The following is a 144,179-nucleotide window of genomic DNA, read 5'->3' on the forward strand; positions in this document are numbered from 1 at the left end:
ACCCTTATCTCAGCTCACTGGTCACCATAGCAGCACCCACCCGTAGCACGCGCTCCAGGAGGTATATCTCAGTTGTCACCCCCAAAGCCAATTCCTCCTTTGGCCGCCTTTCCTTCCAGTTCTCTGCTGCCAATGACTGTAACGAACTGCAAAAATTACTGAAGCTGGAGACTCATATCTCCCTCACTAGCTTTAAGCACCAGCTGTCAGAGCAGCTCACAGATCACTGCACCTGTACATAGCCCATCTGTAAATTTCCCATCCAACTACCTCATCCCAATACTGTATTGCTTGCTCCTTTGCACCCCAGTAGTTGGCACATCCATCACTCCATTGTTTAATTAGTATATTGTAATTACTTCACCACCAAGGCATATGTTTTGCTTTACCTCCCTTATCTTACCTCATTTGCACACATTGTATATAGACTTTTTCTACTGTATGTTTGTTTATTCCATGTGTAACTCTTTGTGTTGTATGTGTTGAACTGCTTTGCTTTATCTTGGCCAGGCCGCAGTTGTAAATGAGAACATGTTCTCAACTAGCCTACCTGGTTAAATAAAGATGAAATATATATATATATATATTTTTTTTTAAATGCTGCCCCTCTTCTGTCAGCTTTTATGAGCTGTGAACCTTCATAAATACCTGGACTAACATCTATGCCTTCTTCATAACTCTTACAGCAACAATCTCCCAACTTTTCAGAACAGGGAGACCCCAATCTCATCTGTGTCATGTATTGTCATGTTGTGTCCTGTTCCTGTTCTTTCTCTTCACCCTGTCTCCCTCTGCTGGTCGTATTAGGTTACCTTTTCTTCCCCTCTTTCCCCCAGCTGTTCCTTGTCTTCTCTAACTACCTCGTTCACCCCTTTTCCCACCTGTTCCCTTTTTCCCTCTGATTAGGTCTCTATATCTCTCTCTGTTTCTGCTTCTGTCTTTGTCGGATTCTTGTTTGTGTTTTTCATGCCTGAACCAGACTATCGTCATGTTTGCTGCAACCTTGTCCTGTCCTGTCGGAATCTGCCGGTCCATCTGAGCCTACGTTTGTTTTGTTATTAAAGAAGCTCTGTTTACGTTAATTCGCTTTTGGGTCCTCATTCACGCACCGTAACAGAAGAATCCGACCAAGAATGGACCCAGCGACTTCGGATCCTCTCCACTCAGCCGTCGAGATCCAGGGAGCGATGCTAGGCAGACACGAGCAGGAATTGTCTGCTGCTCGACATGCCGTTGAGACCCTGGCCACCCAAGTCTCCAACCTCACAGAACAGGTTCACCATCTCCGCCTCGATCCACCGGCCACTTCCAGGGCTTTCGAATCTCCGGAGCCCAGAATCAATAACCCGCCGTGTTACTCTGGGGAGCCCACTGAATGCCGCTCGTTCCTCACCCAGTGTGATATTGTGTTTTCTCTCCAGCCCAACACTTACTCCAGGAGCACTGCTCGTGTCGCCTACGTCATATCTCTCCTTACTGGACGGGCTCGTGAGTGGGGCACGGCAATCTGGGAGGCAAGGGCTGAGTGTACTAACCAGTATCAGGACTTTAAGGAGGAGATGATACGGGTTTTTGATCGATCTGTTTTTGGGGAGGAGGCTTCCAGGGCCCTGTCTTCCCTATGTCAAGGTAATCGATCCATAACAGACTACTCTATTGAGTTTCGCACTCTTGCTGCCTCCAGTGGCTGGAACGAGCCGGCTTTGCTCGCTCGTTTTCTGGAGGGTCTCCGCGCAGAGGTAAAGGATGAGATTCTCTCCCGGGAGGTTCCTTCCAGCGTGGATTCCTTGATTGAACTCGCTATTCGCATTGAGCGACGGGTTGATCTTCGTCACCGAGCTCGTGGAAAGGAGCTCGCGTTCTCCGTTGCCCCCCTCTCCGCATCACTACCATCTTCCTCTGGCGGCTCGGGTGCTGAGCCTATGCAGCTGGGAGGTATCCGCATCTCGACTAAGGAGAGGGAACGGAGAATCACCAACCGCCTCTGTCTCTATTGCGGTTCTGCTGGTCATTTTGTCACTTCATGTCCAGTAAAAGCCAGAGCTCATCAGTAAGCGGAGGGCTACTGGTGAGCGCTACTACTCCTGTCTCTCCTTCAAGATCCTGCACTACCTTGTCGGTCCATCTACGCTGGACCGGTTCGTCAGCTTCCTGCAGTGCCTTAATAGACTCTGGGGCGGAGGGCTGTTTTATGGACGAGACCTGGGCTCGGGAACATGACATTCCTCTCAGACAGTTAAGGGAGTCCACGGCCTTGTTCGCCCTGGATGGTAGTCCTCTCCCCAGGATTCAGCGTGAGACGCTACCTTTAACCCTCACTGTTTCTGGTCTTGACGCCGGTACCATAGTCCCCTCCTCCTCTCCCGCCGGAGCGGGGTTTTTTTTTGTTAAGAAGAAGGACGGGTCCCTGCGCCCCTGCATAGATTATCGAGGGCTGAATGACATAACAGTGAAGAATCGTTATCCGCTTCCTCTTATGTCTTCAGCCTTCGAGATCCTGCAGGGAGCCAGGTTTTTCACTAAGTTGGACCTTCGTAACGCTTACCATCTCGTGCGCATCAGGGAGGGGGACGAGTGGAAGACGGCGTTTAACACTTCGTTAGGGCACTTTGAATACCAGGTTCTTCCTTTCGGCCTCGCTAACGCTCCAGCTGTCTTTCAGGCATTAGTCAATGATGTCCTGAGAGACATGCTGAACATCTTTGTTTTCGTTTACCTTGACGATATCCTGATTTTTTCACCGTCACTCCAGATTCATGTTCAGCACGTTCGACGTGTCCTCCAGCGCCTTTTAGAGAATTGTCTTTTTGTGAAGGCTGAGAAGTGCTCTTTTCATGCCTCCTCCGTCACATTTCTCGGTTCTGTTATTTCCGCTGAAGGCATTAAGATGGATCCCGCTAAGGTCCAAGCTGTCATTGATTGGCCCGTCCCTAAGTCACGCGTCGAGCTGCAGCGCTTTCTCGGCTTCGCGAACTTCTATCGTCGTTTCATCCGTAATTTCGGTCAGGTGGCAGCTCCTCTCACTGCCCTTACTTCTGTCAAGACGTGCTTTAAGTGGTCCGTTTCCGCCCAGGGAGCTTTTGATCTCCTCAAGAATCGTTTTACATCCGCACCTATCCTTGTTACACCTGACGTCACTAGACAGTTCGTTGTCGAGGTTGACGCGTCAGAGGTGGGCGTGGGAGCCATTCTTTCTCAGCGCTCCCTCTCTGACGACAAGGTCCACCCTTGCGCGTATTTTTCTCATCGCCTGTCGCCGTCGGAACGTAACTATGATGTGGGAAACCGCGAACTGCTCGCCATCCGCTTAGCCCTAGGCGAATGGCGACAGTGGTTGGAGGGGGCGACCGTTCCTTTTGTCGTTTGGACTGACCATAGGAACCTTGAGTACATCCGTTCTGCCAAACGACTTAATGCGCGTCAGGCGCGCTGGGCGCTGTTTTTCGCTCGTTTCGAGTTCGTGATTTCTTATCGTCCGGGCTCTAAGAACACCAAGCCTGATGCTTTATCTCGTCTCTTCAGTTCTTCAGTAGCCTCCACTGACCCCGAGGGGATTCTTCCTGAGGGGCGTGTTGTCGGGTTGACTGTCTGGGGAATTGAGAGGCAGGTAAAGCAAGCACTCACTCAAACTCCGTCGCCGCGCGCTTGTCCTAGGAACCTTCTTTTCGTTCCCGTTCCTACTCGTCTGGCCGTTCTTCAGTGGGCTCACTCTGCCAAGTTAGCCGGCCATCCTGGCGTTCGGGGTACGCTTGCTTCCATTCGCCAGCGTTTTTGGTGGCCCACCCGGGAGCATGACACGCGTTGCTTCGTGGCTGCTTGTTCGGTCTGCGCGCAGACTAAGTCCGGTAACTCCCCTCCTGCCGGCCGTCTCAGGCCGCTTCCCATTCCCTCTCGACCGTGGTCTCACATCGCCTTAGATTTTGTCACCGGACTGCCTTCGTCAGCGGGGAAGACTGTTATTCTTACGGTTGTCGACAGGTTCTCTAAGGCGGCTCATTTTATTCCCCTTGCTAAGCTTCCTTCTGCTAAAGAGACGGCACAAATCATCATCGAGAATGTTTTCAGAATTCATGGCCTTCCGTCAGACGTCGTTTCGGACAGAGGTCCGCAATTCACGTCTCAATTTTGGAGGGAGTTTTGCCGTTTGATTGGGGCTTCCGTCAGTCTCTCTTCCGGCTTTCACCCCCAGTCTAACGGTCAAGCAGAACGGGCCAATCAGACTATTGGTCGCATCTTACGCAGTCTTTCTTTTCGCAACCCTGCGTCTTGGTCAGAACAGCTCCCCTGGGCAGAATACGCCCACAACTCGCTTCCTTCGTCTGCGACCGGGCTATCTCCTTTTCAGAGTAGCCTCGGGTACCAGCCCCCGCTGTTCTCATCTCAGTTCGCCGAGTCCAGCGTCCCCTCCGCTCAGGCTTTTGTCCAACGTTGCGAGCGCACCTGGAAGAGGGTCAGGTCTGCACTTTGCCGTTATAGGGCGCAGACTGTGAGAGCTGCTAATAAGCGTAGAACTAAGAGTCCTAGATATTGTCGCGGTCAGAGAGTTTGGCTCTCCACTCAGAACCTTCCCCTTAAGACCGCTTCTCGCAAGTTGACCCCGGTTCATTGGTCCGTTCCGTATTTCTCGGATCATTAATCCTGTTGCAGTGCGACTTCTTCTTCCGCGATATCTTCGTCGCGTCCACCCGGTCTTCCATGTCTCCTGTGTCAAGCCCGTTCTTCGCGCCCCCGCTCGTCTTCCCCCCCCCCCCCATCCTTGTCGAGGGCGCACCCATCTACAGGGTCCGTAGGATTTTGGACATGCGTCCTCGGGGCCGTGGTCATCAGTACCTAGTAGATTGGGAGGGGTACGGTCCTGAGGAGAGGAGTTGGGTTCCCTCTCGGGACGTGCTGGACCGTGCGCTGATCGATGATTTCCTCCGTTGCCGCCAGGTTTCCTCCTCGAGTGCGCCAGGAGGCGCTCGGTGAGTGGGGGGGTACTGTCATGTATTGTCATGTTGTGTCCTGTTCCTGTTCTTTCTCTTCACCCTGTCTCCCTCTGCTGGTCGTATTAGGTTACCTTTTCTTCCCCTCTTTCCCCCAGCTGTTCCTTGTCTTCTCTAACTACCTCGTTCACCCCTTTTCCCACCTGTTCCCTTTTTCCCTCTGATTAGGTCTCTATATCTCTCTCTGTTTCTGCTTCTGTCTTTGTCGGATTCTTGTTTGTGTTTTTCATGCCTGAACCAGACTATCGTCATGTTTGCTGCAACCTTGTCCTGTCCTGTCGGAATCTGCCGGTCCATCTGAGCCTACGTTTGTTTTGTTATTAAAGAAGCTCTGTTTACGTTAATTCGCTTTTGGGTCCTCATTCACGCACCGTAACAATCTGACCCCACTCACCCTCTTAATCATCCCCATACCTCTCCCACAGAACCGGCATCAATACTCAATCTTAGCTGTCCTAATGATCCTCCTCACTACTGCTTGTGCTTGTATATACTGAATCATGTGCTGGTAATTATGGGACCTTTTCAGCATTCTGTAAGTCCTGATCCTACACTTCACTGCTTCTCTACACTCTACGGTCCACCAGAGAAATGCGTTACTCTTTCTCCCCCCTGTACCCATACAAATCACCTACCTTGTGCCCAATACTATTGCTCATCATTCCCTGTTTCTATATATTAATTGCAATCAACCTAAAACAGCTCCTGTTCATGCAACTCCTGAAACTGATGTATGTATGATGGAGCTGAAGAACATGGCTGACGTTTTACATTCTCTCTTTGTGCTATTTTGTTAGCTTTTTTGCACAACTTATTTGTTCCTTATTGTGTACATAATGTTGCTTCTACCATCTCTTATGACCGAAAATAACTTCTGGACATAAGAACAGCTATTACTAACTGCGGGCTGGAAGAAACTTTTTCCTTTAACGAGTCCGACGAGAAGGATATCCTGCTTTCACTGGAACAGATTCAGATCCCTGACTTTTGTGTGAAGAAAAGACGCAGGAAAAGGGGCCGCAGATCAGGCATCCTTCTGACAATCCGTAGGCGAGCGAGTAAACTCCCACTGCCATACTTTCTTCTTGCTAACGTGCATTCATTATAAAATCAAATTGATGATCTACGGTTAGATTATCCTACCAAAGAAACATTAAAAACTGTAACATCTTATGTTTCACCGAGAAGTGGCTGAAAGACGATACGGACAACATAGAGCTAGCGGGATTAACCATTACCTCTGGTAAGACGAGGGGTAGGGGTGTGTGTCTATTTGTCAATAACAGCTGGTGCGCAAGCAAAAACTGAAGCAGGATGTACCCGTGACTGGCGGATGCGGATGCTACAATACAGGACTGTTTTGCTAGCACAGACTGGAATATGTTCCCGGGATTCATCCAATGGCATTGAGAAGTGCACCACTTCAGTCATCGGCTTCATCAAAAAGTGCATTGACGATGTCGCCCCCACAATGACTGTATGTACATATCCCAACCAGAAGCCATGGATTACAGGCAACATCTGCATCGAGCTAAAGGCTAGAGCTGCCGCTTTCAAGGAGCGGGAGACTAATCCGGAAGCTTACAAGAAATCCTGCTATGGCCTCAGACAAACCATCAAACAAGCAAAGCGTCAATAAAGGATAAAGATTGAATCCTACTACACCGGCTCTGACGCTCGTCGGCTGTGGCAGGGCTTGAAAACTATTTCGGACAACAAAGGGAAAATCAGACGCGATCTGCCAAGTGACGCGAGCCTACCAGACAAGCTAATTGCCTTTAATGCTCGCTTCAAGTCAAGCAACACTGAAGCATGCACAAGGGCACCAGCTGTTCTGGATGACTGTGATATCGCTCTCGGTAGCTGATGTGAACAAAACCTTTAAACAGGTCAACATTCACAAAGACCAACTGTCAAGTGTCTTCACTGACATTTTCAACCTCTCCCTGACTAAGTCTGTAATATCTACATGTTTCAAGCAGACCACCATAGTCCCTGTGCCCAAGCAAGCGAAGGTAATCTGCCTAAATGATTATCGCCCCGTGGCACTCACGTCGGTAGCCATGAAGGGCTTTGAAAGGCTGGTCATGGCTCACATCAACAGCATCCTCCCAGACACCCTAGACCCACTCTAATTCGCATACTGCCCCAACACATCCACAGATGACACAATCTCAAATCGCACACCACACTGCCATTTCTCACCTGGACAAAAGGAACACCTATGTGAGAATGCTGTTCCTTGACTACCGGCAACGTTCAACACCATAGTGCCCACGAAGCTCATCACTAAGCTAAGGACTCTGGGACTAAACACCTCCCTCTGCAACTGGATCCTGGACTTCCTGACGGGCCGCACCCAGGTGGTAAGAGCAGGCAAGAACACATCTGCCACACTAGTCCTTAACACTGGGGCCCCTCAGGGGTGTGTACTTATTCCCCTCCTGTATTCCCTGTTTATCCACGACTGTGTGGTCAAACATGACTCCAACAGCATCATTGAGTTTGCTGATGACACATAAGTGGTAGGCCTGATCACTGACAAGGATGAGATGGCCTTAGGGAGGAGGTCAGAGAACAGGCAGTGTGGTGCCAGGACAAGAACCTCTCCTTCAATGTGAGCAAGACAAAGGAGCTGATTGTGAACTACAGGAAAAGGCATACCAAACAGGCCCACATTAACATTGACGGGGCTGTAGCGGAGAGGGTTGAGAGTTTCAAGTTCCTTGGTGTCCACATCACCAACGACTTATCATTGTCCAAACATACCAAGAGAGTTGTGAAAATGGCACGACAAAACCTATTCCCCCCCAGGAGACTGAAAAGATTTGGCATAGGTCCTCAGATTCTCAAAAGGATCTACAGCTGCACCATCGAGAGCATCCTGAATGGTTGCATCACTGCCTGGTATGGCAACTGCTCAGCCTTCAACCGCAAGGCACTACAGAGGGTAGTGCGCACGGCCCAGGACAGCACTGGGGCCAAGGTTCCTGCCATCCAGGAAGTCTGTACCAGGCGGTGTCAGAGGAAGTCCACATTGTGAAATACTTCAGCCACAATAGTCATAGACTGTTCTCTCGGCTTCAACGTGGCAAGCGGTACTGGAGTGCCACGAGGCTTCTAAGAGGCTTCTAAACAGCTTCTATCCCCAAGCCATAAGACTCCTGAACATCTAATCAAATGGCTACCCAGACAATTTGCATTGCCCCCCCCCCCCCCCCCCCTTGACACTGCTGCTACTTTAATAACTCTACCTCCATGTACATATTACCTCAATCACCTAGACTAACTGGTGTGCCCGCACATTGACTCTGTACCGGTACCCCCTGTATATACAGTGGGGAGAACAAGTATTTGATACACTGCAGATTTTGCAGGTTTTCCTACTTACAAAGCATGTAGAGGTCTGTAATTTTTTATCATAGGTACACTTCAACTGTGAGAGACGGAATCTAAAACAAAAATCCAGAAAATCACATTGTATGATTTTTAAGTAATTAAAAATCATACAACAAAGTACGATCTTTGTCCCCATGTGCAGTTGCAAACCGTAGTCTATGGCAGTTTTGGAGCAGTGGCTTCTTCCTTGCTGAGCGGCCTTTCAGGTCATGTCGATAAAGGACTCGTTTTACTGTGGATATAGATACTTTTGTACCGGTTTCCTCCAGCATCTTCACAAAGTCCTTTCCTGTTGTTCTGGTATTAATTCGCACTTTTCGCACCAAAGTACGTTCATCTCTAGGAGACAGAACGCGTCTACTACAAGTCTGGTTCATCCACCAGGAGGTCTACAATTTTGTTTCTGAGGTCTTGGCTGATTTCCCCAAGATGTCAAGCAAGGAGGCATGGAGTTTAAAGGTATGCCTTGAAATACATCCACAGGTACACCTCCAATTGACTCAAATTATGTCAATTAGTCTATTAGAAGCTTCTAAAGCCATAAGCCATACTTTTCTGGAATTTTCCAGGCTGTTTAAAGGCACAGTCAACTTAATGTATGTAAACTTCTTACCCACTTTAATTGTGATAAAGTGAATTATAAATTAAATAATCTGACTGTAAACAATCATTGGAAAAATTACTTTTGTCATGCACAAAGTAGATGTCCTAACCAACTTGCCAAAACTATAGTTTGTTAACAAGAAATTTGTGGAGTGTTTGAAAAACAAGTTTTAATGATTCCAACCTACGTGTATGTAAACTTCCGACCTCAACTGTAGATCAATTCTCTAGTAAGAGGTGCTGCCCAGCCTGTAGTTGTTTTCTGATAGTGGATATAACGTTGAAGATTTGACGTTGTTTCAAAAAGGTACAAATTCAACATATTTTATACAAGGTTTGTCTATGTTGAAAACTGGTTACAATGATGACATAATCCTGTGATTGAAAAAACAATTTACGTTGATAACTTTTTCCAATCCAATGTAGATTCCACATCACAATATGTTGACCAATTACGTTGATTCAACCAATTTGTGCCCAGTGGGAACCTGATACGAGGGAAGGATCAAAAGAAAAATCAAGAACACATCAAGTAACTGTTCCTGTTGACCTTCCATAGGAAGGATTACATAACCTTATTTGGAAAGGAATTATAATGTGGAACAAAACATTGCAAACACTTAGTTTCCATCAATTATACAGGTATTTTTTAATTACAGCTTTTACAATCATTATCATTGTTATATTACTTTCAATTATCATCACTACTCTTCATTAATTTAAATCATAAGTTGTTTTTAAAATGTACATACACAAGTATATCTTAAATGTCCATAATTTAAAATGCATTTACTTTTTAAACAAAAATTACAGTCAGTCTTAACTAAGTATGATATTAACATACAGTTCAGACACACACACCATAAAAAAATGATACAAATAAAACACACACAATTAACAAATTACCCGTACCCAAGGTTTCATGTCATTACATGATTGATATCATTAATCTCACTCTAAAATGGTTTTGTTTTGGCATGCATATTAACAAATTTGTTGTTAGAACAGGATTTTGTCATAATGCACTTCACTCATTGTCCTTCACTCATGCTCCTCATGGTGTATGTTATGGCTTAAGAACATGATTCCATTCCCTCACACACTCTCCCTTCATAACCCTTATAACTTATTTCGTAACCTCCCGCTCCCTCTGTCCTAACACAGTGTTCCTCAACCTCTGGTCCATGGACCGACCAGTTCCTTGGATGATGCTGACTGGTCCCTCAGATGGTTAGCTGTACCTGATTTAGTCAGTTCTCAAGTGCTCATTTTAACGTAAATGGTTCCCCAAGAGAGAAGGACCATAACTTGTGGGTCCTTAGTAAAGGAAAGACCTGCCTGTCCACATTACAAAAAGGTTGAGAAACACGATCTCAATACCCTGTTCTGAGATTTTAACAGATAGGGTATGCATGTTCTCTCGACAGTCCAAAACAATCTGGGTTATCATTCTGTTGATCAGAATGGGAATGCAGTTTTACGTCTCAAAGAAAAACAAGAAGAGTCATTATGTCGTCTTTTCACACTCACAACTGAAGATGAACTTAACAATGGGCGATGGAGTCACTTTCTACAGCATCAAACAACTTCATGCCACAACTGTGGACAGAGACAGAGAGACAAACAGAGAGACAGAGAGAGAGATGGACATTCACTCTATTTTAGCATCTTTTCATTCTCTCACATTGCCCTTGTTTCTTGAAGGATTCCAGTTGAATTCTTGTTGTTTGTGTTCTATTCTCCATTTTGTTGATGATCTTCATCTTATTGTTCTAAAAACTGGGTAGATTTTTTTTCGGACTCTAAAACAAACACAGGGTTGATATATAATGAAGCAACCAAAAAATAACTACAATTCAGTATGGGTCAGCTCTTTTCTGAAATGTGTTTGGATGACTGAGATGACTGAAATGACAAATGGGTTCTGATGACAGTACTGAATGTTTAGTGAGTCTGCCAGATCAGAGGCAGTAGGGATGACCGGGGATGTTCTCTTGATAAGTGTGTGAATTAGACAATTTTCCTGTCCTGCTAATAAGCATTCCAAATGTAGCGAGTACTTTCAGGTGTCAGGGAAAACGTACTGAGTAAAAAGTACATACTTTCGATAAGAATGTAGTGAAATGAAAGTTGTCAAAAATATAAATAGTAAAGTACAGATACCCCAAAAAACTACTTAAGTAGTACTTTCAAGTATTTTTACTTCAGTACTTTACACAACTATTTACAACTTTGTACACGTTTATGATAGTATTTGGCAATGAAGTATTTTTCTCACCTGGTGTGCTTATCTCTAGCAGGAATATGTTCTCACTGACCCTGACTCACCCCTGGGCCCGGAGTTCACTGAAACAGATAACATTACGATTTTAAAACACCAGTCAATGACACTAGATTTCCAGTCAATAATACTGAAATGATTGGTCAGCATGGAATCAATGACTCAAATAGCAGGTACCCAGGGGGAAGGAGATGAAAGAAACGACCACCTCACCTTCACTTTGGACTTTCCTCAGGGTGACGGAGGGCGTGGAGATGGCGGAGGCACGGAAGTTGGCGGGTAACGTTTCAGAGGAATCAGAGGTCACACCCCGGAGGTCCTTCTCTCTGAACATCTTTCTCCACGAGGGTGAGCGAGTGAACGTCTTAGTGCCATCCTTTCAAAGACAATATTGTATGATGATATTCATACAGTTTACCAAGTTTACCAAGTCAGAAGTTTACATACACTTTAGCCCCAAAAAATTTAACTCAGTTTTTCATAATTCCTGACATTTAATCCAAGTAAAAATTCCCTGTCTTGGGTCAGTTAGGATCAAAACTTTAGATGCTTGTGTAACCGAGTCAGGTTTGTAGGCCTCCTTGCTTGCATGCACTTTTTCAGTTCTGCCCACAAATGTTATATGGGAATTAGGTCAGGGCTTTGTGATGGTCACTCAAAGACGTTGTTGTCCTTAAGCATTTTGCAACAAATTTTGAAGTATGCTTGGGGTAATTGTCCATTTGGAAGACACATTTGCGACCAACCGATAACTTGACGATGTCTTGAGATGTTGCTTGAATATATCCTCATGATGCCATCTATTTTGTGAAGTGCACCAGGCCCTCCTGCAGCAAAGCACCCCAACATCATGATGCTGCCACCGCCGTGCTTCACGGTTGGGATGGTTTTCTTTGGCTTGCAAGGCTCCCCCTTTTTCGTCCAAACATAACAATGGTCATTATGGCCAAACTGTTCTATTTTTGTTTCATCAGACAAGAGGACATTTCTCCAAAAAGTATGATCTTTGTCCAATGTGCAGTTGCAAACCGTAGTCTGGCTTTTCATGGCAGTTTTGGAGCAGTGGTTTCTTCCTTGCTGATCGGCCTTTCAGGTTATGTCGATATAGGACTTGTATTACTGTGGATATAGATACTGTTGTACCAGTGTCCTCCAGCATCTTCACAAGGTCCTTTGCTGTTGTTCTGGGTACGTTCATCTCTAGGAGACAACGTTCAAAGTACGTTCATCTCTAGGAGACAGAACGCATCTCCTTCCTGAGCAGTATGATGGCTGCGTGGTCCCATGGTGTTTATACTTGCATACTATTGTTTGCACAGATGAACGTGGTACCTTCAGGTGTTTGGAAATTGCTCCCAAGGATGAACCAGACTTGTGGAGGTCTACAATTTTGTTTCTGAGGACTTGGCTGATTTCCTTTGATTTTCACCTGGTGTCAAGCAAAGGGGCACTGAGTTTGAAGGTAGGCCTTGAAATACATCCACAGGAACACCTCCAATTGACTTACATTATGTCAATTAGCCTATCAGAAACTTCTAAAGCCATGACAATTTTCTGGAATGTTCCATGCTTTTTAAAGGCACAGTCAACTTAGTGTATGTCAACTTCTGACCCACTGGAATTGTGATACAGGGAATTATAATTGAAATAATCTGTCTGTAAACAACTGTTGGAAAAATTCCTTGTGTCATGCACAAAGTAGATGTCCTAACCAACTTGCCAAAACTATAGATAGTTAACAAGAAATTTGTGGAGTGGTTGAATAATGAGTTTTAATGTCTCCAACCTAAGTGTATGTAAACTTCCGACTTCAACTGTAGAACAGCATGTGGGAAAAATACATGCACATGGTTCCCAGTTAATGTTCGTAGAAACAAACTGCCTTTCTTCATGATCAATAGCCTTCGGCAGGCAACTATCCACCTATCATAAAGATTGTAACGCTTGCTTGTACGAGTCATTAACATTGGGCATAACTTTATTGATGTTGTTTTCATTGGCATTCTTTTATTATTATTTTTACCTCATCTGGTCTTCTCTCAGTTCCCATGGTGATGAGAGCATTGTACTCCTTCTCCAGAATCTGCCTCGCCTGGGAAAGAAAGAGTGTAATAAGATTATCATTAAGATTTTCAAGGGTATTTATAGATTACATTGAATTACAAAACAGTTGTAAATTAAGTGGGTTGGTGATTGTGGTGAATGATGGTTGTTCTGATTAGACTATGATAGTAGAATGGGGAATGCCTGTCCTCTGATTGGATATTGGTCAGCCCGTCGGCATGGCTGGATTTTAGAGAACCTTTTAGAGGACCCCATCTTGGCGGTGTAGAGACTTTTTTTTGCATTTTTTTGCAATTCTACAAGTTTCTTAATGGAGTTGAAAGAAATTGTGTCAGTTTTAAAGGTGTGATATGCAGAAATCGCATCGCCATTTCCTGGTAATTTTTTTTTCAATTGCCTAATTTCAATTTTTGTGACAAAATAAGCAACAAAAACAAGTAGGGAATCATGGTACCATTTACTGTAAATCGTTGTGAAATATATTTTTATGAAAAATATAGTATTTTCAGCGTGTTTGAAGTTGGTGTACAAAAGTATCAAAGTACGAGAGTAAAAGATACGCGCACATCTACCGCTTCTTAGACTTGCTTTCAATGAGAATGACAGATCTATAACCCACATATGAATTTGGTCAGGTTTCCCATAAAGTTACATATTGCAGCTTTAAAGTAAATATCTTAGCTTTTATTTTTCAGACTGTTCAGATATTATTACAATATATAGGTCTGTTATTATCTTTATGTCTGGTTTTAGTAATTTAAGTTTACACCGAAAGCATTTTTCCATCATAAAATAAATATGAAAAAAAACTAGACGGCCCGTCCAAGGATTTCCATGGCAGAAAAATCCCTGGTGGTGAGCATGTTCTGATTGGACTACAGTACACACACAGAAATATGCTGGGTTGTTTGGATGATCCAACTGCTGGGTTGCAGGCATTGGGCCACTTAGTTGGGTTGTTAACTTTAAAAAGAGCAAGGTTGGGTTGTTGACGCTGATAGACCGTAGGCGTGGCTTAGTAGGGGCGTGGCTTTCAGGTAGTTTTTTTGGCCACCCATGAGTGCAAATGTCATTCCGATTAATCTGTTCTGTTGTTGTATTGTTATCACATGAAGGTTAAACGCTAATGATTTTATAGCTTTAATAAGGGTTACTCAAGTGTATGAGTCAAAAGCCACTTTGTTACAATATTAAAAAAAAATACTATTGTTACTCATTTCATATTAGAATATGGAAAGATTAAAAATATTAAAGGAAAATTTAAATTTGCAGTGTACAAACTTAACATGATGAACAGGAATGACATTTACTCTCACGGGTGGGCAAAAATAACTATCTGAAAGCCACGCCTGCAAATTACCTATGGATTAGAATAAAAAAGTGTTTGTGCTATCCTTGGGATGTCCCTACCCTAAACCCTACCCTAACCCCTACCTTAACTGTTTTAAATTTCAACTTCAACGGGGTGATGTCAGCGTTGGGACGTCCCAAGGATTCCTGATAACAAAGGTCAATAAAAATGTGAATAGCAGCAGTCTTAACCTGATCAATTCTGCCATTGTTTTTTTTTTACACTGTTCTTAACTTTTTTTGTACATAATGTCTCCACCATCATTTCCTATGACCAAAAACAGCTTAGTTAGTCACTGTGTATTTATTCCTCGAGTCTATTTTAAATTCTCTTTAACTCTGCATTGTAGGAAAATAACCGTAAGTAAGCATTTTATGGTTAGTCTACATCTGTTGTTTACAAAGCTTGTGACAAATACAATTTGATTTGAATGGATAAAGCCATCGATAACGTGACACCATTCATTCCTATGTGAAAACTCAATAGTGCATTGAAGCCAAATGAAGTCGGTTAAGATGGCGTCTCGGAGACATACCATGCACAGTTTGAGCTTCTCCAGGAAGTGATGTTGCAGACATACTGACAGGCCAGTTTATTAGGTACACCATCCACGGTCACGGAAATTATTATTTTTACAGACAGTGAGTGACGTGGCTGTGTCTGGCTATACAAAGCAGGCAGACAGGCATCGAGGCATTCAGTTACTTTTCAATTGAATGGGCAAAATGAGTGATCTAAGCGACTTTGAGCGTGGTATGATCGACGGTGCCAGGCGTGCCAGATCCAGTATCTCAGAAACAGCCACCCTCCTGGGCTTTTCAAGCACAACAGTGTCTAAGGTTTACAGAGAATGGTGTGACAAACAAATAAATAAACATCCAGTCAGCGGCAGTCCTGTGGGCGAAAACAGATCATTGATGAGTGAGGTCGAAAGAGAATGACAAGAATTGTGCAAGCTAACAGGTGGGCCACGAACAGGCAGGCAAATAAATGAGCAACACAACAGTGGTTGGCAGAACGACATGTCAGAACGCACAACTGGTCGATCCTTTCTATGGATCAGCTATTGCAGCAGACGACCACAACGGGTTTCACCACTACCAGCTAAAAACAAGAAGAAGTGGCTCCAGTGGCCACACCATCACCAACACTGGACAATTGGACGGTTTCTGTTGTGTCATGTTGATGACAGAGTCATGTCTTGGCGTAAGCAGCATGATTCCATTGTGTACCGGGGTGGGGAATGTTTTCCTGGAAGACATTAGGTCCCTTGATACCAATTGAGCAACGAATGTTTCCAACACATTGTAGAATCCATGCACCAAAGATTTCAGGCTATTCTGGGGGCAAAGGGTGATCTGACCCGGAAGCAGACGGGTGTACTTAATACACTGTCAGGTGACTGTACATCTGGTCTATTAGAAGCTGTTATTGGTATCATGATTGTGTTCACAAACATTTACCACGCAGATTGCAATTTTTCCATTCACTATAACGAGGGATCCTGTTTCCTGCTAACAATTCCTGCAGTACCGCGGTTGGCTTTCAACTTGCGTGGCTTCAATGCGAGGGGGCAGTCATTCACCCCTGGGTCAACGCAGCATGAAAGTGATGGTTAAATGATGGTTAAATTAGCCAATGTTTGTGTAAGCCAAACAACCAAACATATTGGGTTATTCACACAACACAACTGGCTGGGTCAAAATAACCCTGTGTGTGTTCTGTCCAATATTTACCCGAATATCCGAACAGACATTATTATTCGATTACCTGTGAGAGTATATCTTTTTTTTATTTAAAAAATGTATTATACTTTTTATTTTGTATTAAAAGGCTTTGACTAAAATTGTATTATCTATGTGCCATTGCTACATGCAAGGACCATGACATTAAAAATGTTTATAAAACAGTTGTATGACAGTTTTGATGACAGTTTTAATGAGAGTGCCTATAAAGAAAGACTTACCGGCAGCCTACACACTTTTCACGCGTGTAGCTTGTTTTCGTCAGTCAATCAACACAGCTTTATTGTCAGAGGCTCTATGTGTAGCAGTGACGTGGGAGAGTAGGCTACAATGATCATCCAATAGATAGGCTGTTGTTTAATATGAATGGAGTTGTTGGATGGGGAGCGCAGCAAAATAGCCTCGATTAGCCTTGCTAGCTAGTTAGCTGGCTAGTGTAGCTAGCTAGCTTCTTTACTTCAATTTGATGCAGTCAAGACAGACCAGATGAGATGATAAACTTGTTGCTGCAATAGGTTGTCTAACCGAGTTGGTCTGTCTACTTTCTCTCCCCCTCCATGTCAGACACTCCGTCCCTCCCACACCGTTCTGTGCTGAAACAGGCAGAATACACCTCTTGAGTCGCACGAGCAAGTCCCAATTGAAGTTTTAAATGTATTTAGACTATCCGGATACCATGATGTTATTCGAATAGTGAAATGATTTCAAAAGCCCATGCCTAGCGTTGGGTTAGCAAACTGGGTCGTTTTTAACCCAGCATTTTTTGGGAGTGTAGCAGGAAGGGAAGGTACCTGTGTGTTCTGATTGGGCATCTGGAGGAGCAGGGCTAGGTCGGTGTAATCAAACGTGTCGTCCAGGGCTAGGAGGGCCCCATGGACCCCACTCTCTGTGAGATTATCTGCAAACTCCTTTAGCCCAATGGCCTGGACCCAACACATCACTCGATCATTGGACCATACCATCACATCTAGGGAGCGGGCAGAAAGAGGCAGCTACTGTAGTACAATAACAATTGTGTGGGGTTACAAATACAGTGAATATTTGCATTTGAGAGACAAAGAATATGGCAACGTTATAGCTCAAGTTACCCGGTTTATTTGCAAGAGGAGCCCCCAAATACGTTATGGTTCAAGTTACCTGTGCGTATGCTCACCTTGGTTCTGATGTTGGTTCTCATCCCTCCTCCTTTCAAGCTCCTTCCTGTCATAGTTCAAACGCTTCAAGCACATGATGCCATAATGTAGACTGACCCTGAGAGAGAGAGAGAGAGAGAGAGAGAGAGAGAGAGAGAGAGAGAGAGAGAGAGAGAGAGAGAGACAGAGAGAGAGAGAGAGAGAGAGAGAGAGAGATACTGTTGATGTCCTCACAACCAAACACATTAAAAACCCTGACGCAGAGAAACTGGAGAAAAGAAAACTATTGAGTAGGGGAGACCAGGGTTGGTTGTCACAGTGCTAATTACTCCCAATCTAAATGGCACTCTGTAATATTTTTAAGGTTAAAATATGTGAATTCTTTGAAAGAACTCAGACACCTGGTCAACATGACATGCATCGGGGGGGGGGGGGGGGGGTGTAAACACTCACAAATGTCCTAAAAAGGTACTTTGTTATTGTCACGCCCTGACCATAGTTTACTTTGTATTTTCTATGTTTTGATTGGTCAGGGTGTGATCTGAGTGGGCATTCTATGTTACATGTCTAGTTTGTCTAGTTCTATGTTCGGCCTGATATGGTTCTCAATCAGAGGCAGGTGTTTGTCATTGTCTCTGATTGGGAACCATATTTAGGTAGCCTGGGTTTCACTGTGTGTTTGTGGGTGATTGTTCCTGTCTATGTGTTTTTCACCAGATAGGCTGTTTTAGGTTTTCGTTACGTTCATCACGTTCTTTATTTTGTAGTGTTTGCATTGATTCGTGTTTTACGTTTGTTCATTAAAACATGGATCGCAATCTACACGCTGCATTTTGGTCCGACTCTCCTTCACATACAGAAAACCGTCACAGAATCACCCAACACAAAAGGACCAAGCAGCGTGTCAACAGGCAGGAGCAGCGCGAGGAGAAGCGCAATAAGGATTTCTGGACATGGGAGGAAATCCTCGACGGGAGAGGACCCTGGGCTAAACCAGGGGAGTGTAGCCGCACTAAGGTGCAGCGGGAGAAGAAACAACAGGAACAGCCCAAGGAGGAGTACAGTATGGAGTATACTACTTGGGAGGAGATCGACAGGTGGGCGGCCGACCCAGGGAGAGTGCCGGAGCCCGCCTGGGATTCGCTGGAGCAGTGCGAGGAGGGTTACCGTAGAATGGAGGCGGTGAAAGCAGAGAGGCGCTGGTATGAGAAGGCAGCACGGCGACGCGGATGGAAGCCTGAGAGGCAACCCCAAAAATTTCTTGGGGGGGGGCTAACAGGGAGTATGGCTATGCCAGGTAGGAGACCTGGGCAGACTCCCTGTGCTTACCGGGGGGCTAGAGAGACCGGACAGGCACCGTGTTATGCAGTGGTGCGCACGGTGTCTCCAGTGCGGGTGCATGGCCCGGTGCGGTATATTCCAGCTCCGCGTGTCTGCCGGGCTAGATTGAGCGTCGAGCCTAATGCCATGAAGCCGGCTCTACGCAGCTGGTCCCCAGTGCGTCTCCTTGGGCCGGTTTACATGGCACCAGCCTTGCGCTCGGTGTCTCCGGTTCGCCTGCATAGTCCAGTGCGGGCTATTCCACCTCGCCGCACTGGCAGGGCGACCGTGAGCATTCAACCAGGTAAGGTTGGGCAGGCTCGGTGCTCAAGAGCTCCAGTGCGCCTGCACGGTCCGGTTTTTCCAGTACCACCTCCACACCCCAGCCCTCCGGTAGCAGCTCCCCGCACCAGGCTTCCTGTGCGTGTTCTCGGCCCAGTACCACCAGTGCCAGCACCACGCATCAGGCCTATAGTGCGCCTCGCCTGTCCAGCGCTGTCGGAGCCCTCCTCCTCTCCAGCGTCTCCCGCCTGTTTAGCGCTGTTAGAGCCTTCCTTCTCTACAGCGCTGCCGGAGTCTCCCGCCTGTTCAGAACTGCCAGTTAGCATAGAGCTGCCAGTTAGCATAGAGCTGCCAGTTAGCATAGAGCTGCCAGTTAGCATAGAGCTGCCAGTTAGCATAGAGCTGCCAGTTAGCATAGAGCTGCCAGTTAGCATAGAGCTGCCAGTCTGCAAGGAGCTGCCAGTCTGCAAGGAGCTGCCAGTCTGCAAGGAGCTGCCAGTCTGCAAGGAGCCGCCAGAGCTGCCTGTCTGCAGGATGCCGCCAAAGCTGCCAGTCTGCAAGGAGCCGCCAGAGCTGCCAGTCTGCAAGGAGCCGCCAGAGCTGCCAGTCTGCAAGGAGCCGCCAGAGCCGCCAGTCAGCATGGAGCAGCCAGGGCCGCCAGTCAGCATGGAGCAGCCAGGGCCGCCAGTCAGCATGGAGCAGCCAGGGCCGCCAGTCAGCATGGAGCAGCCAGGGCCGCCAGTCAGCATGGAGCAGCCAGGGCCGCCAGTCAGCATGGAGCAGCCAGTCAGCATGGAGCAGCCAGTCAGCATGGAGCAGCCAGTCAGCATGGAGCAGCCAGTCAGCATGGAGCAGCCAGAGCAGCCAGTCAGCATGGAGCAGCCAGAGCTGCCAGTCAGCATGGAGCAGCCAGTCAGCATGGAGCAGCCAGAGCTGCCAGTCAGCATGGAGCAGCCAGAGCTGCCAGTCAGCATGGAGCAGCCAGAGCAGCCAGTCTGTGTCGACCAGACTCTTCCAGATCTGCCAGTCGTCCAGACTCTCCCAGATCTGCCAGTCGTCCAGACTCTCCCAGATCTGCCAGTCGTCCAGATTCTCCCAGATCCGCCAGTCGTCCAGATTCTCCCAGATCCGCCAGTCGTCCAGATTCTCCCAGATCCGCCAGTCGTCCAGATTCTCCCAGATCCGCCAGTCGTCCAGATTCTCCCAGATCCGCCAGTCGTCCAGATTCTCCCAGATCCGCCAGTCGTCCAGATTCTCCCAGATCCGCCAGTCGTCCAGATTCTCCCAGATCCGCCAGTCGACCAGATTCTCCCAGATCCGCCAGTCGACCAGATTCTCCCAGATCCGCCAGTCGACCAGATTCTCCCAGATCCGCCAGTCGACCAGATTCTCCCAGATCCGCCAGTCGACCAGATTCTTCCAGATCTGCTAGTCGACCAGAATCTGCTGAAACCGCCAGCCAGCCAGGTTCTGGTAGTTTCTACTACCTGCCTGGGCTTCCTCTCAGTGCTGAGCTTCTTCTCAGTGCTGAGCTTCCTCTCAGTGCTGAGCTACCCATCTGTCCCGAGTTACCTCTGTCCCGAGCTGTCCCTCTGTCCCATGTTATCATTGTGGTGGGTAACCTATTTAGGGACGTTTAGGAGGGGGATTAAAACTGTCATGGAGTGGGGTCCACGTCCAGCGCCAGAGCCGCCACCGCGGACAGATGCCCACCCAGACCCTCCCCTATAGGTTCAGGTTTTGCGGCCGGAGTCCGCACCTTGGGGGGGGGGGGTACTGTCACGCCCTGACCATAGTTTACTTTGTATTTTCTATGTTTTGATTGGTCAGGGTGTGATCTGAGTGGGCATTCTATGTTACATGTCTAGTTTGTCTAGTTCTATGTTCGGCCTGATATGGTTCTCAATCAGAGGCAGGTGTTTGTCATTGTCTCTGATTGGGAACCATATTTAGGTAGCCTGGGTTTCACTGTGTGTTTGTGGGTGATTGTTCCTGTCTATGTGTTTTTCACCAGATAGGCTGTTTTAGGTTTTCGTTACGTTCATCACGTTCTTTATTTTGTAGTGTTTGCATTGATTCGTGTTTTACGTTTGTTCATTAAAACATGGATCGCAATCTACACGCTGCATTTTGGTCCGACTCTCCTTCACATACAGAAAACCGTCACAGTTATTCTCTAAAATGCTGTTAGGAATATCATTCAAACAAAGAAAGGCTATTTTTTTGTATGCTATATTGCTTTATTTCCTGTAGCAAAAGGTATACGCTTCTAGCAAAAACCAATCCCACAATGGGGCTGGTTGTCACAAGTGGACAGAGTGTTTGATGGCTTATGGAATAAGATATGAGGATAAAAATGGTCCCCATTTCATAACCAAAAGTATGTGGACATCTGCTTGCCGATAGATCTCATTCCAAAATATCATTCCACTAGATGTTGGAACATTGCTGCGGGGACTTGTTTCAATTCAGCCACAAGAGCATTAGTGAAGTCGGGCACTGATGTTGGGCAATTAGGACTGGCTCACAGTTGCCGTTCCAATTCGAACCTAAGGTGTTCGATGGGGTTGAGGGCAGGGCTCTGTGCAGGCCAGTCAAGTTCTTCTACACCGATCTCAACAAATAATTTCTGTATGGACCTCGCTTAGTGCACGGGGGCATTGTCATGCTGAAAGAGGACTGGGCCTTCCCCAAACTGTTGGCACAAAGATGGAAGCACAGAATCATCTAGAATGTCATTATATGCTGTAGCGTTAAGATTTCCCTTCACTGGAACTAAGGTGCCTTGCCCGAAACATGAAAAATAGCTGCTCCAGAGTCCAATGGCGACAAGCTTTACACAACTCCAGCCAACGCTTGGCATTGTGCATGGTGAGGCTTTTTCATGAAAACCCATTTCATGATGCTTCCGACGAACAGTTATTGTGCTGACGTTCCAAACTGCCTCTGGAAATAACTCGGTAGTGAGTGGTGCAACCGAGGACAGACCATTTAAACACGTTACGCACTTCAGCACTCGGGCATTCCCGTTCTGTAAGCTTGTCTGGCCTATCACTTCTCGGCAAAGCCATTGTTGCTCCTAGACGTTTCCACTTCACAATACCAGCACTTACAGTTGACCGGGGCAGCTCTAGCAGAGCAGAAATTTGACGAACTGACTTGTTAGAAAGGTGGCATCCTATGACGGTGCCACGTGGAAAGTCAATGAGCTCTTCAGTAAGGTCATTCTACTGCCAATGTTTGTCTATGGAGATTGCATGGCCGTGAGCTCAATTTTATACACCTGTCAGCAAAAGGTTTGGCTGAAGTAGCCGAATCCACTAATTTGAAGGGGTGTCCACATACGTTTGTATATATAGTGGTGCTAAGAAATACACACAAGAGTAAAACGTGTGACAACCAACCCCTTCTCCTCTAGAGAAGAGGAACGAAAGAGATGATGATAAGAAATACATGTAAAAACCATTGAAATATGTAACTAAGCAGAGGACACTAGATAAGATGCCCTTTGGTATTGTACATTTAATATTCACATCCTCTTTGTTGTTGATGATCAGTATTTTATTTGTTTTCATGCAGCACATAAATTAAGGAAACAGATTTGTGCCAAATCAATACCAAGATTTTGGCATGAATCTGCTTCCATACATGGAATGCCCTTCGATGACAGCAAAGATTGATTGAAACTATTTGAATCCAACCTGTGGAAGCTGTCCACCATTTTAAGCTGTCCCCTAAGCTCCTTCTTGGTGAGGTGGTCCAGCATGCGAGCATCCACCAGAGATTCCATGAAGTAGGAACGGTACTGGGGCAGACCCAGGCTGGGCAACCACTCATTCCCTACCCACTCATGATTCATGTCCCCGTAGGCCAGGATCTAGATGGGGGGGAAAGAGGGAGGGAGAGAGGAGGGGTGTTGGGATACAAAACATAGGTGGGAAAGAGGGAGGTGGGATATAAAAACGAGAGAAAAAGTGGGTGAGAGAGCACTAGACAGTGAGAATCGATTATTAGGATGCCGGTGGGCGGAGTTGGGAGGGTCGTCAGCTTCATGGGAAACACCTGGGCCAGGTGTCTCCCAGGATAAATAGACCTCTTCCACATTCATGGAGGAGATTCTCTCCATGCAGACACCTTTGTAGATTGTGTTGTGGTTCTTGGTGGCCTTTTGTTTGTTTGTTTGTTTTGGCACCTTTCAACACCCTGCATTATCACATTCATGCACGCAAAACTCACTTACACTACTGATTACACACATTGTATATTTTCCTTAGTTGCTTTAGTTAATAAATATATATTTTGTTACTCCTTATCTCCACGTTGTCTCCCTTTGTTACGGGCTTTGAGCCAGTTCGTGACAAAGTGGTGATTCTAACTGACCTAAAACAGGGCATTTTTAATTGGAATAAATGTCAGGAATTGTGAAAAAAAACTGAGTTTAAATGTTTTTGGCTCAGGTGTATATAAACTTCAGACTTCAACTGTATGGTCTGTTTGCAATGTGATATAATCACTTGTCACGCCCTGACCTGAGATAGCTCTGTTTTCTTTATATTTTGGTTAGGTCAGTGTGTGACTAGGGTGGGTACGCTTGTTTTGTTTTGTCTAGGGAGTTTGTATGTCTAGGGTTTCGTAGGTCTAGGGATTTTTGTAATTCTATGTTGCCCTGATATGGTTCCCAATCAGACAGCTGTTTATCGTTGTCTCTGATTGGGGATCATATTTAGGTATCCATTTCCCTTTGGTGTCTGTGGGATCTTGTTCTATATTTAGTTGCCTGTCTGCACTCTTCATTATAGTTGCACGTTTCGTTTGTGCTTGTTTGTTTTTGTTTTGCTGAGTTTAGATTTTATTATAAACATGTGGAACTCTACTCACGCTGCGCCTTGGTCTGATCTTTATAACGAAAATGACATCAATATAGTTTCCCCGATCATGACAATAATATTAATGACAAAACAACTCACCTGGTCCCAGCTGAACTCCTTCACTTCCTTCAGCAGAGGAAAGGGAAAGAGGAAAAAAAGGATAGATATGGAAGGAGAAGGAACGTTTGCCAGAACGGTAAATGGCAGGAGGCATTATGGAGAGGGGAAGATATAAGGAAGGAGGAACAGTTTGTTGGTGAAGGAAAATTAGTTGGAGAAACACTACATTCAAAGAGAAATTGGGGGAGTATTGGGGGAAAGGTTCAGCCTAATCAGAGACAAAGACAAAGAAAACAAATGATAAATGGCATTTCATTCAGCATAGTCTCAAGTTGCTGACGATTTTAAGCCAGTTAAATGTGTATCATACAATCTTATACAGTTTCGAATTAATACACTATCGTTAGACAATTGAGTTGAACGAAATATCTTTTAATTTGTTGAAAAAAGATTTAATCACTTTTGAAATAAGATACTTTCTAGGAGAACTTAAAGCAAATAGAAACAGCTTACTGGTTTTATGGCAGCGGTCAGTGACTCCATTTCTGCATGAGTCATCCAGATATTACTGGTCGACTGTGATGTCATTGAGGACAATTTGAGATTGGAAAAGAATAAATGATTACAGTTGGAATACATTTTCACTCAGACACATTCAAACTTCTGGATGTGTGGCAAGTATGTTACTGAACATATGTTTGTGTGCAGGTTATTACGTATTGTTTCACTTACAGAGTGTGTGCTGGCCGGTGCCGAGGGGCTGGTGAGGGACACCATCTCCTGAATGGCCAGGCGTAGTTTAAGGCGATGCAGGGGGTTACTGATGCCAATCTCCCGCTGGATCTCTGTGTCCGACAGGTTGGCCATAATGGCACCGCTCTTCACATTGGCACGACACGCAGCCACATACCAGGCAGGCATGCCCACCCACAACTAAGACGAGGGAGACCGAATATGGAATATGGGAATATTTACACACATTACCTGCCAATAAGGCTGAATTGAATTAAAGAATATGTTCATCATGAACAATAACAGTAAAAAAGTTGACACCTACTCATTCAATGTTTTTTCTTTATTTTTACTATTTTCTACACTGCAGAATTATAGTGAAGACATCAAAACTATGAAATAACACATATGGAATCATGTAGTAACCTAAAGGGCATTAAACATATCAAAATATATTTGAGATTTGAGATTCTTCAAAGTAGCCACCCTTTGCCTTGATGACAGCTTTGCACACTCTTGGCATTCTCTCAACCAGCTTCATGAGGTAGTCACCTGGAATGCATTTCAATTAACAGGTGGGCTTTGTTAAATGTTAATTGGTGGAATTTCTTTCCTTTTTAATGCATTTGAGCCAATCAGTTGTGTTGTGACAAGGTAGGGGTGGTATACAGAAGATAACCCTATTTGGTAAGATAACCCTATAAGACCAAGTCCATATTATGGCAAGAACTGCTCAAATAAGCAAAGAGAAACGACAGTCCATCATTACTTTAGGACATGTTATTCAGTGTTGTTTTTTGTATTGGCGACGGGTCCTCGTACCCACTTTGTTTATTGTTTACATTTAGTGTTTGGAGTATGTTTCGTTTATCGTTATTAAATAACTCCATTACACTCAGTTTGATTCTCCTGCGCCTGACTTCCCTGCCACCTATACACACGACTCTGACAGAATCTCTGACCTAAAAAGTCAGCAGGAGAAGGTACCCCGGCCATGGAAGTGGAAGAGCGCGTCATGGAACTCACGGAGATGATTGACAATCTGAGCGCCGCCATGGATCGCGTTGTCCAGAATATGGACCGCTGGGAGAGACAGGGAGTTTTTCCAGCGCCACCACAAGCACAACCGGGGTCTCCCATGAGCTCCCTTTCCCCACCTGAACCCAGCAGGATCCAGTTATCCCTGCCTAAGGGGTACGATGGAGATACTGCCGGCTGCCAGGGTTTTCTCCTCAAACTAAGCTTGTATTTGGCCACGGTCCACCCAGCTCCATCGGACCGTGAGAAGAGTTACGCCCTCGTCTCGTGCCTCACCGGGAAAGCCCTGGAGTGAGCCAGCACTGTGTGTAGAGAAGAGGAATGCTGTGTTGGACCATTTTGAGGAGTTCACCCGCCGAAGGCAGAGCGGCGGGTGAGCGCCTCTACCATCTGAGGCAGGAGACTAGGAGCGCACAGGAATTTGCTCTGGAGTTTAGGACCCTGGCTGCCGGTTCTGGATGGAGCGCCAGGGCCCTGATCGACCATTACCGCTGTAGTCTACACGAGGACGTCCGTCGGGAGCTGGCCTGTAGAGACACCACCCTCACCTTCGACCAGCTGGTGGACATGTCCATCAGGCTGGACAACATGCTGGCTACTCGTGGATGTCTAGATTGGGGTCTGGTTGTTCCATCCTTCCGCAACCTCTCTCCTGTACCCATGGAGTTGGGAGGGATGGTGAGCAGGGAGACCGGAGTGGGTTCCCACTCGAGCACCATATGTGGTCGCAGAGGTCACACTGCTGGTCGGTGCCGGGTTGGTTCCTCTGGGAATCAAGGCAGCAGGCAGGGCACTCTGGCGTAACCCCACGTGAGTAGGCACCATTCTCATCCAGAGCCCTCCGTTTCACATATGTTTGTCTCTGTCACTTCTCCTGAATTTTCCCCGTGTTCCCAGTATAAGGTGCTGGTAGATTCAGGCACGGCTGGGAATTTCGTTTTTATAGTCACAGCTGTGTATGCCCCCCCCCCCCCCCCCAAAGTAGATACCTCGTCGGCCCTGAAAGAACTTCACTGGACTCTATGTAAACTTGAAACCATACATCTTGAGGGTGCATTTATTGTAGCCAGGGATTTTAACAAAGCTAACCTGAGAACGAGACTTCCTAAATTCTATCAGCATATCGAATGCGAGACACGGCTGCTAGCGCCCTCGTCTCCTGTTTGACTGGGCGAGCCCTCGAGTGGGCCAATGCAGTGTGGAATGGTCCGGACTCGGCAAGGGATAATTACCCAGAGTTCACCCACCGATTCCGAGCTGTGTTTGACCATCCACCAGAGGGTCGGGCGGCAGGGTGAACGGCTGTTCCACCTGCGTCAGGAGACGAGGAGCGTACAGGACTTTGCCCTGGAGTTCAGGACCTTGGCCGCAGGAGCAGGGTGGAACGACAGGGCCTTGATAGTTAATTTCCGATGCAGTCTCAGGGAGGACGTCCGCAGGGAGCTAGCATGTCGGGACACCACCGTCACACTGGATGAACTCATTGACTAGGCTATCCGTCTCGACAACCTGCTGGCTGCCCGCGGGCGTTCGGATCAGGTCCTGTCGTTTCCACTTCCCGGCCCTCCTGCCCCTATCCCTATGGAGTTAGGAGGGGCGGCTTCGAGGGGGACCGGAGGAGGAGTGTCCTCCTGCACCAGTTGTGGTCGGCGAGGGCACACGGCCGACCGATGCTGGAGGAACACATCTGGGAGTCGGGAGGGCAGGCGGCGCACTACTCAATCACCCCAGGTGAGCTTCCTGTCGGTCATATGTGTTAACTTCTTTCCCTGGGTTTTTTCCCTCTCTACAGCATAAGGCGCTAGTCGATTCAGGCGCAGCTGGGAATTTCATGGATCGTGGGCTCGCATTAAGGCTAGGGATTACCCTGGTGTCGTTAGACCTACCTTTCCCCGTGCACTCCTTAGATAGCTGACCATTAGGGTCAGGAATGGTTAGGGAGGCTACGGTGCCGCTGGACATGGTAACGCAGGGGGATCATAAGGAGCAGATTAGTCTGTTCCTTATAGATTCACCTGCGTTTCCAGTGGTGTTGGGAATTCCCTGGCTAGCTCAACACAACCCGGTGATTTCCTGTCGACAGGGAGCTCTTAAGGGGTGGTCAGAGGAGTGTTCAGGCAGGTGTAAAGGAGTTGCCGTTGGTGCGACTACGGTGGAGAGTCCAGACCAGGTTTCCACCGTGCGCATTCCCTCTGAATATGCCGTTTTGGCTATTGCCTTCAGTTAAAAGAGGGCGACCCAATTACCACCCCATCGTCGAGAGGACTGCGAGATAAACCTTCTGGAGAACGCTGCACTTCCTAGGAGTCACGTGTATCCATTGTCCCAGGAGGAGACAGTAGCGATGGAAACATATGTTGCTGAATTGCTGGGACAGGGGTACATTCGGCCCTCCGCATCACCCGTCTCCTCAAGCTTCTTTTTTTGTGAAGAAGAAGGATGGAGGTCTGCGTCCGTGCATTGATTATAGAGGTCTAAATTCCATCACAGTGGGGTTTAGTTACCCACTACCTCTAATCGCTACGGCGGTGGAATCATTTCACGGGGCGCGCTTCTTCACAAAACTGGACCTGAGGAGTGCGTATAATCTGGTACGTATCCGGGGAGGAGATGAGTGGAAAACAGCATTTAGTACTACATCTGGTCATTATGAGTACCGCGTCATGCCATATGGGTTGAAGAATGCTCCAGCCGTCTTCCAATCCTTCGTAGATGAGATTCTCCGAGACCTGCTTGGGCAGGGAGTGGTAGTGTACATCGATGACATCTTGATCTATTCTGCCACACGCGCGGCGCATGTGTCTCTGGTGCGTAAGGTACTTGGGCGACTGCTGATGCATGACCTGTATTGCAAGGCGGAGAAATGTGAGTTTTTCAAACAGTCCGTTTCCTTCCTGGGGTATCGTATTTCCACCTCCGGGGTGGTGATGAAGGATGACCGCGTTACAGCCGTGCGTAATTGGTCGACTCCGACCACGGTGAAAGAAGTGCAGCAGTTTTTAGGGTTTGCCAATTACTACCGGAGTTTATCCGGGGTTTTGGTCAGGTGGCTGCTCCCATCACCTCACTGCTGAAGGGAGGACCGGTGCGCTTGTGTTGGTCAGCAGAGGCGGGCAGAGCTTTCAGTCGTTTGAAAGAGCTGTTCACCAATGCACCCGTGTTGGCGCATCCGGACCCCTCTTTAGCGTTCATTGTGGAGGTGGATGCGTCCGAGGCGGGGGTCGGGGCCGTGCTGTCCCAGCGCTCGGGTGTGCCACCCAAGCTCTGCCCGTGTGCTTTCTTTTCGAGCAAGCTCGGTCCAGCGGAGCGAAACTATGACGTGGGGGACCGGGAGTTGTTAGCTGTAGTCAAGACTCTGAAGGTGTGGAGACATTGGCTTGAGGGGGCGAAACACCCTTTTCTCATCTGGACTGACCATCGTAATCTCGAGTATATCCGGGCAGCGAGGAGACTAAATCCACGTCAGGCTAGATGGGCCATGTTTTTCACCAGGTTTCGGTTTACCATCTCATACCGGCCAGGCTCCCAAAACACCAAAGCCGACGCGCTGTCCCGCCTCTATGATACCGAGGAGCGGTCCATTGAGCCAACTCCCATCATTCCACCGTCATGTCTCGTGGCACCGGTGGTATGGGAGGTGGACGCGGAGATAGAGAGGGCCTCACGGTTAGAGCCGGCCCCCCTTAACTGTCCAGTGGGGACTCAGTACGTGCCGAGGGTGGTCCGGGATAAGCTGATCCGATACTCTCCCCTCCTCGGGTCATCCTGGCATCGAGAGGACAGTGCAGAGTCTTAGAGGTGGCCCACGCTGGCTAAAGACGTGAGATTTTATGTCTCCTCCTGCTCAGTGTGTGCTCAGAGCAAGGCTTCTCGGCACCTGCCTAGAGGGAAGTTACAACCCCTCCCCGTTCCACAACGGCCGTGGACACACTTATCGTAGACTTTCTTACCGACCTTCCCCCGTCCCAGGGAAGTACTACGATCCTGGTCGTTGTGGATCGGTTTTCTAAGTCCTGTCGTTTCATCCCGTTGCCCGGTCTCCCTATGGCCCTGCAGACTGTGGAGGCCTTGTTTACCCATGTCTTCCGGCACTATGGGGTGCCTGAGGACATCGTTTCTGATCGGGGTCCCCAATTCACGTCCAGAGTGTGGAGGGCGTTTATGGAGAGTCTGGGGGTCTCGGTCAGCTTAACCTCAGGTTTTCACCCCGAGAGTAATGGGCAGGTGGAGCGCGTAAACCAGGATGTGGGCAGGTTTCTGAGGTCCTATTGCCGGGACCGGCCTGGTGAGTGGGCACGGTATGTTCCTTGGGCTGAACTCGCTCAGAACTCCCTACGCCACTCCTCAACTAACTTGTCCCCTTTTGAATGTGTGTTAGGTTACCAGCCGGTCCTGGCCCCATGGCATCAGAGCCAGACCGAGGCTCCTGCGGGGGAGGAATGGGTACAGCGCTCCAAGGACACCTGGAAAGCCATCCAGGATTCGCTAAGGTTAGCGGGAGAACGGCAAAAGAGGAGCGCTGACCAGCACCGCAGTGAGGCCCCCGTGTTTGCACCGGGGGACAGGGTCTGGCTCTCGACCCGAAACCTGTCCCTCCGCCTGCCCTGTCGGAAGCTGGGGCCGCAGTGTGTGGGGCCGTTCAAAGTCCTGAGGAGAATAAACGAGGTGTGTTACAGGTTACAACTTCCTAGGTATTACAGTGTTAACCCCTCGTTTCATGTGTCTCTCCTCAGGCCGGTGGTGGCTGGTACCCTGCAAGAAGGTGAGGTGCCTGAGGTCCCTCCGCCCCCTCTGGACATCGAGGGGTCCCCGGCGTACACGGTTTGGGGCATTCTGGATTCGAGACGCCGGGTGAGGGGCCTACAGTACCTCGTGGACTGGGAGGGGTACGGTCCGGAGGAGAGATGCTGGGTTCCGGAGGGGGACATTTTGGACCCTTCTCTCCTGAGAGATTTCCACCGCCTCCACCCGGTTCGCCCGGCGCCTCGTCCTCCGGGTCGTCCTCGAGTCCGGTGGTCGGCACGCTGCGGGAGCCGCGCGTCGGGGGGGGTACTGTCACGACTTCCGCCGAAGTTGGCTCCGTTGAATGGTGGTTTTCATATGTGTATTCTCCGGACTATTTGGTCCTGTGTTTGGGCTGTATGCGCCCTGTATGTTGGCATGACCGTTTTGTTCGCCGGAGAATACATTTACGATATACTGAACCCTGCTCTCTGCGCCTGATTCCAACCCACCACTCCTAGTGACACTAATAGCCTGACCCTACCACAAACCCACCCAACCCCCTCCCCAACTGAGGGAGTTAAAGAACTCATATCCTTAGACACTAGTCTTTAAGCTAGATGTACCTGCTATGCATAGCATCGCTCGAATTAGGTTAATTCTAAATTATATGTATATGGAATTAGAAGTACACTGCTCAAAAAAATAAAGGGAACACTAAAATAACACATCCTAGACCTGAATGAGTGAAATATTCTTATTAAATACTTTTTTCTTTACATAGTTGAATGTGCTGACAACAAAATCACACAAAAATTATCAATGGAAATCAAATTTATCAACCCATGGAGGTCTGGATTTGGAGTCACACTCAAAATTAAAGTGGAAAACCACACTACAGGCTGATCCAACTTTGATGTAATGTCCTTAAAACAAGTCAAAATGAGGCTCAGTAGAGTGTGTGGCCTCCGCGTGCCTGTATGACTTCCCTACAACGCCTGGGCATGCTCCTGCTGAGGTGGCAGATGGTCTCCTGAGGGATCTCCTCCCAGACCTAGACTAAAGCATCCGCCAACTCCTGGACAGTCTGTGGTGCAACGTGGCTTTGGTGGATGGAGCGAGACATGATGTCCCAGATCAATTGGATTCAGGTTTGGGGAACGGGCGGACCAGTCCATAGCATCAATGCCTTCCTCTTGCAGGAACTGCTGACACACTCCAGCCACATGAGGTCTAGCATTGTCTTGCATTAGGAGGAATCCAGGGCCAACCGCACCAGCGCAAGGGGTCTGAGGATCTCATCTCGGTACCTAATGGCAGTCAGGCTACCTCTGGCAAGCACATGGAGGGCTGTGCGGCCCCCCAAAGAAATGCCACCCCACACCATGACTGACCCACTGCCAAACTGGTCATGCTGGAGGATGTTGCAGGCAGCAGAACGTTCTCCACGGCGTCTCCAGACTCAGTGGCAAATTTGCCAATCTTGGTGTTCTCTGGCAAATGCCAAACGTCCTGCACGGTGTTGGGCTGTAAGCACAACCCCCACCTGTGGACGTCGGGCCCTCATACCACCCTCATGGAGTCTGTTTCTGACCGTTTGAGCAGACACATGCACATTTGTGGCCTGCTGGAGGTCATTTGCAGGGCTCTGGCAGTGCTCCTCCTGCTCCTCCTTGCACAAAGGCGGAGGTAGCGGTCCTGCTGCTGGGTTGTTGCCCTCCTACGGCCTCCTCCAAGTCTCCTGATGTACTGGCCTGTCTCCTGGTAGCGCCTCCATGCTCTGGACACTACGCTGACAGACACAGCAAACCTTCTTGCCACAGCTCGCATTGATGTGCCATCCTGGATGAGCTGCACTACCTGAGCCACGTGTGTGGGTTGTAGACTCTGTCTCATGCTACCACTAGAGTGAAAGCACCGCCAGCATTCAAAAGTGACCAAAACATCAGCCAGGAAGCATAGGAACTGAGAAGTGGTCTGTGGTCACCACCTGCAGAACCACTCCTTTATTGGGGGTGTCTTGCTAATTGCCTATAATTTCCACCTGTTGTCTATTCCATTTGCACAACAGCATGTGAAATTTTTGTCAATCAGTGTTGCTTCCTAAGTGGGCAGTGTGATTTCACAGAAGTGTGATTGACTTGGAGTTACATTGTGTTGTTTAAGTGTTCCCTTTATTTTTTTGAGCAGTGTACATTGACTGTTCCTTGTAGCATGAAAACATTGTTAGTCAAGTAAGAAAATACAATTTGATTACAACAATAATGACCGTAATATTTAACCCCACTGGAGCATGTCTCAACAGCAACAAAAAACTTGGGTGCATCCATAGTCACCAACAGAGCCTACCCTTATCCCTGCCTCAGTATCACTAGCATACATCTCTAACAGTAAACAACAGTAAACAAGCAAACGTAATAGTAGCTAAAATTCCCCAAAGTAATAACATAGTTTGGCTTGAAACCCAGTCAAAAGCCACATAACTATTTAACCAAATCCGACCTCTCTGCGTAAAATAAAAGTGTACAGCAAAAATGTAACTACCTGGCATAGTGTGGATGTTTAGTAGCTATAGTTACACCCTTGTAAACCTAGCGAGCTGGCTAAATAGCACAGCCAGCATTAGCTATGATCCAACTTTACCTCTTCAGTCAATATCACGCTAGCCATCTAGCCAGCCGTTTCCTGTAGGGGGTAGATCCAGAATTTTGGGAATCCATTCCTGTAGAAAGGAGATTGCTTCTCTAACCCTCCACGGCCTCCGGGAAACCTTGAAGTCTCGTAAAAATAAAATGTGTCCTCGAGTTTAGAGATGGCGTCTTCCAACCTCTTGTATTTTTGTTCCATTTCCTCGCGGACGTCCAGGATGGCAGCCTGGTGGTCAGCATGGTCTTTTTCAAACTTTGTCACTCGTCCCTTTGTGACTTTCTGGTCTTCGTGGAGTTTATCGACCAGTACATCAATTTCGCTGTTTTATCTTTGTCCATCTCCATTCTGAACCTGGTGCTTCTTCCAAGCTAGCATCCTCCGAGGCCAAAGAAGGGCTGTCAGAGAGAGGCATTTTTCAATGCTTCATCTGAGGCTTTGACATATTGGGCATCTTTTGCTTTGGCGATACAGTAGATGTTTTAACTTCCAACTCACTATTATCGAACAGGTAAACCGTGTCAAAATACCTTCATTTTTTGAAAGTTCGAGGACGCTACGCAGACACGTCTTGTTAGAGCTTCGCCATTTCGTCGGAAGTCCCATGAAGACACAGTCTTGAAAATCGGTGTCATCGCGTGTCATGGTGAAATTGTGCACCTGCTAAAATTGGTTTCCTATTGAACATACTTCTTTCTGAAAGATTTATTATAGTTTGATTTCATTTTAGGGTTTCTGAGGAGTAAATACAAATGTCTTTTGACTTGTTGAAACTAAGTTCAGGGGTAGATTTTTGGATTTCTTTCTCTGCAAGTTGAACGAGTTGATTACTCAAATTGATGACGCCAACTATACAGACTTTTTGGGATATAAAAAAATATTTTATCTAACAAAACAACACTACATGTTATGTGTTTTTAATGTGGGGCGCCATCCTCAAACAATCGCATGGCATGTTTTCACTGTAATAGCTACTGTATATTGAACAGTGCAGTTAGATTAACAAGAATTTAAGCTTATGTACCTAAATGTTTAACCGCTATAATAACTATTAGAATTTATTTGAGCCAGTGGTACACTGATCCCCAATTGTTTTTTACATCTGCTAACCATGTGTATGTGACCAATAACATTTTATTTGATTTGGCATTAACTGTTCAGAGGAGACGTAAATCAGGCCATAATGGTCAAATTTCTGCAACAACAAAAAAAACTACTAAAGGACACCAATAATAAGAAGATTACTTCTTAATCTGTCTTTGGTCTGATGAGTCCAAATTTGAGATTGTTGGTTCCAACCGCCATGTCTTAGTGAGATGCAGAGTAGGTGAACGGATGATCTCTGCATGTGTGGTTCCCACCGTGAAGCATGGAGGAGGTGGTGTGATGGTGTGGGGGTGTTTTGTTGGTGACACTGTCTGTGATTTATTTAGAATTCATGGCACACTTAACCAGCATGGCTACCACAGCATTCTGCAGCGATACGCCATCCCACCTGGTTTGCGCTTAGTAGGACTATCATTTGTAGGACTATCATTTGTTTTTCAACAGGACAATGAACTAATTCACCTCCAGGCTGTGTAAGGGCTATTTGACCAAGAAGGAGAGTGATGGAGTGCTGCATCAGATGACTTTGCCTTCACAATCACCTGACTTCAACCCAATTGAGATGGTTTGGGATGAGTTGGACCTCAGAGTGAAGGAAAAGCAGCCAACAAGTGCTCAGCATATGTGGGAACTGCTTCAAGACTGTTGGAAAAGCATTCCTCATGAAGCTGGTTGGGAGAATGCCAAGTGTTCAAAGCTGTCATCAAGGCAAAGGGTGGCTACTTTGAAGAATCTCAAGTATAAAATATATTTTGATTTGTTTAACTGTTTTGGTTACCACATGATCCCATATGTGTTATTTCATAGTGTTGATGTCTTCACTATTAATCTACAATGAAGAAAATAGTAAAACAAATAAAGACGAACCCTTGACTGAAAAGGTGTCCAAACTTTTGACTGGTACTGTACTAATAATTAAATGGAGCACCTTCAGGTAAAACACTGCACATCATTAATGATTTCCTCCCAGATAGTTAACCAATGAGACAACGTACCTCAAGCCATGTGACCACGGTTGGGCCATCCCATGAGGCAAAAGGCAGACCCTGACGACAGGCCTGTTCTAGCAGGTCTTGTTTCTTCCTGCTGCGGCGATCTTTCTCCACGGTGCCAGTTCCCATCTTGGCAAGGCCCAGGGGGTCGGCTGATCCCAGGTCATCAGAGGGCGTGGAGGCTGAGGTCAAAGGTCACTGCTTAAACCACAGGTGTCAACTCATTCCACGGAGGCCCTCCAACTCAGACACTAGGCCCTCCATTGAATGAATGAGTTTGACACTGGCTTAAACCACAGCTGTCTAGGACAGGGTTCACCATCCCTGTTCCTGGAGAGCTACCCTCCTGTAGGTTTTCGCTCCAACCCCAGTTGTAACTCACCTGATTCAGCTTATCAACCAGCTAATTATTAGAATCAGGTGTGCTATATTATGGTGGAGTGAAAACCTACAGGACTGTAGCTCTCCAGGAACAGGGTTGGAGCCCATGTCTAGGAATACTCCACATGATTACTGGAAAATCGGTTTTGCCATCGTTTTTTCTTCTCAAAACTGAAAGTAGCTGACCTTGTTGTATATGTCTTTAGGGTAAATGATATTACTGTTATATTGTGAATAATAGTGTATTCTGTATAAGTGTGCAGGCAACCTTACATTGTTTCCAACCCTCATAACACACACATGGTTAACACTCTATATTGACTTACTCAGAGAGGCAGACTGACTCCCAGGTCCTCCAATCCTCCCTTTCTCCTTCTTTCCAAACAGGCGTCCAATGGAGGACTTGATGCTCTTCTTCTTGCTGGCTTTGTGGAGAGAGTCCTGACTACTGGTGGTTGCACCATCAACAGACAGACGGACAAATTAATCTCAGAACATCACTGGTGACACATCACTGATCTAGTTGGTAATCTATTCTATATGTATTCTACTGGCTAGCTATTTTATATATATATTTTCTTTTCTTTATTTCAACGGGAAGTGAATTATGTTACCCAGCTTCCTAACAAACACCACACTAAAGTAATTTCTGTACCTGCAGAATTCGCGGTGATCATCCAGCCCCGCACCTGGGTGTGTGTGAGTCATTCTGTCTAATCGCAGAGCGCGAGGAACTGGAGGGGTAGAGTCAATCAGGGCTAGCGCCCGGCAGTCATCGCTCTCTTTGCTGTTCTGTATTGACAGAGAATCAGTTCAATTGAGTCACTGTAGACAACTCTAATACATTTTAATTGCTGTAGGAATGTGTTCATTCAAGTAACTGTGTTTAAATCATTTGGAACCCAGTCAGTTCAACCCATTTAAATCACATTAGAAAACTATTTTTATTTGTTGTACTGTAAACAATTCAGCTCATTTAAGTCACAGCACACTTGAGACTTGCAGCAACAATAATACCAGATTGGCATAATTGTTTTTCTCGTGCAGCCACATGAGAATATATTTAGAAGACCAAACACACAAACAAACACAGTGTAGAAAGAAAGTAGAGGCGGGTAAAACTATTGAAATGATGTTACAACTAGGCTATAACCAGTTCTGATTGTAAACTGACATTTGTCATTTCAACTAGCCTTACCCGTTGGGGAGCAACAACCAAGAAGCGCACATTGAAATGCTAGATGTGTCCAAACACAGACAGCCACCAGCAGTACGGTACTGTACCTGTCTGTCTGACTCTCGGGCAGGGGAATGTGACAGTCGGGGGGTGGAATGTCCAGAGCTAGGGGGAGACGGGGAGGCCAAGGTGGAGGAAGTGAGGGAGGGGGTCATGTAGCCCCTCCCCACAGTCTCCCTGCCCCCGCCCAGTGAGGAGGGGGGTAGAGGGTTGGAGTCCATGGCCACGCTGCTCACCCGGCTCTCGATCTCCTCCGCCCTCAGCTCAGTGCTCTCCTTCTCCTCCTGGATCAGCCTGAGAGGAGAGTGGAGGAGAAAGGGGAGGAAAGGAAGAGTGATGAGACAGAAAGGGGCAAGTGGAGGGCATTGGAGAAGTGAGGAAATGAGAAAAGAGGTGAAGAAAGAGAAGGGAGAAAAATAGGAAAATTACTTCTGAGGATAAGAAGAGATGTTTGCGATATCACTATTTTATAATATGCATGTGCAATAAACCTCTGGCTTGAGTAAAGCAAGGGAGTGTGAGTTTTTCCAACTGTATCGGTGTTATTATTCACTCCTGGATTAGACAAAGCAGAGTAGAAAAGCAAAGAGAGGTCGATATTTAGAAATTGTTTTGACCTCTGGATCACCCATTGAATGGGACAGAGGATATAGTAAGAGTGTAGTTTATTGACGTATTTCTGAGGCAATTTTAGGTCCGTTAGGAATTCAGTCAAATCCTGTTTGTTTTGTACCAGAAGACTTACTTGATCTCCTTGTTGATGGCCTCCAGTTGCTCCTGCAGCATGATGGCGAGGGTCTGCACGTCCGTCTGTCCACTGGGCGAGAGCAGCTCCGAGCCAAACAGGGTCTCCCTGTCCTCCTCGTCGTCTGAGCAGCCCCCCTCAGTTCCCCCCTCAAACCTGGGACCCAGCATGGTGCCACTGTCCCTCTCTCCATACTGCAGAGAGATCGAGGAGGAGAGAAAAAGAAAGAAAGAAAGAAAGAAAGGGAAAAGAAGAGATGACTTGGAATGCTGTTAGCTACACTGTAAAACATTTATTGTAAAATGTACAGTAAGACAGGGTTTCCCAAACAAAGCTTGATGATGAGTTGGTTATTTGAAAACCGCTGTGAAACGTTTCACTTAAATTGGCACAGGACTCCCACTAACGGGTGCAACAAAAATATAGCCACTTCAAGGAATGCCGTAAAATATGTTAATGAGCCAGCGATTATTTCCCTCCCACAATGCACCATAATTTACATTACGCTACATCAAATATACAGCAAAACAGTACTTTATTGTTGAATTGTATTGAAAAACTATTCATAAATTGCTGATAGTGAATATGTGATTATATATTACAGCATGCCAACTGATATTTGGTGTTTTATATCGCTTGCACTTTAGGCCTCAACAAAGGCTTCCAAACTGACAAGTGACTACAGGGCAAAACAGATCAAAAGGACATGGCTAGCCAATCAACCATTAACGGTTTGAGACTAGACGCCACACTGATCTGTCCCCTATATTACTTAAATTATTAGGGACCCACTTCCACATATCAGCTAAATTCAAAAAACATTCTCACTAACAGGTACAACAAATATAGCCTCTTACAAGACACCCTTAAAAATATGTTAATGAGTCAGAAACAACAATACTATGCACCCACTAGTGTACAAAAGGTTTTTGGAGCTCCAAAAATACATTATGGTACTGTATTCTGAATTATTGTAAATTACTGGCAGAAAATAGTAAGTTACTGAAAATATTTGTAGAAATTCTTCTAATACAGTCTATTACTGTGTTCTGTGGGGGTACAGCGTTCCCATAATTAATTCTGTAAAATACATTTATGGTATTTTACTTGCATTCAACAGTGTTTTACTGTTGAAATTAGAGAAATGTCTTACAGTGTACTTTTATCCTTGCATGTCAAATCAAGACTCAAACGAAATGGCCCCAATGTGTAGGAGTGACAGGTCACTCAGTCAATCATAAATCATTAAAACACCAAATTGGGCGCCACCCAGAAAGCTAGACTGGTCCAAGACTGTACATTGTGGGAGTTGAAACCCTGAAATGTTGGTATTTATTCAATTGCATTGGACCACATACAGTGCCTTCGGAAAGTATTCAGACCCCTTGACTTTTCCCACATTTTATTACGTTAAAACCTTATTCTGAAATGTATTAAATAGTTTTTTCCCCTCATCAATCTACACACAATAGCCAATAGTGACAAAGCAAAAACCAATACATATATATTTTTTTGCTAATGAATTTAAAAAAAAATGAAATATATAATTTACACAAGTATTCAGACCCTTTATTCAGTACTTTGTTGAATCACCTTTGTCAGCGATTATAGCATTGAGTCTTCTTGGGTATGACGCTACAAGCTTGGTACACCTATATTTGGGGAGTTTCTTCCATTCTTCTCTGCGAATCCTCTCAAGCTTTATCACAGCTGCTGCACAGCTATTTTCCGCTCTCTCCAGAGATGTTCGATCAGGTTCAAGTGCAGGCTCTGGCTTGGGCCACTCAGGGCATTCATAGTCTTGTCCCAAAGCCACTCCTGCATTGTCTTGGCTGTGTGTTTAGGGTCATGGTCCTGTTGGAAGGTGAATCGTCACCCCAGTCTGGGGCCCTGAGCACTTTAGAGCAGGTTTTCATGAATGATCTCTCTGTACTTGGCTCCGTTCATCTTTGCCTCGATGCTTACTTGTCTCCCAGTCCCTGAAAAACATCCCCACAGCATGTTGCTGTCACTACCATGCTTCACTGTAGGGATGGTGGCAGGTCTCTTCCAGACGTCACGTTCTTTGGCATTCAGGCCAAAGAGTTCAATCTTGTTTTCATCAGACCGGAGAATCTTGTTTCTCATGGGCTGAGAGTCCTTTAGGTGCCTTTTGGCAAACTCCAAGCGGGCTGTCATGTGCCTTTTACTGAAAAGTGGCTTCTGTCTGGCCACTCTACCATAAAGGCCTGATTGGTGGAGTGCTGCAGAGATGGTTGTCCTTCTGGAAGGTTCTCCCATCTCCACAGAGGGCGGCCAGCTCCAGAAAGACTTGGTGGTTCCAAATGTCTTCCATTCAAGAATGATGGAGGCCACACTGTGTTCTTGTGTACCTTCAATGCTGCAGAAATGTTTTGGTACCCCTCCCCAGATCTGTGCCTCAACACAATCTAGTTTCAGAGCTCTACGGACAGTTGCTTCGACCTTATGGCTTGGTTTTTGCTCTGACATGCACTGTCAACTGTGGGACCTTATATAGACAGATGTGTGCCTTTCCAAATCATGTCAAATCAATTGAGTTTACCACAGGTGGACTCCAATCAAGTTGTAGAAACATCTCAAGGATGATCAACGGAAACAGGAGGCACCGGAGCTCAATTTCGAGTCTCATAGCAAAGGGTCTGAATACTAATATAAATAAGGTGTTTCAGTTTTTTTATTTAGCAAAAATGTAAAAAAAACTGTTTTCACTTTGTTATTATGGGGTTTTGTGTGTAGATTGCTGAGAATTGTTATTTATTTAATCCATTTTAGAATAAGGCTGTAACGTAACAAAATGTGGAAAAAGTCAAGGTCTGAATACTTTACGAAGGCACTGTAAATGCTCAGCCTTTCTTTTCTAGGAGTTGGCTATAGCCAATACGTTATGGGACCAGGCTACTAGGGAGCTACAGCACTGTAGATAGTCCATGAGATCCTCACCTTGTTGCTTTCATCCCTAGGGGAAGCCCATCGGCCACGGTGTGCCCTCCGGACCACCACACCACAGGAGGAGCTGCCATAGCCGGCTGGGAGGGAGCCACCACCCTGGGGGTACCGGAGCTCTGAGGCACTCCCTGAAAGAGATCTTCAAAATAGATTGGAAGGAAGTGAGCTCACATTGCTCACCCTACAACATTGGTCACAAACAGTCGATCACAATAGAATGGTCGATCTCCAAGGCATTCCTAGTTAATGGAGAAACATTTCTATAATAAAGCCTTGCATTCTTACTTTTTTCTGTCTTGCGTTGTAGGTGCATTTGTTTCAGCTACCCTGAACACCGGGTAGGTGAAGTATTCCCATTTTGAAACATTTCATGTGTCTGAAGGTACAAACTCTGCCTACTCAGCATGCTCGGAGAGCAAATCAAGTGCACCTATAGACTTTCTTGTTGATAATGTGATTCTAAAACATCTAAAACCATGACTAGAAAGAGACTGCCAACAAATACAGCAGTGCTGTTTTTTATGAGTGAGTTCATGTTTAAGTTTCATTCAGCACAGTCAATACTTTTTATTCAAGACTTTTTATTCAACCCATGAAAGGCGCTGCTCCACTTGCGCTGCAACCAGTACTGCATCTTCAATTAATGAGTAGCAAAGTGTATCGATGGGCTTGCGTAGTTATTATTAGCGGCTGTGTTTTTTTAATATCGTGCAATATTTCAATATTTTTTATGGATAAAAATGTTTGTTGTTTTTTCTCTCATGTCAAACTACCAGGACGTCTGAAAAAACATCTACAGTACCAGATATAAAGATCCTGATATACAGTACCAGCCAAAAGTTTGGACACACCCACTCATTCAAGAGTTTTTCTTATTTTTACTATTTTTTACATTGTAGAATAATAGTGAAGACATCAAAACTATGAAATAACACATATGGAATCATGTAGTAACCAAAAAAGTGTTAAACAAATCAAAATATGTATTATATTTGTGACCCGATTCAGGAAACTAGGTGTATGTCTCAAGTCACGACTTCACAGGAGAGCCGGTTGATGGTGAAAATAGTTTTAGGCAGAAATGCCTTCTCGAACACGTGAACTTTCCTGTGCCTAAAAAAAACGTGTCTCCCATCTGTAAATACGAATACAATTGTGAAATTACGAGCCTTGTTGGTTAAGCCACATAAAAAGATAGCAATTTTTCCACTAGCCATGATTGGCTGAGATAATGAGTGGGCTGGACATGCTGAGAGAGGACTTCGGATTGGCCATATATTCAAGGTTTATGTCTATTTTAGCTCATCAGTCTGTGTTGGTAATCCGGTCGAACACGGCATTTAAAACATATATATTGTGTAGTGGAGCTGCATAAGTGTTGTTCTCCACTTTCTGGAGGATCAAGTTTTGAAATCAGTGGAATTTGAGTCTGATAGCTAAAGAGATGGCGATAACACCTGTCTCCGGATTAAATCTTCAAACTAAGGGCAACCGTGGCATGGCATTCCTGACAGGTAGACACGTCCATCATGCATAATGATGTATACAGGTAAGATAGTCTAGCGTTAGCTAGCTCCATTTTCATATATTATACGTTTCTAATTTTGACAGAAAGTGGTTTTATTTCAAGCTAAAGTGTACTGTTAGCTAGCTAGCTAATGTTAGCTGGCTGGCTCCCTAGCTGATATTATTATTTGTTTCCCAGAGCCGCTTGCTTTTCTAGTTAGAGCCTAGAGTTCGCTAGCTAACATTGAACCTGGTTGGTTAGCTCCCAGCACTGTGGCATTGTTGTAACTTTGTTTATTGTTGTTTAACTAGCTAATGATAGCTAGCTGGCTCGTTAGCTAACATTACGTGACATGTGTGATCTTAAATGTTGTTTACCTTGCTAGCTATATGTCTTAAACTGAAGTGTACTGTTAGCCACCTAGCTACCATTAGCTGGCTGGCTCCTTAGTGGAGGTTATAATTCGTTTCTCAGAGCTGTTTGCTCTTCTAGTTAGAGCCTAACGTTAGACATTGTTGGGACTTTGTTCATTGTCGTTAAACTAGCTAACGTAAGCTGGCTGGCTCGTTAGCTAACGATACATGACGTGTGTACAACACCCGTTGAATATCGCGGGTGTCAGTAAACGTCTGCAAAAAAGAGTAATGAAAATGTTGCCAGCAGAGCTGGTTAGGCTGTTTTCATGTTATCCATAGGCAAACAAATCATCGGCCAGAACGTCAAGTGTGCGCTCCGAGAGCGAAAGGAGATGGGTGGGGCTAAAGCTTAAGAGGGTGTGAACGATGCTGAATGGGTGTAGATAAAGAAGAGCTCTTCACTAGATACCAAAACATTTAAATGCAATTTTCTCAAAAGTGAGTTTACAAGTTGATCAACTTTCAAAGAAGAGTTACTTTCCCATTGTTCCTCAAATGCAGTGTATGATATGCCATTTTGTAGCCGAGTCTCTACTTTTATCCAATGTAAAAAAAAAAAACATTTCCCGTTTTGCTACATAAGACCGAATCCAAGTTGTAGAAACATCTCAAGGATGATCAATGGAAACAGGATGCACCTGATCTCAATTTTGAGTCTCATTGCAAAGAGTCCCGAATACTTATGTAAATAAGGTGTTTCTGTTTTTAAAAAATTACACATTTGTAAACATTTCTAAAAAACTTTTTTTTGCTTTGTCATTATGGGTTATTGTGTGTGTGTGTGTGTGTATTGATGAGGACAATAATTAATTTAATCAATTTTAGAATAAGGCCGTAACATTACAAATACTTTCCGAATGGCTTGTATGTAAACCACGCCCCTCAGCAAACCTTTGTCCTGCGATGTTGGTTACAAGGTTTAACTTATTTAAATTCAACATTATTCGGTAAGATAATAAGATTTTACCATTGATGTATTCAAATTAGCATTTTTGTGATGTCACAAAAAGCCCTTAATAATCTTGCCTCCATCCAGCCTCCTGAATCCAAGTGTTTGACATGGGGGAGGGGACCAGTAACTTTATGATACAATTTTATCAATGTAGAAGCAACAGTCATTTTCATACTTTGGTAGTCCTACTTTGATCTGGTTTCATCCAATTTCATTATTTTTGTTGGTTTTGAGGTTATTAGGGCAAAACATACTGATAATATCTCTGCTCTAAACTATTTGCTTTGGTCGTCTTAGCAAAATTATAAACACATTTAGAAAGTCTATCATTTAGGAGTGGTAACGTGTTCATAACATGATCCTCTGACAAGGGGTGGATTACTTTTCCCTCGAGAGAACAAATGTGTTTATTTTATGCTTTTATCAAATGTAGTTATAAATACCCTTGCAGCTCAATTGTGGCTAACCTGGAATAAGAAGAGCCAGGCCTCCCCCTCAGTTGATCCACCTCCAGCTGAATCCTCTCCAGCTCGGCTATGAGCTGGTCCTGGGAGAGAGAGATGGGAGCACAGTACAGGATAACATTATATTCCAGTAAAGAAAAGTGCCTACTTGTTTACATGCATCTATTTCCATACTAAAATAACAAAACAAAGAACACATATAAGAATAACTAAAGAACAGACAGAACTGACAAAACTACAAGCTCACAGAAGTCTTTGTCTGTTGGCAAAACCAACATATTGTTATCAGTGCAGAGCAGTGTGACTGGTCTCCAGTTCTCGCAGCGAAACAGACAAACCCTTGCGATGTTAGATTCAATTGCATATTGAGACTGGAGAGGGTAAACTGTCCACACTAGTATCCCAAAAAGGGTTTGCAAAAGTCAGTGTATAGCCCTAAAAACAACCGATGAGTAAGACCTGAGTCCAAAGTTCTAAATCAGTATAAAGTACTGCTGATGTCCTCATTCCATGTATCGACAGATGTAAAGTACAACAACAATGTACATATTGAAATCTGATCAACTGGATACAATAAGGGGAAGATATGTACCTTGTTCGCTAAAAGATCATCTTGGACTTTCTTCATGTTTGCTAACTCCTCTGACAGTGCATTCTAGAAGAGTAGAGGAGTGATTATGCCACGTTTACTCATGTTTGCCATTCATTGTGTTGATAAAAAAAATACTTAGGATTATTGATGGCAATATTAGCTCAATTTAGCATTTGGTTAACAATGCTTTATAGTACCTTCTCCTCTAGGGCTGCCATTCTCTCTTTGAGGTGAAGCTGCAGTCGCTCGTTGGACTCAGACAGTAGCTTGTTCACCGTATCCGAGAGGCGTTTGTTGTGTTCGTCATTCATTTTCTCTCTCTGCCTTGCCTGAAACAGATGAAATGACGTAGTGAGCGTCAAGGTAGAGAAGAGAAAAAGCTGAAGAAACCGTGAGCTTTTGGGTAAGAGGTCATACAGTTCATAAAATTGATTGGCCAAAATGAAGGGTAAGGAACACTTGTAACACATGACCACTTTAGCAGGTAAAGTATAGCAGGTATAATGCTTTTTGTAACTTGGTATAAGCATGTATGAGACTTCATAATAGACCACTGTAAACCCCAAGGCATTTTTTTTATCAAATAATTATAGTAAGTTGAACTCAAAGTTAAGTTATGATAACAAATGAACTTTTTTTCACAGCTTGTTCTACTGCAGGTGAATTTTCTAAAATGATTTTTAATACCTGTGTTTTGCATGTACATTGAGTGATTGATTAATCTTATGCTACACAGAACATAAATAACATACATTTAGTTAGACTGTTTGCCCCCTTGACTGAAATGTATGTTCCAGTTTAAAAGGCTTATGCAATCTCCTCTCACTGTTCCTAACCCTGGCAGTCATTATGAATGCAGGTTGCTGCTGAATTAAAATGTCAACTGATATCTTAACTTTGGCTGAATTCCAATAGGAATTGCACATCACTTTGCAGGCCATCATAATGTGACCTGCAGGTAGTGTTGTAGTGATGGGAAACTAACGCTTTCGGAAGGCTTCGGGGCTTTCACCAAATTGTGCCAAAAAACGGTTCATTAGTCAGAGCTTCATTATCTGTTCACAATGCACATAAGTGACATCTGCTGGTTAGCAATAAAAAGCAGTGTGTTGTAGTGAAACGCCAAATGGATCTCCCTCCTGTCCCTCTCCCATTACCCCACACACCCATAGCCATGGTCGAACTGACTGCACCTCAAGAGCTACCTGATTGGGCGACATCATCAGATGACGAATCAACCCAACCAACTGCTGAGAATGAATGGCACCAGGAAGAACCAGCCTCTGTTGCCAGCGATGCTTCTGATTGGGAACAATTGCTAGAGTCATTGCTGTTAGAGTGAGAGCACCGCCATAAGCGGATGCCCATATATGTACTGACAAGAAATGTTTCCTGTTTTAGTAAAGCAGAATGTGTTTCCTGTTATAGCTCAGCAAGGGAGATTTCCAGTTGCTGAGATTTCCTGTTTCTATGGCTGAGGACACCTAGGAGATTTTGGACGGTGAAAAAGGTATAAATAGGGAAATTGCCAATACTTCGGCGCTGACTTCTTGAATTCTGAATTCATAGAGACAACCATTTGAACCAGGTATTGGTGCCTGACTCAAATCTTCTAAGATTCATTGCTAACATTGCATTCATTAATAACATTGCTGGATCTGACTAAAGGAACTCTTGCATAGGCCTTTGATTCTTGGTGTATTCTATTGACTGCCAACCACTTTGTCGTTGACTGTGTGAAACTCCTGAGGAAACTTCAGTTAACTCTGACGTTATTCTTCTTGTAGGATTAACTCTCAGTCCCTTCAATTTCGTTGTGTACCATAGAACCTCCTGTAGATCATCGGGGCCAGAGATCTCTCTAGTACTCTCATCCAGTATAAACTTGAATCGAAATTTAGTGAACAAACGACTCCAATTCAACCTCTCGGCAGTTAGAGGAGAGTTGCTAAATAACTAAATTATCAATATCTGAACGATTGAACACCGCTCCTGATCTCGTGGGACTCCCTGTCATCTTTTAAAGGTAATTAAGTTGAAATATTATATTTTATTAGAGATAAGTGTTATCATTGTACCAGGCATTAAGAACACAAGGCATTTGCATGCTTTGAGTAACGCTGTATGTAACCGAGTAACAAATTGTGTAAATTGATGTTGTTGATTGTAAAAGACAAAAAACAGAGTGTTTCAAAATAAACAGTAGTTTATTTTGTTTCGAGTACCCGCCCTCTTAAGGCAGTTAACGGCACTAGAGATAACAACTTTGACACTCCCCTCTACCGGGACATTGCAAACAGAGACCAATACTCTATAACAGAATAGCTACCACTAAAAGGCAAGTTATTGTGTCCGGTGTGAACATTAATGTCTTATAGCTCTATCTAGTTTTATTATCCAAGAGATTATAGCAGATGTGCAAGGTGTAGAATTACTTGACTAAGTTCTCACATCTTAAACTTAGATACATCACAGGAAGGAAATACTCAACCATATTAAGGGAATAATAGATCCTAGTAGAGTTAGGCATAATACCAACCAGGAACAATAGCGGGTAAATAGTCTACGAGGAAAAAGTGGGGTTCGCACATCTCTGCTAGAGTTAGGCCAGTGAGAGTGACAAGGCAAAAGACTTCTCTACGCGGACAACCATCTCTGCTAGAGTTAGACCAGTGGGAGTGACAAGGCAAAAGACTTCTCTACGCGGACAACCATCTCTGCTAGAGTTAGACCAGTGGGAGTGACAAGGCAAAAGACTTCTCTACGCGGACAGCCATCTCTGCTAGAGTTAGACCAGTGGGAGTGACAAGGCAAAAGACTTCTCTACGTGGACAACCATCTCTGCTAGAGTTAGGCCAGTGGGAGTGACAAGGCAAAAGACTTCTCTACGCGGACAGCCATCTCTGCTAGAGTTAGGCCAGTGGGAGTGACAAGGCAAAAGACTTCTCTACGCGGTCAACCATCTCTGCTAGAGTTAGGCAGTGGGAGTGACAAGGCAAAATACTTCTCTACACGGACAACCATCTCTGCTAGAGTTAGGCCAGTGGGAGTGACAAGGCAAAAGACTTCTCTACGCGGACAACCATCTCTGCTAGAGTTAGGCCAGTGGGAGTGACAAGGCAAAAGACTTCTCTACGCGGACAACCATCTCTGCTAGAGTTAGGCCAGTGGGAGTGACAAGGCAAAAGACTTCTCTACGCGGACAACCATCTCTGCTAGAGTTAGGCCAGTGGGAGTGACAAGGCAAAATACTTTTCTACGCGGACAACCATCTCTGCTAGAGTTAGGCCAGTGGGAGTGACAAGGCAAAAGACTTCTCTACGCGGACAACCATCTCTGCTAGAGTTAGGCCAGTGGGAGTGACAAGGCAAAAGACTTCTCTACGCGGACAACCATCTCTGCTAGAGTTAGGCCAGTGGGAGTGACAAGGCAAACGACTTCTCTACGCGGACAACCATCGATACAGAAAGAGAAGCAGGGCCACGCGAGCGGTCCTGATTATACCGACATAATCTAAAGCATCTATAGTGCCCTGCCTATCCAGGGAACGGAGCGCTAACCCCTCTAGCACCCCGCTGCCGGCCAAGGGGCGGGGCTGAAGGTTTCGTATCGCGACACTGTGATTATCAGAAAAAAAGTTTTTCTCTCCACTGTTTTCATCTAAGTGTCTTGATGCAATGGTAAGTTGCTGGCTATAATAGCCTAATATCAGTTGGAATGTTTCCTTGTTTTTCCTTCAAGTTTACTATCTTTCAAAAACTGTATCTATGGCACTATTTAGGATTCTTAACACAGATGCACACGATACTAAATAGAAAAACAAATATTTTAACTACAGTGCAGAAATTGTGGTTTCACCTAAATCAAATCAAAAGTTATTGGTCACATACACTTGTCTAGTAGATGTTATTGCCGGTGTAGAGAAATGCTTGTGCAGCGAAATTCAACTTCATTCGACCTCATACCCCTCACATCCCTGAATGTTCCATAGTTCACTACTCTACCTGCTAAGCTACCGGTCAGGTGACTACAAGGAAGAAAAATATGAATGCAGCAATTTCGAAGATTTTACTGAGTTACTGTTCATATAAGGAAATCAGTCAATTGAAATAAAGGCCCTAACCTATGGATTTCACATGACTGCGAATAGAGATATACATCTGTTGGTCACGATACACTACATGGCCAAAAGTATGTGGTCACCTGCTCGTTGAACATCTCATTACAAAATCATGGGCATTAATATGGAGTTGGTCCGCCCCATTTGCTGCTACACCAGCCTACACTCTTCTGTGAAGGGGACTTGCTTCCATTCAGTCACGAGCATTAGTTAGAACCGGGCACTGATGGGCAATTAGGCCTGACTTGTAGTTGGTGTTCCAATGCATCCCAAAGGTGTTCAATTGGGTTGAGGTCAGGGCTCTTTGCAGGCCAGTCAAGTTCTTCCACACCGATCTCAACAAACAATGTCTCTATGGACCTCGCTTTGTGCACGGGAACATTGTCATGCCGAAACAGGAAAGGACATTCCCCAAACTGTTAGCATAAAGTGGAAGCACAGAATCATCTACAATATCATTGTATGCTGTAGCGTTAAGAGGCCTAGCCCGAACCATGAAAAACAGCCTGTACAGTTGCCACTATGCATTCGGGTAGGTAGCGTTCTCCTGGTATCCGCCAAATCCAGATTCGTCCGTTGGACTGCAAGATGGTGAGGCGTGATTCATCACTCCAGAGAACTAATTTCCACTGCTCCAGAGACCAATGGTGGCGAACTTAACACCACTCCAGCCGACTCTTGGTATTGCCTATGGTGATCTTATGCTTGTGGGCTGCTCGGCCAATAGAAACCCATTTCATGAAGCTCCCGATGAACAGTTATGTTGTCATTGCTTTCAGAGGCAGTTTTGAACTCAGTAGTGAGTGTTGCAACCGAAGACAGATGATTTTTACGCGCCAGCGCATTCAGGTCCCGTTCTCTGAGCTTATCAAATCAAATGTTATTTGTTACATGCACCGAATACAACAGGTGTTGTGAAAAGCTTACTTACAAGCGCTTAACCAACAATGCAGTTAAGGGAAAAAAAAGTAAAGTATTTACTAAAATAAACTGTTGTAAAAAATACAAAACACAATTAAAAAGAGAAAAATAACAAATAATTAAGGAGCAACAATAAAATAACAGTAGCGAGGTTATATACTGGGGGTACCGGTACAGAGTCAATGTGCGGGGGCAATGGTTATTCGAGGTAATTGAGGTAATATGTACAGTACCAGTCAAAAGTTTGGACACACCTACTCATTCAATGTTTTATCTTTATTTTTACTATTTTCTACATTGTAGAATAATAGTGAAGACATAAACTATAAAATAGCACATATGTAGTAACCAAAAAATTGTTAAACAAATCAAAATATATTTGAGATTCTTCAAAGTAGCCACCCTTTTCCTTGATGACAGCTTTGCACACTTTTGGCATTCTCTCAACGAGCTTCCCCTGGAATGCTTTTCCAACACTTTTGAAGGAGTTCCCACATATGCTGAGCACTTGTTGGCTGCTTTTCCTTCACTCTGCGGTCCAACTCATCCCAATCCATCTCAATTGGGTTGAGACCGGGTGATGATGGAGGCCAGGTCATCTGATGCAGCACTCCATCACTCTCCTCTTGGTCACTAGCCCTTACACAGCCTGGAGGTGTGTTGGATCATTGTCCTGTTGAAAAACAAATGATAGTCCCATTTAGAGCAAACCAGATGGCATATCGCTGCAGAATGCTGTGGTATTCTGGTATGCTGTAGCTTAACCATGCTGGTTAAGTGTGCCTTGAATTCTAAATAAATCACAGACAGTGTCACCAGCAAAGCACCCCCACACCATCACACCTCCTCCTCCATGCTTCACCGTGGGAACCACATGGGTGGAGATCATCCATTCACCTACTCTGCATCTCACAGACACAGCGGTTAGAACTAAAAATAAAAAAAATTGGACTCATCAGACCAAAGGACAGCTTTCCGGTGTCCCAATGTCCATTGCTTGAGTTTATTGGCCCAAGAAAGTCTCTTCTTATTATTTGCTAGTGGTTTCTTTGCAGCAATTCAACCATGAAGGCCTGATTCACGCAGTCTCCTCTGAACAGTTGATTTTGAGATGTCTCTGTGAAGCATTTATTTGAGCTGCAATCTGAGGCTGGTAACTACTGAATTTATCCTCTGCATAGCAGAGGTAACTCTGGGTCTTCCTTTCCTGTTGACGGTCCTCATGAGAGCCAGTTTCATCATAGCGCTTGATGGTTTTTGAGACTGCACTTGAAGAAACTGTCAAAGCACTTGAAGAAACTGTCAAACTGTCAAAGACCTTCATGTCTCAAAGGAGTGATGGACTGTCGTTTCTCGTTGCTTATTTGAGCTGTTCTTGCCATAATATGGAATTGGTCTTTTAGCAAATAGGGCTATATTCTGTATGCCACCCCTACTTTGTTACAACACAACTGATTCACTCAAACGCATTAAGGAAAGAAATTCACAAATTAACTTTTAACAAGGCACATCTGTTAATTTAAATTATTCCAGGTGACTACCTCATGACGCTGTCTGAGAGAATGCCAAGAGTGTACAAAGTTGTCATCAAGGCAGAAGGTGTCTACCTTGAAGAATCTCAAATACTAAACATATTTTGATTTGGTAAATACTTTCTTGGTTACTACATGATTCCATATGTGTTATTTCATAGTTTTGATGTCTTCAGGTATTCTACCATGTAGAAAATAGTAAAAACTAAGAAAAACCCTTGAATGAGTAAGTGTGTACAAACTTTTGACTGGGACTGTACATGTATGTAGAGGGGCGGCAGGTAGCCAAGTGGTTGGAGCATTGGGCCAGTAACCAAAATGTTGCTAGTTCTAAATCCCCTAGCTGACAAGGTAAGAATCTGTCATGCTGCCTCTGAACAAGGCAGTTAACCCACTGTTCCTAGGCCATCATTGGAAATAAGAATATGTTCTTAAATGCCTTGCCAACTTAAATAAAAAACAAAAAAAGAAATAGAGGTAAAGTAACTATGCATGTATAATAAACAAAGAGTAGCAGCAGTGTAAAAATGCCTTCAGCTCAGTGCGGATGTTGCCTGTAATCCATGGCTTCTGGTTGGGGTATGTACGTACGGTCACTGTGGGGATGACGTCATCGATGCACTTATTGATGAAGCCAGTGACTGATGTGGTGTGCTCCTCACTGCCATTGGAAGAATCCCGGAACATATTCCAGTCTGTGCTAGCAAAACAGTCCTGTAGCTTAGCTTTAGTTTTTGCTTGTTAGCAGGAATAAGGAGGATAGAGTTATGGTCAGATTTGCCAAATGGATGGCGAGGAAGAGCTTTGTACGCTTTGTAGAATAAAGGTGGTCTAGAGTTTCCACCCCTCTGGTTGCACGTTTAACATGCTGGTAGAAATGAGGTAAAACGGATTTAAGTTTCCCTGCATTAAAGTCCCTGGCCACTAGGAGCACCACCTCTGGATGAGCATTTTCTTGTTTGCTTTTGGCCTTATATAGCTCTTTGAGTGCCGTCTTAGTGCCAGTATCAGTTTGTGGTGGTAGATAGACAGCTACAAAAAAATACAGATGAAAACTCTCTTGGGATACTCTAGCTTAGGCTAGCAAAACCTTGAGACTTCCTTAATATTAGATTTTGTGCACCAGCTGTTATTGACAAATAGACACAGACCGCCACCCCATGTCTTACCGGAGGCAGCTGTTCTGTCTTGCCGATGGACCGAAAACCCCGCCAGCTGTATGTTATCCATGCCGCTGTTCAGGCACGACTCGGTGAAACATAAGATATTACAATTTTGAATGTCCTGTTGGTAGGATAGCCTTGATCGGAGCTCATCCATTTTGTTATTTAATGATTGCACGTTCGCTAATAGGACTGACGGTAGAGGGGGATTACTCACTCGTCGTTGGATCCTTACAAGGCCCCCCGACTTGTTGGAAAGGTTGCATCCTATGACGGTGCAACGTTGAATGTCACTGAGCTCTTCAGTATGGGCCATTCTACTGCCAATGCTTGTCTATGGAGATTGCATGGCTGTGTACTCGATTTTATACACCTGTCAGAGATGGGTGTGGCTGAAATAGCCAAATCCACTAATATGAAGGACTTTTGGCTTTAGGAGCGCGGATCAGAAAACCAGTCAGTATCTGGTGTGACCACCATTTGCATCATGCAGCTCGACACATCTTCTTCACATAGAGTTGATCAGGCTGTTGATTGTGGCCTGTGGAATGTTGTCCCACTCCTCATCAATGGCTGTGCGAAATAGCTGGATATTGGCAGGAACTGGAACCCGCTGTCGATCCAGAGCACCCCAAACATGCTCTGTCTGGTAAGTATGCAGGCCATGGCAGAACTGGGACATTTTTAGCTTCCAGGAATTGTGTACAGATCCTTGCGACATGGGGCCGTGAATTATCATGCTGAAACATGAGGCGATGGCGGTGGATGAATGGCACGACAATGGGCCTAAATCTTTTTATTTTTATTTAACCTTTATTTAACAAGACAAGTCAGTTAATTAAGAACAAATTATTATTTACAATGACGGCCTACCCCAGACAAACCCTAACCTTGACGATGCTGGGCCAATTGTGCTCCGCCCTATGGGACTCCCAATCACGGCCGGTTGTGATAATGCCTGGAATCGAACCAGGGTCTGTAGTAACGCCTCTAGGACTGAGATGCAGTGCCTTAGACCGCCACTTGGGAGCCCCCCTTTCAGCTTATTTCAGCTCATGAAGCATGAGACCAACACTTCACATGTTGCGCTTATATTTTTGTTCTGTGTATATTTGTAAGTACGGTGTCCATTGGAGGTCTGTGTTTGAAAGTAGCTTGGAATCGAAGAAAGCACCGGAACCAAGGCAAAATCAGTGTGATCTCACATTTTGCAACACATGGTTTGAAAAAGAACGTGATCAATTGAAGCTTCAGATGTCATTCTGATAAAGCGATACATGCATCGGCAAACTGCTTCGAAGTTAGCTGCTTAGCGATTGCTACGCATACCTCTGAGCTCCGGTATCAAACGTAACATCATTAGTACATTTCCCTGGTTTTGCCGGAATCCCAGTTGGAAGATTCCAGGAATCCCAGTTGGAGGATTCCAGGAAACCCCTCAAACAGTATATATATTTTTATAAATCTGGAAATTTTAGTAAAGTTACCAGTTTTGCAACCCCACTTGCAGGCGTGATGTAGCCGGTAAGCAATGATTTTCAGGCTATTGTATTAGGGTAAAGCTAGGCCTTATGAGATATGTATTTTCATAAAGAATTATAACATTCACGTAAGAACTCTCGTGGTGAAGGCCACAGGACTGAAAATGAACAAATTCAACAACCAGGGGCTCCCGAGTGGCACAGCGGTCTAAGGCACTGAATCTCCGTGCTAGAGGCGTCACTACAGACACCCTGGTTTGAATCAAAGATGTATCACAACCGGCTGTGATTGGGAGTCCCATAGGGCGGCGCACAATTGGCTAAGAATTTGTTCTTAACTGACTTGCCTAGTTAAATAATGGTTAAATAAAATTAAAAATGTCTGTCACTAACAATAAGTGGTAATTCTGCAATACACTCGAAAGGGCAAGCTGATACCATCCAACTCATATCTGGATCCCCCTATAGCATGTGTCAAACTCATTCCACGGAGAGTCAAGGTTTTCCTTCCCCCCTTGTACTTGGTTGATTAATTAGGTAACTGATTAGCAAGAACCCTACCTCACATGGTTGTCTAGGTCTTACCTGAAAGGAAGAACCTAAAATCAGCAGACACTAGGCCCTCCATGGAATGAGTTTGACACCCCTGCCCTACAGGGTCACATCGACTCTATCGATTTGAGTAATGACTCCATAATCACTTTAAGTAACAGATATATTTAGTGCAACAGGTTTCCTGAACATTTTTGAATAATGACAGCACATTGGGGTTTACAGTGTACAAACAAATAGTCCATTATTACCCTCTGCAACTCCTGATTCTTCTCTTCAAGTTGTGCCTCGATCTGTCGTAGTCGCTCCTCAAAGTTTCCATGGCGTTCCTCTGCCTAAATAGAAAAGATAGCGTTTGTATATGAGATCAAATATAAACTCAGACTAACACACGGACAGATAGTTGGTTTGTCAATAGAAGGACAGCTCAGGTCTTACAGACGGACGGACGGTAGAAAGTGGAAAGAGACAGACAGACACAACCAAGCAGTTTCACAGACAGTCAGAAATATCCACATGAGTAAACAGAGCAAACAGAATGAACTTAGACATCCAGTACAGTACCTTGTTGAGGGCAGCCACTCTCTGGGCGAGCTGGGCCTCGATCTCGGGCAGTGTTTCGGCCCGCTGCAGGGTCTGCTGGAGCTTCTGCTTGGCGTCCTCCAGACGCTCCTGGAACTGCCTGTTCTTCTCCTCACTCTGACAGCACACAGGACAAGAAAGAGGGAAGAAAGCAGATGAAGTCAGGGATAATTTTATACAATCCAGGTCTGAGCCCGAGGGCTGGTTTTCTGGACTCAGATTAAGCCTAGTCTTGGACTAACACACTTTTAATTGAGATACTCCATTAAGAATGACTTCAATCTAGGTACAGGAAATTGGCCGTAATAATCTGGCCCTAAGTATTAAAAGACAATGCTACTCTGGTTATAACCTACTCATTTTTACAGGGTTATTGTACATCTATGTAAGCCACCTTGTAGTCGTGTGTTAACCATTACCTGTCTGTGCAGTGACTCCTTGCTGGCCAGCTCATTCTCCAGCTTATCTTTGATGTCATGTAGGGAGGTTGCTTCCCTCTGAGCACTAAGGTACCTGCAAACAACATGGACACATTGTGATGTGATGGTAACAAAGGTGGATAACACCAACGGTGAACGTTGGTCGGGCCGATGGTCGGGCCGATGACCGACCAACCCCAACCCCGACCAACCCCAAATAGAGGGTTACCTGCGTTCTAATGTAGTGATCCTCTCCTCCATATCCTCCCTCTGGCACAGAGCCTGAACGATGCAGAAATGTAGTAAAGCATGGTTAATCATCCAAATAAACACATTACACATTGTGAATATCACAAACTGTATAAAATGGTAACCTAAACATTTGACAGAGAAATGTGCACATTTACAGTGGGGCAAAAAAGTATTTAGTCATCCACCAATTGTGCAAGTTCTCCCACTTAAAAAGATGAGAGGCATGTAATTTTCATTTCATTTCATTTTCATTTGCTGTCGTTAGTAGCTACATTTTACGACATATACATGGTTTCCAGATACTCCCGTAAAGCCCAGCTCATTGGCTATCTAGCTAGCTTTGTTTGATGATTGGTGCTTATTTGACAAAGATACAGTTGTTCAAGTGATGACCGCCCGCGTCATCGGCGCGCCGTGTATCTCTGACCAAATATGGTGTCCTATAGGATATACTACAGCCCTAATGATATAGTGAAGTCTTGTTAGGAGCTTGTTAGGAGCTCTCCTCAAACAACAGCAGGGCATCTTTTCGCAGTAATAGCTACTGTAAATTGGACAGTGCAGTTATATTAACAATAATTTAAGCTTTCAGCCGATATAAGATACTTATATGTACCGACATTTGTTGTTTCTCTAAAATCTGCGATCTTGACAAAAGGCGCTGCATGATTTACAACTGTCCCGTGGACGGTACACCAACACTTAATAGAGTCCAAAAGGTAAAACTTTAGTAGAGGGATTACAAGCGGCAGGTAGCCTAGTGGTTAGAGCGTTGGGCCAGTAACCGAAAGGTTGCTAGATCAAATCCCTGAGCTGACAAGGTAGAAATCTGTTGTTCTGCCCCTGAATAAGGCATTTAACCTGCTGGGCCGTCATTGTAAATAAGAATTTGTTCTTAACTGACTTGCCTAGTTAAATAAAAAAATATATAGACTGTAATTTCTAGCAAAAGAGGACTTTATTATGCGTCATTAATCGTGAGCAGCCAAAAGCACTACGACGCTAGAGCACGATGAGCCAAGGAAATCCCCCCGGCCAGGCCCTCTCCACAACTGTGTGGTGTACTATGAGGCTCCTGGTCGCAGTGCTTTAGACTGCTGCGCCACTCAGGAGCCACTCGGGAGCTAAATGATATATTGCAACTGATCCATGATGAATATAACTCATTAATGCATATTTTCCTGTAATTCACAGGCATTCTTATGCTCTGTGCTTTGAGATATTTGCATTGGCTGCACATAATGGGATAGAAAAGAAGCTTGAACAGAGAGGCTTCGGGAACTGATAGAATGTAAGGCATGGGGTGGGCAGCCTAATTACAATTTGTTATGTGTGTGTAAAAATCGATGCTCCAGGCCTTATGTAAAAATAGATGCCCCAGGCCTTACTTGAGCGTCTAAAACTAGATAGAAAGTACTGTTGGTAGAAATTATAATTGACCTATATAATTTTGAAATAGCGGTCCTTTTTCTGTCACGCAAATTGATTTTGACAAACAAATAGGTTAAAAAAAAATCACTTCAGCCCTCCGTTGAATTTCGTAATACCGATGTGGCCCTCGAGCGAAAAAGGTTTCCCACCCCTGACCAAAGGACTTGGCCAGGAACAGATTGGCCTGACTGACCTCCTTCACGTCCCTCTGGAGCTTCTGATTGGCCTCCTCCGACTTTGTCACCTCCCTCCTGGCGGCTGCAAGCTGTTCCTCTATTTCCCCAACCTGAAATGACACGAGGAAGAGCAATAAGATGATAAGGGACCATAAAGGACTATAACAGGATAGAGGGCCTTTATGTGTGAAGCCGTCAAGCACTGGTTTGGGTAGAGGCAGGTTTATGGCAAAAAATGTTCAATGATCAGGCTGTGTGGGTTTTGTCAAACAGATGCAATGTTATGACTGTCCACAAGAGGGAAGAAGGGAACTGGTTTTAAGAATCCTCATACACCCCCCCCCAAACCTAATCTCTTTTTCTTTATACTTCTTCTGCTCTCTCTTTCACTCTTGTTCTCTTTCACACTCTCACACAATAGTGTTGGGAATGGTTCATAACAGTATAGGTTGCATTAAACCCATTTTATTTAACGGGTGGGTCAAATCCTGAATGCTGATTGGTTAAAAACGCATTCCAACTGGTGTCTATTCCACAAGTTACCACCAGCTAAATGACGTTAAAATGCATATTTACTCTGTTACACCTGACTGCGCAATCCACTGTCTCATCAGCCCAGGCAGGGAAGTTATACACTTGATCTCCACTATAAAAAGCATCTAGACATTATCGCACATTTCTTTTAGACTAACATTTAGGTTTCAACAGCAGAGATTTGTATAAACCTTGCGACATTTGCAACATTGTTTCAAAAATATTCAGCTGTCCCATAGTAATGAACATGTAGGGATCGGAAGTCAGGACGAGAGAGGCAGGCAGCGTTTCTCAGACAGTCGAAATCATGAATCAGCTGGCATATTTATGGATATATACAAAGAAATGTCAATTGAAAAAGGGTAAAACTGGGGCCTCCCGGGTGGCGCAGTGGTTAAGGGCGCTGTACTGCAGCGCCAGCTGTGCCATCAGAGTCCTGGGTTCGCACCCAGGCTCTGTCGTAACCGGCCGCGACCGGGAGGTCCGTGGGGCGACGCACAATTGGCCTAGCGTCGCCCGGGTTAGGGAGGGCTTGGTAGGTAGGGGTGTCCTTGTCTCATCGTGCACCAGCGACTCCTGTGGCGGGCTGGGCGCAGTTGGATACTACGAAATTGGGGAGAAAAAGGGGTAAAATTCAAAGAAAAAAAAAGTTTGTAGTTATTGTGATAGCTTTGTTGATGGCTAGCTCCTCTGAACAACAGTGTCCTGACGAGAGAGCACATTTTCTATGCCAGGTGAAATCGCACCTCATTAGCTCAGTGTTATGGATGTATCCAAATAAATGTAACTAGAAAACAGCTTAATAAACTTAAACAAATGCAGCTGCTGTTGTTATTCTGTCTGCACTGTTTGACGTGACTGTAAGTTAGCCGTAGTTGGCTAGCAAGCAAGTCATAACGTTGCCAGCCAGACTGGCAATGGAACATTTAGGATGAACGACTGGGTCACGTCCATAGATACAGAACAAAAAGATACAGGGTCCATAGATACAGAACTAAAAGACTGAACGACTGAGTCGGGTCCAAAGATACAGAACTAAAAGACTGAACGACTGAGTCGGGTCCATAGATACAGAACTAAAAGACTGAACGACTGAGTCGGGTCCATAGATACAGAACAAAAAGACTGAACGACTAGGTCGGGTCCATAGATACAGAACAATAAGACTGAACGACTGGGTCACGTCTCTGACAACCGAACCAATAAAACAAACGACCAGCCGGCTTGGGTAGCAACCCTAGATTTGTTTCGGGACTATATCTTGTGGAAGGATTAAATAGTATGAATAAATTCATCAAAATAATGTTTTTAATGAAAATATGTCAATTATTATTTGAATATGTTGGTAACCCGTTGTATAAAAGTGATAATGCCCTCGAAGGGCATTATATATCATCCAAACACCGGCTTCTTGGGCATTATCACTTAAATCGGTCCTTTACACAGATGGGCTATTATAGCAGACCACACAGAGTTCCACTCCTATCAGCTAAAAACAGAAAGAAGCGGCTCCAGTGGGCACGCGATCACCAACACTGGATAATTGAGGAGTGGAAAAACAGTCTGACGAATCCAGGTTCCTGTTTTGTCATGCTGATGGCAGAGTCAGGATTTGGGGTAAGCAGCTTGAGTCCATGGCCCCATCCGGCCTGGTGTCAACAGTACAGGCTAGTAGCGGTAATAGTGTGGGGAATGTTCTCCTGAAACATGTTAGGTCCCTTAATACCAATTCAGCAACGTTTCCATGCACCAAATAATTCAGGCTGTTCTGGAGGCAAAGGGGTGTCCGACTCAGTACCAGGTGGGTTTACTTTCCAACACACTAACTGATATTTGGTGTTTTATATCACTTGCACTCTGATCTGTTCCCTACATACATTTTTTGTTAGGGAACCACTACCACATATTAGCTATATTTGTACAGCATTCTCACTAACAGGTGCAACAAATATAACCTCTTACAAGACACCCCTCAGAATATATTAATGAGACACTAGTGTTCAAATGGTTTTTGTCGCTCAAAAAATAAAGTATGGTACTGTGTTCTGAATTACAGAAAATTACTAGCAGTGATATTCAGGACAAGGTTTGTAGAAATCCTTAAAATACCGTATATTACTGTTTCCTGTTGGGGTACAGCACTCTCACGGATACAACAAATATAGCCTCTTACAAGGCACGTCTTAAAATACATTAATGAGCCAGAGACTCTTTCACCGCCCACAACATTTTTCCCACAATGCACCATAATTCATTCTGTAAAACACATTTACAGTATTTTACTGTGCATTCTACAGTATTTTACAGTTGAAATGACAGAAAAGTCTTACAGAGTGCTGTAAAACACATTTACAGTATTTTACTGTGCATTCTACAGTATTTTACAGTTGAAATGACAGAAAAGTCTTACAGAGTGCTGTAAAACACATTTACAGTATTTTACTGTGCATTCTACAGTATTTTACAGTTGAAATGACAGAAAAGTCTTACAGAGTGCTGTAAAACACATTTACAGTATTTTACTGTGCATTCTACAGTATTTTACAGTTGAAATGACAGAAAAGTCTTACAGAGTGCTGTAAAACACATTTACAGTATTTTACTGTGCATTCTACAGTATTTTACAGTTGAAATGACAGAAAAGTCTTACAGAGTGCTGTAAAACACATTTACAGTATTTTACTGTGCATTTTAAACATGTTTACTGTTGAAATGACAGAAACATCTTACAGTGTAGGCAGTGCATACATGTACCAAAACATATAGGGTAGGCTACATTCTCTCCTTCTCTAACCCACCTGTCGACACATCAGGGCCAGTCTCTCTTTCAGCTGGCAGAGCTCAGCTCTTAGGCGCTCTATCTCCGTTTCTCTCTGTCTGCCGATCTCCCCGTCCAATCCAGAAGACGGTCCATTGAGTAGGCGCTGATGTCACGGGCAACGATGGTTTTCGAGAAAGGAGAGGGACGGGAAATGAGATCAATTAGACCCATGTTGAATATCAAAGAGACACATCATAATACCCATATACTATGTACTGTTATTAACTGTTGGACGCTAACAAACTTAAATACTGGAACCAAGGTGCATAAATCTTACATCTTTCCCGCCGTCCATCCCCTTTTGCCGTCTTTTAATTTGGTCTCTTAAAGAGATTACCTGCAAGAGAGGTAAATGACAAAAAAATAGTGAATGCATTTGTATCTTTCTTATTGTCAAGAAATTGTGATATAACATGCTCTAATAAAACATCTGTATCCCGCATGGCTTTTACCTCTTGTGCTGTTGCTTGTAGTTGATCCTCCAAAAGAGTCACTCTCTCAAGGGCCACCCGGAGTCGCTCTCGAACCTTAGGGCCAAAAATGAGAAATGAAAGAGAAACGCTGAGAAATGTGTCTGTCTGGATCCCTTCATCAAGACAATAAAGCGACTGTTGAGGGAAAGCTACAGTAGCTGCTTATGAGTGGGATGGAGACCCAAAATGGGAGCCTGGTGGCCTGGTCGCCCACCTTCTCATCCAAAGCCTTGTGGTGTTCAAACAGGGACTTGAGGGCCTTGAGGACCTCCACTTCACTGGAGACCCCTGCTGGGGACTGGGCCTGCCTCTTCACCACTGTCATCCTCAGACTGCGCTCGTGACGGGACACAAGACACTCCAGGTGCTCTAGTAACAACTATATATTGGAAGGGAGAGGGAAAGATGGAAAGAGAGAGAGAAGGGGGGAAGAGTAGGAGAAAGAGACAGCCAGAAAGAGGCATATAAAGAGATTGAGGTAGAGGGAGAGCGAGGCAGAAGAGTTAGAGACGCACAGAAGGAGATGGAGAGAGGCAAAGGAAAGGAGAGACAGGCAGAGTAGGAGGTGGAGAGGAAGGAAAAAGGAGGACAGAAGGTAAGAGAGGCACAGGAGGTGAGAGAGGGGGAGAGAGAGAGACAAGATGGCAGAATGACAGAGTTAATAGGGAGTAGACAGGAGTGGAAGAGCATAAGATAGCAGAAAGGGGGAGAAACATGGAGAAAAAGGAGGGGGCAGAGGGACGGTAGGAGAAAATGTGAAAGTGTGTACTAGGGAGGAGAAGAGGGAGTAATAGAATTAATCAACACCACAACTACAATGGGTGAGAACAAACACAACTGCTGGGAAAGTGCTAAGGAGTAAAATGGCTGATAAACATCTTACACGTGTGTTATTTCTCTCTGCCTTGAGCTCAGAAATCTCCTCTTCCCTCTCCAGTAGCTGCTCCCGGCAAACATTTAGCTCCTTAGTCAGCACAGCAAACTCCTGCAAAACCCCCAAGCAACATAACATAACATTCGTGAACATATATGGACGACTTGTAACATGCTCACATATACTCAATCAATGTAGACACAATATTACAGGAAATATACTGTAATCAGCTAGGTGTGCAACCAACTCTGAAAACACACACGCATGTACAGTACACACATACGCATGTACACACGCATGCACACACACAGACAGACACACAGGCACGCACGCACACGCACACACGCACGCACGCACGCACACACACACACGCACAGACATTGAAGCAGTAAGCAAGCATAATAATCATGTACTGATCCACTGACACAGATTACGCTGCGGTGACACTATCAGGCTCAGAGCCGCCTATGTCAACTGGTCTTCAAGGATTAAATCACTGAGTTACACCATGATACTGCACTGAAAGGTGAGAAACACAGCATTGATATGTCACTTACAATACTAACTGGAAACACTGTCAACAACAGTGTGAGTAAAATATCTGGCCATCAGAAGGTAATACAACATGCAACACTTTTGTAATTATTCCTTACCCTTCCAAAAAAAAGTGAAAATTATCCCTATTATTGGGAAGAAAAAGGAAACCCCCAAATGAAGGTTTTGGCAGCACCATCTTTCTAATGTTCATTTTGGAGGCACAAGCTTAGAACCTTTGTTTTTTCACTTGACTACCTTCAGACTGGAGGACTACAATGACAATGTATATGCTGCAATGTAAGCCATAACAATTGCTGTCGTCAACATGGCCTAAGACACACAGAAACATACAGCATGAAATGCAATGGGTCAGCGATGGGAGTCAGAGATAAGAGAAGGAGAGTATACAGATGGTGACACGGTAGGACTGTTGGCACTTTGCTTTCTGGGGTTGGTCCTTGTTTTGGATAAGGGTCAGAATTTCACTTGGCATCTCGGGTCATTTATTTTTATTCCATCTCTCTCTCATTCTCACTGTCTGTATGATCAAGGAGAGACGTTGGGCTCCATTCAGTAGAACTCTTATTTAAAGAGTAGCATACAAACATACCCTTTATCACACGGTCCAATTAGTAGTCGTGTGCTATATACTGTACAGTTCACGTATGCTTTGTTTATTGTACAGAGTGATTGCTGTGTACTTGTATGCACACTTACTAATTCTAATCTAAAATCACAGAATGGTACTGGGGTACCGTTCAAAAATCTTGTTTTCAGAATAAGCTGTGTGTGTGCAGTTGAGGCCCCGTAAACCAAGCATACATTTATTAAACTAAATAATAATAAAAACAAAACAGAAACTGTGGCTGTCTGTAGGATCAGTAGTGTGTGGATGAGTGGAGAGGTTGTATGGTGAAAACAGATTAAAAAAAAAACAAAGGTGGTGGAAGCCAGCCTGCCAGTCAGGGAAGACGGTGTGTTTGTTGGCTGATGTGGCCACCCTATAGCCCACCTGCGCCACATCAGCTGACGATCCTCCCAGCTTTGCCCACTGGCCTCCTGCAACAAGCAAACTAGGAGACAGGAGATCCCAGCAGATAGAGTGGGAGGGACATCACAAGCGCATAGATGCGATAAGGAATTATACAACAAGCAAGGTGATGATGCTGTTTGTATGTGGCTGCTATGAAAGTGAACTGTGTGTGCGTCACAGGAGATTGGTGGCACCTTAATTGTGGAGAACGGGCTCATGGTAATGGCTGGAGCAGAATTCGTGGAATGGTATCAAATGTTTTCCAGATGTTTAATGCCATTCCATTTACTCCATTCCAGCCATTGTTATGAACCATCCTCCCCTAAGCAGCCTCCACTGGTGTTCGGGTGATCAGGGGTGTTGTGGGGTCTCCTGACCCCTCCTGTCTCAGCCTCCAGTATTTATGCTGCAGTAGTTTATGTGTCGGGGGGCTAGGGTCAGTTTGTTATATCTGGAGTACTTCTCCTGTCCTATTCGGTGTCCTGTGTGAATCTAAGTGTGCGTTCTCCACCTGGCTGTGCTGCTGCTCCAGTTTCAACTGTTCTGCCTTATTATTATTCAACCATGCTGATCATTTATGAACATTTGAACATCTTGGCCATGTTCTGTTATAATCTCCACCCGGCACAGCCAGAAGAGGACTGGCCATCCCACATATGCTCTCTCTAATTCTCTCTTTCTTTCTCTCTCTCGGAGGACCTGAGCCCTAGGACCATGCCCCAGGAATACCTGACATGATGACTCTTTGCTGTCCCCAGTCCACCTGACTGTGCTGCTGCTCCAGTTTCAACTATTCTGCCTTATTATTATTCGACCATGCTGGTCATTTATGAACATTTGAACATCTTGACCATGTTTTGTTATAATCTCCACCCGGCACAGCCAGAAGAGGACTGGCCACCCCACATAGCCTGGTTCCTCTCTAGGTTTCTTCCTAGGTTTTGGCCTTTCTAGGGAGTTTTTCCTAGCCACCGTGCTTCTTCACCTGCATTGCTTGCTGTTTGGGGTTTTAGGCTGGGTTTCTGTACAGCACTTTGAGATATCAGCTGATGTACGAAGGGCTATATAAAATAAATTTGATTGAATTTGATTTGATTGTGTACCTGTAGTCATTCCCCCAATTCTGTTGAAAAACCTTTCTTAATAAAAGGAAGCTAACGGAATGAAATGGGAATAAGCCTACCTAAACTCTCATTTGCAACTGTCTGGACTAATGATTACACCTTAGATCAGCTAGATCAGGTGTGCCCAACATTCTTTGACATGGGATCTACTTTTTAATTTGCCAGCCTGATGAGATCTACCAGTCTCTAAATCTAAACCAACCAACAAAATGTATGAAACGCAACCCACCACTGAGTATGGACCTGCTGCTATGATACCTATTTGATACCCAAATATAATGTGGACCGATAACATGTTTTCCACAAATAAGTGCAACTCATTTAATTTCCTACCTTAGTGTGACTTTTGGCATAGGGTGGAGGCAAGTCGTTTTTCATAGTCTGGGCTGCAGCAGCTTGTTGCAGGTCTCATGCAGGCCACAAGGTGGTCATCAGTCATAACAGATCTGTACTTCATGTGAGAAAAATCTGACTCACAGAGGTAGGTTGATCCTAAAAGGGCTGATACGTTGAGAGGACGTCTTCTTATGTCGGGATACTTCTCCTCTAGCAGTAGCTCCCAGAACTCTTCCTTCATCTCAGTGGTTGCCCTGGAGTTCAGCCGAATGTCATTTTGAAGGGTGAGAATTTCCGTTTCTGCTATAGTTTTGTCCAACTGCAAAAGTGATCCCATTTTGGAGGCAATGACTTCCACATTTATGTCTGTGCCAAACGGAAAGCACATATAAGTGGCAATAGGCTCAAGTGATGCAAAGTCAGTGAAACGACTGTCAAACTCAGATAAGATGCTCTGGACTTGCTCCACGTAAGGTGCACTGTCAAGCTGTGCTGTATCCTTGCCCTGACGTTCAAGTTCTGAATGAATCGTTTTGACAGAAGTGCAGGTCCTTACGTTGCAGCTTTCTTGAGAGCAGTTGTAGTTTTGCATTTAATTGTGTTCACAGAGCTGATAATTTCAATTACATGTGCCTTTTCCTTGCAGTTCTACAGTCAGTTCATTAAGCATGTAAGTTAGGTCAGTGAGAAAAGATAAATCCAGGAGCCACTGTGTGTCCTGTAGGTGTACATATTCTGCATGTTTCGAGACCTTGAGAAACTCCATGATTCAGGCAACAGCTCACTGAACATTTTTCCTCGGCTCAGCCACAGCACATCCATGTGCAGCAGCAGGTCTGTGTGCTACGCTTCAGTCTCTTCTAAGGGAGCACGAAATAGTCTCCCTGTAGGCTTCTTGCTCAAATAGAACACACAATCTTCATCGCAACATCCATCACCTCTTCCATGTTTAACATCTTCCCACACAAAGCTTGCTGCTGAATTACGCAGTGATAACTGAACTCAGCAAAAAAATAAATGTCCTCTCACTGTCAACTGCGTTTATTTTCATATTTGTATGAACATAACAAGATTCAACAACTGAGACATAAACTAAACAAGTTCCACAGACATGTGAATAACAGAAATTGAATAATGTGTCCCTGAACAAAGGGGGGTCAAAATCAAAAGTAACAGTCCGTATCTGGTGTGGCCACAAGCTGCATTAAGTACTACAGTGCATCTCCTCCTCATGGACTGCACCAGATTTGCCAGTTCTTGCTGTGAGATGTTACCCCACTCTTCCACCAAGGCACCTGCAAGTTCCCAGACATTTCTGGGGGGAATGACCCTAGACCTCACCCTCCGATCCAACAGGCCCCCGACGTGCTCAATGGGATTGAGATCCGGGCTCTTCGCTGGCCATGGCAGAACACTGACATTCCTGTCTAGCAGGAAATCACACACAGAACGAGCAGTATGGCTGGTGACATTGTCATGCTGGAGGGTCATGTCAGGATGAGCCTGCAGGAAGGGTACCACATGAGGGAGGAGGATGTCTTCCCTGTAACGCTCAGCGTTGAGATTTCCTGCAATGACAACAGGCTCAGTCCAATGATGCTGTGACACACCTCCCCAGACCATGACGGACCCTCCACCTCCAAATCGATCCCGCTCCATAGTAAAGGCCTCGGTGTAACGCTCATTCCTTCGACGATAAACACGAATCCAACCATCACCCCTGGTGAGACAAAACCGCGACTCATCAGTGAAGAGCACTTTTTGCCAGTCCTGTCTGGTCCAGCGACGGTGGGTTTGTGCCCATAGGCGATGTTGTTGCCGGTGATGTCTGGTGAGGACCTGCCTTACAACAGGCCTACAAGCCCTCAGTCCAGCCTCTCTCAGCCTATTGCGGACAGTCTGAGCACTGATGGAGGGATTGGGCGTTCCTGGTGTAACTCGGGCAGTTGTTGTTGCCATCCTGTACCTGTCGCGCAGGTGTGATGTTCGGATGTACCGATCCTGTGCAGGTGCTGTTACACGTGGTCTGCCACTGCGAGGATGATCAGCTGTCTGTCCTGTCTCCATGTAGCGCTGTCTTAGACGTCTCACAGTACGGACATTGCAGTTTATTGCCCTGGCCACATATGCAGTCCTCATGCCTCCTTGCAGCATTCTTAAGGCACGTTCACGCAGATGAGCAGGGACCCTGGGCGTCTTTCTTTTGGTGTTTTTCAGTCAGTAGAAAGGCCTCTTTAGTGTCCTAAGTTTTAATAACTGTGACCTTAATTGCCTACCATTTGTAAGCTGTTAGTGTCTTAACGACCGTTCCACAGGTGCATGTTCATTAAATGTTTATGGTTCATTGAACAAGCATGGGAAACAGTGTTTAACCCATTCACAATTAAGATCTGTGAAGTTATTTGGATTTTTACAAATGATCTTTGAACGACAGGGCCCTGAAAAAGGACGTTTCCTTTTTTGCTTAGTTTAAGATAATAAGATGCTATGGTTGCCGCCTTCCCTTTGGTCACAGGCCTGTGAAAATTGACTGCTGCACTTCCAGTAGATATTTTAGTTCTTGTACTTTCTCTTCTTCGTAATTCAGTCGTTGCTGGAAAATCTCTTTCCTGGGTTTTGTGTGTGGTTTTGAAATGTCGTTCTATGTTACCTATCTTTGGGATAGCGATGCTATTATGGCAGATGAGGCACACACATTTTGAGTTTGACATGACAAAAAAATTATCCTCCTCCCATTCCTTGTGGAAATGATACGTTTTCTGTATCCTTCCCTTCACTCATTATTGCTTCTGTCGACCACACAACTTAAGAACAATTTAAGAGCGAATCTCAGTCTACAAAGTTAGTATATATACCCACTGAAGTAGATTAGCCTTCACCTACGGTGGACATGAAGGTCAATCTAATGAAAAATATGAACACAGTACTACTGTATAATGTCCTATCAGATCCATAGGCTATTACATCTATTACCAATGACTGTATGGTAATTACAGTGCTAAAAACAAACAAATGTTTCCCTCAATCTGAGATGAAAAATTGCTAAAAGAAAATGCAGACAGTAAGAGAGCAAAAAGACAAAAGGGAACACAAGCACAAATCCTCTCCATGTGTACAACACCGGTAACTCTAAAGAGGCAGGAGTGGAATTAATTGATATCCCGCTCCACAGTTGATAGTTTTTCTCTATATGGGGGAGCACACTGATCTGCCACTGCAGGGATTTATTGTGAGCCAGCTTTGCTCTGCAACTGATGCATACACAGACGAACACGCGCATGCATGAACACACGCGCACACACATGCAGTCGCACACACGCACACCTGCACCACACACACACACACGCATACGCACAAACACACAAATACACACTCAGACATGCCAATCACACCGACATACTCACTCACATGAAAATAGATTGACTGTACCGCCACTCATACATACTGTACCCCCCCCTCCCCCCCCCCCCCCCACGCAAGCACGGGCACACACACACACTACTGTACCTGTGGCAGGGCGATGGACAATTGTCTCGAGAGGGAGTCCTTCTCATGGCCTAACTCTCTGAGGCGTAGCTGGGCCGTCCCAAGGCTGTCCTGGGTCTCCCTTAGGCTCTCCAGCAGCCTCTCCCTCTCGGTCAGCATGTTGACCATCAGGGACTCCAGGTTCCCTGTGCTGCCTCCCTCATCACCCCCACCCCTTGATTCTCCTCGGCCACCATAGTCCCCTTCCCCTATGGCACCACCAGGGCCCCCAGCCCCAACCCCAACCCCAGGAGAGGAGAGGCCTCCACCGCGCCCGTCCTCCGAAATGGTGGGCATCACTTCGCACATCATCATGAGACTGGAGAGTGTGTGGCGGGTTCTGAGAGAAAACGTCTATGTTGGGAGTTTGTGTTAACCCAAAAGTCCTGTGTGCAGGTGGGTCAAAGTGTGTGTACGTGTGATTCGTTGACAGAATGTCTGTTACTTGAACGAGATCTTCTGTTTGAGTCTGACTGAAATGACAGTGTATAAAAAAAGATAAATTGTTCCTTTATTTCTTAGTAAAAAAATAGCTTTCAATCATGTTTGACGCTTCCATTTCACTCCTTCTGATGCCATCTATTGCATTACTACTTCTCCCCAAAACAACACTAACAAATAGGCTTAGTGCACTTTTCTCTCTCTCTCGCTTTTTTCTTTCTGTGCAACAACCTGGGTTACTAGGAAGGATCTATGTCAGGGTTCCGCAACTGGAGGCCTGAGGGGCCGGGACAAATTTGGCCCTCTGGTGATATTATTTGACCCCCCCCAAAGTTTGCCCAGCAAATAAAATATGTATTTATTTATTTTTGGACATAAAAGACTGTAAAAACACCAGCAAACCAGCTACAATTGATTTTAATTTTGAAAATCTGTTCCAAAGTATTCTCACGCATAATAGAGAGATATATGTGATCATATACAAATGCAAGAAAGATTTGAAATGATTATGTTTCAGTCAAATGTTATATCTGTATGGGCTTCTTGCGGTCAGTTCCGCCCCCTGACCATCCACTCAAGAAAACATCAGCCCGCGGTTGAATCTAGTTGATAATCCCTGATGTATGTGCTCTTGAATGACCGAAGGAGGAAGTATCTTTGTGAAACTGGGCAGTGGTGGGAGTCTAGCATTGGCTGAGGAAAGGGAGTGGAGGAATGGATAGTGGAAGGCCCACCTTCCGACTGGATCCACAGGTTGGGTCTTCACAACACCCGGTGCGATAGCTGAAAGAAATAAAGATAGACAAAGCGTCACACTAGGCCCACCTCAGTTAATGCATTGTATACAACATAGGAAAAGACAAGCTAGGCCAGTACCACAACTACTGTAAGACAATTCTACAACATAAACATGTACTGTAACATGATGTACTGTAAGTGTAGTATCTCAAACATGATACGAAATATGTAATGAAATATAGGTGTGGGACCTGGTTCAACAGGGCCCGTGTTTGTTTTGTTTTCCAGTGTTAAAACATTTGCAATCTGTGTTCTTATTGGTAGTACCTCCCCATTTCTATATGTTTTCTCCCTACTGAACATGACCCAGATATTGACCACATCTTGTGTGTTATACCTATTAGTGTATTCTCTGTGATTTAACAAACAAAGCGTGTGCAAGCTTTTTTTTCTTGCAGCCCAGCACTAACACACCTGATTCAGCTAATCAAGTTTGGAAAAAATGGCTGATTATTTGATTCAATCCTGGTCCTGGTGAGACACAGTGTGCAGGCTTTTGAGACCACACAGACCTATGTAACCTAATCTAAATGCTGAAGACCCTCACCTCTCCAGATTGGGGTGCAGACCGGCACATAGTGGCTCTGTAGTCTTTTCGAGAGAGACTACTAGTGGTACAGTAACAACAAAGGGCTGCCCGGGAAGACTACAACTCCCAGCCTGTGTCCCAATACTTTACAAACCCTTCCTTCCCTTATATTTATCTAATGATCACAGATCAATAAGGTGACTGGATGAAAAAGCTTGTTTCCCACACCTGTCCAGTTTGTGAACAGAGAGGATAGGCCTAAAATAGAGATCGAAGGAAAGATCAGTGTTTTTCTTCAAGCCTGGTCCCGGGCACCCACAGGCTGTGCAGGCATTTGTCCCTGCCCCTTGTTAACACATACTTGATTTAAGAAATCGGGGTCTGGAAACTGGTGTGTTAGTGCTGTAATAGATGAAAAGCCTGGACACCATGTGAGTCACCAGTAAGGAATACCACTGGTCTAGGTGTTACATTTTATTACATGATGTGGTGGCTGTAGATAGGGCAAGTCAGGCCATCAGAACCATGAGTCAGTCTGGGTAACCACTATAGCATTCCCTCCATGACCTGCCAGGAAGAGGATGTCTGGCAAACTGTAACCCACCCAGCACCTACTGCACCTGGGTTACTCCTGCTGCTCTACCAGCATCTTCCATCTCATCCAGGAGAGCTAAGGAGGACCACCGAGGCTGTCTCTCATGCCATCCTTCTACTGGTACGGGCAGTGGTCTCCAACCCTGGTCCTGAAGAGCTACTAGGTGTGCAGGCTTTTGTTCCAGCCCAGCACTGACACACCTGATTCAGCTCTGAGGTAGGGGGTACTTAGTGATGGCCAGTGTGCCTGTTCAGGGGACTAGAGATATTTACAGAAACACATTCAAAAGCAATACAGAACACTGCCATATGATCAGAGCACAAACAGACTGGACAACCAGGCAATGTGACCCTTTAGTCCCTGCACTTCAGGACAAGTGCTAGATGTGGCCCAAGCCTTTCCACAAAATACGATACCAACGGTAATGCAGTAGTGTTTTCATTATCCTTGTGGGGTAGGCTATTCAAACATGTTAATGACAATACAAACAGTTGACACGAGGATACAAAGGCGACAAACCTCTCAAGACAAAAGATGATTGGGCTTGAGATAACAATTCCACACGGACTAATATGCAATGTCGGCTAATACTGCATCATTGAACAGCTACAAAATGATCTCTGTATACTATTTATCATCATACCTGCCATCACCCTCATCATCTCTGTCAACACCCCATAGCTGTCACATTTTCCTAGCATGGTTGTGGTTGTTCTTTCCAGCCCAGAGTAGTAGGCTATCTCATGGTTGCTCTCTATATTGCTCTCTATATGGCCAATTAGGAGCAGGCATCAATCTTGTACAGTATTAGGTTACTAAAATAGCAGCTATCCACAAATGGGGGTCTAATAAGGAAAATATGAAATGTTTGAGAGAGAGAGAGAGAGATTGATGAGGAAGGTAGGAACAAGGCAGCCTACACAGCGCTGTTCACCAGACATTGGGGCGGGGAGGGGAGTGTGGCCAAGCCTTTCGCTATTACCGACATTGGAAGAAAGTGGGGCATGATCTGTTCACCATAAGTGCTGTCTTATATAGGCTACTCAGCATTTACGCACACATTCAATTATTTATTTGACTGCCGTCTCAGTCATTAATGATGACTGAGACGGCAGCGGTTTGTCCTGTTAGCCTATTTCCATCCATCTCATATCATGAAACGCATCATTGAAATCAATAACTGATTGTCAGCAGCTGGGCAGAGTGAGACAGAATCAAAGGAACGAAAGCCAATCAAACATGCCTTTAATCGCATCCCCAACAGTGTTTCAGTGCTGAAAACGAGGCGTTTGGAGATGGCAGCTATAGTCTACTTCCATGTTTTAATGTATGGAAAGAAAAATATAATTTGATAAAACACACACACAGCCCCACACAACTACAGACATTCCTGAATGTTCATAAAGACATCCACAGTTTGCAGGAAGATATCTCGGATGGTTAACTCTCATCATGCCATAGGCTACTCATTTTATGGAGAACAGCACGTCAGAAATACACTGAACGGGATCCTAAATACATGTCACGCATTTTGGATACAATTTACTCCAGAGACAAACGAGATAAAAACATTAAAAGATGGTTATTCTTGGAAATCGTTGCTTAATAACGGTAGTTTATATGCTAGTGTATTTGTTTATTATAGGCGTATAATAACTTGGCAATGCATAGGCTACATATACCGTTATTTGTAGGCTACATTCTCTCTCTCTCTCGTGAGCGCCCTAAATAAATCGAGGTGTGTGTTGCTAACGCACCTGTAGGTTAAGTACAGTACAGGTGTCACGTTTATTTTATTGCATCGTTTATTGTATTTATTTACCTCCCTCCTATATTCCCCTTCCCTTCCTGACAACACAATAAACATAGGCTAACTGGTTATCGGCTACACACAAACCCACACATTTTCCCAGACTCGTCTCGTTTCATGCCATAAGAAAATGGGTTGCAAGGGGCGGTGGAAGTTACATCCTTACCACAGTCATCGCGCGATGCTCATACTATCCAAATCTGACGTTAAATATTTTTCGGACACATCTCCGCGGATTATGCCTCCGTGCCTGTGCTGCTTTCAAATCCCCAGATATATGGTTCCCCCTGTCTCTCTCCTTTGCACATGTAAACGGCATAAGGGAGCGGGGAGCGGCGATACACCACTTTACCATAGCCTCCCCCTCTTTCGGATTGGGAGGTAATGGGTCTTAAAGAAACATCCTCTCAGTATTCTCCACATCTCTCTGTGATTTCCGCGTGCGCGCACACACACACAAAGCACACACACTGAGGCCAAACAAACACCTGATTTAATTACAAGTCCCCCTGACTGCTGCGCGCGATTCCCCCTGACAGCGGCGCGAGATTCCCCGACTGCGGCGCGCGATTCCCCTTGACTGCGGCGGTTGGGTATGTCATGTACTGTTAAAATTGTGTTGATAGATGTTATAACTTTCATAAAATTATTTTATTGATATATATGTATATATGTATATATATAGTTATAACATCTATCAACACAATTTTAACAGTACATGACATACATAACCACCGCAGTCAGTGTATATACAGTGCCTTGCGAAAGTATTCGGCCTCCTTGAACTTTGCGACCTTTTGCCACATTTCAGGCTTCAAACATAAAGATATAAAACTGTATTTTTTTGTGAAGAATCAACAACAAGTGGAACGACATTTATTGGATATTTCAAACTTTTTTAACAAATCAAAAACTGAAAAATTGGGCGTGCAAAATTATTCAGCCCCCTTAAGTTAATACTTTGTAGCGCCACCTTTTGCTGCGATTACAGCTGTAAGTCGCTTGGGGTATGTCTCTATCAGTTTTGCACATCGAGAGACTGACATTTTTTCACATTCCTCCTTGCAAAACAGCTCGAGCTCAGTGAGGTTGGATGGAGAGCATTTGTGAACAGCAGTTTTCAGTTCTTTCCACAGATTCTCGATTGGATTCAGGTCTGGACTTTGACTTGGCCATTCTAACACCTGGATATGTTTATTTTTGAACCATTCCATTGTAGATTTTGCTTTATGTTTTGGATCATTGTCTTGTTGGAAGACAAATCTCCGTCCCAGTCTCAGGTCTTTTGCAGACTCCATCAGGTTTTCTTCCAGAATGGTCCTGTATTTGGCTCCATCCATCTTCCCATCAAATTTAACCATCTTCCCTGTCCCTGCTGAAGAAAAGCAGGCCCAAACCATGATGCTGCCACCACCATGTTTGACAGTGGGGATGGTGTGTTCAGCTGTGTTGCTTTTACGCCAAACATAACGTTTTGCATTGTTGCCAAAAAGTTCAATTTTGGTTTCATCTGACCAGAACACCTTCTTCCACATGTTTGGTGTGTCTCCCAGGTGTCTTGTGGCAAACTTTAAACAACACTTTTTATGGATATCTTTAAGAAATGGCTTTCTTCTTGCCACTCTTCCATAAAGGCCAGATTTGTGCAATATAGGACTGATTGTTGTCCTATGGACAGACTCTCCCACCTCAGCTGTAGATCTCTGCAGTTCATCCAGAGTGATCATGGGCCTCTTGGCTGCATCTCTGATCAGTCTTCTCCTTGTATGAGCTGAAAGTTTAGAGGGACGGCCAGGTCTTGGTAGATTTGCAGTGGTCTGATACTCCTTCCATTTCAATATTATCGCTTGCACAGTGCTCCTTGGGATGTTTACAGCTTGGGAAATATTTTTGTATCCAAATCCGGCTTTAAACTTCTTCACAACAGTATCTCGGACCTGCCTGGTGTGTTCCTTGTTCTTCATGATGCTCTCTGCGCTTTTAACGGACCTCTGAGACTATCACAGTGCAGGTGCATTTATACGGAGACTTGATTACACACAGGTGGATTGTATTTATCATCATTAGTCATTTAGGTCAACATTGGATCATTCAGAGATCCTCACAGAACGTCTGGAGAGAGTTTGCCGCACTGAAAGTAAAGGGGCTGAATAATTTTGCACGCCCAATTTTTTCAGTTTTTGATTTGTTAAAAAAGTTTGAAAATTCCAATAAATGTCATTCCACTTCATGATTGTGTCCCAATTGTTGGTGATTCTTCACAAAAAAAATACAGTTTTATATCTTTATGTTTGAAGCCTGAAATGTGGCAAAAGGTCGCAAAGTTCAAGGGGGCCGAATACTTTCGCAAGGCACTGTATATATACACACACACAGTTACTAACTATACCTGATTTATAATGCGATTTACTTTCCTCATGAGAATGGAGAAAGACTATACCATATAGACATACTGACAAGCTGAATAAAAAAAATATATATATATATTTCACCTTTATTTAACCAGGTAGGCAAGTTGAGAACACCTTTATTTAACCAGGTAGGCTAGTTGAGAACACCTTTATTTAACCAGGTAGGCTAGTTTAGAACACCTTTATTTAACCAGGTAGGCAAGTTGAGAACACCTTTATTTAACCAGGTAGGCTAGTTTAGAACACCTTTATTTAACCAGGTAGGCTAGTTGAGAACACCTTTATTTAACCAGGTAGGCAAGTTGAGAACACCTTTATTTAACCAGGTAGGCAAGTTTAGAACACCTTTATTTAACCAGGTAGGCTAGTTTAGAACACCTTTATTTAACCAGGTAGGCAAGTTGAGAACACCTTTATTTAACCAGGTAGGCTAGTTTAGAACACCTTTATTTAACCAGGTAGGCTAGTTGAGAACACCTTTATTTAACCAGGTAGGCTAGTTGAGAACACCTTTATTTAACCAGGTAGGCTAGTTGAGAACTAGTTCTCATTTACAACTGCGACCTGGCCAAGATAAAGAAAAGCAGTGCGACAAAAACAACAACACAGAGTTACACATGGAATAAACAAAACATACAGTAAATTATACAATAGAGAAAGACTATATATAGTGTGTGCAAATGAGGTAGGATAAGGGGGGTCAGGCAATAAATAGGCCATTGTGGCGAAATTATTACAGTATGGCAAATTAAACACTGGGGTGATAGATGTGCAGAAGATGAATGTGCAAGTAGCGGTACTGGGATGCAAAGGAGCAAAATAAATAATAAATAAATGAATAAAACAAACTTAGTGAGGAGGCTTCTAATGTTAACATGCATGAAACCAAGGCTTTTACGGTTACAGAAGTCAACAAATGAGAGCGCCTGGGGAGTGGGAGTGGAGCTAGGCACTGCAGGGCCTGGATTAATCTCCACATCACCAGAGGAAGAGAGGAGGAGTAGGATAAGGGTACGGCTAAAGGCTAAAAGAACTGGTTGTCTAGTGCGTTCAGAACAGAGAGTAAATGGAGCAGATTTCTGGGCACGGTAGAATAGATTCAAGGCATAATATACAGACAAAGGTATGGTAGGATGTGGGTACAGTGGTGGTAAACCTGTGCATAGAGTGACGATGAAAGAGATATTGTTTCTAGGAATATCATTTAAACCAGGTGATGTCACCACATGTGTGGCGTATTGAGCAGGGCTAGAGGCTCTACAGTGAAATAAGGCAATTATGACTAACCAAAACAGCAATGGACAAGGCATGTTGACGTTAGGGAGAAGCATGCGTAGCCGAGTGATCATAGAAGTCCAGTGAGTGGCTTCAGGCAGCTAGCGGGCCCGGGCTAGCAGACGGGCCATTGAGGGACGTCGCGACGGAAGAAAGTCTGTTGTGGCCCCCTCGTGCTGTTACGTCGGCAGACAGATCAGCAGGGCTCCATGTGGTAAACCAGGCCAATTGGCAAAATAGGTATAGTGGCCAAAGAATTTGTCCGATGGGCCTCTTAAGCTAACAGTCCGATGTGCTCTAGACAGCTAGCGTAATGTAAGGGAATGTGTGTACAATGTGCTTTGTACAGTTATACCAGCCTCGGTGACTTCTACATCTTTACCCAACACAATTAACACAATTAACAATTGAAGCAATTAACACAGCAGACAAAAACAAGGGTTGACCTCTCCTCAAAAATGGCTTCACTCCTGCTCCTCAAAAGAGGCAAAGACAGTTATTTTCTTGTTATCAACTGCCTCCACATAGAACATCTCATAATCTCTCTGAAACATGAATGGTTCCTTCCTCATTGGGTGATCAAGTCAAATTACACCTCACTTTCACAATACCACCATGCAAACAAAAGCCACTACTACTAAAGGGGTTTTCAGTGATATCTATAACTTCTAACAATCGTCTAGAAAGAAAACAGGTTGTGGTCATTAAGTAATGTAAGGGAACCTCTAGGGATGTATGTACAATAATGCACTTTTAGCTAATAGCCTATACAGTACCTGATCCCGCGGAGCTGGGGTGCGGGGGGGCATCTTCTACATCCTCCTGAAATTTATTGGAGGGGGGGGGGGGTTAAGTCTTTAAACATTGGTTTAAGACTATACCACTCATCACATGACACCTCCAACCTGGAGTGTGTTTTGTTTTTGCTTCCTTTTTTGATGTTTCAACCTCTCTTCTTCAGACCTTAGTGAATGAATGATATACATTCAATATGAAAATATATTCAGTTGAGTCTGGCTACAGTGAAACAAATTATTTTAAGGATGGGAATGAAAAGTTTTTATGATGTTCAAGACTTACTGCATGGGAAAGTTCTGCAGGAGAACTAGGTCCCACCATCACCTAATTTGCTGCTCCTTTGAAAAAGAAAATCACACAATCGGATGGGTATCCAAAAACACATTGTATCCACTAGTGATGAGAATTTCATAATTTATGCATACCTCAGTGAAATCACACTGTGCTTCCATTGCAATGTACAGAGCGTACTGTAAGTTAAGAAATAGTAGGTTGTTAAGTTTGATAGTTATGATAACAATAATGATAATAGTAAATCATAATAATAATACCACCCCCCCCCCCCCCCCAGGAATATATTTCAGGATGTAGAAGACATCCCCTCCCCCAAGAAGTCACAGCATGTCACATCAGTATCCAGCTCTGCAGGAGTTTGATGTATGAATTGTGTATGTAGCATAAAAACTGTAAGAAATCGGTCACCAAAAGTGTCAAGAATAATACAAAATAAAAAGTATGAGCAATAACGATAGTGTGCTCTGCCTGCTGCAAGCACAGAAATAATAATAACTTTTATCAATAACGATAGTGTGCTCTGCTTGCTGCAAGCACAGAAATAATAATAACTTTTATCAATAACGATAGTGTGCTCTGCCTGCTGCAAGCACAGAAATAATAAAAACTTTTATCAATAACGATAGTGTGCTCTGCATGTTGCAAGCACAGAAATAATAATAACTTTTATCAATAACGATAGTGTGCTCTGCTGCAAGCAGAGAAATAATAATAACTTATCAATAACGATAGTGTGCTCTGCATGCTGGATGCACAGAAATAATAATAACTTTTATCAATAACGATAGTGTGCTCGGCATGCTACAAGCACAGAAATAATAATAACTTTTATCAATAACGACAGTGTGCTCTGCCTGCTGCAAGCACAGAAATAATAAAAACTTTTCATATGTTATAACAGAAAAGATGACAATATAATATACTGAATAGCATTTTACCATCAAAACAAACACTCCAGTTGTTTGAGAAACCTTGCTTTTCGAGGCCCTGTGGTGTGTACAAGGTACAATCTTCAATAAAGGAATGTCAATGAAATGGTACAGTTCAGTGGAATAATTTAAAGGAATATCTAACCTGAACATCATCCACACCAAAAGTCCTCCAAGGTCCAGGGGACAAGATCCGAGCAATGTTTCTATGAACACAGTGTATGTGAAAGTAGAGAAAAAGTACAATTCAACAGCTTTTTATACTCCAGCATAACTGCATAACAGTTTGAACACAGTTGGAACTGAATTAGCCCAAGCATTTTTCACAACATGTATGGGTGTTGCTGGACCAGAAAAGGTATTTTCGACTGCAAACACACCATCTCACATCAATGCACTCACATGCCAAAAACCGTTCCTCGGACACTGTTTCAAAGCAATGTGTTGCTTTCTTCGTAGATGTGTTTTAAAGTTTTTCTTATTTACCTTCAGTTTGCAGTGTGGACAAGTTACAATGACTTTTCTTGACTTGCCATGTATGTTGGGACCAGGTGATTTAATTATTGTATATATTATGTGTAGACTCGCTATGTGTAACTAAGGGAATGACATCAACGATACACATTTAGAGCAAAATACAACAAGGCATACATTGAAGAAACACAAAAAATCAACTATCAAATTGATTACATAACTGTACATGTAAACCTAGGCTTACTGCTCAAGTAGGCACATTTGTCCAAATAAGATTCCCTCATTGCGAGCAATTAGATAACTCACGTGCAAATGGGTGCTAATTAACGCTATGCTAACATTGGTGCGGTAGTTGGTCACATAAAAATGTACCACTGCACTGGTATAACATGAATTATACAAAGTACATTATGAATAATGACAGTCTCACTTACTTCCATGGTTTATATTTTTACCCATGTAGATTAGGTTTGATTAAGATTCGCGTTCGTTGACGTTGACACCTTAGACGTTTACCTCAACTTGGGTGACCTTGAAGGAGACGGAACGGGTTCATGTTAAGCACGCTTGACTCCGCCCACATTGTGCCCGGCCCCGAACTGCACACTGAGGTCAGGAGCTTCTCTGAGAGACAGCTAGGCCATGTTGACAGACAGACATACTTAACCATCATACCATGCATAATGCACACTGTAAGATGTTTCTGTCATTTCAACAGTAAAACACTGTAGAATGCACAGTAAAATACCGTAAATAAATAAATAAATAAATTCCGCAATTTCAAAAGTAAAGTAAAACACTGTAATACTGTGTTGCAGAGCATTGACTACTTTTCTGTCATTGCAACAGTAAACACTGTAAAATTACCTTAAATGAGTTTGATGGAATTAATGATGGTGCATTGAGGGCAATGTTGTGGGCGGGGAAAGTATCTTGCACATTTACATATTTTGAGGTGTGCCTTGTAAGAGTCTATATGTGTTGCACCCGTGAGTGAGAATGCTGTACCCCCACAGAATACAGTAAAAATACAGTAATACAAACTAAAAATCTACAGCAGTTCAGAATACAGTACCATAATGTATTTTTGGAGCAGCAAAAAACTTTTGTACACTAGTGGGTGCATAGTATTGTTGTTTCTGACTCATTAACATATTTTTAGGGGTGTCTTGTAAGAGAATATATTTGTTGTACCTGTTAGTGAGAACACTGTATGTGAATTTAACTAATATGTGGTAGTGGTTCCCTAACAATTACATTTTTACAGGTGACAGATCAGCGTGGCAGCAAGTCTCACACCTGAGTAGCTTGTCATGTCCTTTTAAATCTGTTTTGCCTTGAAGTTACTTGTCAGTTTAGAAGCCTTTGTTGAGGCCTAAAGTGCAAGTGATATAAAACACCAAATATCAGTTGGTATAATTACATATTCACTATTAGCAGTCTGATTAATTGTTCAATACAATAATAAAGTACTTTATTTAACTAGGCAAGTCAGTTAAGAACAAATTCTTAATTTCAATGATGACCTAGTGGGTTAACTGCCTTGTTCAGGGGCAGAAGGACAGATTATTATTTTATTTTAATTTACCTTGTCAGCTCGGGGATTCGATCTTGCAACCTTTCGGGTACAAGTCCTGCCTCCCCATATTATGGTGCATTGTGGAAAATTATTGTGGGAGGGTAAATAATCACTGTCTCATTAACATATTTGGAAAATAGGAAAATCTTGCTGTTTGGGGGTGGGGGTGCTGCGATTTTTTTCTGCTGACAGGAAGTTTGTAAGCCTTTGTTTAGGCCTCTAGAAGTGCAAGTAATATAACACTCCTAGTATTAATTAATATGCTGTAATATACAGTACAAATGCCTAGCATCCAACCTGCAGTAATGGCTTTCTTCCTGGGAAGGAGAGGCGGACCAAAACGCAGTGTGGTTGAAGTTCATGGTTCTTTAATACTTAACATGAACAAACTACAAAACAATAAACAGGGATGTTTCGGTTTTGCCACATCTAGAGCAGCAAACACAAAGACAGAAAACAACCACCCACAAAACCCAACACAAAACAGGCTACCTAAATAAGGTTCCCAATCAGAGACAATGACTAACACCTGCCACTGATTGAGAACCATATCAGGCCAAACATAGAAATAGACAAACTAGACACACAACAGAATGCCCACCCAGCTCACGTCCTGACCAACACTAAAACAAGGAAAACACAAAATAACTAAATAACTAATAACATAAAATGTGCTTTGTACAGTTATACCAGCCTCGGTGACTTCTACATCTTTACCCAACACAATTAACACAATTAACAATTGAAGCAATTAACACAGCAGACAAAAACAAGGGTTGACCTCTCCTCAAAAATGGCTTCACTCCTGCTCCTCAAAAGAGGCAAAGACAGTTATTTTCTTGTTATCAACTGCCTCCACATAGAACATCTCATAATCTCTCTGAAACATGAATGGTTCCTTCCTCATTGGGTGATCAAGTCAAATTACACCTCACTTTCACAATACCACCATGCAAACAAAAGCCACTACTACTAAAGGGGTTTTCAGTGATATCTATAACTTCTAACAATCGTCTAGAAAGAAAACAGGTTGTGGTCATTAAGTAATGTAAGGGAACCTCTAGGGATGTATGTACAATAATGCACTTTTAGCTAATAGCCTATACAGTACCTGATCCCGCGGAGCTGGGGTGCGGGGGGGCATCTTCTACATCCTCCTGAAATTTATTGGAGGGGGGGGGGGGTTAAGTCTTTAAACATTGGTTTAAGACTATACCACTCATCATATGACACCTCCAACCTGTAGTGTGTTTTGTTTTTGCTTCCTTTTTTGATGTTTCAACCTCTCTTCTTCAGACCTTAGTGAATGAATGATATACATTCAATATGAAAATATATTCAGGTGAGTCTGGCTACAGTGAAACAAATGATTTTAAGGATGGGAATGAAAAGTTTTTATGATGTTCAAGACTTACTGCATGGGAAAGTTCTGCAGGAGAACTAGGTCCCACCATCACCTAATTTGCTGCTCCTTTGAAAAAGAAAATCACACAATCGGATGGGTATCCAAAAACACATTGTATCCACTAGTGATGAGAATTTCATAATTTATGCATACCTCAGTGAAATCACACTGTGCTTCCATTGCAATGTACAGAGCGTACTGTAAGTTAAGAAATAGTAGGTTGTTAAGTTTGATAGTTATGATAACAATAATGATAATAGTAAATCATAATAATAATACCACCCCCCCCCCCCCAGGAATATATTTCAGGATGTAGAAGACATCCCCTCCCCCAAGAAGTCACAGCATGTCACATCAGTATCCAGCTCTGCAGGAGTTTGATGTATGAATTGTGTATGTAGCATAAAAACTGTAAGAAATCGGTCACCAAAAGTGTCAAGAATAATACAAAATAAAAAGTATGAGCAATAACGATAGTGTGCTCTGCCTGCTGCAAGCACAGAAATAATAATAACTTTTATCAATAACGATAGTGTGCTCTGCCTGCTGCAAGCACAGAAATAATAATAACTTTTATCAATAACGATAGTGTGCTCTGCTTGCTGCAAGCACAGAAATAATAATAACTTTTATCAATAACGATAGTGTGCTCTGCCTGCTGCAAGCACAGAAATAATAAAAACTTTTATCAATAACGATAGTGTGCTCTGCATGTTGCAAGCACAGAAATAATAATAACTTTTATCAATAACGATAGTGTGCTCTGCTGCAAGCAGAGAAATAATAATAACTTATCAATAACGATAGTGTGCTCTGCATGCTGGATGCACAGAAATAATAATAACTTTTATCAATAACGATAGTGTGCTCGGCATGCTACAAGCACAGAAATAATAATAACTTTTATCAATAACGACAGTGTGCTCTGCATGCTGCAAGCACAGAAATAATAAAAACTTTTCATATGTTATAACAGAAAAGATGACAATATAATATACTGAATAGCATTTTACCATCAAAACAAACACTCCAGTTGTTTGAGAAACCTTGCTTTTCGAGGCCCTGTGGTGTGTACAAGGTACAATCTTCAATAAAGGAATGTCAATGAAATGGTACAGTTCAGTGGAATAATTTAAAGGAATATCTAACCTGAACATCATCCACACCAAAAGTCCTCCAAGGTCCAGGGGACAAGATCCGAGCAATGTTTCTATGAACACAGTGTATGTGAAAGTAGAGAAAAAGTACAATTCAACAGCTTTTTATACTCCAGCATAACTGCATAACAGTTTGAACACAGTTGGAACTGAATTAGCCCAAGCATTTTTCACAACATGTATGGGTGTTGCTGGACCAGAAAAGGTATTTTCGACTGCAAACACACCATCTCACATCAATGCACTCACATGCCAAAAACCGTTCCTCGGACACTGTTTCAAAGCAATGTGTTGCTTTCTTCGTAGATGTGTTTTTAAGTTTTTCTTATTTACCTTCAGTTTGCAGTGTGGACAAGTTACAATGACTTTTCTTGACTTGCCATGTATGTTGGGACCAGGTGATTTAATTATTGTATATATTATGTGTAGACTCGCTATGTGTAACTAAGGGAATGACATCAACGATACACATTTAGAGCAAAATACAACAAGGCATACATTGAAGAAACACAGAAAATCAACTATCAAATTGATTACATAACTGTACATGTAAACCTAGGCTTACTGCTCAAGTAGGCACATTTGTCCAAATAAGATTCCCTCATTGCGAGCAATTAGATAACTCACGTGCAAATGGGTGCTAATTAACGCTATGCTAACATTGGTGCGGTAGTTGGTCACATAAAAATGTACCACTGCACTGGTATAACATGAATATTACAAAGTACATTATGAATAATGACAGTCTCACTTACTTCCATGGTTTATATTTTTACCCATGTAGATTAGGTTTGATTAAGATTCGCGTTCGTTGACGTTGATACCTTAGACGTTTACCTCAACTTGGGTGACCTTGAAGGAGACGGAACGGGTTCATGTTAAGCACGCTTGACTCCGCCCACATTGTGCCCGGCCCCGAACTGCACACTGAGGTCAGGAGCTTCTCTGAGAGACAGCTAGGCCATGTTGACAGACAGACATACTTAACCATCATACCATGCATAATGCACACTGTAAGATGTTTCTGTCATTTCAACAGTAAAACACTGTAGAATGCACAGTAAAATACCGTAAATAAATAAATAAATAAATTCCGCAATTTCAAAAGTAAAGTAAAACACTGTAATACTGTGTTGCAGAGCATTGACTACTTTTCTGTCATTGCAACAGTAAACACTGTAAAATTACCTTAAATGAGTTTGATGGAATTAATGATGGTGCATTGAGGGCAATGTTGTGGGCGGGGAAAGTATCTTGCACATTTACATATTTTGAGGTGTGCCTTGTAAGAGTCTATATGTGTTGCACCCGTGAGTGAGAATGCTGTACCCCCACAGAATACAGTAAAAATACAGTAATACAAACTAAAAATCTACAGCAGTTCAGAATACAGTACCATAATGTATTTTTGGAGCAGCAAAAAACTTTTGTACACTAGTGGGTGCATAGTATTGTTGTTTCTGACTCATTAACATATTTTTAGGGGTGTCTTGTAAGAAAATATATTTGTTGTACCTGTTAGTGAGAACACTGTATGTGAATTTAACTGATATGTGGTAGTGGTTCCCTAACAATTACATTTTTACAGGTGACAGATCAGCGTGGCAGCAAGTCTCACACCTGAGTAGCTTGTCATGTCCTTTTAAATCTGTTTTGCCTTGAAGTTACTTGTCAGTTTAGAAGCCTTTGTTGAGGCCTAAAGAGCAAGTGTTATAAAACACCAAATATCAGTTGGTATAATTACATATTCACTATTAGCAGTCTGATTAATTGTTCAATACAATAATAAAGTACTTTATTTAACTAGGCAAGTCAGTTAAGAACAAATTCTTAATTTCAATGATGACCTAGTGGGTTAACTGCCTTGTTCAGGGGCAGAAGGACAGATTATTATTTTATTTTCATTTACCTTGTCAGCTCGGGGATTCGATCTTGCAACCTTTCGGGTACAAGTCCTGCCTCCCCATATTATGGTGCATTGTGGAAAATTATTGTGGGAGGGTAAATAATCACTGTCTCATTAACATATTTGAAGGTGTGTCTATAGCCGTAGGAAAATCTTGCTGTTTGGGGGTGGGGGTGCTGCGATTTTTTTCTGCTGACAGGAAGTTTGGAAGCCTTTGTTTAGGCCTCTAGAAGTGCAAGTAATATAACACTCCTAGTATTAATTAAGTAAGTATTAGTATTAGTATTAATTAATATGCTGTAATATACAGTACAAATGCCTAGCATCCAAACTGCAGTAATGGCTTTCTTCCTGGGAAGGAGAGGCGGACCAAAACGCAGTGTGGTTGAAGTTCATGGTTCTTTAATAAGAGACACTTAACATGAACAAACTACAAAACAGGAACGTTTCGGTTTTGCCACATCTGGAGCAGCAAACACAAAGACAGAAAACAACCACCCACAAAACCCAACACAAAACAGGCTACCTAAATAAGGTTCCCAATCAGAGACAATGCCTAACACCTGCTTCTGATTGAGAACCATATCAGGCCAAACATAGAAATAGACAAACTAGACACACAACAGAATGCCCACCCAGCTCACGTCCTGACCAACACTAAAACAAGGAAAACACAAAATAACTATGGTCAGAACGTGACACCTGCTTGCTCCAATCCCTTGAAATGTCTGTAAAATACTGTCAAAATATCTATCATACAGTTTATTAGTCACTTTTACAGTATTGTACTGTTTTTAATTGTTTTGGCTATTGTAGTAATTTACAGGACGCTGGCATCAAGTTACTGTACTCTATTGGCACTATCCAGAGATAGTCAGAGATATATATTCTGAAGGCCAGTGTATGCTTAACTACAACATTTTCAGTAATGGTTACAGAAATGTTTTACTTGCTATGACTGATGTGTGTTTTTTAACAACCTTGATTGTAAGCACCAACTGTAAGTTGCTAAGGACAAGAGTGCCCACTAAATTACCAAAATGTAAAGGTAAATGTAAAAATAAAAACTTGCAAAGAACACTGGGTAATATGTGGTCGTTACAGTAATATGCTGTAATTGTAATTGGTACTGTAAATTAGATTACAGTAACTGGCTCGGTAATGTAAAGTAGATTACAGTAATATGTGTGGTAACGTACAATTTTACAGTAGCTCTACTGTAAAATAAATTACTGGAAAAGGAATGCCAGTATGTTACTGTACATTTACAGGAAATGTTTTACAGTGCATACCATGATAAGAACCTAACAAACGAAAAGTGAATATAGTGTGCTTTAGGCTAGTTTGAATATAAACTCAGCAAAAAAAGAAACGTCCCTTCTTAAGGACCCTGTCTTTCAAATATAATTCGTAAAAATCCAAATAACTTCACAGATCTTAATTGTAAAGGGTTTAAACACTGTTTTCCATGCTTATTCAATGAACCATAAACATTTAATGAACATGCACCTGTGGAACGGTCGTTAAGACACTATCAGCTTACAGACAGTAGGCAATTAAGGTCACAGTTATGAGAACTTAGGACACTAAAGAGGCCATTCTTCTGACTCTGAAAAACACCAAAAGAAAGATGCCCGGAGTCCCTGCTCATCTGCGTGAACGCGCCTTAGGCATGCTGCAAGGAGGCATGAGGACTGCAGATGTGGACAGGGCAATAAATTGCAATGTCCGTACTGTGAGACGCCTAAGACAGCGCTACAGAGAGACAGGACGGACAGCTGATTGTCCTCGCTGCGGCAGACCACGTGTAACAACATGGGGATCGGTACATCAAAACAGGATGGCAACAACAACTGCCAGAGTTACACCAGGAACGCACAATCCCTCCATCAGTGCTCAGACTGTCCGCAATAGGCTGTGAGAGGCTGGACTGTTGTAGGCAGGTCACAAGACGTCGCTGGCAACAACGTCGCCTATGGGCACAAACCCACCGTCGCTGGACCAGACAGGACTGGCAAAAAGTGCTCTTCACTGATGAGTCGCGGTTTTGTCTCACCAGGGGTGATGGTCGGATTTGCATTTATCGTCGAAGGAATGAGCGTTACACCGAGGCCTGTACTCTGGGGCGGGATTGATTTGGAGGTGGAGGGTCCGTCATGACCTGGGGCGGTGTGTCACAGCATCATTGGACTGAGCTTGTTGTCATTGCAGGCAATCTCAATGCTGTGCATTACAGGGAAGACATTCTCATCCCTCATGTGGTACCCTTCCTGCAGGCTCTTCCTGACATGACCCTCCAGCATGACAATGCCACCAGCCATACTGATCGTTCTGTGCATGATTTCCTGCAAGACAGGAATGTCAGTGTTCTGCCATGGCCAGCGAAGAGCCCGGATCTCAATCCCATTGAGCACGTCTGGGACCTGTTGGATCGCAGAGTGAGGTCTAGGGCCCCCAGAAATGTCCAGGAACTTGCAGGTGCCTTGTTGGAAGAGTGGGGTAACATCTCACAGCAAGAACTGGCAAATCTGGTGCAGTCCATGAGGAGGAGATGCACTGCAGTACTTAATGCAGCTTGTGGCCACACCAGGTACAGAGTCAATGTGAGGGGTGCACCGGTTAGTCACGGTAATTCAAAGTAATATATACACATATGAGCAGAATTATTAAAGTGACTTATGCATAGATAATAGATAATAGATAATAGATAATAGAGAGAGTAGCAGCAGCGAAAAAGAGGGGGGAGGAGGGGATGCAAATAGTCTGGGTAGCCATTTGATTAGATGTACAGTAGTCTTATGGCTTGGTGGTAGAAGCTGTTTAGAAGCCTCTTGGAGCTAGACTTTGGTAGCAGAGAGAACAGTCTATGACTTCTGACACCGCCTGGTATAGAGGTCCTGGATGGCAGGAAGCTTGGCCCCAGTGATGTACTGGGCCATACGCAATACCCTCTGTAGTGCCTTGAGGTTGGAGGCCGAGAAGTTGCCATACCAGGCTGTGATGCTCTCGATGGTGCAGCTGTAGAACCTTTTGAGGATCTGAGGACCCATGCCAAATCTTTTCAGTCTCCTGAGGGGGAATAGGTTTTGCCGTGCCCTCTTCAAGACTGTCTTGGTGTGCATGGACCATGTTAGTTTGTTGGTGACGTGGACACAAAGGAACTTGAAGCTCAACCTGCTCTACTACAGTCCCATCGATGAGAATGGGGCCGTGATCAATCATCTCCTTAGTGTTGATCACGTTCAGGGAGATGTTGTTGTCCTGGCACCACCCGGCCAGGTCTCTGACCTCCTCCCTACAGGCTGTCTCATTGTTTTTTGTGATCAGGCCTACCACTGTTGTATCATCTGTAAAATTAATGGTGGTGTTGGAGTCGTGCCTGGCTCTGCAGTCATGAGTGAACAGGGACTACAGGAGGGGACTGAGCATGCACACCTGAGAGGCCCCCGTGTTGAGGATCAGCGTGGCTGATGTGTTGTTACCCACCCTTACCACCTGGGGGCGGCCCGTTAGGAAGTCCAGGGTCCAGAGGGAGGTGTTTAGTCCCAGGGTCCTTAACATAGTGATGAGCTTTGATGGCACTATGGTGTTGAACGCTGAGCTGTAGTCAATTAATAGCATTCTCACATAGGCGTTCCTTTTGTCCAGGTGCGAAAGGGCAGCGTGAAGTGCAATAGAGATTGCATCATCTGTGGATCTGTTGGGGTGGTATACAAATTGGAGTAGGTCTAGGTTTCTGTGATAATTGTGTTGATGTGAGCCATGACCAGACTTTCAAAGCACTTCATGGCTACAGACGTGATTGCTATGGGTCGGTAGTCATTTTGGTAGGTTACCTTAGTGTTCTTGGGCACAGGGACTATGGTGGTCTGCTTGAAACATGTTGGTTTTACAGACACAGACAGGGAGAGGTTGAAACTATACTTGTACAAATAACTTTTTTAGTTTGTAAAATGGCCTCTGATGTTTGTAATTTCACTCACTGCACCAATCAGTGAACATTTAACAGAATGTACATTTCTACAGATGTGGGATATTCATTTGAACCAGCTTGCATCAGCAGGAAAATAATACTGCAACAACAGAAAATGTAAATTATTATGTGGATTATAATTAATGGAATATTTTTTTTTAGGGTTGAAACATTTTTCGTTAGGGCAAATCAAGTCTGATATTTAAAAGTGAAAATTAGACACTTTAGAAGCCTTTTTAAACCTCAAATACACTACACGTTTGCATTTCCTGCTGTGCAGGAAAATTCTCAGCAACAAAAAAGTGATCAAATTAAGATCCTACATCTGTAAATAGTTGTTTGCATCTTTTATCTTTTATGTTATTCTATTATAACGCGGGAGTCTTTTTTATTTTAAGAAATGCATGACATAAAAGTAGGCTTCCGGGCTGAGTACGGTATTGTAATGACCATTATAGTCAATACAATATGACAATAATATTATTATATGTTTATTACATGCATTAGCGTGCAGTTTGTAAATGTAGTTGTCATGTTGTATTCTGAATATGTTGATGTGTGAGTAGTAGACCATGTACATACCGTATACTAGCCTATATTCAATTCCATTGCATTGAATGTTCTTTAAAATAAATAAACTAACAAGACATTGTTTGATATAAATGTTGTTTCCATATAGGCTATACCGATATTGATAGCATATCTCAGGTAAACAGATAAGCTGGTTTGGTACAGTCAATTCAGAAGGTAGGGCTGTTTTTAAGCTGCAAGAGAGCCCAGCAAGTGGTGATGTAATGTGTTCTCAGACAGTGATGTCATTGACTGAGACACAGACAAAATTTAAAGTGACAAGGGCGTTTTAAAAAATAACAGTGCAATTCTGCATTAGGCCTGGTCAGAGAAGAGTTAACCAGAGGGAGTAGGAATCTAGAAGACCAGTGTTGAAGGAAAGAAATCACTATTGACGAAACAAGAGCAAAAACATGCATTACTCCCACGTATGTCATTAATGTTCCTAATTTTATAATAATAGTTTCAGTGCAACCCATGGTAATGGCAAATATATGTTTATTAATTAAGACATTTGAGATTCAAATCACAAGCACAATTAATGTTAAACAGTAAGAATAATAATACGTGATTTGTGAATAATAAACCCCCATCCATGATACGTGTGTATTTGCTCAGTGTTAGATATGTAAACTGGGTGGAATGACTCTGTAACCTCAGACATTTAACATGTAGATTAGTTTATAGCTCGTACTGTAGCTTAAATTATATTCATACTACAAACGATCAAAATGTATACACATAGTATATACAGATTTTAGGGTGAATTCCATGTATGTACTTTTCTTTTGGTAGTAGTATATCCTGATCATAGATTTATTTTCTGATCAATTCTTCCAGGATATAACATAAAAAATAACTTGAGATGTTTAACTGTTTTTATTGGTAACCATCAATAGCTCTCCCTGAAACGTGATCCTGTTGCATCATTCTCCCATTCTGACAACAGTCCCATTCCCCCAATTTCTCTCTTCTCTTCTCCTCAATACACAATTTCCCGCTATCACTTTTATACTCCCCCCCCCCCCATCTTGCTCACGACTCTAGTCTCTCTTGTACTACATCTGTTTTGTCATCCTCAATTTTTGTGGTCTCTCTATAAACTTGTCCGCCGTACTGTTACTCTCCCTCTTCCAAACGAGGCTCTTCGACCCACGCTTTCACCCTCATATAGGCCTAAAGATTTGATTTTGGATAGGCTACCTCTTTTTTTGGACCACCTCTCCACCTAAACTGATATTACCCACATTCAACTCTGAAGATCCCTCTTGTTCTACCTCCATATCTACTGTCTCAACTCTTCCACAATTTCCTTCTCCTGTTTTTGCCCTTCATCATGTATCCATAGAGGGAGCCTGTTCTGATTCACGATTATCCGACGATTCGGGATTAGGTTTCCTTGATTCCTTACTTTTCTTGATTTTCCCTTGACTCTCTTGATTGGGTTCCTCAGTTGCTTTGGACAAGGCGTCATTGTCCGGTATCTCTTCATAGATGCATAGGTCATGTACTGGTTTGGTTGATGCACATGATGTTTGATTACCAGATAGTGTTAGTTGTGCGTTCAGGTCCATAGATGTTGAGTCTTGCTGCTCACTGGTTGTAGCGATGTCTCCACTATCGTCTGTGGCTGTACCATGACTTGTGGAGGATTCTGAATGGTGGCAACCTTCAATTTGTTGATATGTTGGTCTTACCACACTATAGGTCACTTCATCTGCTCTTGAAATCACACTGGTTGCCCATCCATCTTCTCTCCCTGATTGGATACTGATTGCCCATCAGTCATTGTAATGTCTGTGTCTGATAGATTGATGTCACTTGTGATTCTATAGAAGAGGGCATGATTATCCAACATTTTCTCTGAACTTTCACTGACAGAAAATGTGTCGCCATTGGAATCAGTTCCTGCATCATGAGCTATTGGATCATTGTCCACATTCACGGTTTCCTCATGGCACAACGACTCTATTCCGTGGTCTCGTAAAGGTATGAACACTCGCCACTGATTGGTTAAGAGGACCCAATCTGCTCTCCGATTGGTGGACAGAGAACTGCTTTCCCCATGATTGGTTGAGAGTTCTTCTTGGTCCTCCTCGTGTTCTTCCTCCCTGCACCTACTCCTGAATCGCTGGCCTCCATCGGTCTGGTATACAGTCATCGAGGATTGGAAGAAGTAGACAGTTTCTTTTCTTTTTTATGTTCCATGATACCCTTTTTCTTTCACTCTGACCTTCGTGTGTTTTGTTCCTAATATGACCTTCATGGCCTTTCATATGTCCCTGTCCCTCATCTGCATAAAGTAGTGTCTCTCCAGGGGTGGGAGGTTCTCCTGTACCTACGTAGAACTACTATGGCACCAGCCTCCGCATACATCCTCATAAGGTCCAGAAACTGAAAAGTACAGAAAGTTCTGGAATTGGTGTGATTTTTTTGAATGTAGTAAAGTGTAGACTGTATATTAACGAGATTAATGTAGCAGAAAGGACAAACTTTCAGCATACATTTAAAAAAATAACTAATTGAGTGTTTGTACCTAAGCATTATGGCTAAATGAGTCCTTGACATCTCCCTGCTTTTTCTGGCTTTGACATAGGTTTGTGTAGAAGGGGTGTTGTGGAGCTCCTGTTTCTCCCTCCTGGTCAGTGGATGGCCGGTCGCCATGGTACTCTCTCTGACTGCACTGAGAAAGAGCGCGAGCGAGAGCACGAGACATAGGGAGGAAGAGCAGAAAGAGGAGGTGGAAGAAAAGCCCTGAGATTAAAGCTAGATTTGTAGATTCATGCAAACGCATAGGAAAAACACATGACAAGAACATATAGCAACACAGAGACAGGTTTATGGACATGGGAGTAAGAGTAATTGATTTCCCTTCTAAGTGTCTCTCTACATAGTGAAACATATTGAGCTGTCACAGGAGAGATTTATCAGGACCCAACTTTCTGAATGAAACACACACACACACACACACACACACACACAGGATGACTCTCTCCCTGATCCTCTCCACACATCTCAGTTTAGCCTCTCTGCTCAGGGGTGATGCAAAGGTCAGGGTCCGGGGCAGAGGTTAAGAGGGTCGCATGTCCCTCAACCTGTAACATTGTCTGTGTTTTCTGAGGCATTCATAAGTTGTATTATTTTGGAATCAATGGATGTATATCACTAATTGAAAGTCAGTTCAATAGAAGGACATCTACCAGATTGTGACTTTGAGATATGTGGCATGCTTAATTGTACTAGAGTAAAAAGCCAGGTAAAACTGTGATAAGACCTAACGTGTAACAGTTGATTGGCGATCAGTAGCTAATTAGCTTGTAAAAGCCTTTAATAGAATATGACACGTTTTATAACTGATTTAAGAGATGAGACGAAATGACCTGTACTGAACAACAAGTCCACATCAACATCTCATCTTCTGTTCCTCCTTATGACCTCCTCCCAACACTCTTCTTGTAGAGTCATGACTCCCATCCTCCTGTCTTACCCTGGGAACAGAGGCCACACACCCATTTTCCACCACGGCCCAGTCACACGCCTGATGGGGCTTCAGGGCCTCCGCAGCAGTCTCTGCCTTTGTCCAGGGGTTGTCTCTGGAGGACTTGGTGGTGACATTGTGGCTCTGCTGCGCCCTAGTTGCATTGAGCCCAATGGACTTTTGTTCCTGCCTCTCTGAAGCTATCTCCTGTAGAGCCTTAGCCAACCGTTGGGCTGGTGGCTGCTCCTGGCTCATCTCCCTTATCTCTGCCTGGGACCAGTTGGAATTTTGATCAGGCGTCTCGAATAAATGCCTGGTCTCGAATAACAAAGCACCCACCCCCTGGTGGTTTCTGGAGTATTTTCTTGCTCTTCTCTGTCAATCTGTGTTTCATCCCTGAAAGAATCTGCTCAGGCAGCGGAGTGGCCAGCTCATGAAGAGGCTCCTCCACAGAAACGGGTCGGGCAATCAGAAAGGGGGCCTGAAGAAAAAAGTGAGATTTCCCCTGAATGACTCATTCACGTGAAAAGGCTTGCAAATACAGGTAACTGTCAAAATAAAGGAAACAAGTAAATGCAAGAGTAAATGATGGCTAAAAAGTATAATGAAAGCATGCGCTTCACACAGGTGTGGTTACTGAGTTAATTAAGCAATTAACATCCCATCATGCAGAGGGTCATGAATAAAAATGCCCATTTGTCCATTATTGTGGCTACCTTGGCTCAGTGACTTTGAAAGAGAGGCCTCAAAAGAGGATAGGGGGGTTAAAGTTGTATGTATGTACAGTTGAAGTCAGAAGTTTACATACACCTTAGCCAGTTTTTCAAAATCCTGACATTTAATCCTAGTAACAATTCCCTGTTTTAGGTCAGTTAGGATCACCACTTTATTTTAAGAATGTGACATGTCTGACTAATAATAGAGAATGATTTATTTCGCTTTTATTTCTTTCATCACATTCCCAGTGGATCAGAAGTGTACACACACTCAATTAGTATTTGGTAGCATTGCCTTTAAATTGTTTAACTTGGGTCGAACATTTCGGGTAGCCTTGCACAAGCTTCCCACAATAAGTTGAGTGAATTTTGGCCCATTCCCACTGACAGAGCTGGTGTAACTGAGTCAGGTTTGTAGGCCTCCTTGCTCACACACGCTTTTTCAGTTCTGCCCACAAATTTTCCATAGGATTGAGGTCAGTGCTTTGTGATGGCCACTCCAATACCTTGACTTTGTTGTTCTTAAGCCATTTTCCACAACTTTGGAAGCATGCTTGGGGTCATTGTCTGTTTTTTAAGACCCATTTGCGACACCAAGGAACGTGAAGCTCTCAACCTGTTCCACTACAGACCCATCAATGAGAATGGGGGAGTGCTCGGTCCTGCTTTTCCTTTGTCTTGACCACGTTAAGGGAGAGGTTGTTGTCCTGGCACCACACGGCCAGGACTCTGACCTCCTCCCTAAAGGCTGTCTCATCGTTGTCGAGGATCAGGCCTATCACTGTTGTGTCATCTGCAAACTTGATGATGTTGTTGGAGTCGTGCCTGGTCATGCAGTCATGAGTGAGCATAGTGGGTTTAGAGGGGAAGTACAGGAAGGGACTGAGCACGCACCCCTGAGGGGCTTCCGTGTTGAGGATCATCGGGGCGGATGTGTTGTTCCCTACCCATTACTACCTGGGGGCAGCCCATTAAGAAGTCAGGGATCCAGTTGCAGAAAAAGGTGTTTAGTCCCAGGGTCCTTAGCTTAGTGATGAGCTTTGAGGGCACTATGGTGTTGAACGCTGAGCTGTAGTTAATGAATAGCATTCTCACATAGGTGTTCCTTTTGTTCAGTTGGGCAAGGGAAGTGTGGAGTGCATTAACGATTGCATCATCTGTGGATCTGTTGCGGCGGTATGCAAATTGAAGTGAGTCTAGGGTTTCTGGGATAATCATGTTGATGTGAGTCATCACCAGCCTTTCAAAGCACTTCATGGCTACATACGTGAGTGGTACGGGTCGGTAGTCATTTAGGCAGGTTACCTTAGTGTTCTTCCGCACAGGGACTATGGTGGTCTGCTTGAAACATGTTGGTATTACAGACACAGACAGGGAGAGGTTGAAACTATACTTGTACAACTAACTTTTTTAGACTTTTAGACTCAGACTCTGTTTGAAAATGTCAGTGAAGACACTTGCCAGTTGGTCAGCGCATGCTTGGAGTACAAGTAATGGTAATCCATCTGGCCCTTGTGAATGTTGACCTGTTTAAAGGTCTTACTCACATTGGCTACGGGGAGCGTGATCATAGAGTCATCCGAAACAGCTGGTGCTCTCATGCGTGTTTCAGTGTTACTTGCATCAAAGCGAGCATAGAAGTACTTTAGCTCGTCTGATAGTTTCGTGTCATTGGGCAGCTCGTGGTTGAGCTTTCCTTTGTAGTCTGTAATAGTTTGCAAGCCCTTCCACATCCGACGAGGATCGGAGCTGGTGTAGTACGATTCAATCTTAGTCCTGTATTGATGCTTTGCCTGTTTGATGAATCGTCGGATGGTATTTTTTTCTAAGCATCCGGGTTAGAGTCCCGCTTCTTGAAAGCGGCAGCTCTACTCTTTAGATCAGTGTGGATGTTGCCTGTAATCTGTGGCTTCTGGTTGGTGTATGTACGTGCGGTCATTGTGGGGACGACGTCATCGATGCACTTATTGATGAAGCCAGTGATTGATGTGGTGTACTCCTCAATGCCATCGGAAGAATCCCGAACATATTCCAGTCTGTGCTGCAAAACAGTAGCTTAGCATCTGCTTCACTTATGGGAGATTCTGGAGTGGCACCTGAGAGACCGTGTTTTCCACCACCATCAGCAACACAACAACATGGAATTTCTCATGGAAGAATGATGTCACATCCCTCCAATAGAGTTCCAGACACTTGTAGAACCTATGCCAAGGTGCATTGAAGCTGTTCTGGCGGCTCGTGGTGGCCCATCACCCTATCAAGACCCTTTATGTTGGTGTTTCCTTTATTTTGGCTCTTACCTGTACGTAGTTTGCATATGCAGTATGTGTATACCAATACAATGTTGGATCATATATTAATATATACATGCATCGTATTGGAAATCCATTACACACTCATTCTCCCGAGTGGCGCAGCGGGCTAAGGCACTGCATCTCAGTGCAAGAGGCACCACTACAGTCCCTGGTTTGAATCTAGGCTTAATCACATCCGGCCGTGATTGGGAGTCCCATAGGGCGGCGCACAATTGGCCCTGCGTCTTCCAGGTTTGGCTGGGGTAGGCCGTCATTGTAAATAAGAATTTGTTCTTAACTGACTTGCCTAGTTAAATTAAAAAAATGTAACCAACCTCTTCTTTGGGATCTGAACTTTGACCCTGGGTTTGGGTCGTGAGACCCGGGAATGGGCGGTTTCCTCCGGCTGGCTAGTTTTTCACTCTACTCCTCTTCACTCATCCTCTCCTCTTCACTCATCCTCTCCTCTTCACTCATCCTCTCCTTGAGGAAAGTTGATGCTTTAGTACAACGTGTATGACTCCAAAGCACAGAATGAATGGAAGTCATGGATGTTGTGTGTGAAAAAAGGGAATGGTAGCAGGAAAGCTTGAGAAGGCCAAAGTAGTAATAGTGACAATAGAAAATCTATGATATTGTGTGTGTGTGTGTGTTTGGTTTTACTATCCTTGTGGGGACCATAAGTCCTCACAATGATAGTAAAACCAGGAACATTCGGATAAGTGGGGACATTTCGCTCGTCCCCACAAGGAAAAAGGCTATTTTAGGCTTAGGGGTTAGGTTACACTTAGAGACACATACAGTATTTCCCTCAGATTATTCAGACCCACAAAGAATTAAAAAACTAATCCAATTTTGATAAACTACCACATCTATTAGGTGACATACCACACACAGTGTGCCATCACAGCAGCAAGATTTGTGACTGGTTCTCACAAGAAAAGGGCAACCAGTGAAGAACAAACACCATTGTAAGTACAACCCATATTTATGTTTATTTATTTTTCCTTTTGCAATTTAACTATTTGCAAATTGTTACAACACTGTACATAGCCATGGTATGACATTTGAAATGTCTATTCCTTTGAAACTTTTGTTGTAGTTTGTTGTAAACATTAAAGTTTACTGTTCATATTTTATTGCGTATTTCACTTTAATTTATTGCGTATTTCACTTTAATTTATTGCCTATTTCACTTGATTTGGCGATGTAAACATATGTTTCCAATGCCAGTAAAGCCCTTTGAATTGAATTGAATTGAGAGAAAGAGAGAGAGGGGTTTGGGTGTAACTGCACCGAGAATCATAGAGCCATGTGTCTCTGTTTCCCTCTGTTGACTGTCAGAGATATTGCAACTTGACCTAATTGTAAGGAATCAGATGAGAATCAAAACATTTGAATTTGGCTTTGATTGAAAGAAAACATAATTTTAAAAAATCTGTCAGTTATTTTTATTCCATCTAGTGATTTACATTTTAACAAGGTGCAGATTGTGGAGACTGTACCTTTTTTGTGGGATCTGATGTGGACCATCTAGAACTAGACTGAGATTCTGAGGATGACAGAGATAGAGGGAAAATAAGTGTATAAGAAAGAGCAATTGATAACATGAACACCTGACAAGGACAATATGGTACAGTGTAACACCATCAGAAGAGACGTTTGCTATAGTTATACCATACCGGTATTTGCTCAACTCTGGAAATCGATGATGCCAGTGACACTGTCAGTGATTTATTTAGAATTCAAGGCACAATTAATCAGCATGTCTACCACAGTTTTCTGCAGTGATACACCATCGCCATCTGGTTTGCATGTTATCATGGAGAAATTACAAGATTATGTTAATAATACTGTTATTGCATCAAATGGTTGTTTTATGCAACACAATAAAATGGGTTATTCGAACTCCTCTGTGTCTGTGTGAACTGAGAGGAGCTTCTGAGATTTAACTCTAGCAACGGATTTATGATGGTCTTGTCTTCTCTCGCATCCATAGAATGAGTTGCTGTTTGTAGCAGGTAGTAGGGTGGAGATCGCTGGGTGGGTGGAGATCGCTCTGGTATGGATAATGATGAGAGGAATTTTGTGTTGGGGGCCTTACCCTGGTTTCTATACAATGAGAACAGCCTTTACAGCAGATACTGTCTGCTGTGAAATATTAGTATATTTTTACAAATCCTAACCTTGTGACCCATTCCATACATCTGTTTGTCGTGAACATTCAGGAGAATGTACTTTGCTATACAATGCTGTGGCTCAAATCCATTCGTTGGGCTCTCAATTAATCATCTAGGTGTGGTTCGTCGACCAGCTTCATTATTGCAATAATTAATCGATGTTATTAATACATTTTGAATAATTGATTGATTGGAGATTGGATTGACCTTGTCTCTCCTCATTATTGATTAGAATTTCCACGACAGCTTAGTGGGACTATAATTTATTTTTCAACAGTACAATGAGCCAACACACCTGCAGGCTGTTTAAGGGCTATTTGACCAATAAGGAAAGTGATGGTGCTTCACCAGATGACCTTGCCTCCACAATCACCTGACCTCAACCCAATTGAGATGGTTTGGGATGAGTTAGACAGCAGACTGAAGGAAAAGCAGCCAGGAAGTGCACAGCATATGTGGAAACTGCTTCAAGACTGTTGGAAAAGCATTCCAGGTGAAGCTGGTTGAGATAATGCCACGAGTGTGCAAAGCTGTCATCATGGCAAAGGGAAGCTACTTTGAAGAATCTAAAATCTAAAATATATTTTGATTTGTTTATCACTTTTTTGGTTGCTCCATGATTCCATGATATGTGTTATTTCATAGTTTTGATGTCTTCACTATTATTCTACAATGTAGAAAATAGTAAAAATAAAGAAAAGTCCTTGAATGAGTACCTGTGACCAATCTTTTGACTGGTAATGTATGTTTCTGAAATTCTTACCTTTCAGGAAAGGGGTCATAATTGCTCCTGTTCCACCCCTGCTAGGAACACATCTTACGTGAAACTGACCATTATCGGTATTGGAAACATTTTATGAGTTGCAGTTACCTAAATTCAATTCAAGAACATTGTTTAAAATAAATGTTGTGAGGGCACAAGATAATCTGTGAAGTGTGATAAAACTGAGGAGTCTATACTTGTGGAATCCCGAAATTACAGACGTGCTTGAGGTGTGAGCGAAACACAGATAGCTCACTCTCCATTCTCTCTCATACTGGCTCCACAATCTCTCCATTTCCTGTACCGAAAAGTAAACAAACATGTTTCAATAGGGGTTAAGAATTTAAGTTTAGGTTCATAATATGGTCTTCCTGATATGGATCTCAAAGTGATTTTTAATTTATCATACAATCATAAACAATTTGTAAAAAAAAAAGTAGCAGAGCCCTTAGCATTGTTACAACGTTCCTTCTATTACACTACAGAATGTATCCTTTTTGACAGAGCAAAATTATCCTATGTTATGCACCAATGAGACGTCACAAATCCTTGCTCGGATAGTGACCAGTTCTTCCTGGAGCAAAGCCTTCTGGGTGAGTGCTTCTTCCTGTCCATTGATTCCTTGTCTCCTCCATTCATCCAATTGCAGCCTGGTCATCTTTAAGGCACACTGTACACTGTCCTATAAGACAGGGAGAGATGGGAAGGGTGAAACAGTTTTAACAATACACTGTATACCATTGTAAGATGGAAAAGGATTGGAAAAAATGTTTTAATTATAGAAGATTCCAAAGGCAGACGTTTGCAGTGCTACAAAGGGAACATTTCACCAGATTAAGCCATTGACTGTACAGTAAATAAAGTGAAGGAAAAGTTTGTGTGAGGTGTTGAGTGAATAACACTATACACGATTGTTGTCTAGTAGAAAAATGACAACAATGTGAAGGCTATTGAAAGGGAACTGTAAGCTGAAGGTACTGACCTTATCCACCTGCAGCTGGGCCAGCTCGAGAGAAAGAGACTGGAGAAGTTTGTCACAGCTACACAGTCTAGTCAGCACAGCCTAACAGAATACAACAACTCAGTTACACAATCAAAAACAGTTAAATTAATGAAACAAATCAAATATAAAACAGTGAAACAAGAAGAAGGATATATTGGATAAGAAGGATAATAAGAAGACACAAATACAATATCTTATATCTCCGTCACTCTCAAGAGGTGAAGTCTCTCTCAAGAGGTAAAGTCTCTCTCAAGAGGTAAAGTCTCTCTCTTTGAACAGCTCAGACGTGGCAGGCTGTAAGCAGAGAGTTCATGACAAACTCATGATCTCACCACTCTGATTTCCATACTGATTTTGATCAACTTCCTTCTATAACTCCAATTAAATTCCAAATCGCACATGATATCACGCATGAGTTATCACATATCATTACGCGCACCTGGCATTCATCATTACGCAAACCTGTGCTTCATCATTAAGCACACCTGGACTCCATTACCTGGACTCACTAATTTCCTTCGTCTTTATCTGGCACTCCCTTCGGTTCTTTCTCCAGGTAGTATTGTTATTCTTGTCTTGGTGCTACTCCTACGTTGCATCATTCTGTCATTTGTTATATTAAACTTACCACCTGCACCTGCTTCTTGACACCCTGCATCTACGTTACAGAATACTGTCTCACGAAATGGAAGCAGCAGGAAGTCAACGAGCAGGGATAACTACTTCATCAACACCACAACCAGCTGGCACAACTGGGGACGGCTATAGAAGAGGTTCTTCACGCAGTGTTCAACGTCTCGAACATACCCGAGAGGCGTTGCCTTCAACTAGCGGAGGATCCTCTACCACCAGTCGACCCAGCCCATTCAGCAACCTGCCCAGGTCAGCGATGACCAAACAAGTTGTAATGTTTCCAACCTAAGTGTATGTAAACTTCAACTGTGTATGTGTGTGTATATATATATATTACTGTGCAAAGGTTTTAGGCATTTGTGAAAAATGCTGTAAAGTAAAAATGCTTTCAAAATAGATATGTTAATAGATTATATTTATCAATTTATTCAATGCAGTGAGTGAACAGAAGAAATCTAAATCAAATCCATATTTGGTGTGACCACCCTTTGCCTTCAAAATAGCATCAATTCTTCTAGCTACACTTGCACAAAGTCAGGCATTTGTTGGCATTTACTGTAGTCGGGTGTATGATTAACCAATTATACCAAACAGGTGCTAATGATCCTCAATTCCATATGTAAGTTGAAACACAATCATTAACTGAAACAGATATGTAGGAGGAATAAAACTGCGTGAGGAACAGCCAAACTCATTTAACAAGGTGAGATTGCTGAAGACAGTTTACTGTCAAAAGTTATACACCCTGGCAATACTGAGCACAGCAACGAGACACAAGGTACCTCAGGTCTCTCTCGGGCAGAAATGTCAAGGCAGACGGGTTTCCAGATGTGCTGTCAAAGCTTTTTTGAAGAAACACAAAAAAGCAGGCAACATTGAGGACCGTAGACGCAGTGGTCGGCCAAGGAAACTTACTTCAGCAGATGAGACACATCATGCTTACTTCCCTTTGCAATCGGAAGATGTCCAGCAGTGCCATCAGCTCCGAATTGGCAGAAAACAGTGGGACCCTGGTACACCCATCTACTGTCCAAAGAAGATTGGTCAGAAGTGGCCTTCATGGAAGACTTGCGGCCAAAAAGCCATACCTCCGACGTGGAAACAAGGCCAAGCAACTCAACTCTGCACAAAAACACAGGAACTGGGGTGCAGAAAAATGACAGCAGGTGCTCTGGACTGAGGAGTCCAATATTTGGCTGTAGCTGAAGGCAGTTTGTTCGCCGAAGGGCTGGAGAGCAGTACACGAATGATTGTGTGCAGGCAACAGTGAAGCATGGTGGAGGTTCCTTGCAAGTTTGGAGCTGCATTTCTGCAAATGGAGTTGGGTATTTGGTCAGAATTAATGGTCTCCTCAATGATGAGAAGTACAGGCAGATACTTATCCATCACGCAATACCATCAGGGGGGCATCTGATTGGCCTCAGCATGACAACAACCCCAAACATACAGCGAAAATCTTCAGCGTAAAAGAAGAACAAGGAGTCCTGAAAGTGATGGTATGGCCCCCACAGTGCCCTGATCACAACATCATCAAGTCTGTCTGGGATTACATGAAGAGAGAGAAGCACCTGAGGCTGCATAAATCCACAGAAGAACTGTGGTTAGTTCTCCAAGATGTTTGGGCCAACTTACCTGCCGAGTTCCTTTAAACTGTGTGCAGGTGTACCTATAATAATTGATGCTGTTTTGAAGGCAAAGGGTGGTCACAACAAATAAAGATATTTTTTGTAGATTTTTCTTCTCACTTTGCATTTTGTTAATTGATAAATATGTTAACATGTCTATTTTTGAAAGTGTTCTTACTTCACAGCATTTTTTACACCTGCCTAAAATTTTTGCGTGTGTGTATATTATATTTAGTAACTTTTTCCACATTGTTGTTGCAGCTTGAATTCTAAATGCATAAAACATATTTTTTTATCTTATCAATCTACACACAATACCCCCTAATGACATAATGAAAGACATTTAGACATTTTTACAAATTTATTGAAAATGAAAAGCATATCTAATTATACATTCAGTAAATTTTCACATCCCTGAGTCAATCCATGTTAGAATCACCTTTGGCAGCAATTACAGCTGTGAGTCTTTCTGGGTACGTCTGTAAGAGCTTTACACACCTGGATTGTACAATATTTGCATTATTCTTTAAAAAAGTATTTAAGCTCTGTCAAGTTGGTTGTTGATCATTGCTAGACAGCAATAGATTTTCAATCCGATTTAAGTCAAAACTGTAACTAGGCCACTCAGCAACATTCAATGTCATCTTGGTAAGAAACTGAAGTGTATCTTTGGCCTTGTGTTTTAGGTTGTTGTCCAGCTTAAACGTGAATTTGTTTCCCAGTGTCTGTTGGAATGCAGACTGAACCATGTTTTCTTGGATTTTGCCTGTGCACACCTGCTGGTTGTGCGGGATTGTTCGATGTACGTGTGTACACATCTGTGTGTCACGGTTTTCCCATGTGCTTGTTTTTTTTTACTGAACTGTTTAAGTCTCCCGTGTTTGGGGCATTTGCTTTGGTTGGCGTATGTTCACCGTTGTTAAATTAAAAGTTAGCACTAGCCTGAACTCTCTGCTTCCTGCGCCTGACTTCTCACCCACTACACCCCGGGCGTTACAGAATCCCGCACCTTCCAATATGGAGTCAGCCGGAGCAGCTGCCAACCCCCTCCCATCGATGGAGCAACATGTCCTCCATCATACCACCGTCCTCCATCGGATAGGATTGGCGATGGACCAGATGATGGAGAGAATGGACTGATGGGAGAGGAGTGGTCTCCTCTTTGCACCTTCAGTTCCTCCATCTCTGGATCTACCTTCTCCTCCCTCCTCCTCTGGCGTTCTCCGTCTTGCGCTCCCGAGGGATTATGATGGAGCGGCGGCTGGGTGTTACGGGTTCTTGCTCCAACTTGAACTGTACCTGTCGACTGTGAGGCCCAATCCCTCGGGAGCGGAGAGGGTGAGTGTCCTCATTTCCTGCCCGACGGGTCGTGCACTTGAGTGGGCAAACGCGGTCTGGAATGGCCGGCGAAGAAGCACTACCCAGAATTCATCCGCCGCTCTCGTGCCGTGTTTGATCCCCCTCTAGAGAGCCAAGCGGCGGGTGAGTGACTGTTCCATCTTAGGCAGGAGAAGAGGAGTGCACAGGATTACGCGTTGGCGTTCCGGATCTTGGCCGTTGGGGCTGGGTGGAACGACAGGGCCCTGATAGACCACTACCGGTGTAGTCTCTGGGAGGACGTCCGCAGGAAGCTAGCGTGTCGGGACTCCGCTCTCTCCCTTTGTGAACTCATAGACATGTCTATCCAGCTGGACAATCTAGTTGCTGCTCGGGGGCGTTCGGAGAGGGTCCTGTTCATTCCACCACCTAGCACTCCCGCTCCCATTCCTATGGAGTTAGGGGGTGCTGTGCCGAGGGGTACCGGAGGAGGAGGCTTCCCCTGCACCAGTTGTGTTCGGAGAGGACACACGGCCAATCGGGGGGTGGGGGGGCCGTCTGGGAGTTGAGAGGGCAGGCGGAACACTTCTCGGTCACCCCAGGTGAGTCAGCACCAAACTCACCCAGAACCCCCTGTTGGTCACAAGTTTGTCTTGATTTTGTTTCTTGATTTTTTTTCCCTCTTTCCAGCATAAGGCGCTAGTCGATTCAAGTGCAGCTGGGCACTTTATGGATCGCGGGCTCGCCATCAAACTGGGTGTTTCGCTAGTGCCGACAGATTCTCCCTTCCCCGTGCACTCTCTAGAAAGCCGGCCATTAGGGTCAGGGTTGGTCAGTGAGGCCACGGTTCCACTGGACATGGTACTGTCAGTAATCTGTGAGCTGCTCTGACAGCTGGTGCTTAAAGCTAGTGAGGGAGATAAGTGTTTCCAGTTTCAGATATTTTTGTAGTTCGTTCCAGTCATTGGCAGCAGAGAACTGGAAGGAAAGGCGGCCAATGGAAGAATTGATTTGTGGTGGTGACCAGAGAGATATACCTGCTGGAGCGCGTGCTACAGGTGGGTGCTGCTATGGTGACCAGCGAGCTGAGATAAGGGGGGACTTTACCTAGCAGGGTCTTGTAGATGACCTGGGGCCAGTGGGTTTAACGACGAGTATGAGGCGAGGGCCAGCCAACGAGAGAGTACAGGTCGCAGTGGTGGGTAGTATATGGGGCTTTGGTGACATAACGGATGGCACTGTGATAGACTGCATCCAATTTATTGAGCAGGGTATTGGAGGCTATTTTGTAAATGACATCGCCGAAGTCGAGGATTGGTAGGATGTTCAGTTTTACAAGGGTATGTTTGGCAGCATGAGTGAAGGATGCTTTGTTGCAAAATAGGAAGCCATTTCTAGATTTAACTTTGGATTGGAGATGTTTGATGTGCGTCTGGAAGGAGAGTTTACAGTCTACCTAGGTATTTGTAGTCCACATATTCTAAGTCAGAGCCATCCAGAGTAGTGATGTTGGACAGGCGGGCAGGTGCAGGCAGCGATCGGTTGAAGCATGTTTTACTTGTATTCAAGAGCAATTGGAGGCCATGGAAGGAGAGTTGTATGGCATTGAAGCTCGCCTGGAGTGTTGTTAACACAGTGTCCAAAGAAGGGCTAGAAGTATACAGAATGGTGTCATCTGCGCAGAGTTGGATTAGAGACTCACCAGCAGCAAGAGCGACATCATTGATGTATACAGAGAAGAGAGTCGGTCCAAGAATTGAACCCTGTGGCACCCGCTAAGAGACTGCCTGAGGCCCGGACAACAGACCCTTCGATTTGACACACTGAACTCCATCAGAGACATAGTTGGTGAAATAGGCGAGGCAATCATTTGAGAAAACAAGGCTATCAAGTATGCCGATGAGGATGTGGTGATTGACAGAGTCGAAAGCCTCAGGTCAATGAATACAGCTGCACAGTATTGTTTCTTATCGATGACGGTTAAGATATCGTTTAGGACCTTGAGCGTGGCTGAGGTGCACCCATGACCAGCTCTGAAAACCAGATCGCATAGCGGAGAAGGTGTGGTGGGATTCGAAATGGTCGGTAATCTGTTTGTTGACTTGGCTTTCGAAGACCTTAGAAAGGCAGGGTAGGATAGATGTACAGTGGGGAGAACAAGTATTTGATACACTGACGATTTTGCAGGTTTTCTTACTTACAAAGCATGTAGAGGTCTGTCATTTTTATCATAGGTACATTTCAACTGTGAGAGACGGAATCTAAAACAAAATCCAGAAAATCACATTAAGTAATTAATTTGCATTTTATTGCATGACATAAGTATTTGATCACCTACGAACCAGTAAGAATTCCGGCTCTAACAGACCTGTTAGGTTCTGTTCTTCACTCATTACCTGTATTAACTGCACCTGTTTGAACTCGTTACCTGTATAAAAGACACCTGTCCACACATTCAAACAGACTCCAACCTCTCCACAATGGCAAAGACCAGGGAGCTGTGTAAGGACATCAGGGATAAAATTGTAGACCTGCACAAGGCTGGGATGGGCTACAGGACTATAGGCAAACAGCTTGGTGAGAAGGCAACAACTGTTGGCGCAATTATTAGAAAATGGAAGAAGTTCAAGATGACGGTCAATCACCCTCGGTCTGGGGCTCCATGCAAGATCTCACCTCGTGGGGCATCAATGATCATGAGGAAGGTGAGGGATCAGCCCAGAACTACACAGCAGGACCTGGTCAATGACCTGAAGAGAGTAGGGACCACAGTCTCAAAGAAAACCATTAGTAACACACTACTCCATCATGGATTAGAATCCTGCAGTGCACGTAAGGTCCCCCTCAAGCCAGCGCATGTCCAGGCCCGTCTGAAGTTTACCAATGACCATCTGGATGATCCAGAGGAGGAATGGGAGAAGGTCATGTGGTCTGATGAGACAAAAATAGAGCTTTTTGGTCTAAACTCCACTCGCCTTGTTTGGAGGAAGAAGAAGGATGAGTACAACCCCAAGAACACCATCCCAACCGTGAAGCATGGAGGTGGAAACATCATTCTTTGGGGATGCTTTTCTGCAAAGGGGACAGGACGACTGTACCGTATTGAGGGGAGGATGGATGGGGCCATGTATCGCGAGATCTTGGCCAACAACAACCTTCCCTCAGTAAGAGCATTGAAGATGGGTCGTGGCTGGGTCTTCCAGCATGACAACGACCCGAAACACACAGCCAGGGCAACTAAGGAGTGGCTCCGTAAGAAGCATCTCAAGGTCCTGGAGTGGCCTAGCCAGTCTCCAGACCTGAACCCAATAGAAAATCTTTTGAGGGAGCTGAAAGTCCGTATTGCCCAGTGACAGCCCCAAAACCTGAAGGATCTGGAGAAGGTCCTCAGTTTTCTCCTATCACAGCCATTAGACTATGTAACTGTTTTAAAGTCACCATGAATGAAATCCCTAAGTGGTTTCCTTCCTCTCCAGCAACTGAGTTAGGAAATTCGCTTGTATCTTTGTAGTGACTGGGTGTATTGATACACCATCCAAAGTGTAATTAATAACTTTACCATACTGAAAGGGATATTCAATGTCTGCTTTTTTTAACCCATTTACCAACATGTGCCCTTCTTCGCGAGGCATTGGAAAACCTCCCTTTGTGGTTGAATCTGTGTTTGAACTTCACTGCTCGATTGAGAGATCTTACATATAATTGCATGTGAGGGGTACAGCGATTAGGTAGTCATTGAAAAGTCATGTTAAACACTATTATTGCACACAGAGTGAGTCCATTAAACTTATTATGGGACTTTTTTTTAGCACATTTTTACTCCTGAACTGTACGCTTGCTATAACAAAGTGTTTGAATACTTATTGACTCAAGACATTTAATTTCATTTTTTATTAAATTGTAAACAATTCTAAAAACATAATTCCTCTGACATTATAGGGTATTGTGTTTAGGCTAGTGACACAAAATCTCAAATCAATCCAAGTTAGATTCTGGCTGTAAGACAAAAATATTTGGAAATACGTGTGAATACTTTCTGAATCCACTGTTGGTATGTATTAACTTTCTGTGTACACAGTGTATGTTCTTTGTTCATGTATACTAAATAGTGTATATGTAGATCAAGTTCTGTTGTGCACATTCTATGTATATTCACAGGGTACTATATCTTTCCTAAAGCTTTTTGTCCACTTGAAATATGGTGGAGGGAGGAATATACAGGCGTGGGCTAGGGATGAAAAGCAACGTAAAGATTGAGATAATAAAATAATTAAAAACCCAACCTTAATTAACTTCCTCTTTAATTATATTATGCATTTTAGTTTTTAACCTTGTCACAATGAGACACACCACAAACTCATGAATCCTTCTATTATCTAAGTCTTTACCCAGCATCTATACATTTATAAGTATTGTGGTAGAATAACACTACAAATAATTAATTGTTTCCTCACACTGGTGATTGTTTGCCATCTCTCAGTTCCTGGAGTGTGGGGAGCGGACTTAAACTCCAGCTTGGGAGACGCAGGGGCGTAATCGGTCTGTGGCATGATGGGAGGATCATCCTGGAGTCAAAAGTCAACCCAGCACACTGGTGTGTGGGGTCGCGACCCCAATTGACCTTTTCCCAAAACATTTTGTGGGCTTGGGTGGTGTGTTAGGATCAGAATGGAAGGGGAGGGAATCCTTGTCTGTCCGGTCCCTCATTCTGCTGCTAAACTCTATTGGGCTGGATGTTTTGGACGATGGACTGAATACGCAAGAGAGAAAATAGCACAGAATGCCAAAGTCATCACCCCCCTTAGACAATTCAAGCAAAATAACCGTGTGACTTTCTAAATGTGCTTGGTGACAGAGACAGTGACAGGTGGCAGATGTCTAGACACTGATGTCATAGACTGTTCTAGTCATAGACTGTTTTCTCTGCTACCGCACGGTAAGCGGTACCGAAGCGCCAGGTTTGGGTCCAAGATGCTTCTAAACAGCTTCTATCCCCATAAGACTCCTGAACATCTATTTGCATTGCCCCCCCTCTTTTTTATGCTGCTGCTATTCTGTTATCATCTATGCATAGTCACTTCAATAACTCTACCTACATGTACATATTACCTCGACTAACCGGTGCCCCCGCACATTGACTCTGTACTGTATATAGCCTCACTATTGTTATTTTACTGCTGCTCTTTAATTATTTGTTACTTTTATTTCTTGTTTTTTTAAGGTATTTTTCTTAACTGCATTGTTGGTTAAGGGCTCGTAAGTAAGCAGTACCTGCTGTATTCGGAGCATGTGACAAAAACCTTGATTTGATTTTGATTTGATGCTGCCTGCTACCTTTGTTGCATGCGCCGCCTCCCTCTCAATGTGGTGTCCCTATTCTCCCCCCGGTGACCTGATTTGGTTCTCTCTGTGATCGGTTGGTGTGTGCCAAGTTCTGATAACTCGAGCAACGCCTGAGAAGATAAAAAAAAGGGAGGAAAATACAACAATTGAGATAATGGTAGCAATATGACTGGATTGAACCCTCTTCATAACAAAACAAATCAAACTATGTTTATTATTATTATTCATCTTAATATTACTAGTATTATTATTATATAAAGGTGTTACTGAGGGAAATGCAAAGATGAAGTGGAGGAAAATAGTGATGGAGTTGTCTGCTTCCATACAGGCAGACTGACTGAGTGCTCTGACCTAGCCCAGCATGTCCTCCTTAGTGTCTGCATTGAAGAAGTAGGAGCGCATTCCCTTGTATAATATGAATATATTATTTTACAGTATACAAAGACACATATACATGTACTAAACATAACGTTTACATTCCACTTTCCACTATGTTGACTATATGTTCCTTACTTTGAAAGTATTTTTTCTGTTCTTGCATTCTCGCAGTGTGCCAAATAGAATGTTGTAGCTAGGTAATGATATGCTACCCAAAACAGATTCTTCTCTACTATCTAGAAGAGAAGGAGGAGAGAGAAAAAGAGATGAGAGGCTAGAGAAAACTGCACTATTTATGTAAGGTACACACACAATGACATGATACTATATTATTTGCTTGCCTTTGTAGTAGAACAGACAGTAGTTAGGCAGGACAAACCATATTCTTTTCCACAGTTTCAGCCCAGAGCTGAACTACATCGAACAAAGCATTTCTAAGAATTATAAGCATTACAATTCATGAGCATTATGTAAGATAATCATGTAAGAAGCAGTTATAAGCATTAATAAACATTTACACACATCTATAAAAGGCTATTCAAAAGTGTTTCTGGAAATCCTACATCCACATTCAGTACAAAGCCTGTTTAATGCTACCTCGCAGTGATCAAAACATAATATAGGACGTTATGCCTACTGAACAGTACCTTACGGGGCAGTTGGGGTCTCTCAGCCTCCCTATATCTCTTTCTGAACGTTTGTACCCTGTCATCACCGTCCTGTAAGAGATTGAGATAGGATCATTGATTATGATGCTGACAACATAACCTCAGTAAATGTTGATGTTCATGATGTTTGTTAGCGTCAATGAGCATTGAGCTTGTTAAACAGAGACTAAGCGAAGGGAGAGGTGATTCAGGACAGGAGAGACAAACCTTGCTTCTAACAGGAAAAGAGGAGGTCGTGACCACACTTGAGGCTTGGCTCATTCTGTCCTGGTCCTCCATTCGGTGAGAAAGATACGAGGAGAAAAGAGGAGATGAGGGTAAGGAGAGGAGATTAGAGATGTAAGAAGAGTGTAACACATTTAGAATACTTGCATGCCCCTCAGTGTCTGTATGAAAGATTTGCCATGTAAGAATGATACGTTTATGTAAAAGAGTAAAAGTATTATTAGATCTAGGGACAAGAAGATGGAGACTACATCTTCATAGTAAGCTTATGATTGGTATCTTGTATAGATATGATTGTCACGACTTCCGCCGAAGTCGGTCCCTCTCCTTGTTCGGGCGGTGTTCAGCGGTCGACGTCACCGACCTTCTGGCCATCGCTGATCCATTTTTCATTTTCCATTGGTTTTGTCTTGTCTTCCTTCACACCTGGTTCCAATCCCATCAATTACAGGTTGTGTATTTAACCCTCTGTTTCACCTCATGTCATTATCGGAGATTTTTGATTGTATGTGCAAGTTATGTGTTGGTGTGCGACGGGTTTTGTACCCACGTTTATTATTTTGCATATTTTGGTTTTTGGAGTTTTGTGAGCACTTATCAAACGACTCCGTTCATACCAAGTTCGTTCTCCTGCTCCTAACTTCCCTGCCACCAACACGCACCCATTACAATGATGACCAATAGGAGCTCTCATTTCTAAGTAGAACCTTGCATTTGGGCCAATAGGAGTCATACTTCTTTGTCCTTTCTGTAGTCTGTTGTGCAGTTGATCCACAGATAAGTTAGGCTTATTTATCCTGACCTAAACGATTATCTCTTTACTAAATGAAAAAAGGCAAACTGTGACCATAACAGCAAGAGGCACATACTGGCTTGTACTACATAGCTGTTGAGCAAATCGTCCTTGCTTGTCTATGAACAGCTGACAGTGGCAATACAAACCAGAAGAAACTCTGGTAAGTAACAAATCAACAGCTACAGTCGATGGCATTAAAAAGCAAAGAATCTCGTTGAAAACTGCCAATGTGGCATCAATTTGAGTCAGAAACAGTTATTCTAGTGTCAAAATTGACTACAAAGTTGAAATAGAATAATTTTGGTCATAAAGTCAGTCTCGTCTAAAACGGAGTTTTAGGAGAACATCCATGCGTCACAACGGGTAAATGAAGATTGGGTTTGGATTTGATGATGTCCAATTGCCCACTAACATGGGGTGAACTGCTGCTGTGATTGCTCTCTATCCAATGGTATAGACAGTGAGACAGACCTGCTCAGCAGCTCCGACTGTTTACAGAAGATAACTCGTCGCACATTTTTTTACTTGACACAAATACTGCACCTTAGTTTATTTATTTATTTATTTATTTATTTATTTATTTACCTTTATTTAACCAGGTAGGCAAGTTGAGAACAAGTTCTCATTTACAATTGCGACCTGGCCAAGATAAAGCAAAGCAGTTCGACAGATACAACAACACAGAGTTACACATGGAGTAAAACAAACATACAGTCAATAATAAAGTATAAACAAGTCTATATACAATGTGAGCAAATGAGGTGAGAAGGGAGGTAAAGGCAAAAAAAGGCCTTGGTGGCAAGGTAAATACAATATAGCAAGTAAAACACTGGAATGGTAGTTTTGCAATGGAAGAATGTGCAAAGTAGAAATAAAAATAATGGGGTGCAAAGGAGCAAAATAAATTAATTAATTAAATACAGTTGGGAAAGAGGTAGTTGATAGGGCTAAATTATAGGTGGGCTATGTACAGGTGCAGTAATCTGTGAGCTGCTCTGACAGTTGGTGCTTAAAGCTAGTGAGGGAGATAAGTGTTTCCAGTTTCAGAGATTTTTGTAGTTCGTTCCAGTCATTGGCAGCAGAGAACTGGAAAGAGAGGCGGCCAAAGAAAGAATTGGTTTTGGGGGTGACTAGAGAGATATACCTGCTGGAGCGTGTGCTACAGGTGGGAGATGCTATGGTGACCAGCGAGCTGAGATAAGGGGGGACTTTACCTAGCAGGGTCTTGTAGATGACATGGAGCCAGTGGGTTTGGCGACGAGTATGAAGCGAGGGCCAGCCAACGAGAGCGTACAGGTCGCAATGGTGGGTAGTATATGGGTAGTATATGGGGCTTTGGTGACAAAACGGATTGCACTGTGATAGACTGCATCCAATTTGTTGAGTAGGGTATTGGAGGCTATTTTGTAAATTACATCGCCAAAGTCGAGGATTGGTAGGATGGTCAGTTTTACAAGGGTATGTTTGGCAGCATGAGTGAAGGATGCTTTGTTGCGAAATAGGAAGCCAATTCTAGATTTAACTTTGGATTGGAGATGTTTGATATGGGTCTGGAAGGAGAGTTTACAGTCTAACCAGACACCTAAGTATTTGTAGTTGTCCACGTATTCTAAGTCAGAGCCGTCCAGAGTAGTGATGTTGGACAGGCGGGTAGGTGCAGGTAGCGATCGGTTGAAGAGCATGCATTTAGTTTTACTTGTATTTAAGAGCAATTGGAGGCCACGGAAGGAGAGTTGTATGGCATTGAAGCTTGCCTGGAGGGTTGTTAACACAGTGTCCAAAGAAGGGCCGGAAGTATACAGAATTGTGTCGTCTGCGTAGAGGTGGATCAGAGACTCACCAGCAGCAAGAGCGACCTCATTGATGTATACAGAGAAGAGAGTCGGTCCAAAAATTGAACCCTGTGGCACCCCCATAGAGACTGCCACAGGTCCGGACAACAGACCCTCCGATTTGACACACTGAACTCTATCAGAGAAGTAGTTGGTGAACCAGGCGAGGCAATCATTTGAGAAACCAAGGCTGTTGAGTCTGCCGATGAGGATGTGGTGATTGACAGAGTCGAAAGCCTTGGCCAGATCAATGAATACGGCTGCACAGTAATGTTTCTTATCGATGGCGGTTAAGATATCGTTTAGGACCTTGAGCGTGGCTGAGGTGCACCCATGACCAGCTCTGAAACCAGATTGCATAGCAGAGAAGGTATGGTGAGATTCGAAATGGTCGGTAATCTGTTTGTTGACTTGGCTTTCGAAGACCTTAGAAAGGCATGGTAGGATAGATATAGGTCTGTAGCAGTTTGGGTCAAGAGTGTGCCCCCCTTTGAAGAGGGAGATGACCGCAGCTGCTTTCCAATCTTTGGGAATCTCAGACGACACGAAAGAGAGGTTGAACAGGCTAGTAATAGGGGTGGCAACAATTTCGGCAGATAATTTTAGAAAGAAAGGGTCCAGATTGTCTAGCCCGGCTGATTTGTAGGGGTCCAGATTTTGCAGCTCTTTCAGAACATCAGCTGAATGGATTTGGGAGAAGGAGAAATGGGGAAGGCTTGGGCGAGTTGCTGTTGTGGGTGCAGTGCTGTTGACAGGGGTAGGAGTAGCCAGGTGGAAAGCATGGCCAGCAGTAGAAAAATGCTTATTGAAATGTTCAATTATGGTGGATTTATCAGTGGTGACAGTGTTTCCTATCTTCAGTGCAGTGGGCAGCTGGGAGGAGGTGTTCTTATTCTCCATGGACTTTACAGTGTCCCAGAACTTTTTTGAGTTAGTGTTGCAAGAAGCAAATTTCTGCTTGAAAAAGCTAGCCTTGGCTTTTCTAACTGCCTGTGTATAATGGTTTCTAGCTTCCCTGAACAGCTGCATATCACGGGGGCTGTTCGATGCTAATGCAGAACGCCATAGGACGTTTTTGTGTTGGTTAAGGGCAGTCAGGTCTGGGGAGAACCAAGGGCTATATCTGTTCCTGGTTCTACATTTCTTGAATGGGGCATGTTTATTTAAGATGGTTAGGAAGGCATTTTTAAAAAATATCCAGGCATCCTCTACTGACGGGATGAGGTCAATATCCTTCCAGGATACCCCGGCCAGGTCGATTAGAAAGGCCTGCTCGCTGAAGTGTTTCAGGGAGCATTTTACAGTGATGAGAGGAGGTCGTTTGACCGCTGACCCATTACGGATGCAGGCAATGAGGCAGTGATCGCTGAGATCTTGGTTGAAGACAGCAGAGGTGTATTTAGAGGGGAAGTTGGTTAGGATGATATCTATGAGGGTGCCCGTGTTGAAGGCTTTGGGGAGGTACCTGGTAGGTTCATTGATAATTTGTGTGAGATTGAGGGCATCAAGTTTAGATTGTAGGATGGCTGGGGTGTTAAGCATGTTCCAGTTTAGGTCGCCTAGCAGCACGAGCTCTGAAGATAGATGGGGGGCAATCAGTTCACATATGGTGTCCAGAGCACAGCTGGGGGCAGAGGGTGGTCTATAGCAGGCGGCAACGGTGAGAGACTTGTTTTTAGAGAGGTGGATTTTTAAAAGTAGAAGTTCAAATTGTTTGGGTACAGACCTGGATAGTAGGACAGAACTCTGCAGGCTATCTTTGCAGTAGATTGCAACACCGCCCCCTTTGGCAGTTCTATCTTGTCTGAAAATGTTGTAGTTTGGAATTAAAATGTCTGAATTTTTGGTGGTCTTCCTAAGCCAGGATTCAGACACAGCTAGAACATCCGGGTTGGCAGAGTGTGCTAAAGCAGTGAATAGAACAAACTTAGGGAGGAGGCTTCTAATGTTAACATGCATGAAACCAAGGCTATTACGGTTACAGAAGTCGTCAAAAGAGAGCGCCTGGGGAATAGGAGTGGAGCTAGGCACTGCAGGGCCTGGATTCACCTCTACATCGCCAGAGGAACATAGGAGGAGTAGAATAAGGGTGCGACTAAAAGCAATAAGAATTGGTCGTCTAGAACGTCTGGAACAGAGAGTAAAAGGAGGTTTCTGGGGGCGATAAAATAGCATCAAGGTATAATGTACAGACAAAGGTAAGGTAGGATGTGAATACAGTGGAGGTAAACCTAGGTATTGAGTGATGAAGAGAGAGATATTGTCTCTAGAAACATCATTGAAACCAGGAGATGTCATTGCATGTGTGGGTGGTGGAACTAATAGGTTGGATAAGGTATAGTGAACAGGACTAGAGGCTCTACAGTGAAATAAGCCAATAAACACTAACCAGAACAGCAATGGACAAGACATATTGACATTAAGGAGAGGCATGCTTAGTCGAGTGATCAAAAGGGTCCAGTGAGTGGAGAGGTTGGTTGAGGGTCACGGCGATTTAGACAGCTAGCCAGGCCAACCGGTAGCAAGCTAGCATAGGATGGAGTCTGTTGTTAGCCACCTCTTGCGTTCGGTCAGTAGATTAGTGGGGTTCCGTGTGGTAGTGGGGATTAATCCAAATCACACAACAACAACAAAAATAAGAACAATAGATATAGTTATAGATGCCCGAGAAGAAAACATAATAATAAAAATAAATAAATTGTCCGATTGTCTATTCAGATAGCAGCCGGTAAGACAGCTAACGGTTAGCGGGCCGCAGATGGGCGTTCAGGTAACGTCGCGACAGAGGAGCCAGCCGGATCTCATTCAGGTAGATAACATCGGCAGTCCAGTTGTGAAGGCCCGGTGGGGCTCCGCGTAGGCAGTGAAACGGGTCCGGATAGGTGACTGCAGCCCAGGAGTGAATGATGGAACTCAGGATTGATTGACGGAGCTGGCTAGCACCGGAACAATCAATGTTTGCTCCGGAATCGACGAAAGCCGACTGTCACACGGATAGCAGCTAGCTAGCTGTGAGATCCGGGTATGAATGTCCAGAGAGCAGTTGAAATCCAGGGACATGGAGAGAAAAATTGGTCCGGTATGTTCCGTTCCGAGCCGCGCTGCGCCGTACAAAACTGGCGATAGATTTTCGATAGATTTTTGAGCTAAAGGACAGCCGATGACCACAAACCGTGGTTAGCTGAATACTAACGATTTGCCAGTAAAGAAGCTAACTAGCTTCTGATTAGCTTCTGGATTAGCTTCTGGGCTAGCTTCTGGCTAGTTTCTGGCTAGCCTCCTGGAGTCTCTGGCTAGCTTCCTGGAGGATTACAGATCTGAGGTAAATAATACTTTTTTATAAATATAAATTGGTGAGGCTGGTTGCAGGAGAGTGTTTAGAAGATGAGTTGATGGAAAATAAAAATAAAATGTATGTGAAAAAAGTTGTAATATATATACAGGACACGACAAGACGAGGACAAAAGACGTCTGAACTGCTATGCGATCTTGGAGAATAAAAAAAAAAAAAAAAAAAAAAAAAAAAGTTAAATGTAAAATGTAAAATTGCGCAACTAAAACATCCTCTGCAAAAACATCAAAACCAATTACAGATTTCGTGAGTTATCTTTGATTCATTCTGGGATTTTGAGGAAGTGAAATAGGCTTCCAGTGTTTCATGGGGGACAATCATCATTAACCAAAACGCACAACTGGTCAGGAAACTCACCAATTGTCACGTTCTGACCTTTATTTCCTTTGTTTTGTCTTTACTTAGCATGGGCGTGAGTTGGGGTGGGCAGTCTGTTTGTTTTTCTATGTTGGTTTTTGTGTTCAGCCTAGTATGGTTCTCAATCAGAAGCAGGTGTCGTTAGTTGTCTCTGATTGAGAATCATACTTAGGTATCCTGGGTTTCATTGTTGGTTTGTGGGTGTTTGTTTTCCGTGTGTGTGTTTGTTGCCACACGGGACTGTTTTGTTTTTCATTTTCATCACATCGTTTATTGTTTTGTATTTCAGTGTTCAGTTCGTGTTTAATAAATCATCATGAACACTTACAACGCTGCATCTTGGTCCGATCCTTACTCCTCTTCAGACGAAGAGGAAATCTGCCATTACACCAATCGGCGTGTTCAGTGACTTTTTAAGATCTAATGAGGCGGCCTAAACTTGATCCTCAATAACAATGAGTGTACTCAACAGGCCTTAACTCACCAAATCTAACCAAAATTACCAAAACACTCCTGCATACAACTGTATATCAGCAATCAAGGTAAGACCCAGGTGCAGACCGTGTGAAGTAACAAAGTAAAATACCAGGGGCAGGCAAACGACAGATCAAGGCAGGCAGGGTCAGGCAGAGTTCAGTAATCCAGAGGTGGGACAAAGGTACCGGGCGGCAGGCAGGCTCAGGGTCAGTGTAGGCAGAGTTCAGTAACCCAGGGGTGGGACAAAGGTACAGGACGGCAGGCAGGCTCAGGGTCAGTGTAGGCAGAGTTCAGTAATCCAGAGGTGGGACAAAGGTACAGGACGGCAGGCAGGCTCAGGGTCCGGGATGGGCAGAGTGGTCAGGCGGGCGGGTACAAGGTCATGACAGGCAAGCGTCAGAAACCAGGGGGACGAGAAAAAGAGAGGCAGGGAAAAAGAGGAGCTGACAGAATGAAGACTGGTAGCTTGACAAACAAGACAGAATGGCAACAGACAAAGAGAAAACACAGGTATAGGTACACGGGACAACGGGAAAGATGGGCGACACCTGGAAGGGGGTTGAGACAAGCACAAAGACAGGTGAAACAGAGACAGGCCGTGACACTATACAAATGAAGCTGTGTGTCACTCCCATCCAATTAAACCCCATTCACTACCATGTACAAAATGTAATATGTCACAAACACATATCCATACCGAAGGGTTTTCCGCTAACTGTTCCTTGAGAGGGGGGCACCATAGTGTACTTGCCCACCCCTTTTCCCCAACTCTCTCTGCCAGAGTTCTATTCTATTCCTGCCATCCTATGGTGAAACTGACAGGTGACAGCTGCATTGCCATGGTAACAGGGAAGCATTTGGATGTGTATGAATATCAATCTGGTACAGAAGGCAAAGATGGCATGTGAGATATGATAGGGGAACGGGGAACACAAAACTGCAGACTAGACTGCACTGCTGAGAAAGACAGAAAAGGGGAAACCTAAAATAGAAAAAGGGGGAACAGGGGGATAGGGTAAGGAAGGTAAGGAAGCAGGAAGGGATGAAATCATTGAAAGCCATCAGTTTTGTGTAGGTGTGTTGTTTTTGCATTGTTTTACTGTAGCATCTTACTAGCTAGCAAGCTCCATAGATGCAGCTATACACAAAAAAAAGCTAGCAAAGAGGAAGATTCTTTAGAAACATTTTAAACAGTATCACCACAAAGCAGTCGCGGGAGCCCCAGTTATTCCGAATGGTAACATTATTAATCTAACTATCAACCAACCACAAAAAAGGTAAACATGGAGAAAGAAAATATAACAATAAGCCATTGTCAGGGGTTCTGTGGGTGTCACTTGCTTGGGGAACAGAAATGGAAAATGCTAATGAGTGCTAGCAAAGGTTAATGAAATACAAATGGTAGAGAGAGAAATAGTTCTATAATTCCTATAATAACTACAACCTAAAACTTCTTACCTGGGAATATTGAAGACTCATGTTAAAAGGAACCACCAGTTTTCATATGTTCTCATGTTCTGAGCAAGGAACTTAAACGTTAGCTTTCTTACATGGCACATATTGCACTTCTACTTTCTTCTCCAACACTTTGTTTTTGCATTATTTAAACCAAGCCGCCGCCTTCATCAGATGACACTCCCAGGACTCAAAGTTACACAATACATGTATGTTTTGTTTGATCAAGTTCATATTTATATAAAAAAAACTCAGTTTACATTGGCGCCATGTTCAGAAATGCCTCCAAAACAGGTGTCACTCACTTAGGAGAAGCTTTTATTTCTGGAGGCAGATTTCTTGTAGAAAATGTCAGTGGATGGTCTTTGAACAGCAGGAGGCGGCTTTAAGGCCTCTGGATCTGGGTGGGGTAGCCTGCCATTTGTTGGGCTCAAAGGCTTCGACACCTCTCGCTTCACACATCAGTGCTAATTGAAGTTGTAACTCGTAGTCCCAGCAAAGCTTGGTAACCTGAGCATTCAGTCTTAATAAAGTAAAATATATCATTGTAATTGGCTTTTGAAAGTTAAAAAAAATTGCCTCAGTGCTTCTCCTTCCAATAGGGCGCTTTCCCTTTAATTCCCAATTAAATAGCCAGCATCAGCTGCGCAAAAGTGGGGTTGTGATGGAGACGTGAAGCTTCTCTATTCTGTTTGTTTTGTTGCCGTTAAAAGTGTGTTTTGTAGCCTAATAGAGTTTACCCAGGATCGGATCCACTCTTTGCTTCCTTGGACTACAACTCTCTGTTCTTCGTGGCCTTTCTCAGTTGGCGGATTGGATTGTCTGACTGACCACAACATTTTTGTATGTGGCATTTTATTGGTTTTGATGTATACTGTGATGATTTATGTAGTTAGTTGTAGTTGAGGACTTAGTAAGAGTTGATACGCTTTAAAGTTGTGTGGTAAAATAATTGTATGATTAATACTGGGTTTACGCTACACTTGAATGAACGGACAAACATTGCGTGACAAAGGTCACTTGAGTTCCCTGAACTCCTTTACTGGGCTGGACTCTCTTTAGGCCCGAGGTACAGGACATTTCTGGAGGAACCAGAACTCATTGTGTTATATTATTATATGTGTGTGATCATTTACGCAAAATAATATAGTTGTTTTTGAAGTTCTTTCCAATGTTTTAAGTGTTTATGAAAAGTTTCTTTCCAGCCTGACTTTTACATAAGTCCTTTGTATTGGTGTAGACTTGAAGGACCAGATGGGACTCATTCCCTCCCAAACTAAAAGGAGAAACCAATGTTTTCTCTGGTAGGCACAACCTACCTGGCACCCCTATAAATAATAACCTCAAGTCAAAACCGTTACAGTTTGAATGAGGCGTGATACAAAGTTTGACTATTCGTAAGCATATTTCGTGCTCTCGCCCATATATACTGCCAATTTTGATGTTACCTAATATCCACTGTCCTTGAATCTCACAACAATTATTCAACCCCAAAATCCGCTAATGAACAGTGTTGATCCAAACTTTCTGAATCATGATGCCTAATACTTTTTTCCACAAGGCAGTAAAGCACCCAAGCTAACTGGCTAAAGTTGGCTAGCTAATTTAGCTAATGCTACTTCTAGATATAAACAAGAGAATACATCTTCACTCTCCATTCTACTCACCTTGCAGAGCTGGTTAGGCTCTTTACTTGTTTGTTAAAAACGTTGGTGACTAACAGTGCTGCTGGTAATAATTCAAATTACGTTATTTCCCTGACATTTACTGACATCGGCCATATTCAAACCAGCTTTGAGCATTTGGAAATTCATCAGTTATTCTGCACTCTGGTACACCCAAACTAGTGCTTTGAAATCCAAACAAAATAGCCTGAGCGACTTTATTGTGTACCCCGTTTAACAATATCCACACTCAAATAGTCTGGTTAGTGCAATAATGCTGACAGAACGCTGATATCGATACGCTGGTATATTGAGCTTTTGATTGTGGTTTTGTGATTGTGCCAAGTCAAAATTGCCTCCCCGAATTCTTTATTTGATTTGAATTCTCCGTTAGCAGGGAAATGTTGCCCAATATTATCCAGTTTGCTAAATTCTTCTCATATTCGAGCAGAATTGGTAGAATTTTTGTGAGCTTCTGTCACGTTCTGACCTTTTTTTGTTATGTCTTTCTTTTAGTATGGGCAGGGCGTGAGTTGGGTGGGATGTCTGCTTGTTTTTCTATGAGTTGGTATTTCTGTGTTTGGCCCGGTATGGTTCTCAATCAGAGGCAGCTGTCAATCGTTGTCCCTGATTGAGAACCATACTTAGGCAGCCTGTTTTCACCCTTGATTGGTGGGTGATTATTTTTCGTTTCAGTGTTTGCACCGTTTCGGTTTTCATTTTGATACTCTTGTTCTTTTGTATTTTGTATTCATTTTCCATTAAACCACATTATAGATACATAACACACTGCATTTTGGTCCTCCGATCCTACTACTCCTCCTCAGAGGAGGAAGAAGAAACCCGTTACAGCTTCTTTCAGCCACATGGTTTTATTAAAATCATCTAGCTTCCTATTACGGAGAGAAATGGGGACATTTGTCGACATATGAGTAATTATTATTCCCAAACCTCGCACTACTTTTCTGTGATATTCGTATTTATTCTTTGCTCCCTAGTTTTGTTTTACTGTGTTATTCACTTTATTAAAACCACTCTCTTTCTCTAGTTCTCAGATTTCTCCCTACTATTCTCTTGCTCACATGTATGTGTTTATTACATTTCCTGAGTTTTCCCCGCATTCCCAGCAGAAGGCGCTCGTAGATTCAGGCGCAGCTGGGAATTTTATTGACCGTTCATTTGCCCATAGTTTAGGGATTCTCCTTGTTCCTGTGGATATGCCCTTCCCTGTGCACGCCCTAGATAGTCGACCATTAGGGTCAGGACTGATTAGGGAGGCCACCACTCCACAAGACATGGTTACGCAGGAGGGTCACAAGGAGAGAATCAGTCTCTTCCTTGTTGATTCTCCTGCGTTTCCCGTGGTGCTGGGCCTACCCTGGTTGGCCTGTCATGACCCCACTGTTTCATGGCAACAGATGGCTCTCAAGGGGTGGTCACGAAAGTGCCCACGGAGATGTGTAGGGGTTTCCATCGGTGCTACTACGGTGGAAAGTCCAGACCAGGTCTCCACCGTGCACTTCCCCTCAGAATATGCCGATTTGGCTCTCGCCTTCTGTAAAGAAGAGGGCGACTCAATTACCACCCCATCGACAGGGGGATTGTGCGATAAATCTCCCGGTAGACGCAGCACTTCTCAGGAGTCACGTGTATCATCTGTCACAGGACGGCGGCTATGAAAACATATGTCTCCGAGTCCCTGGGGCAGGGATACATTCGGCCCTCCACTTCACCTGCATCCTCAAGTTTCTTTTTTTGTGAAGAAGAAGGATGGAGGTCTGCGCCCGTGTATTGACTATCGGGGTATCAATCAGATCACTGTGAGGTACAGCTACCCGCTGCCCTTCATTGACAGTGCGATCGAGTCAATGCACTGGGCACGCGCTTCTTCACAAAATTGGATCTCAGGAGCGCTTGTATCCGGGAGGGGGACGGGTGGAAGACGACATTTAGTACCACCTCAGGGCACTATGAGTACCTCGTCATGCTGTACGGGTTGATGAATTCTATCAGTCTTCCAGACCTTTGTTGACGAGATTTTCTGGGACCTGCACGGGCAGGGTGTAGTGGTGTATATAGACCACATTCTGATATACTCCGCTACACGCGCCAAGCATGTGTCCCTGGTGCGCAGGGTGCTTGGTCGACTGTTGGAGCATGACCTGTTCGTCAAGACTGAGAAATGTCTGTTCTGCCTTCTTTTCAGCCTGGCGAAGCAAAACTATGATGTGCGGGACTGGGAGCTGTTGGCTGTCGTCAAGGCTCTGAAGGAGTGGAGACATTGGCTTGAGGGGGCAAGACACCCTTTTCTCATCTGGACTGACCACCGCAATCTGGAGTACATCCGTGCGGTGAGGAGTGTCGTGGGAATTTCCTGTACCACAAAGTGAAAGGAGAGTTTACAAACCACACACAAGTCAGAGTTATACTTTAAACTTCATCTTTTTAAATATGAGCTTCACCATAGCCCTGTGACTCTCGGATCAATTCAGTGTCTATAAATGAATTCTGAGAGTGTCAACATAATGGCAACTGAGATCTTTTATAGCAAAGATCCATCCCTCCCAACTCACAATGACGAACCACAGGTCTTAGGAAAACTGCACAAATGAAGACTTTTACTTGAGAGAGGAGTATCCCATAGCCAGATGGCATTAGCTATAAATTGATCATGAGGAAGGTGAGGGATCAGCCCAGAACTACACGGCAGGACTTGGTCAATGACCTGAAGAGAGCCTGGACCACAGTCTCAAAGAAAACCATTAGTAATACACTACGCCGTCATGGATTAAAATCCTGCAGCGCATGCAAGGTCCCCCTGCTCAAGCCAGCGCATGTCCAGGCCCGTCTGAAGTTTGCCAATGACAATCTGGATGATCCAGAGGAGGAATGGGAGAAGGTAATGTGGTCTGATGGGACAAAAATAGAGCTTTTTGGTCTAAACTCCACTCGCCATGTTTGGTGGAAGAACAAGGATGAGTACAACCCCAAGAACACCATCCCAACCGTGAAGCATGGAGGTGGAAACATCATTTTTTGGGGATGCTTTTCTGCAAAGGGGACAGGACGACTGCACCGTTTTGAGGGGAGGATGGATGGGGCCATCTATCGTGAGATCTTGGCCAACAACCTCCTTCCCTCAGTAAGAGCATTGAAGATGGGTCGTGGCTGGGTCTTCTAGCATGACAACGACCCGAAACACACAGCCAGGGCAACTAAGGAGTGGCTCTGTAAGAAGCATCTCAAGGTCCTGGAGTGGCCTAGCCAGTCTCCAGACCTGAACCCAATAGAAAATCTTTGGAGGGAGCTGAAAGTCCGTATTGCCCAGCAACAGCCCCGAAACCTGAATGATCTGGAGAAGGTCTGTATGGAGGAGTGGGCCAAAATCCCTGCTGCAGTGTGTGAAAATCTGGTCAAGAACTACAGGAAACGTATGATCTCTGTAATTGCAAAAAAAAGTTTTCTGTACCAAATATTAAGTTCTGCTTTTCTGATGTCTTGCAATAAAATGCAAATTAATTACTTAAAAATCATACAATGTGATTTTTCTGGATTTTTGTTTTAGATTCCGTCTCTCACAGTTGAAGTGTACCAATGATAAAAAAAATTACATACCTCTACATGCTTTGCAAGTAGGAAAACCTGCAAAATCGTCAGTGTATCAAATACTTGTTCTCCCCACTGTATCTAAACATATTTCAAAGAGAATAACAACACATTCTATTGAAACTATTCTTTCAAATTGGCTTATACTCCCCATCACACTGTAAACTCCATCGTAGAGCCAAGGATCAAGAAGTTAGACATATACCCCTCGGGAATAGAACTGAACAAACAACAGTACAATACACTCCTTCACATATCACTCAGGGTGTATGAACTTCAATTCAAAACCTCAAATAACTGAATCCCCCCCCATCCTCCTGAATCCTCCCCCATCCTCCTGAATCCTCCCCCATCCTCCTGAATCCTCCCCCATCCTCCCGAATCCTCCCCCATCCTCCCGAATCCTCCCCCATCCTCCCCCATCCTCCCGAATCCTCCCCCATCCTCCCGAATCCTCCCCCATCCTCCCGAATCCTCCCCCATCCTCCTGAATCCTCCCCCATCCTCCTGAATCCTCCCCCATCCTCCCCCATCCTCCTGAATCCTCCCCCATCCTCCGCCATCTCTCAGTATGAGAGGAATATGGCTAAGAACTATAAACTCAAACGTATTTATCAATTACACAAATTATCTTGAAATCAGTGTTACAAATTACCATAAATTCATTATCCAAATGGCTTTCCAATGAGGGTGATCAAGCCACAATGGAAAGTCATGATATAGGTCATACAAAACCCTTCAAATAAGTATTTTTTTACTATATTAGACACATTTTTTAAACTCCAACAAATAGTCGCAACAAATGTTTTGTGTGATGGGTGTTTGCAAACCTTAATGGAAAAACTCACAACTTACATACTTTAGATAACTTCCATCCGTCCCGGAAGAAAGAATCAAACACATCAGATAATACAATGTTGAATTAAATCAAATCAACACCTAAAATAAACAGTAAACAAATAAACAAACCATAACCTCTTTAATCAGCTACCTGTTTTTTTTTTTTAACAAATCTAAAATCTTTCAAAAGTTGGCGCTGTCTCATCAGCGTAAAAATCAAAGCTAACTTTTTTCCACTCATATCCACAATGTTTTCATTCCCCAAAGGTCAAAACTGTTTAGCTCGTACATTAATGATGTTCCTGTCTTTACAGGGTCTGAAGTTCCAATGTATGCAGATGATAGTGATAAATGTATGCAAATAACAAACAGCAAACTTCACAAGAACACACTACTATCAGATGACAAACTTGCTCAGAGACTCATGTTTGCATCTCAATAAAAAAAGTCAATGTTTCTCACAAAGAAAACAACTGATGCACCTGAGACAGATGTCTATGTATCAAGTGAAAAGCTCCAGGTGGTATCTGATTTTAAGTACCACGGCATCATACTTGATTCCAACCTCTCTTTTAAAAAGCAAATAAAAAAGGTAACTCAAATAACCAAATTCAACCTAGCTAATTTCCCAAAACATATGCAATTGTTTTGACTATAGAGGTAACCCAACTATAATCCAAATCTATGATACTCCCCCTACTTCCCCTTAACATACTACCTTACTAGTTTGGCCCAAGCTTGCTCTTCAACATGAATACCCATTCAGTCTTATGCAAACCGGCTCTCAAAGTACTTGTTAGGAAACCCAATAGCTATAGAAAGCATAAGCTCCTGAGTTGGAAAAAAACGTATGCAATACACTGACGCCTATCTTGTATTCATTGATTCTAAATGTCCAGGCTTCCCCCTCTATTCAGTACTTTTATTGAACAGAAAACCCAAACCTTATTGCAACAGATCCACAAGCTCTGCCATAAGAACTGACTGTATAGTTCCATTAAGGAAAAGTACCTTTAGTCAATCTGCTTTCAGTGTGAGAGTTAACCATGTCTGGAATACCCTGCCATTAGACACACACAACTGTGATTAATGATGCACTGTCCCTGTAAAAATAAAAACTACTATCAACTAGACTCCGTAACATCATCCTTTTCAATAGAAAGTGCAAACATAAAGGCACAACATTAAGTTATTAACAGTCAGGTCATAACAATAGAAAAAGCATGACATTTTATTTTTAATTCAGTTGTCATCTTCCTTTTTTAATTACATTTTATTATTTAAGAAAATATATATATTTTAATTAACCGAGGGCAAGATAACAGTCCCTTGCTTACAGAGAAAGCCTGTCCGGTGGCTTGCACAGCCGACCCACCCGTGAGTAAGTATTGGCTCTGACAGGGGTAGGATTAGGGGCACGAGCTGGAGAGCTTGGTGGGGTAGAAGCCTCACCTTCAGTTGGCCCATGTCTCAATTCTGCGCCCCTTACCCTTAGGCCTGGACTGTGATCCAGCTCATGTAGGTGAGTGTATGGCGTGTTCTGGTTTGTCTGCACTGCTACGCGCAGATCCACCCGATTGCGACGATAGAGGGAGCCACCAACATCCACCAGGTAAGAACGTGGTGTAACTCTCTGCAGGCATGTGCCCAATCTCCAAAGTTCTGTGTGGTCTCCCGGCAGCGGTTTCATCCTTATCGTTTCACCCACCTCCAGCTCTGGTAGGTCTCGAGCAGTCCGGTCATAGAAGCACTTAGCGAGCTGCTTTCTGTGACGCAGTTTGTCCGTGACGCCAACCATGACGCAGGGCTCAAGTAGCTTGTTAGCTACGGGGATGGTAGTCTTGAGACGTCTGGACAGAAGGCGTTGTGCTGGGCTGCTGTCCATGTTTTCGGTGGGTGTGTTCCTCCACCGTAAGATCGCTTTCCATGGGTCATTGCTGTCGCGCATGGCCCTGCTTAACAGGTTTTTTGCAATCTTGACAGCTGATTCTGCCTTGCCATTTGCTTTTGGGTGTCTTGGAGAGGAGGTCACGTGGTCAAACTCCCATTCTGAGGCGAAACGCTTGAACTGGGCAGTGAATTGTGGGCCATTGTCCGTGATTACCTTGTCAGGCTGACCTTGCCTTGCAAACTGCGCCTTGCAGCGCTTTATGACCGTCTCTGCAGACAAGTCAGGGAGCAGTTCAATTTCCCAAAAGTCAGAGTAGTGATCAACGATGAGAAGATAGACCTTTTGTCTGTGGCTGAATAAGTCCATGCTGACGATTTGCCAGGCCCTTGTGGGCAGTTCGTGTGACATCATGGTTTCCTTTTGCTGTTCATGAGCGTACTCGTTGCATGTGGTACAGTTGCTGACAAAGTCTTTAATTTCTGCTTGCATGTTTGGCCAGTATAATGTTTCACGAGCCTGGCGGTAGCATCCGTCACCTCCAACGTGAGTGTGTGCGGGTAAGTATCTCTGGACGTAGTGATTTGGGAATAATGACCTTCTGACCTCTGAACAAGACGCCATTTTGCACGCTGATCTCATCTCGAAAGGTCCAGTATTCTCTCACTCTTTCAGGTATGGACAACCTGCGAGAGCCATGGACTTCAGTGACTGTAGGTGTTCGTCCTTGTCAGTGTGTTGCCTTATCTGGGCTAGGCGGTGATCTGTGACGTTTAAGTAGTCTGCCTGATTGATCTGTTGAACATCTTGTTGTTCCTGCTGTAGCGAACAGATGGCCTGCCGCTGATAGACAGTGCCTCTGCCTGTACATTGTGTTGTTGCCCTGCTCAGTGTATCGCTGATGTACATCTCTGGTCCTGGCTTGTAAATGACCTTCAGGCTGTAGTTTTGCAGAGTCAGGAGCATGCTTTGAAGCCTCTTGGGCGTGTTGAGAGGTTTACTGAATATGGCAATGAGTGGTTTGTGGTCAGTTTCAGCGGTGACCAGCTCTCGCCCATATAAGTAGTGTTGGAATCGCTGGCAGGAGAAGACGATGCTGAGGCACTCTTTCTCAATTTGTGCATAGTTTTGTTTGGTGGGGGTGAGCGCTCTCGAGGCAAACGCAACGGGCTGGCCTTCCTACATAAGGCAGCATCCAAGTCCCCTTTGGCTGGAGTCGCTCTGGATTGTGACAGGCTTCATGACATCGTAGTAGCGCAACACTGGCATGGATGAAGCCAGAGTTTATCTCCTGCACTGCGGCCTCGTGCTTGGGTAGCCAGTGCCATGGTGTGTCTTTGTCCAGCAACCGGCGCAGAGGCTCACAGACTGCAGATAGGTGTGGTATGAACTTTGCAAGATAGTTTGCAAAGCCGATGAGACGTTGTACTCCTTTTGCATCAGACGGGTTTGGCATGTTGAGGATCGCTCTGACCTTGTCTGGGTCCGGCTTCAGGCCTTTTGCATCAGACGGGTTTGGCATGTCGAGGATCACTAGGACCTTGTCTGGGTCCGGCTTCAGGCCTTTTGCCGAGAGAATGTGGCCATGGAAATGGATGTCTTTCACCTTGAACTGCAGCTTCTTCAGGCCAAGGCGAAGCTCAACTGATCGGCAGCGCTCCATCAGTGCCAGGAGCTTCACATCGAGGCCGAATTCTGCTTCTTCGTCTGTGTCACCACAGCCTACGATCAAGACATCATCGGCGATGGGTTCAATGCCCTTGAGCCCAGCCAGTAACTCGTGCTGCTTGCGTTGGTATATATTGCATCGTCATATCTGCTGAGTAGTTGTTCTTTGGACAGGGGTCCATGCTGGACATGATCCACAATGTGCAGGTCATTTGGTACAGTGAACTGCATCAGTCCCAGGCGTTCACATGTAGAGCCTGAGAGGAGAGGATTTTGACTGGTTTTTACAATCTCAAACTCCAGCTTGTGTTTGCGTCCCCGAATAACACATTCGGTCTCAAAGGTGCCCATAGAGCTCATTAGCTCTCCTGAGTACAGCTTGAGTCTAGAATCGCTGGGCAATAGATGTGTGTCAGGTGCCAGATTGATTTTGTCTTTGTAGTTCATTACGTTGCATGTAGCACCGGAATCCAGTTGACATTGTTGTTACTTGTTGTGTAATCGTAGTGTCACAAACCATTTCTTCCGTCTTGAGTGTACAGCCCCAATGGATTCATGCATGTAAATGTCACTTTCACTGTTCAGCTCTGAACATTGCGTGACATCATCAACACAGTGAATCTTGTGAAACAAAACATTTTCAGATCTTAAGGGCAGTTTTATTTCAAATGTTGTACCCAGACGGAGATAATCCAATAAGCGTTTTATAGTTCCATCGTTAGGGTAAGATAACCAAAAGTGGACACACTAATCAGTTTCTAGAGCTCAATTTTCCAGATTATGTAGACTAGTTTAATAGTGCGTAAAACCTCATCTTTATCAAATTATACATTAAAGATACCAACTCAAAACCTACGTACGTCTACGAATGGGTGGTTTAAATTGTATCTAATTATATTCTCAGCATTACTTTATCAAATTTCTAGTAATTGATTATACACACATATTATTATAATATATATAATAATAATATTATCAAATATTCACAGAATCCACATAAAACGTAAGAAATCTTAGGTACTCACACAGAACTTTAAGGATCCCCACACAGGATTGGTCAGATGTTCACACAGAACATCAGATCATAATTAAAATGTTACCCACACAGTCAACCTACCCCGCTCACACAGAACGCTCCTACAAATATTACCTTGTGATCCCATAACAAAATACTAACACAGAGTAACCCAGGGCATACCTGGCTAGCACATTTAAAATAATTGGAATTCACCACCTCTGAGAGTCACTTAGACAGTCACACAGACACTTTCAGAATGAGGTCCTTCTTCCAATAGGGCTTCACCAAGTACTGACACAGAACACAGTCACCGTGAAAAAAAACATAATTTCATATACTGTATGGTAAATTCATACATAAACATTTGTGGTCATTCATAAAGGGATTTATATACTCATTTCTAAACATTTACAAGCATTTCCATGGGCTTATTCACAAAAAATGTAATAACATTTTACTCTGAATATCCGCAAGCCCAGCCAGTATGACAGGGGCAAGTTCACCTGCACGGCCATCAACACTCTACTCGTACAAGGTATGGGGGGAGGACATTGTGGAGTGCACTCTGCTCGAACAAGGTATGGGGGGAGGACATTGTGGAGTGCACTCTGCTCGAACAAGGTATGGATGGAGAGGCACGGAGGGGAAGGGAGGTGGAGAGAGAGGGGGTGGATGGAGGAAAGGACTGAGGGAGAGAAGAGATGGAGATATGAGGTATGAAAAGAGGGGGAGGGTGAGGGGGTGGAGAGATATAAGGTGTAGTGCAAGCTAGAGGTAGGAAGTATGGAAATGGGAGGGTGGAGGTAAGGATAGGGGTGGTGTGTGTAGGGCATGAGAAAGGGATGGAGAGAGAAGAGATGGAATGAAAACTGGAGAGAACAGGGAGGGAGGGGGTGGAGGGAAGGATGGAGAGAAGGATGGATGAAAGAAGAGCGGTGGAGTGCAAGCTGGAGATGAAGTCTGGAGAGAGGGAGGGATGGAGATGTGTTAGGATGCAAGGATGGAGAGAGTGAAACAGGGAGAGGAGAAATTGTAGCAACACAAGGTAAAAATACGCATATATTGCATTTGTACAATCGTATAATGATTGTCATTGTAATGGAAAAAACAGCTTGGGTTTAAAAATAATACTTTCGTTATGATTGATTAAATGTATTAGTTTTAATAAAGCATTATGTTGTACACTATCTCAAGTATACTGACCATGCAGTATGAACAGCACCTGAATGTTCCATGTTCTTCTCTTCCCTAAGCTCTAAAGGAGGAAAAGGAGGACAAGGAGGAAGGAGATCAGAATTGAGATGCAGAGTTTTTTTTCCTTTTAACCATGTTTTCTATTTTGTGGAATCAGAGTAGTACATTGCAAATTGCCAAAATTATGTGGACAACTGCTCATCGAACGTTCCAAAATCGTTCCAAAATCACATATGGAGTTGGTCCCCCCTTTGCTGCTATAGCAGCCTCCACTTTTCTGGGAAGGCTTTCCACTAAATGCTGCGGGGACTTGATTCAATTCAGCCACAAGAGCATTAGTGAGGTCAGGCACTGATGTTGGGCGATTAAGACTGGCTCACAGACAGCAGTCCAATTCATCACAAAGGTGTTCGATGGGGTTGAGGTCAGGGCTCTGTGCAGGCCAGTCATGTTCTTCCACACCGATCTTGACAAACCATTTCTGTATGGACCTCATGGCATTGTCATGCTGAAACAGCATAGGGCCTTCCCCAGACTCTTGCCACAAAGTAGGAAGCACAGAAATATCTAGAATGTCATTGAATGCTGTAGCGTTAAGATTTCCTTTCACTAGAACCAAGGAAAAAACAGCCCCAGACCATTATTCCTCCTCCACCAAACGTTACAGTTGGCACTATGCATTGGGGCAGGTAGCATTTTCCCAGCATCCACCAAACCCAGATTCGTCCATTGGACTGCCAGAGTGATTCATCACTCCAGAGAACGCATTTCCACTGCTCCAGAGTCCAATGGCGGTGAGCTTTCCACCACTCCAGCCGACGCTTGGCATTACGCATGGTGATCTTAGGCTTGTGTGCGGCTGCTCGGCCATGGAAAACCCATTTCATGAAGCTGCAGACGTACAGTTCTTGTGCTGACGTTGCTTCCAGAGGCAGTTTGGAACTCGCTAGTGAGTGTAATTGTAATTCATAACACATCATCTTTGCCGCAATATAATAGAATTACCTGTAGGCCTACTATGCTACTCGTACTTAAACCATGAACAGGAAAAACCAAAGAGTGCAAGATGCTAAACTTAATTTCATGCCACAATATAATAATATAATAACCTGTTTCCCTATAAACAATGACTTTACTTACTTTTGATATTAGCCTAATACAGTTAAAAACGTATTTTGTGAAGGTTTGGTGTGGTATGGCTATTATTAGTTTAAGCTACTGCAGGCCTATGAAGAGAGTGTGCTCCAGTGGGCTCTGACAGTTGCAGTTAAGGTGAGGAATAATGTTTTAGACCTACTAGAGTTACTGCTTCAATCTAGCAATATAATGCTTATCTTTATAAAAAAATATATTCTGATAGAAAATTATGAATTAGCCTCCTTCTGTACGCTTATATCTGTATAGCAGTAGTAGCCTATCTGACAAGTATAAACAAATTCATGTCAATGTCGGGACTGTTTGGGTCTGTTTTCGGGCCCAACTTTTTGGAACCGTGAAGAACTCGTGCCTGTGTGAACATGTTATGTGTGTATGTGTTGGAATGTCAGTGTAAGTATGTGTGAGTGTGTGGGCAGAGTCCAGTGTGTGTGGATAGTCAAAAATAGTTGGTAAAAAAAGGGTCAATGCAGATAGTCTGGTTAGCAGCAGGGGTTCAAACTGTAAAACCTAGTTCCTACATTTGAATAGAAAATACATTTTATCAAACAAAACTATGCTAAATTGTATTTATGGGACCCTCAGGATGACAAATCAGAGCAAGATTGGCTTGTGCCATCAAACCCCTGCAACTTATCCAGAATGCCGCAGCCCCCCTGGTGTTCAACCTTCCTGAATTCTCCAATGTCACCCCACTCCTCGGCACACTCCACTGGCTTCCAGTAGAAGCTTGCATCACCTTCAAGACCCTGGTGCTTACCCACAGACCAGCAAGGGGAACTGCACCTCCTTACCTTCAGGCCATGCTGAAACCCTACATCTCAACCCGAGAACTCCGTTCCGCCACCTCTGGTCTTGCGGGAGGGCAACTCCCGCTCAGCCCAGTCAAAGCTCTCCCTCTGTCCTGGAACCCAAATGGTGGAAGTCAGGACAGTGGAGTACCTGCAATCTTCTGAAAACGATATAAAAACTTGTGGATTGAGACAGATCACGCACCACATCCGCCTATTTCGGCCTTCCGCATCTGTGGTGGAAGGTGGCTGAGCAGCAGCTGTGTTTGTCAGACCATAAAACATCCCGGAAATTGGTCTTCTCGCCAAAACGTTTGTAGCGCTCGAACCGTTTGAGCTGCAAACTATTATGACCACTCAATGGAAAGGGGACTCTCATGAACACGATAATGTTCCCTGTGTTTCACCACCACAAGTGTCACGGGACTTGTCTGAAGGTAACTCATACTGTAACTGTTTTCTTCCTGGGAAGGAGAGGAGGACCAAAATGCAGCGTGGTTATTGTTAAGCATCTTTAATAAAGACGAAAACGTAAACACTATACAAATACAAAATAAGAAAACGTGGCAAAACCTAAACAGTCCTAACTGGTGCAGAGAACACAGAGACAGGAAACAATCACCCACAAGATACCTAAAGAATATGGCTGCCTAAATATGGTTCCCGATCAGAGACAACGATAAACACCTGCCTCTGATTGAGAACCACTCCAGGCAACCATAGACTTATCTAGAACACTCAACTGAACACAACCCCATAGACTACAAAACCCCTAGACAAAACAAGACACATAAATCACCCATGTCACACCCTGGCCTAACCAACATAATAAAGAAAACACAGAATACTAAGGCCGGGGCGTGACACATACAAAGAAATGGGTATGGAGGTAATTTTGTGTCCCCCAAAATATTGTGTTAAATATGTGTCACAAATATATATACAGTGCCTTGCGAAAGTATTCGGCCCCCTTGAACTTTGCGACCTTTTGCCACATTTCAGGCTTCAAACATAAAGATATAAAACTGTATTTTTTTGTGAAGAATCAACAACAAGTGGGACACAATCATGAAGTGGAACGACATTTATTGGATAGGAAAACTTATTCAACACTCGGAGAGCCCTCCCATCCCTGGAGTACAGGTTTCTTCCCTGGTGGATCAGCACCGCTATGCTGGTCAACAGTGCCACCAATAGGAAAGCCACTGCCACTACAAGCGCCACAATGACACGTTGCAAAAGTCACGAGAGATGCGATGAAGTTTAGTAATCAGATTTAAGATTTCAGTCTTAAAGAGAGTCCTGTTTCAATGAGTTGTGGTAGTTTCAGAGTAAACATTGTGATAACTTTAACTTATCTGTGGTAATATTTTGGATTATTCTGTTGTAAAGAATGACAGAACAATGAGCTCCTCCGCCAAAGTAACAAAGCAAAACCTTTGAACCGTGAGGAAGATATGGACTACCTCGCTTACCTGTGTTGGACCGTGACGGTGTGAGCCCACACTCAGTCCGTTGAGATTAAATCTTTAAGTCTAAAAATGTGCCAGTTTCAAGGACAAACTTATTATTGTATTCAATGCTTTTTGTTATGTGTTTACAGAACATACTATATGTGATTAGGATATAAGGGTCTATTGTGAAAAGGTGAGGGAGAAATTTTTCGGGTAACACTTTACTCCACAGATTCAGCATCATGACACATTATGGAACGGTCATAACCATGTCATAACACTGTCATGACACAAATATTTAGAGTGTTGTGACATTTTTCTCTTATTTTATGTCTGGTTATGACATCTACAGTTGAAGTCGGAAGTTTACATGCACTTAGGTTTGGGTCATTAAAAGTTGTTTTTCAACCACTCCACAAATTTCTTCTTCACAAACTATAGTTTTGGCAAGTTGGTTAGGACATCTACTTTGTACATGACAAGTAATATTTCCAACAATTGTTTACAGACAGATTATTTCACTTATAATTCACTGTATCACAATTCCAGTGGGTCAGTAGTTTACATACACTAAGTTGACTGTTCCTTTAAACAGATTGGAGAATTCCAGAAAATGGCTTTAGAAGCTACTGATAGGCTAATTGACATCATTTGAGTCAATTGGAGGTGTACCTGTGGATGTATTTCAAGGCCTACCTTCAAACTCAGTGCCCCTTTGCTTGACATCATGGGAACATCAAAGGAAATCAGCCAAGACCTCAGAAAAAAGATTGTAGACCTCCATAAGTCTGGTTCATCCTTGGGAGCAATTTCCAAATGCCTGAAGGTACCACGTTCATCTGTACAAACTATAGTACGCAAGTATAAACACCATGGGACCACGCAGCCGTCATACCGCTCAGGAAGGAGACGCGTTCTGTCTCCTAGAGATGAACGTACTTTGGTGAAAAAAGTTCATATCAATCCCAGAACAACAGAAAAGGACAGTGTGAAGCTGATGTAGGAAACAGGTACAAAAGTATCTATGGCCACAGTAAAACGAGTCCTATATCGACATAAGCTGAAGGGCCGCTCAGCAAGGAAGAAGCCACTGCTCTAAAACAGACATAAAAAAAGCCAGATTACGGTTTGCAACTGCACATGGGGACAAAGATCGTACTTTTTGGAGAAATATCCTCTGGTCTGATGAAACAAAATAAAACTGTTCGGCCATAATGACCATCGTTATGTTTGGAGGAAAAAGGGGGATGCTTGCAAGCCAAAGAACACCATCCCAACCGTGAAGCACGGGGGTGGCAGCATCATGTTGTGGGGGTGCTTTTCAGCAGGAGGGACTGGTGCTCTTCACAGAATAGATGGTATCACGAGGGAAGAAAATGATGTGGATATATTGAAGCAGTCAGGAAGTTAAAGCTTGGTCGCAAATGTTCTCCAAATGGACAATGACCCCAAGCATACTTCCAAAGTTTAAAGACAACAAAGTCAAGGTATTGGAGTGGCCATCACAAAGCCCTGACCTCAATCCTATAGAAATCAAAAAAGTGTGTGCGAGCAAGGAGGCCTACAAACCTGACTCAGTTACACCAGCTCTGTCAGGAGGAATCGGACAAAATTCACCCAACTTATTGTGGGAAGCTTGTGGAAGGCTACCCAAAACATTTGACCCAAGTTAAACAATTTAAAGGCAATGCTACCAAACATTAATTGAGTGTATATAAACTTCTGACCTACTGGGAATGTGATGAAAGAAATAAAAGCTGAAATAAATCATTCTCTCTACTATTATTCTGACATTTCACATTCTTAAAATAAAGTGGTGATCCTAACTGACCTAAGACAGGGAATTCTTACTAGGATTAAATGTCAGGAATTGTGAAAAACTGAGTTTAAATGTATTTGGCTAAGGTGTATGTAAACTTCCGACTTCAACTGTACATAAGAGTGTAAGAACCCACAAAATCTACCACACAAGGCAAAACATTACATTACACCATAGCTTTTTTGTAAACAGTTTGTTTAAGTTGTTTTCTTGTTTTACCATAATGAATTATCATTGTAATTGCACACAAATTGATGGCAGATATGCACCTATCCCAATGCTCTGTTGCTGGTGACTGGGATGAATGCAGGAGCAGATTTCAAGAGCAGGACAAGACACCCTTGACTGATATAAGTGCATGTATGTGATAGGCCTATCTGGCTTATATCATTATGGTCATAATGATTCTTCAGGATCATAAAGTGTATTCTCTACAAGTTATTTGAAATATGATGAAAAAAAACATGACTGTAAAGAATTCATAACAACAAAGGATTTAAGAAACACATTTTCAAACAAAAGGGAACTTCTTGGCAGGAAAAAAACAAATTAGAATAAATGTGGGGTTTGACACTCTTATGTAGGTGTCGTAACCAGCCATAAAATAACTAAATATATATATCATTGCAGGTATATATGGGTCATGACAGTGTTATGACAGTGTTATGACCATATTATGACAGGTTATGACAAGTTATGTCAGCTGTTATGACATTATGACAGTTGTGACTAGGGTTACGGTGACCATATTACTGCCACACCGGCGGTCACCAGTCATGATGGCAGTCAAATTGTGACCGTTTTAGTCATGGTAATTAGGCTTCTCCATTCTCTGATGTTGCTGATGGTCATTAGTAGCCTACCAAACTTGCTAACTGCCTGGTACTCCGCACTCTGTTGTCCCTCTAATCACTCTGACATCAATGTAAATGTAATCAAAAATCTAATCAAACACTTAATGAGAGCGCGAATGGACAACGCTCTTTTTGTGGTTACTTGTCATGCCAGCCAGGTAGGCTATACTCCCGTCTTAAAGAGAAGCAATGCGCTTAATATTAGGAAGGTTGAGAAATAAATATAGTAGGCCTAGCCTATAGAAAGCTGATAGATGCCATCAATTGCATAGCCTGTAGAAATGTTGCGCAACATGAGCTCATGCTATTTAAAAAATAAAACAACTTGGTGGCCCAGTTTCGAGACTGTTGCATGATAATGGTCCATTTCTCTCATTAATGATTTACTATATGTAAAGACATGATTAAATCAAGAATAGTGTGATGGTGACAATATTAGCCTATCACTTGTGAATTATATATTATCACTTGTGAATGATTCATGCAAAAAGCGCATGAATTTTTTGGGGTACTTTTTCTAATCATAGTCCCACACAATATATAGCCTAGCCCATAGGTCTAGTATTACAACTAAAGTGGCCAAGTAACTTCTTAAAATTAAGCACATTAAAATCGCTTTACAACGTGTGTACAGACTAACTGGGATACATTCGCAGCACGTGAGTTTCAAGTTTGGGGAAGATCATTTTTACCATAAAAATGCACCTTTATAATAAATGCATTACATGCACAAAATCACATTAATTTGTCGTCACTTTTGAGAATATCCCACAGCCATATGGCATAACCAGATCACATAAGGATAATGCAGAGTATGCTATTCTGTTTTTCTGAAATAGACCATATTTTCTTCATATCTTGTTTCTTTAGACCTGTCTAAAATATATCATGGATTTATTGTGAATGTGTAGGCTATATTACATGCATTTATTATACTTTTTAAAATGTAGAAGTTCCAAAAGGTCTCCATCAGTGGCTTTTAGGCTGTGCGTGGAACTAGGAGATGCTAAATGTGTTTACGTTAATTAAAAAGGTCAATTACCGTGAGACCGGCAGTTATTTGACAATCACTAACTGACAAAATGTCATGACTGCCACAGCCCTAGTTATGACCATGTCGTAACATTTTATTACAGTGGGTGTCAAGTAAATTGATACCCATTTTTCTATGCTCCCATGCTGGAGGTTGTCTCCCTGTTGGAACGTGTACTAAACCAGGCTTTTTATTTTCTTTGTCAACGACTGCTCTCCTTTTTGTTCACCTGGAATTTCCCTTTACAGATACAGGCATGTGTTATGCAGATTTCTGTAATACTTGTTTCACATATCACATACCATTTAGTTGTAATTTAATTTAAATCAAGAAGAAAATCTAAAATAACCTGTCCAGTTTATCGCACTAAAACATTAGCCTTGTACATACTGTATAATTTCTAGAGGTATTGCAACTAATACTACATTACCCACCATCCTCTTGGTAGAACTCAAAGAGCTGACAGACAGTGTAAGGAGGAAGGAGACTGTTGTACATGTCTAGGGCAGCCTGGAGCGTGATGAGGTTGGATTCATACTAGAGAGAGAGACATACACATCAGGTCACATAGAATTAATTGGTGTCGTATAAATTGCATAATCACATCGCATAACCACTGTGTGTGGTGTGCTTGTGAATGTGTAAATATGAATACGGAGACATGCCAGTAGAGGTCTGATTGCATAATATGAAGTGTGTGCATTTTGTGCGCACGTGCGTGTGCGTTCACAAACCGCTGAATACATGAACTTGCGCCTGCTCCATTGCCTTGGAGAAATTCCTCAGGATGGCATTCAAACAGAACCCCTAAACATTAAACAAACATTGGATCAACATTATAAAAACAATCACGGTGACACACAAGCAAACAGTTGGCATAATCCAACCTTTTATTACCATAACATTCAGACCAACTCACAATGCCCAGCATATTCCACTACTCAACTCCTCAGCCCACAGCCACAACCTTAAAGCAACATTACTTCAACTCTTTTACAGCCCATAGCACCTCTGGCAACATTTGAACTACAACCTCTCACCTCCCGAGGGTCTTGTCCTTTCTCTTGTGTGTGACAACACTCAACACGACCTCAAATGAGGCTATTTCCTGTATGGTGTTGAGTACTTCCTGTGTGGCACAGCCCGGAGTGGTTAGGTTGTGATTTCTCTAACGGGTACAATGACCATTAGCATCATTCTGTTTGAAGCGTAATCTTCCATAACACGAGTCACAACCAAGCCAATACCCATGTAATTACTGTGACTGCGTCACAAATAGCACCATATTCCCTTTGTGGTACGCAAATTTTGCCCGGGGCCCATAGGAGTCATGGTCAAAAGTAGTATACTATATAAAAGGTAATAGGGTGCTACTTGGGATGCATCATGTATTTCATGGTTTGTGTAAGTCTTTCCATTTATAGCCATCTCTAAAAATAAGAGATGTTGGAAGTACACTTTGTACTATTGCGAACGCGTATTACTGTAATTATGGCCAAGTCTACCTCTTATATAATCATGAATATTTCTCAATTCAATGTGCTATTGTGGTATTAAGCCCAAAGACGCAGATGATCACATGGCAGTGTTTCACCTAGATTGCCTATTCCCAGATGGGGAACACAGGTCCAAAAAGCAATATCCAGACTTTCTGGAACCAAAGTTGTCAAGAAACACCAATAAAATACGAAATATTTTAGACACAGGGCAAAAGAGGAGGGTAGGGACACCAGTGTTATGAAGTAACACAGACAACATGCAGGAAATCTGAGTTTACCGGGTAATAACCAAGTATATGTATGTAATGTATGCATTCGTCTCAAATGACACCCTATTCCCTATTTAGTGCACTACTTTTGACCAGACCACATTCTTGTAAGATTTTTTTATTTAAATCCAGTCAGTCAAATGTATTACTGTGACTGACGGATTCTTAAAAGCAATTAATATATTGTCACATTAGCGTTTTGCCTCCATAAACAGTTAATTATTAAAATCATATGTCTTGTCAAATAAGTGCACTGTACCAAGGTGTCTTTTACCCAGTGCTTAGTCAAGAGCAAAAATTACTGAGTGGAAGGATTTTCATTGTTCTTCCTTTCATCTACACTGATGCAGAATACTTGACAAGTGTTGATTACTGTCAGTATGTAGCGATAGATTCAAGGTCCAATATGTAGCTTTGTGTGTGACCTGACCAAATTCACACAGAAATATGAGTTGTAGATATGTCATTATCATTGAAAGCAAGTCTGATTAGCAGTAGATCCGCTCTGTGTGTGCTAATTCTATGCTTAAAACAGCTGACAATGCAATATTTTTGGTTATTGAAAACATATTTCACAGCAGTTTAGATTGTACAATGATTCTCTATTTACTATATATTGCTTGATGTCACGTCAACTGAAATCAGGCGAACATGATCGAATTTTAGCAATCAGGTAATGGCGGAGCTATTCCGACATATTACACCTTTACACCCTATTAGGCTTTCAGCTGCTCAATTCCTTCAGATCCCATCGAATGACACAAGGAGAGGAAACCACTTATGAATATTGAGATGTACCAAGGGGTGACACAATTTTTAATTTACTCCATGTTCCCACCAGAGGGTAGTAAAACGTATCAATGGATGCCTTGCCAGATTACTCCTTAATAGGAATCATGATGGGACTCAGTTTAATTAAAACCTTTTCATTTGAATTCAATCCTGTGGTTAATTAACAGCTCTGAGAAGGTGAGAGAAAGCGTTGAGCAGCTTTTTGGAAGACAGAGAAAACTGACTGAGAATATCGCCGAGGACTTGATGTCACACCAAAATAACTAACAAGGTCTTTGTGACAATGAAACATTAATTCAGTCTTTGGATAACAAACACGAGTAGCAAGTGAGTCAAACTGTATTTATGGGACAAGATGAGTAGGGAGAGACAGGGTTGGGAGGAAAAGGGTTTCATGGCATATTGCTCAAAGCATTTCTATCACATGATATGACTTGAAATGACGGGACAACAAAAACAAACATTAAAACAATGACAAAAACAGCAAGTTGTCAACAAACTCATAAAAGTCTTTGAGGTGTGCTTGGTATATCTTGGAGTTTTCCATTTTGGGACTATTCTATTTGATTCAATTGGATCGGGCAACTCAATCAAGCTCAAGCTGTATTTGAAATGTGTTGACATACTGCTATGAATTTGACCCAAGTCTGAACATGCTATGTCATGTCTACTATGAAGCAGCTTGTCAAATCCAAGACACAAATACAAGTCTGAACATGCTATGTCATGTCTACTATGAAGCAGCTTGTCAAATCCAAGACACAAATACAAGTCTGAACATGCTATGTCATGTCTACTATGAAGCAGCTTGTCAAATCCAAGACACAAATACAAGTCTGAACATGCTATGTCATGTCTACTATGAAGCAGCTTGTCAAATCCAAGACACAAATACAAGTCTGAACATGCTATGTCATGTCTACTATGAAGCAGCTTGTCAAATCCAAGACACAAATACAAGTCTGAACATGCTATGTCATGTCTACTATGAAGCAGCTTGTCAAATCCAAGACACAAATACAAGTCTGAACATGCTATGTCATGTCTATGTCCTATGTCAAACGTGTCTAGTAAAATTAATGTAAACTCAGTTTACAGCTTTGCTTTATTAGCGGCCCTTTGTTTTGTTTTTATCGCCGTTTCCATCCCACTGCCAAATGGTAAGGGAAATGGATGTGGAAGACCCCTGCTCACAGTCACATCTCTAATGGCCTATTGGTAAGGGAAATGGATGTGGAAGATCCCTGCTCACAGTCACATCTCAAATGGCCTATTGGTAAGGGAAATGGATGTGGAAGATCCCTGCTCACAGTCACATCTCTAATGGCCTATTGGTAAGGGAAATGGATGTGGAAGATCCCTGCTCACAGTCACATCTCTAATGGCCTATTGGTAAGGGAAATGGATGTGGAAGATCCCTGCTCACAGTCACATCTCTAATGGCCTATTGGTAAGGGAAATGGATGTGGAAGATCCCTGCTCACAGTCACATCTCAAATGGCCTATTGGTAAGGGAAATGGATGTGGAAGATCCCTGCTCACAGTCACATCTCTAATGGCCTATTGGTAAGGGAAATGGATGTGGAAGATCCCTGCTCACAGTCACATCTCTAATGGCCTATTGGTAAGGGAAATGGATGTGGAAGATCCCTGCTCACAGTCACATCTCAAATGGCCTATTGGTAAGGGAAATGGATGTGAAAGATCCCTGCTCACAGTCACATCTCAAATGGCCTATTGGTAAGGGAAATGGATGTGGAAGATCCCTGCTCACAGTCACATCTCAAATGGCCTATTGGTAAGGGAAATGGATGTGAAAGATCCCTGCTCACAGTCACATCTCAAATGGCCTATTGGTAAGGGAAATGGATGTGAAAGATCCCTGCTCATAGTCACATCTCAAATGGCCTATTGGTAAGGGAAATGGATGTGGAAGATCCCTGCTCACAGTCACATCTCAAATGGCCTATTGGTAAGGGAAATGGATGTGAAAGATCCCTGCTCACAGTCACATCTCAAATGGCCTATTGGTAAGGGAAATGGATGTGAAAGATCCCTGCTCACAGTCACATCTCAAATGGAAGTAATGATATTGAGTCCCACATCAAGCGCCACACAAAACCAATATAACTAGTGTTTTCCTTCAAATATGTTTGATTGATCTTACCTGGAGTGCCAGGCCAGATGGGCTGGGTTTGCACTTTTGGGACTCTTTCATTGGTTACAATGCAACCAGGCTAGTTCAAACGCAGTTGACTGAGTAGACATGTTTTTTTATGCCAGCCAGCTGCCTGCCTGCCTCCTGCCTACCTTATCCTTGGCTCTGGTGACAGTTGAACTGGAATGGGCTGCCATGGTAACTAGGGCATGAGGGGAGGGGGGTGTCTTTTGGGGGGGGGGAACAGCTCAGCCAGGTTAGCCTGGGCATTCATCAGGGTGCAGTAGTAGTCTGTGCTCCGCATGTACACCTGTGTGGAGGGGATGAAGTGAGGCTTGGTTACGTCCCACTGTCCATACTAGCATACCACAGAGAATGCATGTCCAAAAAATGTATTCACTGTAAGTGGCATGCCAGTGTGCATAATGGAACAAAGCTTCTCTCTATTAAGAATTCATATGCTCTACTTAAAAGCCAGTATAGGAATATGCTAACAACATAGGCTTAACAAGTATCAAACTGTTTGAAGCATTTTAACAGTTGAATAGGGCAAACAATTCAATTTAAGGTTATACTGTGGTGTATGCCTGAAAACATGTGATGATATCAAGAGAGAGATATAATATTTTTGGTAAAGGGGAAAGAAAGAGAGAGAATAGAGAGAGAGCAATGTCTCTCGTGACATCTGTATTTGCTTTTTCCTTTTCTATGTGAAGTGATAGGACACTATAAATCACTTTGACAACATTGGCTTTTCCTGTGATGCCGATAAAGCTTGTTAGAATTCGAATGTAACATGACAGGGGAGAGGAAAGGTACAGCATGTACTGAAACTTGAGCGCGACAAACATTATTAGCGACAGCCAATTACGAAAGTTGTTATTTTGGTGATAATTGCATGTTACTTAATGGATGGCGGGATGGATGGAAAGAGATGGGGAAGAGAGAGGGAGACAGTGACGAGAGAGAGAGCGAGAGAGAGAAAGAGATAAAGGAAAATAATGGAGTAAAGAGAAAGTGGGGGAGAGAGAAAGCAACAAGAAGAGGGAAATCAGATCTTTGTTGTAATGCCAATATGATGCACACAGAGCCAAACAACATGTATGCAGTCTAATGCACAGTGGGCCCTCAGGCATAAAGCCCAGATGCAACATCATATTATGAGGTTGGGGTGATGACATCATCAAAATTAGTCACTCTTATTAGCCTAGACCATAATCAAGTGATAATGCCCTAGAAGCTGGTGTTTAGAGAATACAGTGCCTTCAGAAAATATTCATACCCCTTGACTTATTCCACATTTTGTTGTGTTACAGCCTGAATAACAAAATGGATGACAGATTTTTATTCTAACCTACAGGTAGCCTAGTGGTTAGCGCGTTGGGCCAGTAACCGAAACTTCGCTGGGTCGATTCGCTGAGCTGACAAAGTAAAAATCTATTGTTCTGCCCCTGAACAAGGCAGTTAACCCACTTGAAAATGAAATACAGAAATAGCTTATTTACATAAGTCAATACATTTTAGAATCACCTTTGGCAGCGATTACAGCTGTGAGTCTTTCTCGGTAAGTCTCTACAACATATAGTCCCAACACAAATCTAGGCTTGCTACCCAAGCCAGCTGGTCGTTCCTTCCATCGGTTCGCTTGCCAGAGACACAACCCAGTCCCTTTGTTCTAAATCTATGGATGCGACCCAGTCGTTAATTTCAGATGTTCCATTAACATGACGGCTGGCAACGTTCTTATCGAGCCAACTTCCGCTAAGACATTAAACAGTGCAGACAGAATAATGGCAAAGTAGCTGCATTTGTTTTAAGCTGTTTTCTAGTGATTTTTTAGGGCTACATCCATAACAATGAGGTAATGATGCATGATTTAGACTGGCATAGAACATTTGCTCCCTAGCCAGGACACTGTTCAGAGGAGCTAGCCAACTACACAGCTAACACAGTCACTTAAAACTGAAGCTGGAATGACAGAAAACTATCTGCATTGTATGTTTTTCTATTTATTTCTATACAGTGCCTTCAGAAAGTATTCCCTTGACCTATTCCACTTTGTTGTGTTACAGCCTGAATTCAAAATGGATTAAATATTTTAAAAGATATTCACCCATCTACACACAATACACCTGATGACAAAGTGAAAATATGTTTCTTGAAATT

At 43.5% G+C, this 144,179-nt stretch overlaps 1 protein-coding gene across 4 annotated transcripts; it reads right to left on the reverse strand.

The window, feature by feature from the left end:
- Positions 1 to 9,611: 9,611 nt before the first annotated feature.
- LOC110498794 (liprin-alpha-3) lies at positions 9,612 to 73,027 on the reverse strand. 4 transcript variants are annotated; one of them, XM_036955581.1, is made up of 33 exons: positions 72,815 to 73,026; positions 70,864 to 71,096; positions 69,651 to 69,699; positions 68,458 to 68,948; positions 61,930 to 62,031; positions 61,261 to 61,425; positions 61,026 to 61,100; positions 60,851 to 60,910; positions 60,551 to 60,676; positions 57,236 to 57,328; positions 55,589 to 55,641; positions 55,360 to 55,453; positions 54,923 to 55,057; positions 54,610 to 54,693; positions 44,787 to 44,918; positions 44,590 to 44,652; positions 44,001 to 44,080; positions 40,653 to 40,797; positions 37,692 to 37,885; positions 36,994 to 37,240; positions 36,365 to 36,501; positions 36,036 to 36,157; positions 35,332 to 35,510; positions 24,824 to 25,024; positions 24,605 to 24,667; positions 24,131 to 24,157; positions 22,865 to 23,040; positions 17,582 to 17,679; positions 17,220 to 17,395; positions 13,292 to 13,360; positions 11,482 to 11,644; positions 11,266 to 11,333; positions 9,612 to 10,789 (listed from the first exon to the last, which is right to left on the reverse strand). In XM_036955581.1, exons 4-32 carry the CDS (start codon positions 68,788 to 68,790, stop codon positions 11,281 to 11,283), a joined length of 3,645 nt encoding a protein of 1,214 aa, XP_036811476.1. In that variant the 5' UTR covers positions 68,791 to 68,948; positions 69,651 to 69,699; positions 70,864 to 71,096; positions 72,815 to 73,026; the 3' UTR covers positions 9,612 to 10,789; positions 11,266 to 11,280. The 4 variants fall into 4 exon arrangements, with proteins under 4 accessions (XP_036811476.1, XP_036811478.1, XP_036811477.1 ...); XM_036955583.1 differs by having other exon boundaries at positions 36,036 to 36,154; positions 68,458 to 69,699; positions 72,815 to 73,027; XM_036955582.1 differs by lacking the exon at positions 70,864 to 71,096.
- Between the last annotated feature and the right edge of the window lie 71,152 nt (positions 73,028 to 144,179).

The sequence above is a fragment of the Oncorhynchus mykiss genome, chromosome 20, assembly GCF_013265735.2.
Source record: "Oncorhynchus mykiss isolate Arlee chromosome 20, USDA_OmykA_1.1, whole genome shotgun sequence".
NCBI classification, from domain to species: Eukaryota; Metazoa; Chordata; class Actinopteri; order Salmoniformes; family Salmonidae; genus Oncorhynchus; species Oncorhynchus mykiss.

What these genes read in the sequence shown, in the direction of transcription:
- LOC110498794 (XM_036955582.1), bottom strand. Translation starts at nt 68,790, where the DNA reads ATGATGATGTGCGAAGTGATGCCCACCATTTCGGAGGACGGGCGCGGT. An exon ending in ATCACTACATTAGAACGCAG is followed by an intron (nt 55,454 to 55,588) that starts GTAACCCTCTAT and finishes TGTTGTTTGCAG; the next exon opens with GTACCTTAGTGCTCAGAGGG. An exon ending in ATGATCTTTTAGCGAACAAG is followed by an intron (nt 44,081 to 44,589) that starts GTACATATCTTC and finishes TCTCTCTCCCAG; the next exon opens with GACCAGCTCATAGCCGAGCT.